Raw genomic sequence first — 144,179 nt, 5'->3', positions numbered from 1 at the left:
CCCCCAACTGTACCGTTTTCCAATGGATGAGGGCAAGCCGGAAGACCTGATCTATCATTGAGACCTTCTCTCTGAAGCCTACTTGGAACGGACTCAGTATGTCGTGTTCCATCGTCCATTCCAACAGGCGGTCCAACAATAGCCTGGCGAATAGCTTTTGCGAGACGTCTATCAGGCTAATTGGCCGGGAGCAGAGGTAGACCCCTTTTAAAAATAGGGACTATCTCTGCCCCAAGCCAAGTGGAAGGGATCTCCATGCCATTCAGGATTGCATTGTACAGCACCCTAAGATATGGGGCCCAGATTTTGACTTCTTGCTTGTATAGGTCACCTGGGAGCCTATCGAGGCCTGGCGCCTTTTCAGGCGCCAGCCCCGAGATGGCCTTGATGACTTCCTCCACAGTGAATCCGTCAATGGGAGCTACACTTTCGGTAACTTGATCCATTGTGAGCTCAAGTGGAGTTGCCGAATTATCCGGGTTATGTGATCTGTACAAGTTTTTAAAATGATCCTCCCAAACGGCGGGTGCTATATTTGCTTCAACTGCAACTAGAGGTTCGGCTGATCCGTGCTTAACAATTTGCCAGATTTTCGGCTGTCTCGGGTTGCGAGGGCGGCAGTCATTTCTGACCAATTTTCCTCATCCCACTCTATTTTAGCAATACGCAAAATGGCCTTATAAGCTAGGCGTTTTTCCCTGATCTTTGTTGGACTATCCCTTGTTTTAAGTGATTCTAATAGGGCAGCCTTTGCTCTCCTGCAAGAAGCATTGAACCACGAGGCTCTTTTCTTCCTGGATTTCTTTGTCCTGGCCACCGGGTTCAGTACTTCTGCTAGGTTAGAGCATAACTCAGAATGGATAGCCCCAAGCCCAGAGAACTCAGCTTGAGTAATTTTGGTGGTATCGGATACCTCAGCTTCTTCTAAAGCTAAGTGCGCTGTAAGTGCCTCAACCTTTTCTAGCGCGAGGACCACTGCTGCATACAACCTTTGGGTGTTAGTTGGGTTCTCCAAGAGTTTCGACCACTTAATTCTACGTCTATTGCTGTTTAAGACCAGGGGAGCTGGGGGTGGTGGGTTTTCTTCTTCCGTACCAGCGGAGAGTCCGTGGAACGCAAATCTCAGTGAGAGAGCATTGTGGTCGCTATCGTTCCTAGCGACTATCCTAAAGTCCTCCACTTTATCCCAATCCTTGGCCGAAACCATAATGTAATCTATTCGTGACTCGTATCCTGGTCTATTGAAGGTATATTTTGGTGGAATATCTCCTTCAGTTCGACCATTACAAGCCCTAAGCGAGTGGCAAAGCGTCAAAGAGGTTATTTGGGTGGCGATAGGTGACCAAGCTTTTACGGATGGGGCCACCAGAGTGGGGATCTCCCAAAGATCGTCCTCTTCGCTTGTGATACCCACTAGATGGTCCGGAAGGGGCTCGTATTGGGTGTTAAAGTCTCCCCCTACTATAAGTATGGAGCATAGGCTGGCGGAATCGAGAAAAAATACTAAATCCTCAATTGTCCTCGAGGTGCCTGCTATCCCTACTGGTCTTGAATATACGTTGATCAGTGCTATACTTTCGCCATGGGCCCATTCCAAAACAACGCACTGAAAGTCCGCTGAGTTGGTTTCATGTAGCGATGCCCTGCAACCAAGGTGAGACGCCACCCAAATCAGGAGACTCCCAGATGGGCGCCCTTCCCTCCCCAGTTTGCCAAAATTTCAAAGGAAGCATATCCTGTGCGGAGCTGTTTTTCCCTGGCCCATGTTTCTTGGAACAAGCATATGTCATAGCCTTCTACTAATTCCTCCCACTCAGGGGAGTGTATTTTGTTGGCCAGCCCTGCAATGTTCCAAGAAAGTATGGAAAGTGAGCGTGAGGTCACCATCTTATCAGTATCGTAGATTGCTAAAGTGGGCCTGCTTACCCTAGGCTGACCTTGGTAGTAAGAGGTCGTGCCTTCCTTTGCCGTGGCGGTTGGTTCAGTCATCACCTCGGCAGTGGGATTACCCTTAGTGCTTTTATCTAATTTAGCTTTGTCTATATTAGTATTTCCAGCATCAGATCGCTCAATAATTGGAGTTGTTAAAATATTTGTAATACCTCCAGGATGTTCAGGGATAAAACCACCTTTGTGCCTATTCTCATCTGAAGTTTCATTGCAATCTCCAGTTTGGGGATGTGGGGAAGAGGAAGCAGGTCGGCCCTGGTGATAGATAGAGCAACTGGCTATATCTGCTACTGGCAGTGTGTTAGTAGACCTGCAAAGGAGTCAGTCGACCTCCTCGAGGCACCCAAATCTATTATGGACAGGGACTCCTGTCCACCCTCCATGTGCATTTGGCCAATTATTGTTGTAGAGCCCACCCTGCACACCCTTTCTCTCCGGGATCCAACTCCAGTTCCCTCCTAAGTTATAGTCTGGGCGTGGGGGATAAAAATAGGTTAAAGATCTGCATGCAATGGGCGAGTTTGGGCTATTGCTATTCCGGGAGTGAATATAGTTTGCAGTGTTGGGATCCCCAAATGAAACAATTACGCAATCGCCGTTAATAGACTTATGCGTGGTCCCTATCCAGGGTACCCGACGCACCATGAGGATATTACTTCTGAAGTGGTTGGGTAATGGCCTATTAACGTTGAGCCAGTGCATCACTTTGTTTTTTAAGGACCCATAGTCTTCCTGCTGGTAGTATAACAGTTCTGGCACCCCTGTTAACACTGCTACATAGGGCTGTAGTGTAGTTCCTATTATCCCAATAGGCTCTGCGCATTGGAATAACACCTTCAATAGTATAGGCCTAGACCAGACGTTAACTAGGTCTACTACTGTCGATATTAGACTTAAAGTTTTGGGTTTGCCAGCTAGCTCAGAGTTCACTAGAAACTTTCTCGAATAGGCAAGGAGGAGTTGAACCTCCCTGGATAGACAAGAAGGGATTTAGTTTCTGACAACCATAGAACATGACAACTTTGCTCTCCCCTAATCAAGAGTGTATCTCGAGAGTCGTGTGAACAAAAGGCAATTTATTTTACTCAGTCAGTACGTGCATTCTTAGTCTCATCAGATTGTAGAGAAAAGGAAGAGACGGGCGTGTTCAATAAAAGATGTTATTTATTGATCAGTCTCTTTTCTCATACAAGAGAAATGGATCGATATTATTGCAATACTTATGGTTAAGTAAAGTGCATACATTAAAAGCAGAAGTATAAAATAATACTGTAAAAACATTGATATGGTTTCTAAGCCATATGAAGGTTTTAAAATGAATAAAATATATTACATACACGTATACATTTGACTAATCGTACTCAACTGGTGTTTCTAACTACGCCTACCCCGTGTACCTGACCTAAGCCTAATACGTGGGCGGGAATAGAAAGTTACAGTTTAAGTTAAGTTTGTTTTTCCAAGTGACTGACTAAAGAATTCTCTGCAAGGGGTTATTCAGTTCTGTACCTGGAATCTAGGATGAATGAGGGATGGTATCTCTCGTCTCTGGTCTCGATATTCCAGGCTGCCTGCGAGGGCTACCCGGAAGCGCCGGAGCTGGATTTCTCGGCAGGAGAAATAGGCAGCTTCTCGTTCTCAGCGCGTCAAGAAGGCGGGGCTGCGCCAGCGGGGTCTGCTCTGCTCTGGGCTTCGGCAAGTCTGGCTGCTCCGATCTCGTCACCACCGCGTGTGTTTGCATAGGGCAATATCGGTAATATTTATACCTTTAAGGTGCCGAGATTGACGTAAGGATGGACATAGATACGTCAATAAAGATGTCATACGCCCAGGTCGTTAGCACATTCTTTTGCTGAAGTTCTCGGTGAAATCAAAACAATGGCCGCAGGGTTTTTCCCAGGTTGTCATAGGTTTGATTTGTTTTGAGAACTCCGTATGCCTTATCAGGGGCTGGAGGAATATCGCTTGTCTAATTAGATGGCAAGCGTTATGACCTAATCAGAGAACACGTTCCTGTGCCGTAGTGTGGCTTTATCAGATAACGGTTCCTGCATCATGGGGGTTTTCTGCCTCATGGGATGGCTGCTAGTTAACTTGTTAGTTTGTTAACCAGAATAGGGTCAGGAATAGGGGGATCGATACAGAACCTATAGGAATACATCACACCCACTCCATGCTAACTATGGACATATTTACTAATCTATGCATAGTAAAACATACTGTAGAGTATCGTGTATACCTTACCACCCCAAAATACATAAATGCATTTTGAATTTATCAAATATACGGAAAAAACAGTCATATGTAATATATGCACTCAAGCTGCAGAATATGCTAAAGTAATCACGCATATCTATACATTATTGCTAATTGGTATATGAGAAATTACACATGAAATGGCTCTTAATACAGAAAAAAGGTTCGAGACCATTCCATCACAGAATAAAATAACTATGAACATACCAGCGGGCAGCTAATGCCTATAAGCTATCTAAAATTAGAAATTTTAGTTCTCTAAGAATAGTTCTTACTTTAAGCAGAAGATAGTGTCCCGAAAAATATGCAAAAATATTTTGGGGCTGCTGAAAAAATTGCTGTCAGTGAACTGGAGGGAAAATTGTTCATGGTATTTTGCTTTTCTAGTTGAAGGCCAAATTCAGGGAACGCCGTGTACGAGCTTGCTCAAAAGTCTCTATTTCTGCTCTGGTGAGAACATCATATCATTTAGACTCTCGAAAAAGTTGTCAACAGCTTCCTGGGAGAGTTCCACTAACTCGGAAATAGGTGTAACCATGCATTCGTGCGCATGATTGTCTCCATTGACATTCTGATTAATGTCACTGACAGAAGGTCGTACCTGATCGATGCTGCTTTCCTCTTGAACTTCACTACCCCTTAATCGTAGTGGTGAAGCTTCCACGAATGCCGTCATCAGGATTGGTAGCCTTTGAGGGCAGCACAAAGCATGAGTCTTTATTGGACTCAACAATGTTTCTGCATCCATTGGCGCATCCGATTGTAGCGTCAGACAGGTGTCTAACACGCATTCTTCTCCGCATAGCAGGCACCTTAATACAGGTAAAACACATCGATGCCACATTGGTCGAAATGATAGAAACCAAGTCATGTTCAGGTCTCTAAGTCGGGATAGTCCCAGGATGTTTGATATCCGGTCCCGGTATCCAATGGCTAGGATTGTTTCTTCCCTTGTCGCAGGTGTTTTGTCTGTGACATGGTTTGCCATAACGAAATATAAGGACTAAGAATAGGATTCCTGCAATTAGTCCCAAAATGAGGGGAAGTCCGCCAAAAATCGAATGGACGAAATCTGGAAAAATACCCAGTATGGTTTTGAATGGTGTTAATGCCATCGAAAATACTGTCTTAAATACTTTTGAGACTCCACTGGTATCAGAAATATTTAAGATTTCATTCAGGATTTCTGCGAAATGTATGGGGGAATTAGTTGATAACAATGAATGTATCTCTGCAGTCGTCCTTGCGACTAGGAGATCATACGTTTCTTTTGATGACGTGAGCCTTGTCGGCGTCTGAAGAAGCACTGTTTTCATTCTGCTTAAAGTATCTATTCGAATAGAAGTAATTTTCAAGTTGGGCCATGCCCTTGCCTCCCTGTCTGGAAAGGAGCTGGGGAACAATAAGTGTCCACAGCACTTGACCTTCGCAGTCGTAGTTACGAGATAAGGAGTCCCGGGCATAAGACTACAGCATCTGCGGTCCACAATTAGAATGTAACTCCCATTATAGAGTCTTTGAAAGAATGGTTCTATCTCTGTTGCAGGTGTGCCTAGCTGGTGACATGAAAGGTTATTTGAGTTCCCTTCACAGGCTCCATGCAAACTAATTCCGTTACACAGAAGTGTACCGCTTAGTGACATCGCACAATTATTGCCACTAAGAAACACTTTCTGACCTTTATTACTGACACATGCATGCGAATAGGGCAAGTTCCATGTTGTTTCAATGTACCCTTTTCCCAATTTTTCGTACATGCCAGCCTGTATATATTTTTGGCAGTATTGAAACCTGAAGGTTGATATTGGAATATTAATTATCCCATGTATTATCCATTCACTGACAGGTCGTTCTGACATTGTCACTGGTAATCTCTCAAGTTTCTCAATGCTCAGGACTGTATAATCAGCACCCTTTTGTGCCATACTGATTTGTTTATCAGTAAGGTTAAAGATATTAAAAAGTGACGTTGTGTTGATTAAACGCCAAGGCACATAGCCTGAACGCAGATTTTGTAACGTCCAGCCAAGCTGTACAATAGAACGCAATTGAGACTGACCGTGTTGTAACAACAGTAAGTCTTGCGATAATATGTTGATTGCTGAAGACACAATGCTGTCCAGAGAAAAAATTCTGGAGGACAGAGTCATTAACCCATTGTCCACTACAGAAAGTGATTTTTCCAAATTAATATGGTCAATTTCCCGTATACTTTCTGCTGTCTCAATTTGAATAACCTTCCAGGCCTCGTTGTATGCTGCATATACAGAGGCTGCTATGAAACGTTTTTGACGCTGTTTGCGCGGTCCCATAATGAAATCACGCAAGTCAGCACCATCAGTAAGTAAAGTTAGGTGTTGCTTAATTTCTGCCAGTGTGGAAGTTTGTAGCCATTGAAGGCATAATTTGCCCACACTGTAGGTGGTTATTATTCCTGGGTGTTGTCTTTGGGAACCTGTGTTTTGTTCAGGAATCTGTCTTGACAGTTATTAGTATCTGTGGGCCAGATCAACCACTGTTTCAAATCTGGATGTGTTCTGTTTTGGTTTAATACATAATTTACGTCTATCTCTTCATCTGTAGAACTATTGCTGTTCATTGTTGGTTTTGGAATAGACGGTTTATTTAAGTCTTTGATTTTGGCTAAGCCAAGACAGGTAGTTTGTTGAATAGTGTCATTTACAAATAAATATAATTTGTTCTGGGATCATGCAGGCTCTAAACAAAGATTCTATACCCTGTACTTGCCATTCTTTTGTACCCCAAACACTTTTTACTTCAACGTTTTTGTCCCAATAATCAAAACCAAAAGTATTCATTTGTTCAAAGAATGAGTCTGAATATATCAATTTCGTGTTTGTTATCATGGTCTTTGTCCCTGTCTTATTTGACAATTTGAAATAAAATGTTTCAGCATTACTTATGTTAAAACCTGAAAAGTATGAATATTTGTCGTAAACGGTTCTTGAGCTTCCTTTTGGAGGGGTTGCACAATGTTCCCATTGATTATAATTTAAAACATTTCTAGGTTGTGCAGATCTATGTAAAAAATGGTTACCATAGTGGTTGTAGCAATACATACTATCATAATTTGTAGAACCCTGCAAATAATCATGTTTGGTAAATTTAGCAGACATCACTAAGTCAGACATCATATTATTTATACTTTCAAAGTCCCAATCATCAGCAAATGAGCTTGGTTTTACAAAGTCACTCAACGAGATCTTAATTTGGTGTGGATATTTCAGGATTTCAACCGGACCATAGATTTCGTAGTCAGTGTTGTCCCATGCTACCCCACCCGGTATAGGATTGGCTGTGAAGTTGACTGAAGAAAGGTCTCTTTTCTCGACGTGTGAAGATGTGTGTGGTTTGAGGATCAAGTTGATTTTCTGACTTGCTGTGTCCATTTTAGCATATTTTCCCTCAATGAAGCGTCCCAAAGTTAGTATCATGATGAGCCAAAGTATGAGGATAAATGCACCAAAACCCACCCAAAATTCGATCCATGGAGAAATCAGATATGTTTCTTTCAGTTGTTTCAAAAGTACTTTAACTTTATCTTTAAAGGTTTTTGTTGATGGCTTTGTTTTTGATTCAGTGAAGCCTTCAGAGGAAACCTCGAAGTTTCTGAAGTAGCCGGATGCAGTTCTGTCAATTGTTCCAATTGCTTCAGGATTACTGTTTCTTGCATAGTCGTTTGTTACTTCATTATAGGTTGGTGTGTCTTTGCTAAATGTTTTTATTTGGGTGTTCAGAGGTCTAAGTTCCATTGCAGTGTTGCATAGTCCTTGTTGTAGTTCTGTAGGCGTTTCGAATGTGATCAGCCTCTTAGATTGAACCTCTGTGTTTGTAGCAAATCTTGGTGTTCTACTACTTATTGGGTGTCCACTTGGCCTACTATTTGTTATCGGCCACATGATTGTGGTTTTACCAGGTCGATGGATACAACTCGGTTCTCCTTTTTACCAGCAAGCGGCGGTAGTACAACTGATCTTGTCCCGTTGACAGACAAGACAGGAACTGCTTTTCTGTAAGAAGGCCCAAATTCCTTCTTTACCGCGATCTTTTCTCTGACTAGATCCCCGACTTTTGGAATCCAGACAGGTCTTGCTGGGACAGGTGGTGGTTCTTCAGTGGTTGTTGGCTGCTGTTTCAACTTTATGTTGCTCAGGTCTTTTCTTGTTTCATTTAAGTCCTGCAAAATAGCCAAACGATCTTTGATATCAAAGCTTTTTTCCTTCACCACTGAAGTTTGACTATCGAGGTCTAAGACTAACATCCTAGTTCCAAATAATAATTCGTACGGACTGAATCCCTTCAGAGAATTTCTTGGCAAGTTATTTAGACTACGTTGGACACTTATTAGTTGTTTGACCCACCCAGCTCCCGAACCTAATATCCTTTCCGTTATAGATTGCTTTATGCCTTGGTTTTTTCTTTACACCATCCCGTATCCCTCAGGAAGGAAGTGAGAAGATTCCCGCTGTGCTATGCTCATTTGGCCATGTTTCCCATCAGGCTGGAGGGCTAGAGTGAAAACAATGGTCAAACGTAGCATGCTCTTAGCGTATATGCCATTTAGACTCGCAAATCTTTGTATAACAGTCCAGACGTCAGCCGAGTGCTGGTGATCTACATTATAAGTGGAAACTAGCCTGTATATGTTAATCGCAAGCCTTGCTTTTTACTGTTGATTTTTTCTGGAGTGAAACGACACGGTATTACACCGTTTCTCTCACCACTGCGATTTCTGTTGCAGTTTGGGCAGTTTTTTACAAACATGGTGTGATGCAGGCTCATGCCTGGCCACCAGTACCTTGATTGTAATTCTTCCAGAGAATCTTTTAGTTTGAGGTGTCTGAGACCCTCACTCATATGCGCGTCTGCAATTAACAAGTTTCTCCTGTCCATGTTTGGAATCACTCTATCCCCCACTCCAGGGATTCGAGCAAAAGGGACGGAGTTTGCATCGATTATGTATGTATAATTGAGTGGATAGTTGATCGGTAGCGCTGAGCAGTCGCCTTTTGATGACGTTTTCACCGCCAGTACTGTTTCACCGTCAATATACTTCACTGTAGGCTTTTTTCTAGCTACGGAAGCCGATTTAGTTGCTACCGCTGTGGCTGTCTCAGCCAATGAATTCCCTGCAACGTGAACGCCATCACGCTGATAACTCAGTGAGTGTGTCACGTGAGTCTTTGGTAGTTCTTTTTGTAAAAGAGCTATTTGTTCCCAAAGCAGTTTCTGCTTTATTGTTGCATCTGTGTCATCTTTGTAACCGTTTTGAATCCATGTCTGCAAATCGTTGTTATATGATTTGACGCAGTAATATGAATCGGACACTATAAGTGTCGGGAATTCACGATCCGCATTATCTAGCGCCATTTTCAATGCTATTATTTCAGTCTGTTGTTCTGAATTAGTTTCTACTGAGTGTGTTTTTGTTAATAGAGGTCTTAGTTTACCTCCGCGCCACACTTCTTTTGTAATCTCACATGTGAGGTTGTATGCTTGTTCTCCCCAAACGGAGGGTTGAGCATGTCCGTCTGTATAGATTACACAACCGTATTGTCGTAAGGGCAGAATGTCGATTGGCAGAGGGAATGTTCTTTCATAGTCTAGATTTTTTAGTTCCTCTAGTTCTGGATCAAAGTAGTAGTATACTTTGTCCGTTGTAATTGAATTCACCCATTGTATCCATTCCGGATTCAATGTTGTTGTTGGTAAATTACACGGTGTTGTTAATGCCTCAAAGGCTGATTCTGCTGTTCTGACTGTTATATGTCTACCGTCTGCTTGATCTTTTTCTCTAGCTATTGCGGTTTGAACTGCATGAACAATGTTTTCTTTAATGCTGAATTTCTTTTCAGCTTCTGTGTACAAGTGTGATTTGAATGCAATTGGTACCTTTTCTCCCTCATTAGAGGTCAAGTATGTGAATCCGCATCTTCCTGGGATGACTCGAATCACAAGATTGCGTGTGTTATCACGTGTTTCTAATTTTGTTTTAATTAACATGTCTGTTTGTAAGGATCTCAGAATTTCTGTGTGTATTTGAGTCCAATTGGTTCTTTTAAAATCTGGTTTTATTAGATCATAAAGGGGTTGGACCCTTTCTGCGTAATTTGCAATGTATGTTCTTCCGAAATTTAGGAAGCCTAGAATTGACTGTAGGTTTTTTAGTGTTCTAGGTGCTTGGAGTACGGCACATTTCTCTAGGAAATTGTCTGCCAGGCTTTGCCTTCACTTGATAATTCATATCCTAAGAACAGGACTGTCAGATGGGCAATTCTGGATTTTTTAAAGTTGAATTCGTAACCCTCTGCTGTGAACCCAAGTATTATGGTGTTCACTCTCTTCAAGTGAGTATCCAAGTCATCATCTGTTAGGTATATGTCGTCGACATACGATAATGCTTCGTCGTCGTATGTTTGTAGTAATTCTGTTACTCTCGCTGAGAATACCCCTGGGCTGTTCTTGTACCCCTGGGCTAACCGACAGAATTGTTTTTGAGTGCCATTTATTGAGAACGCAGACAAATATCTGCTCTCTGGTGCTATGTTTTGACAAAAGAATCCATTAGAGATGTCTAATGTTGTTTTGTATTTTTTGCGCACTATGTTATTCATTAGTGCAGCACTATGCGAGTTTTGCACTGCAAAAGTTTTGCAACATGAGTTAAGGTGTCAGTAATCCAAAACTAGACGATATGAATTGTCTGGTTTGGAGACCGGAAACAAAGGGTTGTTCATTTGTGAGGTGCAAGTTTCAATCACCCCCTGGTATTCTAGCTGATCTAGAATTTCTTTTACCTGTTTTTTAGCTTCTTGCTTAATTGGGTACTGTCTCTGTGCAGTAGGTTGTGATTTTAACTGGATTTTGTGAGGAGAGAGTCCTCATCCCATCCCACGTGATTTTTATATAAAGCAGGAGCTAGAGCTACTGCCCACTTTCTAGCAAGTGTATATTTTTTATGAATTGGGATATGATTTGAGAAGGCAGGCATAATTATTTCTTCGCCATGAGGGCACTCCCTGACAAACTCTGGTGGCCAGTCCTTTTCAGCTAGAAGGATGTCATAGCCCTTGGAGAGATTATCCCAAAATATTCCCCTATTTTTCTAGTCTTATCCCCCTCTATACGTAATGTTATTTCATATATTTTGTGAGGTTTGCTAACTCTGGTGTCTGCAGTTTCCACTTGAAGATATTCATTCGTGTCCACTGTCTCCAGATGATTCATAAGGACTTTGCGAGTTATGCTCACTTCTGCTGCGCTGTCTAGCATTGTCTGAGCCCATTCTCCGTTTTTCAGTTGTGTCCTCAGTATTCTCGGCATTGTTAACTACCTTGATACTGGCTACCTTCTTTTTTGGAAATTGTAGTTTCTTTTTTAGATGAGCAGGTTCCTTGTCTTTGGACTTGGCGTGCTCTTCTCTTTGTTCTGATCGTCCTCTTCTTTCCGATTTCTGCGAGGAAGTCTGAAAAGATTGAGAGGGACGTGTATCAATGTCTTGATATCTATCAGGCTTCTTTATATTATCCCTATTTCTAAGGTTATATCTTTTCCCAGAGGGGTCACTCTGGGGTGACCTGTGTCTTTGGTTCGGAGATTTGTCTCTCCGCCGAGGAGACCTTCCTCTGGACTGTGGAAGTGGGTTTGTATGTTCAATGGGGTAAAATAGAAAACACCAGCTGATGCATTGTGGAGAATATATACTGTCATTGTTTGAAAAAAAGCAGCTGTGAATAAAGAGTTTTAAAAAAATTAAAAAAAAGACAACCTAGAACATGCGACTTAGGTTACTCTCAGGAATGGTGGGAATCAATAACACTTTTTCGTTATATTCTCATACCAGTCTATAACATGGGTAAAAAAGAGACACAATAAAGTTTAAAATATTTATTTTAACGACGTGCTCTAAGATGCAGTATTTTTGCGAGCATAAGCAGGCATATGATTAAAAATAATACGATCAGCATTGTTACAATTCCATAAACCACAAAAGGAGAAATCATAATATAATGATGGTGGAAACAGATACTATAGTGCCTTGTATGCCACCCTCCCTACATAGGAACTATGTTTTATAAAATATAGAAGGTCTCTTAGGCTTGAATAGGGGACCGCATACCTCCAAGATCAGCAGAAGTTAATCACATCAGGATCTGCAATAGCTCTCTGTCTCTCTGGGAACGGGTTTTCTTCAGAGTCTGTAAAATCATGTATGCAGTGCAATATTAAAGGCGCCAGGATTTCAGCCAGCTGCAGCTGCGTGCATGTTGTGTCTAGCGCATGAGCCGATCATCCCAAACAACACTTAACATTGCTATGATAACCTTGGAGGCTTCAGCACTCACTGTGCAGACTAAGGTCGAGATGTAAGTCTAGGAACATTGAAAACAAGCCATTCTCATGTGAAGCAATTCAAGCAGCCTAATTTACAACCACAGTTACATATAGTGTAGTGTGCAAAAGCAGCAAAAAGGTAAAATGGCATTTAAACTTCTAATAAGCCTATGCTAACATAGCAAAGTGCGTAAGTCAGACCCTCCAGGATATCGCGATTTCGCGGTTTGCCGCGAAATCTGCACTTTGTAAAAATGCCGCGATTTTTACAAAAGTGCCCGCGAAATCGGCACTTTTGTAGAAATCGCGCGGCATTTTTACAAAAGCCGCTATATCCTGGGGGGTCTGATTTCCATTGGATCTGTGTGCAGTTTGCAATTTCCACTTACGAGATTTGAACTTCCGGAGCAGAGGCCTTTTGCAGGCCTCCTGTCCGAGGCGGCGGCCTCTGCAGTCCGCATCTCGGTGGCAGGTTGACTGGGAGATGAGGCGAGGCGTAGGAAGTGCTAAGCCCTGCTCAACGTGGGCTGAACCCCGGCTTCCGCTGCTGAGCACTCGAGGTCTCGTGACCTAGAGAACACCCCTGAGTATGTTTAGTACACCGCCATAACATTGCATTTTTGCAAAAGGTAATTAATCTCAAGGCTGGCCTGTGCCTTCAGCTGTCAAGCATTAGCAAACATGAACTGTAGTTGCTGATACACACATAAACCGAGCACGTCTGAAGTGCGAGAAATGTATTCGCAGAAGCGAGGTTCACTGCCTAACCTGGACCCTTCCGTCAGGCAGGTGGCTGGTGAGAGCTGTGGCTTTGCTTTCTCGTTTTCTTTTAAGCCTGCTGTTTTCCCGTTAATTGATGTTACTAGTGACGCAGCTCATCCAGGGTAGTAGGGGGCGAGAGAAACTGGGCGAATGAAAGTGAAAGGTGGAGAAAAGTAGAGAGGAGTGAGCAGGAGAGAAAGAGGGAGGGTGAATGCGCGAGAAAGAGGGCGAGAGAGGAAGGGGAAGAAAGACAGTGTCTGGAAGAACGAAAGTATGAGAGTTAGAGAGAGAAGAGAGGGCGAGGAAGGGAGAGAGGGCGACAAGAGAGAACTAGAGAAGCAGGGTGCTAGAGAGATCTGAAGATGGAAAGAGAGAGGGACGGGGGAGAAGAGACTGGGCTGATGAGAGAGATATCGATAAGGAGAGAAAGATGTGTGTGTGTGTGAGAGAGAGAGGATGAGTGAATGAGGCACAGAAAGGAGGGGGCATGAGAAACAGAAAGCTGAATGGGACAGTGGAAAGAGTGAAACAGGAAGGAAGATATAGGAGCTAAAAGCGGCAAAACACAACTAAGAGTGGGAGATTGGGAGGCAGAAAGAGTGTAAGGAAGGGCGGGTGACGGATGGGGTCACTGGAGGCCGCTTTATCAAGGTCCAGGGCTGCAGCCTCTGTCTCCAGCTCCATGGATTTACCTCCACAGACAAGAGAGAGAGAGAGTGAGAGAGAGAGAGTTAGAGAGAGAGAGTGAGAGAGAGAGAGAAAGAGAGAAAGAAAGAGGGAGGTAGACAGAGAGAGAGAGAGAAAGAGAGAGACAGAGTGAGAGAAAAAGAGAGGGAGGTAGAGAGAGACAGAGAGAGAAAGAGAAAGAGAGAGACAGAGAGAGAGAAAAAGAGAGGGAGGTAGCGGGAGACAGAGAGAGAAAGAACGAGAGAGAGAATGAGAGAGAAAGACAAAGAAAAAAGAGAGAGAGAGAAAGAGAGACAAAGACAAGAGAGCAACAGAGACGGGAAACAGCGTTTACATTGCTGTCATTACATCGCATTACTATTACAATACGGTCGTTACAACGACTGCGTTGTTAGTATGAGATGCATTTACATTGCAAGTCATCACAACGACTTTCTGTAGGGGGCGCTGAGGTATTGGAAATGAATTCCAACACCTTCCCTACTGTTGCGCAAACTGGAATAGGGATAGTAAGTAAAGAGTGTAATAAGAATACCGTGCTCTGCAGCCCCGAGGTTCAGCCGGCAGTTGTACAAAATCGGATGAATTTAATTCTCCTTATTTAATGCGACCCAATATAATTGCATCCTAGACGCTAGCAATTACAGGCCGGAATTTTCTGCAGGAGGCGCATTGAAAGATATGTTAACTGCAATTGATTCAAATGGTACAACTACCGACCCATATAGGTGGCCACTTACTAGATCCCGTTTTGACGAATCTTGCGACTAACATCTCAGTGTTGCATCCCAGACCTATGGCCTGGACTGATCACCACTTGATTGAAATTCGTATCATCACCACTATTCCTCTCCCGAGAAATAACACCCCAGCCAGTTTCAGACGCCCCTGGAGAAATTTGAATTTAGAGCATTTCCCCCAGCTCTTGATGAAATACCATCCCCTACCCCCTACTGAAGTCTCGCGCGGCTATGATAGTTTCTGCGAATGGCTAAATCACTCGCTAGATATGCTCATTCCGGCCAAGTGGAGTAAGACTAGATCTAGTCCTTCTAGCCCTTGGTATGATGAATCTCTTAAAATACTTAAAGTCTCCTGTAAAAAGGCAGAACGCGCGTGGCGCAAAACATATAATACTGACCTCAAGGCGGCCTACAGGGCCTGCACTAGAGTGTATCATCGGGCCATATGCGCAGCTAGGGCTGCTTTTTACTCTCAGGAGATTAAGAACAGTACAAACCCGACTAAGGTCATCTTCAGGGTGTGCAAGGACCTTACAAGCAAGAGGACTGACAGTGCTACTATTGAACCCTCTATGGCACACTGCGAGGATTTAGCCTCGTTTTTTGTAGAAAAAGTGGAGGCCATTTATAGATCATTTTCTCAGCTCCCCATCAGGGAGAATTTGTCTACATCACTGGTTCTCAAACCATTGTTGATTATTCCCAGTCCGACTCTGGATGAGTTTTTAGCTTTGACGACAAAAGTCAAATCCGGCTCTCCGGATGACCCCATGAGACCCGCTCAATTTAGAGAGTCTGCTGAATGCTGTTATCCTGCCTTGCAAGGTCTTATCAATCTGTCCTTTAGCACGGGCAGTGTTCCCAGGGCTTGGAAACAGGCGATGGTCATTCCTATCCTTAAAAAACCGGCCCTTGACCGCACTAAGCCAGAACACTGTCGCCCCATCTCCCTTCTTCCTTGGCCAGCCAAACTAGCAGAAGCGCATGCTAATCGAATTCTAACATCTCACCTGCAAGAAGCGAATATACTGGATAAATCCCAGAACGGATTCCGTGCGGGTCATAGCACCGAAACTGCTCTTTTGGCTGTGGTGGAGCACATCAGGTCTTATCAATCTGTCCTTTAGCACGGGCAGTGTTCCCAGGGCTTGGAAACAGGCGATGGTCATTCCTATCCTTAAAAAACCCGCCCTTGACCCCACTAAGCCAGAACACTATCGCCCCATCTCCCTTCTTCCTTGGCCAGCCAAACTAGCAGAAGCGCATGCTAATCGAATTCTAACATCTCACCTGCAAGAAGCGAATATACTGGATAAATCCCAGAACGGATTCCGTGCGGGTCATAGCACCGAAACTGCTCTTTTGGCTGTGGTGGAGCACATCAGGAAGCTGTTGGATCAGGGTCAGACGGCGGCACTGATCCTTTTGGATCTCAGTGCCGCCTTCGATACGGTGTCCCATCAGATTCTTTTACACCGTCTGATGGAGGCAGGAGTTGGAGAGGTGGCACTTGAGTGGTTTCGTTCCTTTCTTAAGGATCGAGGCTTTAAAGTGTCTACACCTCCTTTTGCCTCAGCTTCTCGCCCTATACTTCAGGGTGTTCCCCAAGGTTCGGCTCTTAGCCCTACCTTATTTAATTTATATGTTCAGCCTTTGGCGGAGGTAGCCCATAGTTTCGGTCTCTCCTTAGTGTCATACGCCGATGACACGCAGCTGGCGGTGGCACTTAATGGTGACTCCAACATGGACGCCCCCACCTTCCAGTCAGCGTTAAAAGCTGTTGCTGGCTGGATGGCGAATAATCGACTTCAACTTAATGCCTCTAAAACCGAGGTCATTATTTTTGGTAGGGAAAGTGGGCTGTGGGGAGATCAATGGTGGCCGTCTGATCTAGGCCCTGTTCCCACCCCTGTAAGTGAAGTCAGAAACCTCGGGGTGTGGTTTGATGATAAGCTCTCTTTCACCTCCCACACTAAGCGTGTGGCTGGCGCATGCCTAGGTACTCTGCAATGTCTGCGACCTATTTTTAAGTTTTTTGATGCGGAGACCAGACAGATTATAGTCCAAGCTCTGGTTCTTACCAGATTGGACTACACCAACTCTCTGTTTTTGGGTCTAAATCAGGCCGAACTATCCCGTCTTCAGAGGGTCCAAAATACGGCGGCTAGGATGCTTGTCGGCCTCCCGAAGTTTGTCTCAGCTCGTCGAACCATCCAGGATCTTCATTGGCTTCCGATGGAGCAAAGAATTAAGTTTAAGGCCCTCTGCCTAACTTTTAAAATTCTTAATTTAGCCTCCCCTCCTATTCTTTCACAGACTATTCTGCACTATGTCCCTGCTAGAACCCTCCGCTCTGCTGGATTGAATCTCGCCATTGTACCGCGATTTAAGAGAGCTAGAATGGGTGGACGCTCGTTCTCAGTGCTGGCGGCTGCCCTCTGGAACTCTCTGCCGGCTCCTCTCCGTTCAATCCCTGACTTGCTTCCTTTTAGGAAGGCATTGAAGACTTTCCTCTTTTCTACAGTGTAGATTCTGTCGCTTCTGCCTGCTGTTGTGTTGTGCTATCCAATTTTCCAAAGCGCCGGGACGCCTCTTGGCTGCGGCATCCGAGCGCTATACAAAAAGTAAATAACATAACATAACTGTACTGTTAAGGGCTTATCATTATTTACCCTTTTGGCATTCTGCTAATCTCCGATCTATGCCCTGCATGACAGCTACTCACTCTCCACGCTATTGAGCCCTTTGTTGTAGGAAAAATGGCCAAATAAAATGCCGCAAAATTACCGCTAAATTTCCATATTTGTGCCGCTAAATTTCCATTTTTGTGCCGCTAAATTTGCTAATCCATGCCGCTATATCCTGGGGGGTCTGGTAAGTAAGGCCCTGCCTTCACTACAATTCCCCTCGTTGCAGATTAGCCTGTGGCGTCATTGCGCCTGGAGAGCCCCCCCTCTCCTGGACTCTGAACCTCAGAATTTACCCCAATCAGGGGAGAGTAGCTTCTGGTGCCGCTGCGCCTGGAGGAGCCCCTGCTCTGGGACTCTGAAAGGAAACTTACCCCACGATGTAAGTTGGAGTCCCTCTCCTGGACTCGAATGCCCAAATGCCCAAAAAGAGTACTGGCATCCCCGTGCCCTTGGGAGCCCCACTCAGGGACTCAGAAATACAAAAATGATGTTGCCAACAAAGTACTGGCCGGTTGGGGGTCCCCTCCTGGGACCCGAGGCTCAGGAAAAATGCCTCCCGGTGCAGCGACCCGCCACTGCGGCGTCGCTGTGTAGCCCCCGGGACACTGTGGCCCGGTCCGTGGTGGAGCCCCACGAGGGCTTCAACCAATGGTGGCTGCACATTGCAGCTGCCCACTGCCGGGAGGGTAGCTGGAAGAAACAAGGCCAGCACAGCCCTGACCAAGTTGGAGCCCCCTCTGGGACTCGAAGATCAAAACCTGTGCCTTTGTTGCAGTGGCCCGCAACTGCGGCGCCGCTGTGAAGATCAGCCAACCCCGGGAACCCCCCTTCTCAGTTAGAGCCCTCACTCACCGGGGCTCTGTGCAGGCAGCTCCAGTAAGCTGATGTCACGGGGCTGTAATAAGTGCCTGGGAACCCTGCTGCCTCACCGGCCGCCACTTCCCCCATGCCGCACCTCACTTGGCTTCACCTGGGCCCACTCCTGGGACCCGGGACTTTGATGCGGAGCCCGCGTGGCTCCGGACGGCTTCCCCAGACAAGGGGAGGCAGAGATGGCTTCTGCTAGGCTTGGACCTGGCAGGACCCGCCCACCGTGATGCACGGGCGCCTGTCTTCCGTCTTCTTCTCCTCTGCGCTCTTCTCTTTGTGGCTCGGCCACGGCGGTGATTTAGGCCGTACCTCCCGGATCCAAGGGCCAGCGGCTGTGATTTTAGGCGGCAATGAGGGGTAGGCTCTCTCTTAATTTGTAATACAAAGCGGGGTGGGCACCCATGCATACGAAATACCACTGCGGGTGGGCACCCGCTTTATTTTAAGAAATGCATAAACGCTGGGTGGGTACCTGCGAAGGAACACAAATGCGGGGTGTGCTCCCGCTATTTTTAAAAGCATAAACGCGGGGTGGGCACCTGCGAAGGACCACAAATGCAGGGTGGGCTCCTGCTAATTTTAAAAGCATAAACACGGGGTGGGCACCCGCGAAGGGCCACAAATGCGGGGTGGGCACCCGCTCTTCTGCAGCCAACCCAGGGGGGATTCCACACACCACACAGCGCTAAAGCCGTCAAGGTCCCACAGAATAAGGCGGAAGCGCTCACAGTTCCAGGGTCCCACACGAGAAGGTAGCACCCATGCTCCTCACCTCCTTGGAGTGCAGGCAACCAAATGATAGCGCTCACGAGGTGCTAGGGCAGGAGAGCAGACAGGCAGTGCTGAGCAAGATCAGCAGGCAGTGGGCACTCTTCAAGACAGGACAGCAGTTCCTAGGAACAGTCAACCCCCGTAATGTGGCACTCCTCCTGGCATGGCAGTCTTCACTCCAGCAAAGGGCTCTCACTGGCCCTGTGGACAGCAGAGGGGTACAGATGGGCACAGGGGCCAGCACAGAGGCCCTTGCGGCAGTACCTCTTGGCAGAGTGTCCCCTCTCAATCCAAGTCCACGCACAGACTCCCACTGAGTCCCACATGGAGTCTCAGCTCCTCTATATATGCACCCCTCACCCCAACTACCAGAAAGGGCCAGAACCTTCTAGAAGGCTCTCGGGGGAAACCGGTCCCAACTGGTTTTGGAAGAGGTGTAGAGCACCCTGTCTGCCAGGCTTCCCTCCAAAAGCTGGGGGTGTGTGAGACGGACACACCCCAGGGGGAGGAGCCAGCCTTGGTCACCTGGAGCACTAGACCAGCAACCCACCTCAGGCAGGCACAAGCACACAGAAATGGCGACTGTTTTAAAAGGAACATTTACCCAATAGTACAAATGAATCTGCGCTCACCATTGCGCAGCATTTATTATTTTCAGTTCAGGTACACCACACTTGGCATATACCGTTTCTACCATGAGGGTTCCTAATGTAAGCCTCTGTAAGGCAGACAACACACATAATTTGCACTGCTAACCAGCGCTAAAGTGTCCAGAATCCTGAACCCACCAATGCCATTACAGCAAAAAGGCTAGGGGGAAAGGCAAAAAAGTTCCAGGATGACCCTGCAAGCAGGGCTAAGTCCAACACTACCTTCTCCCAGTCAAAAGCCAGGGTAGATCAATCAATGCCTTGATGTGTTTTCCTGCTTGGGGCGAGAGAACATGGACGCGGGCCCGCAACTGCAGGGGCACCCGCAGGTTCTCTGCTAATCTGGACACAGGTGGTTCCCTCTGTCACAACTTCCTGGACCAACTAAGCCACCCCACTGGTACTCTCTATTCGGTTGCGGCTAGGACCGGCCCCTAGGCCATCCAGATGTCTCTGGCCCTGGCTGCCTCACCGAGTGGGGGGCCGTAGCCACAGGCACATAGTACCCCTTGGCCAATCTACTTCTCCTCCGTGCAGTCCCAAACTGCCACTGGTCCTCCCCACTGGGGTCCGCACCCTCAGTCTGACCAGAAGTCAGGGGCAAGGCTCTCCTCCCCCTACCTCTCCTTCTGGGGTACCGCGCTCTCCTCCTATGCGAGGCACCCTCAGAACACAACTCCCTCCCCAGTCCAGGGCCTAGACCCTGCAACTGATCCATCAACCTAGGGACTAAACCCTTAGGTTGAGCCAGTGCCAGAGGCGAGTCCTCCTTCCCTCTGCACCCCCTTACAGAGTTCCGCACCCTCCCGCCTGGAGAAGTAGCCCTGGAAGACAACCCAGTGGGGACACTGATTACAGACATCCCTCCCACCAGGTCAGGCAGTACCTGTCCCTGGCCTCCCAATCCAGGATCTAAGCCCTGTGGCTGAGCCGGTGCCAGAGGCGAGTCCTTCCTCCCTCTCCACCCCCTTCCAGAGTTCCGCACCCTAACACCTGGAGAAGTACCCCTGGAAGTCAACCTGGTAGGGACACTGCTTACTGCCCCTAAATTTCAACCGGCCCCCCTCTTCCTGGGAATCATTATCATATACTGAGATCTGGGAGTGGGAATTCCTGCACTGGATGTACTCTCGCTGCCACCACTTGATCCCACCCTCACTGGTGAATCCAGACCACAGAAACCACTCTCAGGGGGCAACCTACCCTCCTGAGCTAATCTCTCCCTGGTGAAGGCCCTCTCTGCCTCAGCCATCCTTTCCTGTGCTATGATCTATTCGGTCTCTAACCTTTTCTCCTCAACTCTCAGCTGCGCTATCTCCTTGGCGTGCTCTAACCGGAGCTTCTCCAAAGCCAGCTGATGTTCCCTTTCTTCCCTCCTATCTGCCTACTCTTCTGGGGATAGGGAAAGGGATGGGGCATTACCCCTGACACTGGACTCCATATCTATTGGGTCCTCACTACTTACTGGTGTCCCCGCCCTGTCATTCCTCCCTGCATACGGCCAGGGCACTCTCTGCCTCTTAGTGCTCCGGGTCCCATTCATCCTCTTGCCATTTAATCAGGAATCCCTGAAGGTCTGGCTTGGTGTCTGGTCCACTTACTACTATGTCTCTCTCCTTACCGAACCCCCTCAACTCCAACACACTGTACTTAAACAGATTGTCAAAATTAAAGGCTGATTCCATTTTGGCAAGACAGAATGCAAGTTAAGGGACCTAAGTGCAAGAGTTGCCACAGGAGTGCGCAATTCAAAATGACACTTTCAGTGCAAAACAAAATCAGAAAAAATAATCCCCAAAACCTGTGAGTATCCGAAATGCAGAATTTGAAGTGCACCCAGTTGTTGCTGTGGTACTGTGCAAACACAAGTCCTATCCCACCGCTGAACACCAATGTTAGAAACGGGGTAGCATGGTGCGGAGCGGGTAGGCTAAACTCCGCAGGATTGTGTAAAGCATCTGCGCAGTCCACACTCACAGCAGGGACACTCTAGGCACACTACAAAAGAGACACACACGAGGTTATGTGAAAATAACTTGTGTATTAGGAAAAAGCACATTAGAATGCAATCACAGTTGTAAACACTGTGCCAACCGGCACCAGATGGCAATTTACAGGGGGAATTATTTACAAGGAAGGCCAATTGGGCCGCTGCCAGAACCATCACCAGGTACAGAAAGCTAGTGAATGTAAAACCACCAGCAATAAATGTATCACAGCCAGTAGTTCTGGCAAGACGATGCACTGAGCAACCTTACGATAAGCATAAATCTCTTTAGGCATTCAACAAAGTAGGCCTAAACATGAAGCATAAACCTCATCAGCCTGAAAACATTAACAGCATGAAGGCATCATCTCAGGCATAAGAGCATATTAGGTCAGGCACAAACCTAAAACCGCATGGCATAACAGCAGGCTTGGTCATCAGCTTTTTAATGGCATAAACATTAGGCATAACAATAAAGCATCATCACAGTCGAGTTAAAAGCATGAGCAACCCATTAGGCCAAAAAAGACATTATGCATAACCATATTCAGATGGGGCATAAACCATGAGCATAAATCACATGTGCATGAGGCATCCTCCTAGGGCATCATAGCAGGACATTAGGCCAGAAAACGTGATGCATCTCATTAGGAATAAAAACACATTATGCATCGTAACAGCAGGGCAAACATGGTAGCACCTAGAACATCATAACCTGACGCTAAGCATCCTCATTGGGCATACATTGCCTCCTGTATTAGGCAGAATTACATTAGCATAGGGCATAAACATAGTAGCCTGCGGCATCTCGTTAGTATGAAACCATTAATGTTAATGTTATAGGGTATTTATACAAGCGCACGGCTACTCCGAGGAGTGTCCCGGTGCTGAAAAGATTAAACAAAAGATCCAGAAGAGAGAGACCAACGTTTACTCCTGCTCATACTAACTTGAATTATTGATGGAACAGCCAGGTTTTCAGCTGCCGTCGGAAGCTCAGACAACGGGAGCCTATTCCACATTCTGTTCACTACCACCTGGAAGGAGCGTCCGCCCTTCCTGGCCAAGCAGAAGCACCCGCAGCAGATGTTGGGTTGATGACCTCAGGGCCCTGGCTGGATTATAGGGCAAGATTCTTTTCCTGATATACTGAGCCCTACTGTTATGCAGAGCCCTAAAGGCCAACACAAGTGACTTAAAGGCGACTCTGTTCCTTATTGATAGCCAGTGGAGTGTTTTCAGATGATTTCTTCATGTGTGTTCTAGGCCCCACCATGGAGCCTGCTCTGGCGGCTGAGTTCTGAACAACCTGAAGACGGCTCAGTAAGTACTCAGGGATGCCCAAATAGAGTACATTGGCATAGTCCAGCCTAGGCATTATCAAGACATGGACCACTGTCTTTCTATGGGCCAATGGTAGTAATGGTAATAAGTTTCTCATCATTTTTAGCATCCTAAAACACATTCCAGCCACTGACTGCACCTGTGTCTTCATGGAGAGATGTGAGTCCATCATCACAACCGTAGTGACAGGACTGTCAGGAGCCGGTTGATCCGATGGCCACCATTTCCACCATTCATCGCCTGGGGTATGACCGAAGAAAATAATTTCAGTTTTAGCGGAATTACAGGATAATTGGTTCCCAAGGAACCATTCAAAGACAGCACTCAGACACAAATATATTTGGTTTTCATCAAAAGGCTCACCTTTTTCATAGGTAAACAAATGTTGTGAGTCGTCGGCATAGGTCAGAACCTTAGCCCCTAAACTCTCAGCCAACGGCGCCAGAGGTGACATATATATATTGAAGAGAGTGGGGCACAACACTGAGCCCGCAGGCACACCCACATTCAGTGCAGGGATATCCGCTGTAAAGGGAGGAGCCCAAACCGCCTGCCGATGGCCCTCCAAAAAGGAAGAAAACCACCTTAAAACAGTGCCCCCGATTCCACATTCCTCCAGCCTCTGAAGAAGTCGCCCATGGGGCACGGTATCAAAAGCTGCCGAGAGGTCTAGCAGTATCAAGACTTCTTTACCCCCTCGGTCCAGCGTACCTTTGATATTTTCTGAGACCTCGAGTAAAGCGGTTTCAGTGCTATAATTAGCCCTGAAACCCGACTGGCTGGAGTGGAGAACATTGGTGGCCTCAATAAACTTTGTAATAAACTTATTTACATGCTTCTCCAAGGTTTTAGCGAAAAAAGGGAGCAATGTAATAGGCCTTTAATTACTGGCCACCAAAGGATCCGCTGAAGACGTCTTCAGAAGAGGTATAATTTTTCCCACTTTCCATCTGGAAAGCTCAGGCATAGAATCAAAGCATTATAGTATGACATCGGGCATGCTCACATGAGCATAAATCCCCTTATGCAACAGGTCCTACTAGCATAGACGCGTTATGCATAAACCATGGTGCATGAATCATCAACGTAAAGACAATATGCCTTACAAGAATGTCATGCCCCTTGTTGCAGATTAGCCTGTGGCACCACTAAGCCTGGAGAGCCCCCTCTCTGGGACTCTGAACCTCAGAATTGGCCCCAATCGTAGCTTCTGGCGCCATTGCGCCTGGGGGATGCCCTGCTCTGGGACTCTGAATGGAAACTTACTCCACGATGTAAGTTGGAGTCCCTCTCCTGGACTCGAATGCCCAAAAGCCCAAAAAGAGTACTGGCATCCCCGTGCCCTTGGGAGCCCCACTCGGGGACTCGGAAATACAAAAATGATGTGGCCCACAAAGTACTGGCCAGTTGGGGACCCGAGGCTCAGGAAAAATGTCTCCCATTGCAACGACCCGCCTCTGCGGCGTCGCTGTGTAGCCCCCGGGGCACTGTAGCTCGGTCCGTGGTGGAGCCCAACGGGGGCTTCAACCAATGGTGGCTGCAGGTTGCAGATGCCCACTGCCGGGCGGGGCAGCTGGAAGAAACAAGGCCAGCACAGCCCTGACCAAGTTGTAGCCCCCTCTGGGACTCGAAGATCAAAACGTACGTCTCCGTTGCAGCGGCGCGCTGTGAAGATCAGCCAACCATGGGCACCCCCCTTCTCAGCTTGAGACCTTACTCACCGGGGCTCTGTGCAGGCCGCTCCAGGAAGCTGATGTTGCGGGGTTGTCTTCAGTGCCTGGGAGCCCAGCTACCTCACTTGCCACCACTGCACCTCACTTGGCTTCACCGGGGCCCCCTCCTGGGACCCGGAACTTTGATGCGGAACCAGCAAGGCTCCGGACAGCTTCCCCCAGGCAGGGGAAGGCGGAGATGGCTTCCGCAAGGCTCCGACCCGTGAGGCGCGTGCGCCTGTCTTCCGTCTTCTTCTCCTCCGCGCTCCTCTGTTTGCGGCTCGGCCGCAGCGGTGATTTAGGCCATACCTCCCAGCACCCAGGTCAAGCTGCAGTGATTTCAGGCGGCAATGAGGGGTAGGCTCCCTCTTAATTTGTAATACAAAGGGGGGTGGTCACCCGTGCAAACGAAATACCACTGCGGGGTGGGCACCCACTTTATTTTAAGCAATGCATAAACGTGGGGTGGGCACCCGCGAAGGACCACAAATGCGGGGTGTGCTCCTGCTATTTTTAAAAGCATAAACACAGGGTGGGCACCCGTGAAGGACCACAAATGCGGGGTGGGCTCCCGCTATTTTTAAAAAGCATAAACGCGGGGTGGGCACCCACGAAGGACCACAAGTGCGGGGTGGGCACCCGCTCTTCTGCAGGCAGCCCAGGGGGGATTCCAGACACCACACAGAGCTACAGGTACAGACGATCCTCACCTCCTGGGCAGTCAGTATATAGCGCCACAAGGAAGGATGCAGAGTCCAGTTGCAGCGCTCTGACAGCACAGCGCTGCAGGTGTCAGCCCCTCTTCTCTTGGGCAGTTGCTAGATGTAGCGCTTCCGAGGCACTAGGTTCCAGGAATGCCGTCAGGGTCCCACAGAATAAGGCAGTGGTGCTCACAGTTCCAGAGTCCCACATGAGAAGGTAGCGCCCACGCTCCTCACCTCCTTGGAGTGCAGGCAACCAAATGGTAGCACTCACGAGGTGCTAGGGAAGGAGAGCAGACAGGCAATGGTGAGCAAGATCAGCAGGCAGTGGGCACTCATCAAGACAGCACCTCCTAGGAACAGTCAACGCCCGTAATGTGGCACTCCTCCTGGCATGGCAGTCTTCACTCCAGCAACGGGCTCTCACTGGCCCTGTAGACAGCAGAGGGGAACAGATGGGCACGGAGGCCAGCACACAGGCACTTTCGGCAGCACCTCCTGGCAGAGTGTCCCCTCGCACAGACTCCCACAAGGAGTCTTAGCTCCTCTATATATGCACCCCTCACCCCACCTACCAGAAAGGGCTAGAACCTTCTAGAAGGCTCTCTGGGCAAACTGGTCCCAACAGGTTTTGGGAGAGGTGTAGAGCATCCTGTCTGCCAGGCTTCCCTCCAAAAGCTGGGGGTGTGTGAGACGGACACACCTCAGGGGGCGGAGCCAGCCTTGGTCACTTGGAGCACTACACCGGCAACCCACCTCAGGCAGGCACAAGCACACAGAAATGGCGACTGTTTTAAAAGGTACAAATGAATCTGTGCCCACCATTGCGCAGCATTTATTATTTTTAGTTCAGGCACACCACACATGGCATATACAGTTTCTACCATGGGGGTTCCTAATGTGAGCCGGAGTAAGGCAAACAACACACGCACTTTGCACTGCTATCCAGTGCTAAAGTGTCCAGAATCTTGAACCCACCAATGTCATTACAGCAAAAAGGCTAGGGGGAAATGCTAAAAAGTTCCGTGATGACCCTGCAAGCAGGGACAAGTCCAACAGGGTGCCTTAGTGCTCATGGAAGAGCGAACTACATGATCTTTAAAATTTGTATTGCGCTGATGGGCAAGTATAGGAAGCAGCAGTATATCACTTTGATCCGCATTGATATTCAAAATATGCCAATTGGCACATATGATCTGGCGGACTCTCTCATTGAGAATTGAAAGTCTAGTGATACAAACCAATTTGGGCTCTCCTTTGGGAAGATGGTTTCCGGATAGATAATCTCTGTCATACAACCGGGTACGTTTGTATCCATCTCATATCAATCTTCTAGGGTACCCTCTAGATATAAACTTGGATTTCATCATGATTGATCGTGCATCATAATCTTTTAAGTAGGTGCAATTTTGCTGTAAACAGACAAACTGCCCCAACAGGATGCTTTCCTTCTGGGTCTTAGGATGATAACTATTAAAATGTAGTAGTGTATTCCTGCCTGTTGGTTTGACATAAAGATCAACTTCAAATATTTGATTATGATATTTGATTTCAATGTCTAGAAATTCAATCTTCTGATTATTGCTGTTCGCCGTAAACTTTAAATTATTGTCACAGTGATTGATCCATTCCAGAAATTCATGAAGGGAGTCTAACTCTCCATACCAAATGAAAACAAATATCATCAATATAACTAACCCAATGCTTGATGGATTCATTAAATTGGGATATTTTGTTATATATAAAGGTTTTCTCAAAATGAGCCATATAAATGTTTGCTACTGTGGGAGCACAAGAGGCTCCCATAATAACTCCCTTCATTTGCCTGTAAAAGCTCCCAATAAATTCAAAGTTTTTTTCCTCTAATACCACCTGCAGGATCTCTATGATAAACACAGCACAGCAGTCAATTTGATATTGTTCAATAAACCACTGTACAACCTTTAGAGCATCTCTCTGAGGTATATTACTGTATAAGGACTCAATGTCCAACGTGACAAGGGTTTCCCTCATGGCATTAAAAGGGAGAATCAGTTAGAATCATTTCCTTAGTGTCTTTAATGTGGGAAGCTGTTGTAGATATCTGTGGACTTAAAACAAGGTCCACATATTTTGAGATAGTTTCAGTGACAGAACCTATCGTGGTAACAATGGAGCGATATGGGGGATCCATACTGTTCTTATGTATTTTTGATACTCCAAATATGCTTGCCATACGCGGGTGATTGATGTTAAGAAAATCACATTCATTTTAGCAAACGATACCTTGGTCCAATGCTTTCATGGTGAGATTGTAAATCTTTCTCTTCACTCTAGTAGTAGGGTCTAGTTTCACGGGTAGGTGATGCTCCAAGTTATTTAACAAGTAGTTTTGAAAAAGCAAGGGTACCCCAATCATTAAACCCGGGGTTAGAGTAATTTTAAGAGAAAACAATGGTTTTTGGTGGCCTAAAAAGGTCCTTCTGTTATGAAATATAGTTTATGTTATTTGAATCAATCCTGGGAGAGAGGCTTTGTTTGTAGGATAGCATATAAAAGGATACTTTATTTTATTTCAGGTGCTCACATTGGTGACTAAGTGCATAGGGTGACTGAGTGACAAATTACAATAAAGACTATATACAAATGTCACACAAACAAGGATATATTCCCAAAAAATATATACAATGGGGCAAGGGAATTTCCTTGGTAGGGTCGACGGCGTTTCGATCTATATGATTTTAGATCATCATCAGGACATGGTGAGCTTATTTAGAAGGGTGGTAGAACGCATTCCATCCATTTAGACACAATAATTTGATTGCTGAGTCAGTGGATTATTATCAAGTGTCTTCAGAAAATGATATCAATTATTTTCTTAAGTCTAAGTTTTGAATGACTGCCACAATCCATAGTACTATGGTGTTGTGTCATGTATCATGCCAGGCAGACGATGAAGGTTTTTTGTTTCCTTTTTGTCTAGAACAGTTAGTTATACATCGTCCCGGCGGGAGTCGATCACCGCGTTCGCGGTTCCGAAGTGTCTGCCTCGCTGCTCCGGTGTTTAGTTGTTTAACAAAGCATACATTTAACTTACATAGTTGTCAGTGTCTAAAACTACTATGTCTTCTCCTTTATCGCAATTTTTAATGGTTACATCAGAAGTGCCCCTGAGATCAAATATGGCATTCAGCTGCTTTTTGTCCAAATTAGGGCGGAGGACATGGTATTTTATTAATCATAGTTTTGAGGCGAGTCAATAATACGCTTTCAAAAATGTTCACTTCCGGTCGAACTTGATCAAGGGTGGGGATGAATATAGATACAGAACATAATCCTGTGCGATTCTCCAAATGATTAGCATTGCACGGTGTTTCAGAAAAGTATTTTTTCTAACATATTTTACGAAAATATGCCATGATATCTTGCAATAGTTCAAAAATATTTGTACTAGTGTATGGTAATTCCTTTAGATAAAAGAGTAATCTTGGATGATTCTAAAGGCTTGTGCGACAACTTAATAGTGTGTATTTCTTTTATGGTTTCCAATACTGGGCATTCTGGGTCACTAAGTATTGTGGGTTGTTCTGTTGGTAACTGCTCCGATTCAAGTTGTCCCGATATCTTGGTTGATATCTGGGTCTCCAAAGACTTCGCCGTGCTCCTCGCCTGCCTAAAAAAGACTGTCCTGTTGTTGGATTAGATGAATACAATGCTCTGTCCCCTTCTGAATTGGAATGATGAGAACCTCCTTCATTTTCTGAATCAGACGTATCTAAAAAGGTTGTTATTTTACGTGTGGGTTGTTGATATTCTACAGGATATGAATCTTGGTATTCTCCTTGGCTGTAAAAATGTTCATTGACCCTGACTGTTACATTACACCGTCAAGAGTAATAACAACCTTTCCGCTTCAACTCTGTAAATATGTAACATGTATTTATGTATCCCTAATCGCGTTAACTTTTCTAAATAAGTCATTAGTAATGAATATGTAATTTGTAAATACATAACTCTCACCATGAGTAACAGTGGTAGCTATACATATTGTCACCTACTACCTTGTTATTTTAAATTCCTCACGTAACATTCTTTCACTCTATTCTGAAGCACTCCAACTCATCTGGGCTATATAAAAACGTATCAATAAATAAACAAGTTAATTATTAATTCGATATCCATTAAAAATTACCATTACCTGCCTCCCAAGCCATTCGTATAGCTTTGGGGGCCTGAAATAGTGCGAATTGTCACACTTGTAGGAGTGTGATGGTTAGTATCTGACAAGATGGCCAACTGTTAAGGAGCTTCCGCTGGGAGCTCCCCAGGCTAGGGGTCGTCGTTCTTCGTAAATCCCTGAAAAAGCTGCCCCTTCGAACCACCACCCACTGGAACCGAAGAAGGCAATTGTAATAAATAGATTGAAGGATACAGCAGGTATATAGAGAAGTCCTTTATTTAAGTACATAGGAAGAGACAAGAGCGGCCTCTTCACCACGGAGGCTACAAGCAACTGCCGTGGAATAGAACCCTTACTTGAAAGCAAACAGAGAACAGAAACATAAGAGCATTCTGTTGTGGTACAGATAATGTAATGAGATTCCATAAAGACTAGAACTAAAACCTGAGAGACTTCTGTACTACAGCAATTTTGCACAGCTGACAACAGAGTCCAGAACAATATCCGGGGCGACACAGGAAGGATCGAGGCGAGGACTGTCCAGCAATGCGAAAAGCTCAGGAGATTTTCCTTGTTGGCAAAGTGCGGCCTCAGATGAGGAGTCCCCGAAATCGCTTCCAGTGGTGAAGAAAGGGGTCATCCCAAGGCGGGTCCACTGCCCCGTCCCTATTGATCATACCAGGCACCAAGGCACTCTCCGAAACCTCATCTAAGACTGCACCACCAGCCACCATGGACCCTGGGGGTCGGGTGCTGGTCGCCCTGCTTCGAACGATTTCCAGACATGATCCACTCATGCAGCCACACCCTGGTTGCAGGATGGCAAACGATCCCCTACAAAGGCTTGACTGGCCGCACCTGGGGACTGGGAGATTGTGCGTCCAGGTTTCATGACTTGAAAAAAGGGAAAAATCAAGAGACTGAGCAGGAAGCAGGTCTTGATCGTACCTAAGGAGGAAGCTTTTGTTCCGGATCCTGCTGAAGAAAAACTTCCCCTGCATCCATTTGAGCTCAGGGGACACTGCACTTCACATAGATTCTGCCTCCTGAAATGGATCCCACACTCTGTGGCACACTACGCTGAGATTTGTGAGATGATGTGGTCTTACAGCTAGAGATACCGACTTGGAGCTTGGGAACCACGTTTCAGCCTTGGAGTTGGCTCAGCATCCTATTATTCTGGGCAAAACACTTAATCTCCCATGCCTACCAAAAATGAATGTGTCCTTGTGTAACATAGGTGGTGCTCATGTAAAGTGCTCCAATATCTTTGGGTTGAGTTTGCGCTATATAAATCTGCACAAAAAATACTAATAAAGCCCTTGGATGTTTTTCTGGAACGTACAATCTGACCAACCTGTCGATATACTTTGTGCTCACTTACCACCAATATTGGCAAATTATATCTACGCTGTTAGTTTAAATTACACATCTTTCATACACACCAGTGCAAAGTTTGTTTTTTATGTTTAGACTTGTAACGGAGTTAGCAGTTCAGTAGTTGGGGTGGGCGGAGCTAGGTGGGCAGAGGGGAAGAGGTGGGGACAGGACAGGAAGGAGTTAGTCAGAGTAGGGACGGGGAACGGAGTAGACGTGTAATAAAGAGCTAAGCATACCTGAACCAGTTTCCGTGCATGATTGTCGTGAGATGCGACAACTGGCGACGAGGATGGGATCCAGCAGCAAACCCACCAGAACGAGCCCCGTCCCGCAGCGTCGAGCGTTCTGAGCTCCGCTGCGACAGTGATCCTGCGGCGCCAAAAGAGAAGCCCCCAAGAGTGACCCGACGACCCTCGAAGGCGGAGAAACGCCGAGGAAAGAAGAAAGAGCGCCGAGTGAGAGCGCCAGAGAAAGGGAGCCGGGCGCGCTGGACGCGCGAGATCCATGGGCGCGAAGACCCGACAGAACTGTGAGTGAAAGTCGGGAGCCCACTCCGACGTTGCCCCCTCACTCTCCCAAGGCACCGCACCGGCGAGAGAAGCGCCACACAAGTGAGCGGCGGAGCGCCCCAGCCAGCCCTGACACCGTCGTCATCTGTGAGTCCTGCAGCCCTGGGTGTGTGTGTGTCTGGAGCGAGGGAGAGAACCTCGTGTACTGCAGAGGGGGCGGCCATCTTAAGGTCAGGCAACGTGGAAGACAGACCTCACGTGAATGGGTGGCGGCCATCTTTGAGTCAGGCAAGAACCAAAGACAAGTACCTATAGTGAAATTTTCCGGCTGTGAAAGAGAACCCGGCGGATCCAAAGAAGCCTACACTGGCAGCAAGAAACGAACAAGCATTGATAGCTACAAGAGAATAACCCTTGAAAACGCACGCCAGTCACTGAAGCAAGAATTGGACACAGGCACTAAAAACTTGCCGCCAGGATGTCTAACCCTCCCGCGCAAAAGGAAGTCAAGGGAGGCACACACCTGCGAGCCCCTGAGCCACTGTCAGTCACAACAGGTAGCAGCATGGGCCTAAAATGGCAAGAATGGCTAGAGGACTTTGAGGACTACATTGAAGGGTCCAAAATAGAACCAGACAAAGACAAGATAATAGCCCTTCGCAATCTAGGAGGGCGTGAGATAAGCAAGATCGTACGAGAGATCCCAGCTGTGGACGGTGACACCTATGCTAAAGTGAGAGACGTCCTGAATAACCGTTTTCTACATAAAAGAAACGTCGACTACGAGCGACACAAATTCCACCAGCAGCGCCAAGGAAAAGAGGAACCACTGAGCTCCTTCATACATCGACTACGACGGCAGTCCCAATATTGTGAGTTCACAAACTTCTCGCCTGATGCAGCCATTAAATCTCAAATAATCACTGGGTGTCACTCGGAATCGCTGAGACGGCGGTTGCTAAGAAAACCACAGGAACTAGCAGACATCGAAGAGAACTCCCGGCTATACGACCAAGCGGAAGAAAATGCGGCAGAAATCGAAACCGGACCCAGCACCAGTCACGAACGCGCCAACCGTGTTACTGAACGATGGCATGGACGACAGGGTCGGCGTGACAGCGGAAGACGTCACCCGCGAGATAGGTCACGGCGCTCCAGATTCTCGCCCAGGCGTCGCCTGGACTACAAGAGGAAAGACTCTGAGAGGAGGGATCGACGACCCGAACGCACGAGGCGATGCTTCAGGTGTGGATACGACTACCCTCACATCGACTCCTGCCCTGCCATGGGCCAACGATGCAGAAAATGTGGGCGGTCCAACCACTTTGAGGCCATGTGTGGGGACTACCACAAAGAAAGACGCAGCGATAATGACAGACGCGATGGGCCGCAGCGACCCTCAAGATCGGAGGCCAGTCGTCATCACATCAGAGCGGTTCAGGACGAGCCCCCTAGATCTCCCGCGTCTTCACACTCCAGCCACGACTCTCGACGCTCCAGATGGGACCGTCGTTCTCCGTCAAGGGAATCAAGATCGTCCTCATCCAGGCGGTCATCATACACCGTTGAATACGTCAACTTTGCTGACAACGATCAGCTTAAACGTTATCCACGTCTCGACATCAAAGTGGGCAACCACGCTGCCAAGTTTGTGATGGACAGTGGAGCGTCGCTCAACTACATATCAGTTGCAGAACATGACCGCATGGACCCTAAACCACGTTTACGTTTCGCGCCTGTCCGTGTCTACACCTGGATGGCAAAGAAACCTCTCCAATGTTTAGGCAAGTTTGACACCACCCTCACGCATGGCGACATCTCCATTCCGGCAGTCATCCACGTCATTAAAGGACCTGAGGCCGACTGTCTGCTGAGCCTCCCCACCGCTGAACGTCTTCAGTTGGTACACATCCTCTTCAACGTACATGACAGCTCGGACTGCGCTGGGAAATTCCCGTCGCTCTTCCAAGGTTTGGGAAAATTAAAGGGCCGGCAAATCCATCTGCATGTAAACAAGCTAATTAGACCGGTGGCCCAGCACCCGCGACGGGTGCCGTTTCACTTACAATCTGCGGTTGAAGATGAGCTGCAGGAACTTTTGGACGCTGACATCATTGAGCGCACTGAGGGCCCCACTCCCTGGGTGTCCCCGGTGGTTGTCGTCCCCAAGAAAGGGACCCACAACAAGGTCCGTCTTTGCGTGGACATGCGCCTACCGAACACAGCCATTGAGAGGGAGAGACACCCCGGCCCGCTCCTGAGCGACATGATCACAGCGCTCAACGGGGCCACAGTGTTTTCTAAACTAGACCTGAACAAGGGCTACCATCAGCTCGAACTAGATGACAGTTCTCGTTCCATCACGACATTTGCCACACATCTTGGTCTATTCCGTTACAAACGGCTCAGTTTTGGCGTCTCATCAGCCGCCGAGATTTTTCAGGAGGCCATAAGACTTGTCATCCATCACATTCCTAACGCCCTTAATTACAGCGATGATATCTTGGTCTATGGATCGGACACTCGAGAGCATGACATCGCCCTTGATCATGTCTGCCATGCCCTGATGGAAGCCGGGTTGACCCTCAACAAGGGCAAATGTGAATTTCATCAGTCATCCCTGAAATTCTTTGGGCACATCTTCTCGGCGAGCGGCATGAAACCGGACCCAGACAAGATCGCCACGCTCAATAACACCAAGAGTCCGGCTGACATCAACGACCTACGTTCCTTCCTCGGTATGGCGAGTTACTGCGCCCGCTACATCCGTGATTACGCCACAGTCAGCCATCCACTGAGGCTCCTCACGAAAGCTGGCATGCCATTTGTATGGACCCCGGAGTGTGAACGTGCCTTCAAGGACATCAAACGCGCTGTGGAATCGGCTGATTGCCTCTCCTATTTCAACCCCAGGAGAAAAACGGAAATCACTGTGGGCGCAAGCCCCGTGGGCTTAGGAGCCATTCTGGCACAGTACGATAATGAGTTGGATCAGAGGAGGATCATTGCCTACGCCAGTCGGAGCCTAACCGACCCCGAGAAACGGTACTCTCAACCAGAGAAGGAGAGTCTGGCCGTTGTATGGGCGTGTGAACACTTCCACATCTTTATATTCGGGAAACACTTCACGCTCATAACCGATCACCAAGCACTTGTCACGATCTACGGAAATCCCAAATGCAAAATGCCCCCCAGGATCGAAAGATGGGGCTTACGGCTACAAGAGTACACGTTTACGATTGTCCACAAACCGGGGAAGGCAGAGAATCCAGCTGACTATATGTCCCGCCACCCGAGAGACTCCTCAGAAACTGCGCCCTCCATCGCGGAGGAGTATATTCACTTTGTGACTAGTCATGCTCGTCCACCGGCAATCCCCATGCACACCATTCAGGAAGCGACCAATCAAGACAACCTCCTGCAAAAAGTACTGAAGTGGACACAAACCAACAGGTGGAGATACCACCCGCAGGAGGAAGAAGAGGACCCCGCTGTCAAGAAAGAACTCCAAGCTTTCCGACATGTCTCTGACGAACTCTCTGTAACCAGTGATGGCCTCCTCCTCAGAGATCACCGACTAGTCATCCCAATGGCACTGAGGCAAGGAGTCATCGACTTGGCTCACGCAGGCCATCGAGGGGTCGTATCCACCAAAAGAGTATTGAGAGAGCGTGTCTGGTTCCCAGCCCTCGACCAGATGGTTGAAGACACATTGAAAGACTGTAACCTCTGTCAACTGACCGGCCACAGTAATCCACCCACACCCCTACAGATGACCCCATTACCTGATGGGGTGTGGCAAGAAGTTGTGGTAAATAAATAAATAATACCCTATTTTTGACTAGGCATATATCATAACAGATAGCTCAATAAATAAGAGTCAAGATTCGAGGTAGTAGGAGTTTGCAGGTTTAATACAGCATAAGGACAGGAACAGGACAACCTGCACGGGAATAGGATGACAGGGCCCGGCAGGGCGACAGGGGCCCAGCAGCTGCTGGGGCTAGATCTGGGATGAGCGCGCTAACTTTTAATAACAATACATGAGCATTTATACATAACGCAAACACATAGCATTACATTGCAGTAGGCGTAGCAGTGGGTGGAGCAGAAGACGTGACGCGTAGCAGTCGCGAAAGATAACAGTAAAAGTAGGTGTAACTGGGCGTATACATAGACATGTGGTGCAGACGTAACAGAATATGTCATGAATGGGGCGGAAACATTGGAGGGGGCTACCTAAGGAGCCGGGACCTCTAACCTGGTGGTGCGCGCAAACTGGCAATGACGTATTACTAGGAGAAGCTGGGGGCTATGAACTCTGTGCTAGGAGCAGAGACTAAAGTCTGGAGGGTCGGAGCGACATGTACCTAAACCCTATCTAGTATCTGATGTTTAGAGAACATGTTGATATAAACTAGAAGTCAGGAGGGGAAAAGCTAACTTGACTTTTAAGACTGGACCATGCATTATTCTACATGTAGTGCGTGATGAAGAATATTAAATGACCAGTAAATGCAGTATTTCTCTTAACATGGAGACGAGAAGGCTAGACAATGACGGAAACTATCGATGCAGTTCAGTAGCTTAGGAATGCAGAGAAGGAGGACTGAACTGATAACTGGAACTATAACATACTTTTGGCAGACTCAGAGGCAGAGCCAAGCTGCACCGGGCACTGCGAGGCAGGAAGTAAGTGAAAGGTCGAGGATACAGGTGGGGGCTGTATCGCTCCTCAGCGAGGCTTCAGGAGACAGGAGCTGAATCTGATGTCCAGGCCCTGTTGAGGCCTAGAAACGGGGACTTTTCAATGAAATAACGTGCACACTGGGAAACGTGGCAACGTAGCTTTACATAGGCCTGGTATTCGTAGTATTCACGAGGACTGGAAACTGGCATACTAGAGGTGGACACAACTGTAATTGCGTCTTGAATCGGACATGGGGAGTACATATGCATATTGGTCATGCACACATAACATATGATGGATGAGGCGTAGGGACACAGAACATGACAAAATTTACTTTTCCACATTCCCTCCTTGTCACTACGTTTCCATCAGGAAACATCAATATTCATGATACCATCTATCATTTCATACAGTATCATTTGCTCGTCTCGAATTATCTTGGAACGGGATTTAGAACGGGGCTTGGGACTAGGAATACAAGAGGTAGCACAAATGCCGCAAATCGCAGGGCCACATTGTAAACAGAGGCAGCAGCTGAATATGATCGCTACTGCAATACTTAGAAAGGACAGGATTTTCCATCCCCATGCGGAAATTATATTCCAGAACCAACCGGACCATGTCCAGGTGCCTGGATCTTGGTGTAGCAGATGGGCAATTTTATGAAGTCTGGTTATAGCTGAATAAACAGACGGCGCGTTATTTGGAATGAAAATGCAGCAACTAGATCCGATGACTCTACAGGCCCCGCCCCTATCGGCCAGTATGACGTCAAGGACGAGACGATTCTGTAAAACGACAAATCTCATAAAGGATTGCTCTTCGGTTAAGTTACTTAGAGCGGAGGCAGTCTCATCTACTACAGCTTCAAGGGTTCTTGTTAACCTACGGATTAGCTTACTATTTACAATTGTGCCTAAATAAGGGAAAACACCTTTATCAATATCAATGAATTGTTCTGCAGCGGTTTCAGTATAATCGACAATCGGGAGATTTCTCTTGTGTCTAGTGTGTACTAGGAAGGAATTCCTATGGTAGTCAGGTGGGGCTAGAAAAACAGGTGGCAGTAGGAAGGCAATGTAACAGGTTCCCTCCCAATCGAGGGGCAGACGAACATATGCGGTTTGACCACAAACAAAATATGAATGACGTGAAGCTTCAAAAATAGATTTCCTACTGTCACTATACTGGATAATAGTAGTACAATCACTATGTCCTACATGTACAGAACCATAATTACGGACACATAATTCGCCTTTGACTGGTAGTACTGAAATAGCAGGTGAGTCTGGAGTAGTATCAGACTGAACATTCAGGACCATAAAATTCGACGAATAATTACCTAAATTATACACTTCATTTTCTAGATCTAACCCTGTTCTGTGGGGGAAACCTTGCTTGTCTGGGAAACATGTACTGTTAAGAAAAGACATATCTGTTACGGATGACGTTAACGTGGACCATGCTCCACACGAACCATTATGTGAGAATGGATAAGGAAAAAGTGGCAGAACTCCCTTTGGTGTCTGGAAAGGGGGGAGTCGACCACACACCCAACAATTAGTGGTATTGCTGGTCTGGTGTGAGTAATGTAACATGCGGATAAATGAGTTATTACGCATAGCGAGGCGGTAGGAATATTCGTGAGGAGGCAGATCACTAAACGTGTGCTCTGCTGTAGCATTAGCAGACTTATTTACATGAGGAACTGGAAAATACAGGAAAAATGCATAACCGGTGCAGGAAATCATAATGCTGATGAATAATATGAAACTTAGAAAAACGATACATTGGTTTGAGTTGTTACTAACTCTCTCGCTATGGGGGTCTATTTTATACATGTCAGAAACAGTCTAACCGTTTCACCTAGGGGAGGACTTATACAATCAAACTGACTGACTTATTTTACTAGACCGGAGTTTTTGCTTATACTCCTGCTGCGGAGTTTTCTCTACCAAGGGAGGGGTTGTAGCAATGTCTTTTGCGGGACAGTCCTTTAAAACAATATTTTGGCAATCCTTCGAATCCTGGGAAATGTTCTTGGAAATGTTTTTAGGTTTTAGTCCGTGAAATGTTTTAACATGAGACAGGTGGACCCACCCCTTCCTGCCTTCCAGCTTGACGGCAGTACGGGTGGTCAAGAGGACGAGCTTCGGCTCCTTCCAACGGGGCTCCAGCGGACTTGATCTGTCAAAGTTTCGGACCATCACCATGGAACCTGGAACGATTTCATGCGGTGCCACCTCGGTATTGTCTGGAAATGCGGCGGCAACCTGTGAACGACATGAGTTGAGGGCAGACATCAAGGAAGCTAGGTAATCTGTCAGCATATTACATGAAACATCAGTAATACTTCGGGGTCTAGGAGTACCCCACATGTTAGGGGGGCGGCCGAATACGACCTCATACGGGGACAGACCTGATCTGGAATGTGCGACCATGCGCATATAAAACAAAGCGACTGGCAGAGCTACTAGCCAGTCCACACCTTTTTCTTTACAAACTTTGGCAATGCGGATTTTCAGAGTCTGATTATGTCTCTCGACTAGACCGGCAGCTTCAGGATGGCGTACACAATGAAACTTCCACTGGTACCCTAACAACAGGGAAACGTGCTTCATCAATTCAGATGAGAATGGCTGGCCGTTATCAGAATATACGACTCTAGGGAGTCCATATCGAGGGAAGAATTCACGAACCAACTGCTTGGCAGTGGTCGCGGCTGTGTAATCTGGGACTGGATATGCTTCTGTCCATCTGGACAAAGCGCATACAACTACAAGGACATACTTGAAACCTCGACATCGCTCCATCTGAATATAATCCATCTGGAGGACTTCAAAGGGGTGGTCAGGAGGCTGGAAACCACCTTGTTCCACCGGGACACTTTTACCTGGATTAAACTGACAACATATCATACAGGTACGGACTTTCTGCTTGGCTGCAGCTCGTAAATGCTTGTTGAACCAAATGTTCTGGATACTGTCTAACATTGCTTTTTCTCCTAAATGTGCTGGACTATGTGCGGTATTAATAATGACTTGAACCATAGAGTCGGGGAGAAACCATGTGGCTCTACCCTTTGTTAACCATCCTTGATCTGTCTGGACCCCTCCTTGTTCGGACCATTTCTTGATTTCATCGGGAGTAGCATGTGACTGGATATCTATGACATCTTGTGTAGGGTCCTTAACTGTCATACATGTAATCGGATCTGGAGTATGTGTCATGTTAACTGGAATGTCTGGAGTCTGGGCTGTAAGCTTGGCTGTGCGGTCTGCTAGATCATTACCTTGAGAAATAATGTCAGTGACTTTCGTATGTGCTTTGCATTTCATGATAGCAATGGATGTCGGTAAATGTATGGCATCTAACAGAGCTTGAATAAGGAGACCATGCTGAATCTTGGTTCCATGAGAAGTCATGAACCCTCTCTCCTGCCATAGCACTCCGAAGTCGTGTACAACTCCAAATGCGTAACGTGAATCTGTGTAAACATTAACTTTCAGGTTCTTGGCGTGTATACAGGCTTGTGTCAGAGCAACTAGCTCTGCTGCTTGAGCGGACAGGGTATCAATATGGTGTGTTTCAATAACTTCGGTGTCAGTAGTCACTGCATACGCGGCGACTAGTTCTCCTGTACTAGTTCTCATACATGAACCATCCACATAAAGTGTCAGGTCAGGATCTGGTAACGGAATGTCTGTCAGGTCTTGTCTTGGCTTTGTCGTAATGTTAACTACTTCCACGCAATCATGTGTGGCTGGATTTGAACTAACTGATGGTAACAGTGTAGCAGGATTCAGGATGTTGCAGCGTCTGATTTCTATGTGTGGCTGGAACAGTGTCAATTCATAACCTGTTAAACGTGCAATTGTCAGGTGCTGAGTTTGTGTTCGGTTTAAAAGAACTTCCACGGAGTGTGGGACTTGTACTGTCAGGGAATGTCCTAAAACTATGGAATCACTTTGTCTGATAGCGAGTGCTGTGGCTGCAACTGACTTGAGGCACGCAGGCAATGCCTGGGCGACTGGATCTAGTGTGCTCGAAAAATAAGCACAGGGCTTGTATTGTCCTGCTTGATCTTGTGTAAGAACAGATAATGCTGTACCTTCACGTTCAGTAACGAAAAGTGTAAAAGGCTTACTGTAGTTCGGTGTAACTAGAACTGGAGCTTGGCATAGGGCTTTCTTTAACTCGTTGAAACTAAGTGTATGTTCAGATGTCCAAGGGAGGACAGTCGATGCGGCTGCCTCCTGTGTCGTTAACTGTATCAGTGGCTTAGCTAGAAATGCATACTGAGGAATCCATTGTCTACAATAAGAAGTAAGGCCGATAAAAGCACGTACCTCCTTCTGGGTTCTGGGCTGGGGAAGACTCGCTATCAACTGGATACGGTCTGGTGTCAACTGCCTACCCCTCTTGGACAGTAAGTGTCCTAAGTAGACCACTTGCTGGACACAGAATTGAAGCTTCGAAGGGGACACCTTGTGCCCCATCTCGGCTAGGAAATACAGAACCGTAAGGGATGCTCGCTCGCAAGCACGTTCAGAACGGGCTGTGATCAGGAGATCATCGACATACTGGAGCAGGGCAGTGTCAGTTGGCATGTGGATGTTGTCTAGTTGTCTCTTAAGTGCTTGACTGTAAATACTAGGGCTTTCTGTGAAACCTTGAGGAGCGCGTGTGAACATATAGCTCCTTCCATTTAAACAAAATCCGAAAAGAAACTGACTGTCTGGATGGATGGGAACACTAAAAAATGCATTCTTGAGGTCTATAACAGTGAAGAACATGGCTTCGGAATCAATGGCTGTCAATAGGGAAGAGATATCTGGGACAACTGGATACTGAGGGATAATACATTTATTAAGTTCTCGTAAATCAATCACTAATCGATATACTGGGGGTGCATTTGGATCAGTACGTTTCATGACTGGAATGATCGGAGAATTACATACATTGGAGTCAGTTTCTACAACTACTCCTTGAGCCATGAGCTCGTCTATAATTTTGGATAAGGCTGCTACAGCCTCAGGTGGCAATCTGTACTGTCTGATTCGTGGTAACACTACACCTGGTTTGAGAGTCACACGATAGGGTGTGATTTGCATATAACCTACATCAGTTGGACCTTGCGCCCATAAATGCTGCGGAACATTAGACAGTCTTGAATCAAAATCTCGTAATACATAGTGACCCTTAAAGTCACGTAGGAACAGTCGTATTCCCTCTGGGGAACAGCATATGACTGCACCCAACTCTTTCAGTGTCTTAATGCCTAATAGATTTTCTGGACATGACTTAGTAAGTAACAGATCGGTAGTACGGGACAATGGACCTACTTCTAGGGTAACTGGCTTTGATATCTCGTTAACGATAGGTTTTCCTGAAAATCCAAGGGAAACATTTCTTGAGCCTGAGAGCGGAGCCCCTGGAACTTCGGCATGACTAATTGTGGTCCTACTTGCCCCTGTATCAATCAAAAACTTTCTGTCTTTCCCTAATACTTGACTGTGAACATAGGGACCTTCTTGATCTACAGGTATCTCAATGAGAGGCAAGCCTACCTCCCTCTCTAGGCTGTTTCATGAATATGGCTGGTACTCTGGATACTCAGACTGTGCATACTGATACATCTGCTGTGTAACATGCTGTGTTGCAGCAATAGGCTGCGGTGCTGTAACTGTCTGTGGTGTATTCTGTGACTGAGGAGTCTGTGAAACTTGTTCTTGTCTAGGCGGACGTGGTCTTTCTTTAGTCTTACCAGTAGCTATGTTGTGTTTCAGAACTGCACACTCATTTATAAAATGACCTGGCTGTTTACAATAATTGCAGTTCCCTTTAACGGGAGCTGCAGGATGACTGGCTTGATTCGGACCCCTCTTCTGACTGTCTTGAGGAACAGATTGTGCAACTAGTACTTTCATTTTCGTGTCTTTCATACGTTTTCTTTCGTGTTCTTGCTCTTCCCTGATTCTATTCTGGTGGATCTGGAGCATCTGGGACGGAGTATTTGCTTGCCAGGTGCTTTCGACTTTCAGAACTCGGTTTTTAATTGATGGACTTGAATTCTCGACTAATTTAGTAACAAAAAGGTGAGGGTATGACTCACTACTTGTCTCGAGACCACTGTTGATACTAAAGCACTTTTCAAACCTAGAATAAAAATCACTAATATCTTCATCTTGTTTCTGTTTACAGGCTGAGATTGCATCCCAGTCTTCTTTTCTCGTTGTTAATAATCTGGGTAAAACTTGAATTAATAATTCTGGTAATTCTTTACATTTCTCTCCAAGACCGGTACCTGGTACTCGTGCCTTGTCTTCAGCTTCTAGAACTGCCCAATCGATCTTTTTCTCTCCCACCTCCCATTCTTTTTCCTTTAGCTTTTCATACACCCCTGCGGGCAACAGGACCTTTAACATTTTAATGATATCTGGGTAAGTGTATTCTCCCATACGGAGCATGTCTTTTAATTCTCTATGGAACCCCGCTGGATCTTTGTCATGACAGGGAATTAATTTCTTCATCTCGAGGAGTTCCATCTTTGTTATTGGGGTGTAAACAAACACTCGTTGCATTTCGCCACCCGTTCCTTTAACTGGGTGGACTTCTCGTAACGGATTCTGTCTGTCTATGTAGAATGATTTACTTTCTGGGGGTGAGACATGAACAAAATGCGGGTTCAAGAATGTTCTATATTTGTGGCGCTGTTCTAGAATGACACTAATTAAATCGGTACCTAGACCTCTCCATTTATACTGGAGTAACTCGTTCAGGATATCATGTAACGGACCTGGATCAGAGTGCTGACCCTCATACAGAGTAATGAGGTACTGAATCATATACATACCCACCAGTCGCTGCTCGGCTGGGGGCATTTTCAGGAACATTTGTGCCACTATTTCGTCTGGAAAAGTGGTAGAATCAGTAATCCATCTGACTGCTGATCGGACTAGTTCCTGTTCATGCATAGTACTTAACTCACTATAACCGATTCGTGATTTCAGAATGTGATCGGTAGCTTGAAATACTTGTTCTAGAGAACCTTGTTCTGGTGCTGGATGATGAAAATTAGACTTGTGTTCTAGACGTAAATGGCGATCTGGAAATCTAGATTTTCCTACATACGCTATTCTGGCAGTATTCTCGTCGTCTTCCTCTTCAGGATCAGAGGTACTTTCTTTCTCGCTTACTTGTGCTGCTTTACGCTGTTCGTGTATCTTTATTATCTCTCTACGGATTTTCTTGTACATACTTTCCATGGCACTAATGGTATTGTGCTTTCCTTCGGCTATATTATCACTCCACTTTGTCAGGAGTTTCATTTTGGCTGGATCTTTAGACGGGTAATCTTGTTCTCTTATTAGACAATTAATTAAAAACTTTAATATCATGCGCTGAATCTCGGCTTTCCTTTGAGACATGGCATCACTAATACTTTCTGGATCATCCCCTGTACGGATGAAACGATATATTCTGTCTAGATCTTCTTTCATATTCGGCAAGGTGACTAGATACTCGGTCACTCTCCTTACGCGTACGGAATATAAAACCATATTAAACTCGCCTGGAACTGGGTCATAGACACATTCGCCAAGGGTTTGCCTGATTTCTGCAACAGATTTATTACTTTTAGGAGTACGCTGTGATGCTTGAGCATGTAATTCGAGTGCTGATAAACGCTTGTATGGCGGCGGGGTTTGAGGAAGACCTCCTCCTGCGGCCCCTAAACTAGAATCATCAACTGATGCTTTCCGTCCTGGCAGGGTCGGTAATTGTAACGTGGGCTGGACTTGTATGGCGGGCTGACCCGGGGGAGCTGTTAAGGGTACCCCGGTGTCTGGAGGAGCAGGAATTACCTGGTTTACAAGGACTGGCGGAGCGCGGACAGGATTTGCATATTCGGGGACTGTGTCGTCCAGATAGGACGAAATAAAAATATCAGCTGCGGTCGGTTTGTGACGTAGCTTGGTCGGAACTAATGGTGGCGGGAAATTACTGGATGCCTCTGGGGTCGCTTTTGGCAAGCCCTCAGCAAGAAGAGGATACATACCCTTAATGAGGGCATGCCTCTGTCTGTCTGACTGTTCGGCTTTGACTCGTTCACCTATCTCGATTAATTCTTTTTCTTGGGCTCGTTCTTGGGATTCTCTACTTACTTCTGACTTTCTGATTTCTTTTTCGGTTCTTTTATGAGCTTCTTTGCGCCATAACTCGATGGCATCTTTCTGTGACTGTCTGGCTTTCTTTTTCCATAATGCTTCTTCTACTCGCATGATGCACTCGGCATCCCATGTACCCGATACGGGCCATCTATACTTTTCTTCTAACTGTTTGGTATACTCTACCCATAGATCTAGATACAATATGGCGCTTATGCCATGCTTCTGATACATAAAATGACCTGGACTGTCCCTAGGCGGGACAGGAACTGCTTCTTCTAATAAACCCTTTCTAGTTTTTAACTGACGTAATCTCGAAAAGAGAGACATTGTAAACTTGAATCGGAACACAATACAATAAACGAGGAACAATAACAATTGGGAGAACAATTCAGGCATACCACGACATTGGACTATACATTGAACAACATCATAACATTACAGTTTGGACAGAATATTACCTGGAATACTGAGAACAGAAATACAAGAATTTCTCGAGAACGGAACAGACTAGAGTTACTGGATGCACTGCTGTAACAGTACGGAACATACCGGTCCCATAAAGGGACGCATCAAGACCCGTATCCACCTAGGTGAACACTTCGTTTGTGAGTCTGGGTACCACCAACCCACGGACCAGGAGTCAATTTAGACTGACCCTGTCTAGATACTACCCCAGTAATGGTACTCACCGGGCAGCAAGAACGGAAGCTTCGGACTGGACTGGACTGCTACGACGACGGACGACGAACTTCGGACTTCAGTTACGGGTGGGCCTCCGGATACCTCGGACCTTGGACTCTTGGCTTGGGCTCTGGTCGGGACTCGCCGCGTTCCTCCACCGTCTCGTCTGGATGCTGGACCGCCTCCTCCGTCTCCTCCGTGGGCCTGAGGGATACTTGAAGCAGAAATATCTGCCGGTGCACGGTATGGTTCCGTCACGACTGCAGAGGGTCAGGGGGTCGGCGTGGCTTCACCGACGCGTGGGGAAAGGGCAAGTCCCTATTCGGGCGCCATTATGTGGTAAATAAATAAATAATACCCTATTTTTGACTAGGCATATATCATAACAGATAGCTCAATAAATAAGAGTCAAGATTCGAGGTAGTAGGAGTTTGCAGGTTTAATACAGCATAAGGACAGGAACAGGACAACCTGCACGGGAATAGGATGACAGGGCCCGGCAGGGCGACAGGGGCCCAGCAGCTGCTGGGGCTAGATCTGGGATGAGCGCGCTAACTTTTAATAACAATACATGAGCATTTATACATAACGCAAACACATAGCATTACATTGCAGTAGGCGTAGCAGTGGGTGGAGCAGAAGACGTGACGCGTAGCAGTCGCGAAAGATAACAGTAAAAGTAGGTGTAACTGGGCGTATACATAGACATGTGGTGCAGACGTAACAGAATATGTCATGAATGGGGCGGAAACATTGGAGGGGGCTACCTAAGGAGCCGGGACCTCTAACCTGGTGGTGCGCGCAAACTGGCAATGACGTGTTACTAGGAGAAGCTGGGGGCTATGAACTCTGTGCTAGGAGCAGAGACTAAAGTCTGGAGGGTCGGAGCGACATGTACCTAAACCCTATCTAGTATCTGATGTTTAGAGAACATGTTGATATAAACTAGAAGTCAGGAGGGGAAAAGCTAACTTGACTTTTAAGACTGGACCATGCATTATTCTACATGTAGTGCGTGATGAAGAATATTAAATGACCAGTAAATGCAGTATTTCTCTTAACATGGAGACGAGAAGGCTAGACAATGACGGAAACTATCGATGCAGTTCAGTAGCTTAGGAATGCAGAGAAGGAGGACTGAACTGATAACTGGAACTATAACATACTTTTGGCAGACTCAGAGGCAGAGCCAAGCTGCACCGGGCACTGCGAGGCAGGAAGTAAGTGAAAGGTCGAGGATACAGGTGGGGGCTGTATCGCTCCTCAGCGAGGCTTCAGGAGACAGGAGCTGAATCTGATGTCCAGGCCCTGTTGAGGCCTAGAAACGGGGACTTTTCAATGAAATAACGTGCACACTGGGAAACGTGGCAACGTAGCTTTACATAGGCCTGGTATTCGTAGTATTCACGAGGACTGGAAACTGGCATACTAGAGGTGGACACAACTGTAATTGCGTCTTGAATCGGACATGGGGAGTACATATGCATATTGGTCATGCACACATAACATATGATGGATGAGGCGTAGGGACACAGAACATGACAAAATTTACTTTTCCACAAAGTTGCCATGGACTTTTATGGCCCCCTGCAATCAGGGAAATACGTAGTCGTCATTATGGATGAGTACTCCCGATTCCCAGTGGCCCAGTTTATATCATCCACCAGTGCCACCTGCACCATCAAGGTACTTGATGAAGCCTTCGCGACATGGGGCGTCCCCAAGGTCATCAAGACGGACAATGGGCCCCCATTCAACAGTCATGAATTCAGCGACTTCGCGAAACACATGGATTTTCTACACCGCAAAGTCACCCCACTCTGGCCCCAAGCCAATGGCACCGTGGAGAGATTCATGGCCACTATTAAGAGAACATTCCAGCAAGCCACGGCCGAGAAGAAAGACCTGAGGTCAGCACTGAACTAGGTCCTTAGTGCATACAGGACCACTCCCCACTCCACCACGGGTCAATGCCCTGCAACTCTCATGCTCGGGAGGACAATGAGGAATCGGATCCCCACATGGGACGGAGCACTGAAGAGGCCTCTCTCGGATCAGCAACACAGAGACATGGCCACAACGGATCAGCGCCGCAAAGACAAAATGAAAGAGTATGCGGACCACAAACGAAGAGCCCGGTCCCCCTCCCTGAGGGAGGGTGACAGAGTCCTTGTCAGACAGGAACAGCGCCAAAAGACTGATTGTCGCTTCAAAGATGAGCCTCTAACAATTACCCAGCAGAAAGGCACCATGGTGACCGCGGAATCAGAGAACCGGCGAGTCACCCGTAACGCTTCTCACTTCAAGAAGTGCTCTCCTGAGGACCATGAGAGTATAACTATGATCCCCACGCCTGAAGGCCGACACAATCCTGAATCTGTCGCGCCCGACACTGGACATTCATCAGTGAAAGAACCATCAACTGAAGGCGCCGTGTCCACACCAGCGAGACCCCGCCGTCACGTGCAGCCTCCCAAGAGACTGATCACAGAGATGGATTAATTTCTATTTCACTTGTTACTTTATTAAGAAAGGGGGAGATGTAACGGAGTTAGCAGTTCAGTAGCTGGGGTGGGCGGAGCTAGGTGGGCAGAGGGGAAGAGGTGGGGACAGGACAGGAAGGAGTTAGTCAGAGTAGGGACGGGGAACGGAGTAGATGTGTAATAAAGAGCTAAGCATACCTGAACCAGTGTCCGTGCATGATTGTCGTGAGATGCGACAAGACTCATATCTGTTTCGTATCTTATATGTAATTCATGTAGTCTGGAGTCCTTATGTAATGTAAGCATTACATAAGGACAACCTATTGTGAAGCGCTCTGACACCTTCGGGTAAAGTCCGCGCTATATAAAAACGCATAAATAAATAAATAACTGGTTCTAAGCAAAGCGTTCTGACACCTTTGGGTAAAGCTTGCGCTATATAAAAACGTATAAATTAAATAAATACTGTTAATATCATTGGCCGCATGACGGGGCAATGTGTGGTGCAAGCTGCAGTGGCCTCCTGACCAGAGCCCTGGCACTTACTTTTTTTTAACAAAAAAGCACTGCACACACTGCGTGTACATTTAGCACTCTAGTGCTACACAGCAGAACATGTGTTGCTCTATAAATGGGTCAACTATGGTCAACAGAGAGCCAATGTTAATAAAGTAACACGGCTGCCCGGAAAGTATTTCCTTGCGTAACGTAACTGGTGCTCATGTAATGCCTACAATACCTACGGGTCGAGTTCGCGATATTTAAAAACTGCCCCAAAAAACATGAGAACGTCTTGATCATGCCCTCAAACAAGATGGCGCGCGCAGTGAGTCAGCGTTGTCATGATACGGCGATTGCTCCGTCATGCCCTAAAAAATGGCGGTTTGTTTTACATAAAGGAAAAAGACATGAAGCCACTTACAATGCCACTAGTTAAGATGACGACGCCGTAGGCCTATCGGTGCCTTCACGTCATCGCCATTACTGCCCTCAGTAAGGATGGCGATTACCTCGTATTAAGTCATTGGCTGAAGTCGCACATGCGCACAGCGCTGTCAGTCAATGTGCCCGCAGAGAAGATGGCGCTTGCTAGTATTGTGCGAAGTGCCGGGAGTTGGGGGCTTCATGAGCCGTTGGGACCCCTGGAGAGAGCCTCCGATAAGGGGTTGAATTTCGCAGTCAAGCCTGGAGGCGATGTCGAGGCCCCACTAGGATTGGAGATGGAGCACGGGACAACCACCCTTGCTTTCAAGGTAACTATGAGGCGACGCCATACGCGTTTCACATTATCTAGATGAGGTAGGGGTGCAGGGACGTAATTCCTGGATTGCCTTTTATTTTCGAGAGAGTAATACTGCTGCGAAGTGCAGTTGAGGCTCAAGTTAGCAATCGGGAAAGTTGCAGCACATACCGGAAGCGCCGGATGAACGATGTTCATAGACCGGTCCGAGTCGTGTTTCCAAGGTAGTAGAGTAGGTACACGAGAATGGATTGTTTTCTTAGGCGTTAGCAAAGGCCCTTTCGTTTTACTAAAAAAACACATATTCTATATTACGTTGAACATCTTTCAGCCAGCCTTCTTCATCCATCCGTATGTTTTTGTGTAATTCGCATTTTTATTCTGCCCACTCTAGCATGGACATACATGCCAACATTTTCCGACTGCTGGGAAGTGGGAGATTTTGACTAAAAATAGGGTTAATGTTTTTTCCACATTCGCTTACATTGCAGCATAGTGTGTTTTAGGCGGTAGACACCAACGCCTCATCAGGGGTAGTAGGTAGGGTGACCTGATCTTGAGAACCAAAAACCGGGACATTTGGGGAAAATAGAAGAAAGTCTACACTTTTTCATCCACGGAATGGCTCAGAATGACATCTGTCATCAACATAGGATCACAGAAGATGGATTAAGAAAGTAAATAAAATGTAATTTCTACAACCAAAATCATACCTATTAATTAAAATGCTTACTTATAACAGTTGCACACTAGGAAAGCTTTAGGACACCCAAAAAAGAACCTCATGTTTTCAGTCAACCCTTTCTAAAAACCGGGACATGAGCCAAAATTGCCGAAATCTGCGGGGACAGCTGGTGGAAAACCGGGACTCTCCGGGCAAAACCGTGACGTCTGGTTACCCTGCTATGAAAACACAATGTAAAGTCATTTTTTGCTTCAAAAATCGGGAGTCTCCCACCCGAATCGGGTCTATTGGTATGTATTCTTGGGACAGTTGGTTAGCAGAGTTTAGCCCCGACTAACTTCACTTTGGGTGATGGCATTCTTGTCTCTTACAAAAATATAACAAATTATAACCATTCTGGATAGTTCAGAGTTTCTATAAGCAAGGCATGTTTTGTTTCTTTAATACGTTTGGTGCCATCTGATGAATCAGCCTGAGATTTTCCAATTAAAGAACTTCATCCAATTTGGCTGCTTCATTGAAAGTTTTGTACCGATTCGTGAAGTAGTGGCCAAGGAAAAGGGGGGTTCACGAAAGTGTTGTTTTCCCATTGAGGAGTGTGTTCTTGGCTACAGAAAGAATGGCTAACCGGAATTGCACCAAATTTGGCAAAACATTAGAACTTTACTCAAAAAGCAGGCTTTTTGTTGTTGGGAATCTGTTATGCCATTTTCACTAAATCAACATTTCAAGAGGAGCTCTAATTGCTCATGAAGGGGTTAACACTGGTAAAAATAAAGTCTGACATATCTTGACTGTTGGTGTCTAGCTATGCTTTGATTGGTCTATTGGAAGATGGTCCCTGATTGGGTGGCCCCAGCATCACTAAATTATATAATGCGGTGCAGACCGATGGACAAATAACTCCAGATCAGCCGCTGGAATTGGTTGGTTTGGAGTTTTGCTGTGCTCAGATGAATATGCTTACATTCAACTGTAATTTGTGCATCATACACTTCAAGTATCTACACCAAATGTACTACACACCTGTCAGATTGTATAAATATGGTTGGATGTGGGATGCAAACTGTTTATGCTGTGGCAAACCAGGTGAAGACTTTCTGCATCTGGCATGGGGGTGTGGCTCTGTCAGGAACTTCTGGACTTAAATCACAGAGGTTGTGGTGGCAGTGGTGCTGGAACCAGTGGACTTTAGCCCCAAAGTGTGTTTACTGGGATTTGTAAAGGGCTTTGTATGTTTGTGGCAGTAGCCCTGTTGCTGGTAAAGCATATTATGGAACTCGCTCCCCTTTATCTTGAGACAGGGTACCGACTTCCAGGCCTTTAAGAAATCCCTCAAAACCCATCTTTTTCCATCCTTGTAATTATAAGTATATCTTACTTGCGCAAGATTCGGCAATATAGCTTTGGCACAAGCGCGGAGATACCGTCAGGGGGTCGATTCCGGCGCTATACAAGTAAATAAATAAAGAGATCCCTCTGCACAGGGGGCAAAAGAGCAGTGCCTACTAAGCAACAGTAGCTCTCTGATTTGGCATATTGCAGTGACTAACTAGAACTAAATGCAGATGAACTACTGCAGCCCTCAAGGTCTAAAGACATCTGGGGTCCTCGTTACATATCTGCTATCTGTCTCGGAAAAGGCATAGATGGTGGTGGTCCGCAGGTGGTAGGCTTTAATGGGTGTGTGGATTTAATGTATACACTGGTTGATAAATTATTTCACAGATATTTTAAACCGAGCAAATGTTTGTGGCACTGATAGTAGTAATGTTGATGTACTCTTTGCTTGTTTTGAAAAAGCAAATTAAACAAGCATTTGCAATGCAATAGGTCTCGCATTTACTAGAGTTTGAGCTATTGGCATTGTAGATTACAATGCCTCTTATTAATGTGTATTTAAAAAAAAAAAAAGGCATTGTCGTTTACAATGCCAATAGCATAAACTCTCGCAAAAGCGAGACCTATTGGTTATGCCAATGCTTGTTTCTGTTTCTTTCAGTTAGTACCAATCCCCTAGTGGGGCTGCATTTGTTGTGCACGATCGATCACTTGGTAGCTTGCGCTGTGTAGATATCTACACATTCACACAGCTGTTCGTCCTTTGAATCTAGATGAGTTCTGTGTAGTCCCTGAATGATCTCCGAGAAGTTCCTTCATGAGCTCTGTGCAGACCTGCATGAGCTTCGAACTGTCCATGTCTGACCCCATGTACTGTCTCCAATAGCTCGTTCGGTCCCTGCATGAACAAAGTGTCGTTCCTGCATAAGCCCCAGGTGGTCCCTGCATAAGGTCCGTGTGGTGCGTGCACGAGCTCTTTACATCTATGCGTGACTGTTGTGGTGTCCCTGCATGAGACCCATGTGGTCCTTGCATGAGACCCATGTGGTCCCTGCATGCGCTCCGCACTATCCCTGCATAAGCGTTGTGCCCGCACTGTCCCTGCCTTAGCTCTGTGTAGTTCCTGCCGGTGCTGGTGAGTGCAGGACCTGAGTGGATTGAGCGCACATGTGCTGCACATACAGAAGTGCAGCTCCTCTGCACTTCCGATTGGACGAGGTATCCTACACTTAACTTATATATACATATACTTACAAATACTACATGTAACGTATAAGCACACATTTCAATTGCTGACCCCAAATATCTTAAATAATGGTTTAAAGTACGGAGGAGTGCCTTTTAACATTTTATCCCAGCCTCCATATTTTTTACCTCATACAGTCGCAGAGGGCAGAAATCACAAGCCCCTGGCCGAGTAATTGTGACAGTGAAACAAGGAATGAACAGCGTGAAACTCCAAGAAGGCAGGGGTGAGGAATCGGATATCCCGTAAGAACAGATGTACACAGGACACCGAAGGGAAAATAGTGAAATATAAGAAAGATTTCCATAATAATTAATGTGCGCTATTTAAGCTCCAGCATGGCTCAGTTACACGTAAAGCCACCTGGAACACATCCGTGCCACTGCAGCAGGTGCAGTGACACCGAGGCCTAGTTAGTGGCTTCAGAGGCCCATGCACCCTGGCTATTGCTGTAATAAATTGAAGGGGTGGGCATTTTCCTTGCTTGCACAAGGCCCCCGGGACCCTTACTACGCCATTGCTCGTGAAATGGCGAGTGTGCTCAAGATCACACGGAATGTGTAGTACCGTAGACTCTTAATTGTGATCACAAATATTGCATGTAGCCTCAACGCCCCTTCCCGGACGTGTGCACTGGTGACTACTTTTGTGTTATGTACATATGTGCCCGACTGTCAAAACCTATTTCATCCAGGCCTGTGAATGAAGCATCTGAAAAAGTGCGGAGTTAAAGTGCACACGGGTTGAAAGACGGCTGAGAGCGCTGTCTTCAAGGTGCCGATTTGTCCTTTAAATGGTCCCCATGCCGCCTCTTTGGACTGATGCATCGGTGATGCTGGGAAAGAATGCACAACTACAGCTTCCCGTTGTGACTTTTTTTCTGCAGATGGTGACACCGCTCCGTGTGGGGAGCCCCGCCTGACCGAAGGAGAGGAGGCGGACGGAGCGTGGGAGAGGGAGGAGGGTACACACGCACGGAATGACTTTGAAAGGGAGACCTACGTGGAGAGAGGAAGTTAGGAAGCAAAAGACAGACAGGTTCCAAGGAAAGAAACAGCCCGGATGAGTACAGGGAGGCATGAACAAAACACACAGAAAACAGACACAGAGCAGCGAAATAGGATCAGCAGAGGAATAGACAGTCTGAAAAACCAGCGCGGTGCTCGTGAAACGGGCCCTGCGCTGGTAAAGTATGTACACAAGCACTGCGTCTGCGCCTCATCTCCCGAGAAACGGAGTCGGAAACACGCGGGAGTACATCAGTGACGCACTCTATAATGTACTTCATACCGCAAGGCAGTATCTAAACTGATAGGAGGGGGGTCACGCCCCCAACCAGATGGCTGCAGGCAATTAAGTGCGAGCAGAGGGAAACTGTAGTTAGGCGCCGCTGCCTCGGGACTACACGGAAGTGACCATAGGGCCAACCGCCGGCAGAAATCAAGAAAACAACTGCAATGCCCAACTTCAATCACGAGGGGCGAGAGAAATTAGTTTCACCCAACATATACATTACTTTAGTCTCGCTGATACAGCTCATGCGCTGCACAGGCTCGACCTAAAAAACGGCTAACATTTTAAAAATGATTTTTAATTTCAGGAACTTTAATGTTTAACATGCCCTCCAAGTTACTTGAACTTGTGGCCAACTGTTTCTTTACGTATGCTTGAAATTATATTACAGTGAGGGGGAATTGGCAGCCAAGATTTGACTGTCTGCCACATTCCACCAATTGTGATTTAATCAATTGTTGAAATCCTTCTGTTCTCCATGATGCTGCCGACATTATGTTTTCCCAAGATAATGTTGATTGTGAGCAGCCACCCAAGGTTTTATCCATTGGTGCATTCTGTTTACTTTGGTATTTCCTTCCATTTTGCTTTTCCTTTCCCATATCACTTCCTTCGCCTCTCCTTCCATTCTCATTCCCTGTCATTCTGCTCCCTCCTTTACTCATTATTTATCTGCCCCCCCTCCTCTACTAAATTTGAGTTGTTTTAAGAAGAGCACCAAAGAACAGTAGTACAATAATTAGAGTAAGTCCTAGTAACACAGGCATTGGCATAGCCAATAGGTCTCACCTTTGGAACCTTATAAGTGTTTAGCCGTAACTATTGGCACATGTGGAGGACGGTTGCACTTGAGGCAAAAACGCACGTAAAGGATCAGGCACAGAAAGCTGGGTACTTGTGGAGCAGTGTTACACGTAAGCTCACTTAAGACAACCTTCATAGATCTCATTGATTGACGTTCCTGTGCAGACAGAAAGGATGTTATGCAGCTGCAGCAAGGAGTTCCAGAACCAGTGTGTCCCTGAAGAGTTTTCCGAGAAAGGTCTATGCAAGGTGAACTTTTTGAAAAGTGGGGTGCAGGGCTTTTTTTTTTAGGATTGTGTTTTGAGAAGTATCAGTCAGTAACTGGGAGTGTTTACATGTATCCAGATTTCTCCTTAAACCACAATGTAAATTTGTGGATACGTTGAGGCGCTGGCCTGCAAAGGGGTGGCACTGTATAAAACGTATACATAACATGTAAGCCCTTTGTGTTGAATAAGCATATTGGCGCACATTTTTATTAATCAGTTGTGCCAGCACTGTGAACACGCATCTATGAGCTATGTAGCGCTACCCACTCTCATGGAAATGGGCACTTATGAGCTTCAACATGAAGCCCGTCTGGTGCCCACATTTGGGACTCGAGATGCAGGCCGAGTTAGGCTAAAAAGCATCAAAGCGCTTCGACTCTGTGAACATGCCTGCACAGAGACTCTGAACCAATCCTGGGGGGAGGCCAGTTGGAAAAAACGATGACAACGAATTGCTCAAAGGCCAAAGGGTGGTTAAAAGTAGTGACGGGGAGGGAGCGGTTTGTGGACGGAGCAGGTATAAACGGGAGGGAGGAGGTGGGTAAAACTTTCAAATGTGCATACAAACTATCTTGCCCTTTTCCGACGTAAGTAAGTATTTAAATATAAAGGAGAAGCACAGTGTCTTTTTTTAGCAACCAGAAAAGCATAAGGGTAACCACGCTGCTGTTCAAATTCCACAAAAGCACGAGTAACAAAAAAAACGCGAAGCTTGCACAAATACGAGGAGGAAAGAAAGACAAGTCACCTTATAAACACAATGACGATGTAAAAGGGCGTTCGAAGCAGTAGGAGAACCTCATTAAAGCCAAAGGGTGGTAAAAAGCAGTGACGGGGGAGGGAGTGATTTGTGGGTGGAGCGATTTGTGGGTGGAGCAGGCATAGACTGGAGGGAGGAGGGGGGTAAAACGTTTAAACGTGCACACAAGCTATCTTGTCCTTTTCCGGCGTAATAAGTATTTAAATAAGCTCTGGACTTCTTCTGGCCATACCATGGCTACTCATCGCGACTCGATTACAAAGCAAACATTTGCAGAAATGCTGTAATTAATGCAGGCGAGTGGCCTCAAATGCGACAGATATGTCGGAGGTTGTACCGCTGGGATTCAAGCTGCAACTCCCTGGTGAGGCCCCACAAAACACAAACACGAGGTTGGGGTCTCTTGTGTGACAGTACCCATATTGATTGGCACGTAGTTCTTCCTTATGGTTAGAGGTAAAAACAATAGAATGGAATGCTTCCCAAAATAATTACAAGTGGTTGCAATTAATTCAAGCCTGCCATATATCACTTTTGTTGCGGGATATGTGACATGTCCTGGTCCAACAGTGTGGTAGCAAGCCTCAGCCAGGCCTACTAGTGCAAGGGATTCGCCCTTCTCTGCTTAGAGTCTGTAGACCAATAATAAGAAGTTGTCACATAAACTGGAATAGAAAAGACAGAGTTTATTAAACCTCATGAGGTGGAACTACATTCACACAACATCCTTCGGTATAGTATGAGGTAGCACACTGACTAGAAGGAGCTTGGTCCTTTTATACCCACACAGGGGCTGAAATGAAGGTGGCAAAAGGCACAGAATGTTGGTTTCAAATACATATAAGGTCATACAGAGAGTGTGCTTGCAACAAGTGGGAAGGGCTGACCATTAGCAAATTCTGGTGGACACATCTTGACAGTAACAAATTGGAGACAGCTGCATGTTCAACTGAGCATGTGCAAAGGAGAAGATGATAAATATATCTTGTATCTAGGCAGATTTCAAGAGCAGTTAACAGGAAGGTAGGACCGAGCACATGGCAAACAAAGTGGCCGACAGAAATACAAAATGGATTCCGTAAACTGACAAGATAGTCTCTAAATACAAGGTGTCTTCTGCTAATGCTTAACCTAATCATTGCTAAATTACGACAGACAACCCTTTCAGCATTTGCTGAAGACATTCGTCTGTCTAGGGTAATCTGGATCTACATCCTGTACATTGATCATCATCTCAGTAACTTCACTATTTAGCATTTGTTGTTCTTTTGTAATATTTCTTTTGGCAGGTGTACAAGCAGTGATGCACATGGAGCAAATCATGGGACCACATTGTATACAAGTACAGCATGTAAATAGTATCACCAGTAGTATACATGGAATAGTCAGTAGCTTCCAGCCCCAAGAAACAAAGATCGTCCATATCCAGTTTGAATATGTCCATGTACGTGTCTCTGGGTGAGTGTCTGCAGCAATCTTATGCAGCTTAGAGATTGCGTCATAAACTGAAGGTGAGTGGTCCGGTATGAAGACGCAGCAACTGCTACCGATGATGCGGCATGCACCATCTCGATCAGCCAAAATCACGTCGAGCACCATCCTATTTTGGAGTGCTACAGTTCTTGCAATTTGCAGTTCTTCCGTAATGTTCCCAAGTGCCATAGCTGTCTGATTGGTGACAGCTTCCACTACACGAGTCAATAGTCTGATCGTTCTGCTATTCAATGCAGCACCCACAAAGAAAAACAAACCCAAATTGAAATCGACATATTGTTGCAGAGCGGTGTCTGTCTGGTCAATCTCGTCAGTACTTGTTGTCCGTTTATATCTATTTTTAGAAATATCATTGTCCAGCTTCAGGTCAAGATTATATGATGCAGGTGTTAAAAACACAGGTGGTAACAAAAATGATATGTAGCATACCCCTGATTGATAATATCCTTTATTACCACACACAAAGTAGGTGTTGTGCGACGATATAAAACTACTATTATTAACACCCTCAATGTTCAGCGTAGTTATACATTCACTTCGTCCTACTGGAATTCTCCCAACACTGCCAATACATGTCTGCTTTTGCTCTGGTTACAGAAATCGCAAAGGGTCAAATGTTCTTCATATTCCTCACACTTGTGAAGACATATGGTGTCGAAATATTGTCCGGTTGGTATTCATCCCATTCCGTCCCTTTAGCTTGAGCATAACCATTTTCATCTTGGTAACATTCTTTATTTAATTGAAAAATGATTCCACCTACTGAAGGCTTTCCATAAGCAAACAAAAGGGCATACCAAGCTTGACATGAACCATTATGGGAAAACGGTAGAGGAATAAAAGGTGTTCCTCCTTTCTTCTGGTGTGCAGGTTTCATCCCACATACCCAACAATTGGTAGTATTTGTAGCATTATTGGTATGATGCAACATCTGAATGATTGTGTTATTCAGATAGGACTGTCGATGTTTCTGCTCATAAGGAAGTGTAGGAGTGATGCTCCAGTGGAGCTGGAGTAGTTGCAACAAAAAGCTGTCGAGCAGGAACTGCTTTCTCAATGAACCAAGTGGTTATTGCCAAAACCACCAGGGCAACAACAAATCCTACTGCACAAATCATTTTCCTATTCATTTCAATGACCACGATGCTCGATCTTTCTAAGAACCTGTTGAAAACAATCGTTGGAGCTCTTATCCCTTGGGTAGCCGTGTATTTCTTCACCACGGGCCAAGACGGGTGTCATAACACTATTGCAGGGCTGTTACCCCCTCCACCCCCCCTTGCCTCGTTGGCTCTCGGTTTCACAAACCCAGGGCGTTAGCTCAACCAGTCTCGTTCAAAACTGCAGATTCTTTCCTCTGTCTCAAATTGTTTCGCGAGGTTCCAGGAATCGTGTGGTCCGGGAAGACGTCCGTAGACTCGTCGGATGAGATAGCTTGACCCTTCTCCGTCTCTAGAATCTCTAGATGGTCGGTCAGCACAGCAGGTTCCACCAAGGCGGGCGATACACGCTTGCAGTGCGTGGTGTGGAGCCAATTCTTTTTTTTGTCACTCGAACTGCTGTCCTTGTAGCCTATAGCACCTGCTCCGGACCTCTCTACCTCGGCTCCAAGCTGTTCGACCTGTCGAATGCCTTTATCATCACGTGATCACCGGGACGGAGGTCATGGGTTTCACCTGTAGATCTGTCAGGAAGAGCTTCTCTAACCTGTTGATGATTAGAGATCCAGCTGTCAGTTAATTGTGCCAAATAATCATTCAACAGAACACAAGGTACATCATGTATGGGGCGTGGCTTAGGAACTCCCCAAATGTTCATCGGTCTTCCAAATACTACCTCATATGGTGGAAGACCTGATCGCGAGTGTGGTACTGATCTTATGGATAACCGTGCCAAAGGCAATGCATCCGGCAACTTTAGGGACGTGGAAACCAGTATTTTCGCCAGCTTCAATTTTAAGGTAGCATTATACCTTTCCACCAATCCTGCTGATTGTGGGTGGAAGACTGTATGGAATTTCTGTTTGATCCCTAATCCTTTCATAACCTAATCAACAACTTGCCCAATAAAATGAGGTCCGTTGTCACTCCACAAAATTTTACAAACACCATTCCTTCAGAAGCACCTTTGCTGTGGTAGGAGCAGTATTATCCTTTGTAGGGTACGCCTCTATTCATTTACTGAAGGCACATACCACCACTAGGACATATTTTAGATTATTGCAGCGTTCAAGTTGGATGAAATCCATCTGCAAAACTTAAAAAGGTGCGGTTGGTGTAACAAACCCTCCTGTAGGAGTTTGTGTCCCTTTTCCAGGATTGTACTGCCAACAGATCAAACATGACTGTACCACTCTTTTAGCTGTGCTGGCAATTTCAGAATGCTCCCAGACTTGTGGAAGCAATTTAGTTATTGCTAGAGCTCCAACATGTGCCATTCGAACCATAGGTTGTAAATAGGCTGCAGGCAATTTCCATGTATTAATTACTTTGTAACGCCAACAACCCTCATCGTCTAACATTCCTTCTTTGGACCACTGCTCAAGTTCTTCCACAGAGGCAGATCTCTGTATATCCAATACTTCCTCTCTAGCATCATGCCAATGCTCAGCTTGTGATTTTACTACGTACATAGATGTAGTGCTTCGCTCTATTGCAGTTTCACGAGCTACACGATCGGCAAAGACATTTCCTTGTCCTATTTTGTCAGTGATCTTTTTGTGTGCGCTACACTTCATAATGGCAACTTTCTTCGGATATATAAGTGCAGTCAAGAGATTATGTACTAATTCTCTGTGCATTATCTGCATCCCGTGGGATGTAAGAAAGCCTCTTTCCTTCCAGAGTAGGCGCCACAATCATGAACAACTCCAAAAGCATAGCGGCTATCCGTGTAAATGTTCGCACATAAGTCAGTACTAAGCTCATATGCCTGTGTCAAGGCTATTAGTTCAGCTGCTTGAGCCGACTTCTGTGGTGTGCAAGCTGTTTCCACTACTGTTTCAAGTGTGGGGATTGCATATGCATTTGAGGTTGTGCCATCCGGTAACTTTAAACAGGACCCATCAACCCACTGCTCCCCATCAACATCTGGAAGGGGCGTATCTTGCAAATCAATGCAACCCTTTGTCTGTTCCTCAGTAAGGAATATACAATCATGAAGCTCCTTTGATTGAGACTGAGTCGCAGGATATGGCAACAAAGTGGCTGGGTTTAGTGTAGCACATCTCTTCAATGTAATATGAGGTGCTAACAGTGTCAATTTGTATCCTGTCAAGCGAGCACTAGTTAAATGCTGAGTTTTAGTCTGATTCAAAAGGGCATCTACTGAATGGGGTACTAGCACCAACAGTTTGTCTGACAACTATCCCTTCACTCTGACGTGACACAGCTGTTGCTGCAACTGAACGAAAACATCCAGGCAACGCACGAGCACCAGGATCAAGAACTGCAGAAAAATATACACAGGGACGCTGCTTGTCACCGTGTGTCTGTACTAAAACTGACAATGCAAAACAAGCTAGTAAAAAAGGAGACAGACTGCGAAGCTTTTGTTAGCCTGCTCACCTCCTTCAGAACAGATTGCTCAAAGATATGAACCTCCGGGCCAACCATTTCCAACGTAGGAGTAAATTGTGACGGGGGTTTGCAATTTGACCGATTAATTTCTGTCACCCCTGCCGGTCGATCCTGAAAGAATTTCTTTAGACGAACCTTCCGGAAGAAGGAAAAAATATCTTGATACAGTTTGTAAATATTAGGATGGGTACTCGGGACAAACGAAAGGCCTCTACTAAGTAATGCACGTTCCTCATTGTCAGATTGGTAAATCATTACTCTTATCTAGTGAGGTCCTACCAACCACATTCAACGCCAGTATTGGTTGTCTGGTTTTGACATATGGCTGTTGATGTTGAGGGCCCCCCTGTTGCAAATCCCTCCTGTCCGATTCCCAACGTTTGTTCCTCCCGCAAAACTGTCCTCCCTAAAAAAGGAGATGGCTGCCCTTGATATGTCTGATGTCCACTCGGTCTGCCCTGAAATGGCCGTCTCTCATACTGTTGGTCCTCATTGTCATGTCCTATTTCATTGTCAGAGTCAGTAGAAAATGTGTCCGAAAAATTAAGGCCTCTTCTTCTAGATCTATTTGAATTACCTGACTGTACTTGATTCTGGTTGGATTCTTGATAGAAGGTAGCTTGTAGGTAAGGATATGCCTTTTCCTGAGTATACCATCTGATATCCTTCTTTAATTTATCAGTTTTCTTATTAGTAAGGTATATTTCAAAATCCTTCATATCAGTATTAATCCTTTCCAGTCTAGTCTTTGCCTCTTCAAGCGCCGTTGAGGAATTTAATTTTCCCTCTAAAGATAAGATTTCTTTATTTAGGGCCTCCATGTCCCTTGCTGTTTCGATGATAAGCATCATCCAGTCCCTGGAGCAGCGGTTAGCAATGAGCGACCACCGCTCCAGGAACTTTTTGACTTCAACAAACAAGGCCGGAACATTCCTGACTCGTAGACCTGACGGAATAACTCCCGATCTAAGATATTGGAGCATGTAATGTGCATGAGACTCCATGCGCTTCAATCTCTTCCTCATGTTGAGGAGATTGGTCCATTCTACGTTCTCACTCTGTTGTATTGGAATCGTGTTGTCACTGGTAAGGGCTCTACCCACTAGGGCTGTGAAATCTTCATCACTGAAGCCGAAGGTTTTATTTCCCTCCATTAGTCAAAAATAAGTGAAAAATCAGACAAACCTAAACAAATAATAATAGTGAAAAACAATAAATAGTTTCGAAACCACCACCACCAACTGTATGCACAATTACTACAATATATCACACATGTATGGTCCAACTGATTGTGTCAAATGCGCGTGTTAATACTACCAACAACACTACCCACAGTTAAAAAAAACGCGAAACTCAATTGAGTGGAAATGGGGGACCCCCTCAAACAGATACTTTCAGGTCAGGGAGTGGAGGGTAAGAGGCAATACAAAACAAGCTAGTAAACTCCCTCTTGACCTATAAATACTTTTCACATAGAAATTATCTCACCAACCCAGGGCATATACACATATATCACACTAGTATTAGAATTTTTAGTTATTTTATTTAGTTTTTTCATATCCAACTTTATCTCATTTTTTGTATATACATTGATCATAAAACATCTCCCAGAAACATGCTTTCAATACATTGGAGCCATAACTGTTTTTCATTAGTTGTCCAGAATTTATATAAAAGTACAAAACAAAGTAGACCAGACCAGGTAGAGAACCATGCATGCATACAAACACATACATACTCACTAAACATCCATTACATTACAATCAATGTATATACAAAAAATGAGATAAAAAAAGTTGGATATGAAAAAATGAAATAAAATAACTAAAAATTCTAATACTAGTGTGATATATGTGTATATGCCCTGGGTTGGTGAGAGAATTTCTATGTGAAAAGTATTTATAGGTCAAGAGGGAGTTTACTAGCTTGTTTTGTATTGCCTCTTCCCCTCCACTCCCTGACCTGAAAGTATCTGTTTGAGGGGGTCCCCCATTTCCACTCAACTAAAACTGACCATGCACATCCATCTTTCTCGTGTACATAGAGTGTAAAGGCCTTCGTATAATATGGTGTGCCTAACACTGGTGCAGAGCAAAGAGCTTCTTTCAACTGGCGAAAGGCATTTTGACATTCATCTTGTCCTTCATAATGCTGAGCCATAGTTAAAAGAGAAACAAGAGAGGAGGTAGTCCATGAACTTTCACTCGCCTTTAGGCGACTAGCTATTTCTGGCAAAAGGTTTGTGACATATTTATCGACAAACGGATGCCTACCCGTGTCATCTGTCAATGACTGACCACTAAAATCGTGGAATGCTTCTTCAAAGCGTGTGAAGAAGTCTGAAACTGATTCATCTATCTTTTGCTTACAAGACGCTAACATAGTCCAATCTATCTTTTTATGGGGAATAATTGTCTTTAATTTAACCAAGATAGCTGCTGGAAGATCTAAAATTAGCTGACACGGTTTTTGTGCAGGTTCTCTATCTTTATCTAATTGTTCTATATCTGACCACAATGCCCCAAATACCACACGACCGTCAACTTTACGCACAGTTCTCCACATATCAGGCGGTAATATTAATCCAAAAAACAAATGTCAGACAAAGTCATAGTACAAGAAGTAATGGCACCCTCAATTTCTTCAATGTCTGATTCTTTCGCGGATCAGGCAATGCATTTTTAAGAGCCATGACATCTGCTCTATTCCAGGGAGTGTAAACCCAATTATAAATAAAATACCCTTTCGCGTCCGTAGAAGTCTTATCACTTGTGCCGGTTCCTTTAGGAGGAACATATAAAGGTGCGGCTTCCCGCATAGGTTTCACATTTACAACATTCATATCTGTTTCGAGCGTTGGAGCTCGTGCCATGTTGATTCGAGATGTTTGTGCAGCTGCGTCTGCTGCCTTTTTCTCCTCCCGCAAACGGATTGCTTCATCACGTAGTTTAACCAAGCGTCTGATCGGGTCAGCCACCTGGGAGAAGACAAAATAACTTTCACATAATTGCTTACAATCAGCTGCTATATCACCTGCCTCTACTTCCACCGAATATTTCCTAAATCGCTCAAGAACCTCTCCAGCAAATATCTCGTTGAAATATTTTGTTCCCTTTCCGACCAATTCTGAATAGTATCTAAGATTTCAGAAGCAGTATTAGTACTACGATCGGCTTTACGCGCCGCAGATCTAATCTGAGAGGAACGTTTGGTATTTAACATTGAGCGAGTGTCTCTGGCTTTATCCTGCTCCGTAGGAGAGTCTTCAGCTGACTCATCAGGAGCAGAGGGAAGAGTATACGGAGATGGACAACGATCAAATGAGAGAATCATCTTGGGGTTTATTAATAATAGGATAAAGAGGCCTACGAATAGCGTATTGGCAATTTACCTGTAACTGACGCTCCCTATCTTCCCTTTCTTTAATTTCCTTAATCTCTTTATTTTTCATTTCTAATGCTTTCGCATGCACACTTTTACGCTGTACTTTTTCAATCAAGGCCTGTTCACGCTTCATTCGCTAACGCACTTCTTTCGCACACAGTCAAACATGTCTTGCCTAGCCTTTCGCTTGAACATCCATGCTCCACATACTGAATCTTTTGCAAATCAAATGACCCATGCATAGGCCAACGCAACTCTGGATCCTTGCGGGTGAATTTATTCCACAATGTACTGTACATTATGGACGAAATACCATATTTAATTTACATGTCCCTATTAGGCGTCCCCTCTGGTGGGGCCGGTTATGCTTCATCGATTCTCAAATTGGTACCACTACAAAAGCAACACATCTTACGAAGTGTGATGGAAACGGGCATGCCAAAAATAGTGCAAAATATGCAGCATTATAATCAAAAGTAGCGCTTAAAGTACTCTTCGTACGTTGCACCGTTCAAATATTCTTAGAAGTAGAGAAAAGTCTCCTCATTAACTGCTTATATGTATTGCAACACATATATATATATGATTATATTCATAGGACGAGTTGAATATTTGGCCAATTCCATATACAAATGCCACAGTAAGTGTTTCTAAACTATCTTACCAATCCAAGGCGGCAAATTTACCGCAAGTGCCGAAAAACGGCTCTTACCAATCAAATGGTGTCCAATGGGTTAAATGCTTTTGATGAATTACATCATTTTCTGTAGTATGTGTTCCTTTTCTTAACCATGGTTAGTGATGTATCTTCCCCTATGCTGTATTTTTTTTAGGTCTCCTGGCGTTTAACAGCGCGTCAGCGCTGTGTCCGCCAGGAGATCTTTTGTCGCTGACTCTGCTTCCCAGGAGACAGCACCTGGCGCGCGCATTTTCTCTCCGAGGAGGCGATTAGAGCTGGCCACGCGCACGCGAACGAGCGCTGTGGCCAGCTGCTGTCTCCTGGGAAGCTCCTACACGCATGCGCATTCACACAGACACAGACACACACACGAGCACCCATGCACGCACATACATACATACATACATACATACAGAGACACACACTCTCCCATGCATACACACACACACGAGTGCGCCGAGGCCCCCCCGCCGTCGCACACATACATACACACACGAGCATACACACACACACACACGTGCACCGATACCCCCTCCTACCTCCTACAACTAAGTTGTCCGGTCCTGTTCTCTTCCGTGCAGTCCTTGGATTCCGCCGGTTTCTCCTCTCGTTGCCCGCTGCCCGTCTCTGCCGGTCTGTGATCCCACTTCTGGCCGTTTAGCGCGCATGCGTGTGATTGCACGCATGCGCTTTCCAGATCCAGCGGCGAACACTACTCCTGCTTGAGCAGCGTTAACCCCATCGCTGCCAGCCAAGGCTGAAAACAGAGCAGAAGCAGCCAGGCAGTTGCTGCACAGCTCACTAAAGGCAGAGGGCACAGGCAGCTCAGAACGATGAAGCATCAATTGTATTTATTAATAGCAGCCACAGCAGGTCAGCTGCACTCCTATATACCGGCGCGCGCCGCGGGTTCAGGGAGGTACACTGGCAGGGAGAGCTATATCAATATAATACTATACTGCTGACTTTCAAAGGGGCTGCTTCCATTAGGACCGGAGTATCACGGGGTCAACTGGTGGCAATGGAATATTTATATACCTTATATAGCTGCCACCGAGCACTCAGGATGGGTTGCAGTGACTGCTAGGAGTCAGTGAGCTTACAGAGAGCCCCCTTTTCGGTCACAGGCTGCTCTGAAGACAGGCAGTAGCAGTAAAACACACCACTGTGTGTGTCACTACACTGTTTGAACACCGTTATCTTACTGGGACATGTGGTATGGTAACAGTTATGTATTACACTGGTGGCCAAAGGAGCTAATGTGCCTACTCCAAGGATCTGTGTTTGCTCTCCTATACTCACATGTTCACTTGTTTGATTTCACATGAGTTTACATGGCTTTTCATCCTTCTAAGGTCGATAAAATGAGTACCATTGAACAAAGGATCTTTGACCATTCAATAGCACAACTAAACTTTCAGTGAGCTTACAGAGAGCCCCCTTTTCAGTCACAGGCTGCTCTGAAGACAGGCAGTAGCAGTAAAACACACCACTGTGTGTGTCACTACACTGTCCGAACACCGTTATCTTACTGGGACATGTGGTATGGTAACAGTTATGTATTACACTGGTGGCCAAAGGAGCTAATGTGCCTACTCCAAGGATCTGTGTTTGCTCTCCTATACTCACATGTTCACTTGTTTGATTCCACATGAGTTTACATGGCTTTTCATCCTTCTAAGGTCGATAAAATGAGTACCATTGAACAGAGGATCTTTGACCATTCAATAGCACAACTAAACTTTTCAGTGAGCTTACAGAGAGCGCAGAGTAGTGAATGCAGAGTAGTGAAGGGAGAGTAGTGAGTAGTGAGTGCAGAGTAGTGAGTAGTGAGTGCAGAGTAGTGAGTGCAGAGTAGTGAGCAGTGAGTGCAGAGTAGTGAGCAGTGAGTGCAGAGTAGTGAGCAGTGAGTGCAGAGTAGTGAGTAGTGAGTGCAGAGTAGTGAGTGCAGAGTAGTGAGTAGTGAGTGCAGAGTAGTGAGCAGTGAGTGCAGAGTAGTGAGTGCAGAGTAGTGAGTAGTGAGTGCAGAGTAGTGAGCAGTGAGTGCAGAGTAGTGAGTAGTGAGTGCAGAGTAGTGAGTAGTGAGTGCAGAGTAGTGAGTAGTGAGTGCAGAGTAGTGAGTAGTGAGTGCAGAGTAGTGAGTGCAGAGTAGTGAGTGCAGAGTAGTGAGTGCAGAGTAGTGAGTGCAGAGTAGTGAGCTGCCTCAAGTGAAGTACTCTGGTACCCAAGGATGACTAGCAAACAATATTATTCACAACGTTGCTTACTATTCAGCAACATTTGACAGTTTGCAAATCATCTTTATACAACAATTCAGAGTTTGATAACAAGTTAATGTAACACATTGTAATATACAATGCCAATAGCTCAAACTTTAAAGCTGGGAGACCTATTGCATTGTAAATGCTTGTCTATGTCTGATTATGACATGTTTATATATGTGTGATGAGCACTTGCTGTTGTTCTGTGCCATATATACTTTGTCTGCAGGTTCTCAGATGAGTTCTCTATCGCCTAAAAATATTCCATGTATCTAACATCTGAATATGAGTTTTTTTTTAAAGCATTTGCACTTTAGCATTCAAGCACTTTGAGACATGGGTTTATACAAAAAAAAATTCTGTTTAGGCATATGTACTTGGTTTTTTTTAACCACATTTTGCACTTGCAATTGATGCATTTTTTCCATGTTATATTCTCATTCATGAAATTACGGGAGAGTATACATAGAATACATTTGTTGTGGTTCCATTCCATAAATCATTGGATGTTGATGTCACGGCAAACTAGTTTACTGTAATGGATTTAATTTACATTGGTTTGTTTGTATTTTTGACATCTGGCCTCCCCCCCCCCCCCCCCCCCCTCTTTTTTTTGTATTCTAGCACTATGCTTTTATTGTGTCTCTATGTTCATACATTTCAAGTATTTGAGCATTTATTGTTTAATTACTGCTTGTTTGCTTTGTTGTGACCCTTGCGTCCTGTTTCTTTAGGCGCTTGGGCTTTTAATCACCATTTATTGCACCGCCTACTCCTGACGCGTCATGTGATCAAGCTCCGTCCGCGGAGCGAAACGCGTCAGGGAGGGCACTTGCTCTGACACTTTTTGCAAAATAAATATACACTGCTGGCACTTTGATTAGTGTGATGGCTTGTCTGGTGATTTAACATCTAAACATCTAAATATCTGGAGAGGAGGTCTGCGCCTGCTTAAACCGCTGCCAGAGGCGGTTGGGATCTTTCGTTTCATATATATCTATATATATATATCTGTATGTGTGTATATGTGTGTGTATATATATATATATATATATATATATATATATATATATGATTATATTCATATTCATAGGACGAGTTGAATATTTGGCCAATTCCATATACAAATGCCACAGTAAGTGTTTCTAAACTACCTTACCAATCCAAGGCATCAAATTTACCGCAAGTGCCGAAAAACGGCTCTTACCAATCAAATGGTGTTCAGGTTCCTACTGCCAAGTTCTCAAATCGACCAACTGGTCACTGCACGGCAAATCAACAGAAGAGATCTCAGTCGAGGACCAGCGCCACCTGGATGGTCGGATCAGAAAGAAAGGGAAAACTCAGTGGGTGCCAAGACTCTGGTCTCCTCCGGCAGTGATCACGTCGAAAGCGAGATTCCAATCCTTCGTCTCGACCAGTCCTTCAGGCATCCGAGTCGCCGATGAGTCCCATGTTGGAAGCGCGAATTTGTGGTAGCAACCCTCAGGCAGGCCTACTAGTTCAAGGGATTCTCTGCTTAGAGTCCTTAGACCAATAATAAGAAGTTGGCACTGGAATAGAGAAGACAGTTTATTAAACCTCATGAGGTGGAACTACATTCACACAACACCCTTCGGTATAGTATGAGGTAGCACACTGACTAGAAGGAGCTTGGTCCTTTAATACCCACACAGGGGCTGAAATGAAGGCGGTACAAGGCACAGAGTGTTGGTTTCAAATACATATTAGGTCATACAGAGTGTGCTAGCAACAAGTGGGAAGGGTTGACAGTTAGCTAATTCTGGTGGACACATCTTGACAGTTACAGATTGGAGACAGCTGCATGCTCAACTGAGCATGTGCAAAGCAGAAGAGGATAAATATATCTTGTCTCTAGGCAGATTTCAAGAGCAGTTAACAGGAAGGTAGGAAAGAGCACATGGCAAACAAAGTGGCCGACAGTCTCTAAATACAAGATGTCTTCTGCTAATGCTTAACCTAATCATTGCTAAATTACGACAACAGGGCTTTCAGTGCATCTTGGAGTGGATACATTTCCCGATTCTCCCCATTGGCCAGCAGGCCCTGGGCAGCCATATTGGCTGATGCATTTATGTCCTGGGACCCCTCTTTGCCGTGACCTCTGCCGGCAAACCTGATCGGACATCCGACATTGTTGTTGTTTGGGGTGAGAGAAAAATGCAGACACGAAACGTGTACTTTGTGCCTCCAAGGCGGCGGCACATAAGCTCACTGCTCCCTCACTCTTCCTGACATGCCTGTCTCTTCCTCCTGCATGTTTGCCACCAATTTCATGAAGTGTTAAGCAATCTCCTTCCCAACGCACGGGAAGTTACAAAAAGTATTTAAATTGGAAATTGAAAATCGGACTAATACCACTTATCGCTGGAGATGGATTTAGGCGTGCGGCAAAGGAAGCGCTGAATGGTGTGGGATGGCGGAATTGAAAGGATGGCGCAGGGGAATGATAACTGGAAGTCACAGGTTAATTCACAGAGGGAGGGAAGTAAACGCCACTGAAGAACACTTCTTCGGAAACGAGGTGGAAGCAGATAATGACATCAGCAGCCCTCCACAAACAAGCGCGGCCACGAAAGTTAAACAGTACTCATGCATACGGAGCATTTGCCTTGCGGGAGCGAGCAGCGGCAGGCGCGATAATTGCTGATGCTCGCTCCCGCAAGGCATACACGAGTACTCATTGCAAACAGTGCCAAACATGCACGAGTTTTCAAGAAAGTACAGAGCGATGCCAAGAGTTCCCTCCTAAGAAACGTTTGCGCGCTGCGTAGGCGAGACCTACAAAAAATAAAGGTGACGACCGCAAGCATAAAATGCAATACATGCGGAATTGTCAACAGTTTGTATACATATGAGAGATAAATACCACACTTGACAAAGGTGAAATGAATGAGTATGGAGTAAAGGGGGGCAGGGGAAAAGTGAACAATATGCAACTGCATTATGTAAAACAAGCATTTACAATGCAATGGTTTCGCCTTTGGAAAAGTTTGAGCTATTGGCATTGTGAATGACAAACTTTTTATTTATGTGTTGGTTTTGAAAACAGCTAAATAAATGGCATTGTCATTTACAATGGCAATAGCTTAATCTCTCGCAAATGCGATTTGCATTGCAACTATTTCAGTTATCATTTTGCACTACGATGAAAACTGGCTTGTGCATTTACTCCTGAAGAAGAGTATCAAGAGGAGTGTCAGCAGGCGTCCCTGTAGGAGGTAGTGTATTCAAGACTGTGCAATACAATACATGCTCCCTTCCCAACTCACTTGGTCTCGAACGCCCAGTCATACACTGCACCACCATACATTGCGACACAAATCTGGACATACATTAAAACGAAAAACCGCCTGTTTGTCTATAGTTGATTGTACTCGGTGGCCTTGAGAGAGGAGGCAGAACTGTGGTGAAACTGCTGGGTTTGTGTGTACGAGGGAGGAGAGGATTCGTATTTGTGACAGAACTTCTGGGTGTGGGCGAAGGAGCTGGGAAGACCTGGCACAAGAGTGGAGGAACGGCAGGGCGCACAGGGGCAGTACGCGATGCCGGTCGAGACGCCTTGGTAAGAAGCACGGTTGCATCACTCTGCACGTGGGTGGCCGGCATGCAGGGCTGTACCCCTATGTCGGAAGCAGAGTTGTATCATCCAGCGCTCACAACGCACCAGTGTAAGAACCGTTTCCCTTAGAAAGCACATTTGTTGTGTGTCACATAACCAGGACGAAGGGAGATTGCTTTATCCTCCCTCCTGCCAAGTTTAAAATAAGGTTCCCCTGTTTCCCCCCACCCCGCCCTCTGCCATGCCTCGCCTTCTCTTGTGATTCCACATATTTAAAGCTGTTCGTGGGGCATCCAAGAAACACTTTTTACCTCATTTGTTGTTTTATTGCTTCATTGCCTGACCACGATCAGGGTTTCCCAAGGCTGGATTCCCCTCAATACCACGTGACTTCACCATATTGAGAGGATACAGTGGCGTCTCAGCGGTCTCAAAGCAGTGAGGGTGGGCTCCTTACTAAGACGGGTGGTCGCACTGAGGCATCTGAGCACTTGGGGGCTACATTTTACCTTAGCATTCTAGGAGCCAGTGCTTTAACCGGGATGAGAAAACTGAAGGGTCACAAAGGGGCGTGGCCGATGTAATTAAAGGCATGACATAAAACTTCTTGCTTAAAATTTGTTCTTAGCATAGTGTGCCGCCCGACTGGTATGCGAAACAGGGAGTCGGTAGCTCAAACCTCGGATTTCCCAAGTCACGTAACTTAAGGACCCTGGATGCATTGTTTTAACACCGAGCCTCAGTTCGATTATTTGCCAAATGTAGAAGCGCTTAGAAATGAGGTAAACACTGTTGTTAGGCGCTAGGAATAACGAGCATTTACACGACTGCCCTGCAAAACCTGTAACCCGCTCGCGTCAAAGGGAGGTAGTAAAACAGGACAAAGGAGACGATGGGGAAATAATGAGAGAAGGAAAACGGGTGGGGGGAGGGGGGTATTCAGCCATATGGAAGAGAAGTGCCTGGAGGGGAGCGGGGGTGACTCACAAAGATGAGAGGAAGAGTAAATTGTGAGAGGCGGCAATGGAAGGACATCCTCAAAACCAGTGCTTGGAGGTCATCGAAATCAATAGCGATGTTAGGCCGTTCTAATGGCATACAGCGCTACATCAATATATGCTATTAAAAAATAAATGTATGGCAAATCAGAGATAAAATAGATAGAAGGGAGAGGGTCAGACAAAGCTGGGGGTCGAAGGACCGTGGAAAGTCGCGAAAAGAAGGACATGGTTGACAAAGAAACAAATACAGCAGCAAAAAAAAGCAAGGCAAGGCAGAACAATGACGGCGATTGCACCCACAAAACAACAGATATGGTTGGGGTACATGCATGTCAACATTTGCGAACACCCGCATAGAAGAATTTGAAGCTGACATGGGGAATGTCCGATTTACCCCTGTAGGCTTGCACTGCAGGCAGTTGGACAAAGAATGTAGACAAAATGTCATGGAAAGAAGGGTGTGAATTTGATGGGGGGGAGAGAGAGAATAACAAGCACCTACGGGCACACGGACAGCGGGAGGGGGGGGGCGGGAAGACGAACAGCGGGAGGGGGGGCAGAACGGGCACACGGACAGCGGGAGGGGGGCGGGCAGGCACACGGACAGCGGGAGGGGGGAGGGAACGGCAAGAAAGGCACTCACCTTGACTTCCTCCGGTGGCGGAATGACCAAATGAAACCTCGACGTCGGAAAAAATAAACCTCGCCGCATGACGAGCAAAAAGGGGCCGAATGAGAAAAAGATCACAGGAACGCCCACGAGTCGCCTCGCAGGATGACGGACGCCTCTGTTTGCCAATGGCTAGCGTCCATTTATGGAGCTAGCCAACGGGAAACAGAGGCGTGCCGAACATCCATACTGTTGACAAAAGTTTTCGCCCTGGGCGGAGCACTGCGTGCTCTCGCCAGGTCGAAACCTAATTAGAAAAAGTGATAAATGACAAACTGTAGACCTAAAAAGAAGAAAAATAAACATACCTATAAGTTTATAAATGTATGTACATCTTCTAATAGAATACCAAAGGCAATATGTTAAAATTCATGGTGGCTTTCTTACTTCATCAGATACAGTGTTAATTTTATTAGATGTGGTTGAATGGGATAGTTGCATAGTTAATGGAAGCCATGAGGGGTCCCACTTTATAGCTAGAGATACAGGAGGAACAGAGTTAGTATCTAATCCATGATGAAAACAAATAGCATACTACCAGGACCCGAAACTGACATTTTGGCCTTGTTTTCAGATTAATGTTAAGTGAAAAGCAACAGCTAACAATAAATGCAGCCTCTTATAATTTGATGGGGGTGTGGCTACTGGGGTGACGAGGTACCTAAAATTATATTAATTGAGGAAAATTAAATAGTAAACTGCTGAATAGGAGGGTAGTCCAATAACGTGTTTTAAATAGGCAGTTCAGCATAAACAAGACCAACAAGTAGAGGGTGTAGTTGGAGATAAAGATGCTAGTGTCACTGGGGTAAATAATGGACTATGGTGGACAAAGTAGAGGGTCTGATTAGTATATGCAGTACGGCTAGTTTTGTGTAGCTTAAGCCATAACTTATCCCATACGGTAATAGATAAACATTGCATTAAATCCCATTCCAGTTCAGTCTTTGATTTGGCTCTGTCCGAAAGACCATTGTAGGGATTTGAATATAGCAGAAGCAGATGGGCAATTATCTAATAACGGGAAAAGTACAACGGAAATAGAGTGGTGGGGCAGAAGGTAATTGGCAGTGTGCGAAGATATTGGTAAAGGGAGATGCAAAAAAGTTCACATTGTGTTCTGACAGCTGATAGCAATGGCAATTTTGTTTGGAGATCAGAAGAGGACCAAGGGTGACCATCAGCTAGACATTGCGATATCCAGCGCAAACCTTTGGCTCACCAAGTCTTCCAATAAATCGTACCATTCTTAATTCGTAGCGACTTAATATGCCAAATGGGTTGTTTATAGGTAGCAACCGAATGGTATGACCATGGTAGAAGAGGCATCAGATCTGGGTTTACAGGAGTGAGAATATTTGGAGAACGTATTTGAGAAATATTTGTTATTAAAGCAAGAAGTTCTTTAAAACTAAAGGGGAAATAAGAGATTTCTCTAATTGCAGCCACAAAGGAGGATGTAAGGGGAGTTCAGAGGAGAGCCATCGGGCAGCTTGTTTCAAGGACAAAGCATAATGGTAGTTTTTTTAAAATCTGGAAGCTTAAGACCCCCGATAAATTTATACTTTATTAAAGTGGACAGACCAAGCTATATGTGGTGCCCTGCCTTTCCAAAGGAGTTTTGTTAAGAGAGAATCTATTTTCTTAAAGTAGTACCCAGGAATGTGAACAAAATCATAGCAATGACTTTTAATATCTAGGGAGTGAGCATCTTTAATCGTCTTTGAAAACCACAATCCTAGGTACTTTATTTTGGAGTGTTGCCATGCAAAACCTTTCTGTTAAAAAAGTTGCTTATTACATAAAACATTTAAAAGTAATGCAATCTGCAAGAATACCATTAACAAAAATTGTAGCTTTAGGGCCTTAAAGCAAAGAAATTAATGCAACCAATTTGGGCGGAAAACCAATCTATTTTAATGCTAGAAACCTAAAATTCCAGCCAATCCTAACAAAAGCTTTTCTGTGTCCAAAGCAATAGCACCAATAGGATGGTCTAATGTGGAAGCCTTGCTTAGGACTTTAAAGAAGACTGTAATTGTCAGAGGCTAACCAGCCTTAAACAAAGCTGGATTGTTCAGGGCCTATGAGAACGGTCAGAACAGGGTCAATGTGTAGTGCCAAATTCTTTGAAAAAATGTTGGAATCCGTATTGACTGAAGAGATGCGCCGATAATTCTTACACAGGGAAAGATCTTTATTGTCTGCTGGTTGGCAGATCATGACAACTTGGAAGGAGCCTTGAGAGGCACCCTTAGCAACAAAAGAAATAAATAAAAGTAAAAAGTTGGGAAGGAGAAGTTTCCCAAAATAACTACAAAACTCAATAGTAAAGCCATCGGGCCCAGGGGCTTTTTCTTTGTGTAGCACAGAACTGCATGAGTAATTTCTGAAAGAGATCTGCCCCTAATGAACCAAAATCAATATGGTGTGAGGGGGGAGATGTAATTGTTTGAAAGTAGTTGCACAGGTCCGATTGCAGCGGTTGTGTTTCTAGACAATATAAATTTGTATAAAGAGACCAACTAATGTAAGCTATCCTTGTCCTTAAAGAGAGTAGTCCCCGTATTGCTTTGCAAGGATTCTATTGTGGTTCTGTCTCTTCTTATTTTGAAATAGTTGGCAGCAATTTCTCAGTTTTATTTTGACCCCCATAATAAGGAGCACTGCTTTTCAATAAAAAGGAGGAAGCGCCATTCATGAGTAACCTGTTAGCGGGGTGTTTGGCGTCTGTAAGATTTTATAGAGAGGACTAATTTGTGGAGTGATCATAGGCATTTTCATTTTTTTTTTATTTTGTCAAGTAATTGATTAGATTGAGCATCCGTAGATTTCTTACTTTTGCAAGACAACATTTATTATGAAACCACCTTAAAGGAATTTCAAATAATTGCAAAAGAAGAGTCCGTTGTAGTCTTTATGGCAAAAAATTCAGAAGCAAGTGCTTCAAATTGGACTTTGAATTTGGAATCCAAAAGTAGAGAGTTATTAAAGTGCCATCTACCTGCATGCGGTGAGAAGTGTATACGGTCAAGATCCATGTCTACTGGTGCATGATTCGTTATTAAATTTGATCCTATGTCAGACTGAAGGGCTTGTTGGTCTAAAGATTTACTGAGAAAAACATCATCCGTACAGGATTGTGATTGGTGCGGAACTGAGTTAAGTGTATTCCCGGAAATCCGGGTGACATAACCGCTAAATAGCAACAAATGATTTACACTGTATTTTGGATTTGAATTGAGTGCATTCTAGTGTGGCAAACTTGACTGTCGAATGCCTATCCAGTATGGGATCATGCATTTGTTTGCAGTCGCCACTAAATATAATACACATCACAAAAAGACAGCTTATCAGAAATTTTGATCCAAAAAGTATTGCCAACAGAGATTGGACCGAATATATTAAAAATAGTTAAAGGTATATTATCAACAAGGAGTTTAACAATGATCCATTGACCTTCAGAATCAGATTCTTGGTTAACAACTGTAACATGCAACTTTTGTGGCAAAGAATCCGTACTCTGTTTTTTTCTCTAAAGCTGTAGAAGCGAACACATTACCTACCCACCATCTTTTTAACTTGGTAGTCTCAAGTTCAGAAAGATGCGATTCTTGAAGCAACACAATATCTGCTTTTAGTTTAGCTAAATTACATAGCATCCTTTGTCTTTTAATAGGGTTGCCTAACCCTTTCATATTCCATGTGGTAAGCCGGAATGTAATACTAAAACAGAAACTTGAACTATCAATATATCCACAGTAGCAAAATTAAGAACAAAGTGAATCAAATATTGGAAGAAATAAGACCACCCCGGGACCAGTCCCAGGATGCTTGTTTCTGTTTCAGGGATGACCTGGCTTGGCAGTTCAGGCTGGACTGTTTCCATGATGAGCAGGGTCAAGACTAATTTGCCTATGGCTGGGTCTAAACTGAGGTGTAGCATGGTGATCAAAAAAATGATTGCTTTAACCCAGATCTCTTAACTGGTGGTGAAAGCTTGATTTGTTCCGCATTCCGTCCGTCCATTTGTGTGTCTCTTGCTTCCTTATCTGCATTAGTTCAGATCTGTTGTTGTTAAGAAAACATTGTCAAATACAAAGTATAGTTCAAGCTTGTTTCCTAATCAGACTAGTAAAGAGTATGGAATCTAATGATTTATATGTAAGACACCAGAAGGCATCAGTTAGTTACGGCCAGGAAGAGTAATTTATTATATAAAAACTTGTAGTACAGAAGAGGAATTTGAAATGAGTTTGAGAAGAGAATCACATTTTAAATAACAATTAAGAACTGTTTGCTGTGGCGTCTGTATTCCACAGATATCTGCCTCAAATCCTTGCTGTTAAGATACCCCCTCTGCTCCCTATGGTTAATACACAGACTACAGTGGATTATAGTATTAGTTATATTGACTCTTAGCGCTATAAAACTTTACTGTAGCATCCTCTGTTAGAAGAGCTGCAGCCTTAGTGCATCATTGCTTTGTAAGCTCATGGCACTGTTTTGTTTCTCTTCAGTTCCTCCATGGCGTGATTGTGGCTGTGGACTCCCGTGCAACAGCTGGCGCCTACATTGCCTCGCAGACTGTGAAGAAAGTCATTGAGATCAATCCCTATCTGCTGGGCACTATGGCAGGTGGAGCCGCTGACTGCAGCTTCTGGGAGCGCCTACTGGCGCGGCAATGTCGGATCTATGAACTTCGCAACAAGGAACGTATCTCTGTTGCAGCCGCCTCAAAGCTTCTTGCCAATATGGTGTACCAGTACAAAGGCATGGGGTTGTCCATGGGAACCATGATCTGTGGCTGGGACAAAAGAGGGCCAGGTAAGAAGTATTACCCAGCTACTGCAATCCGTTTCTTTATAGGAGGCTTGGAATGTACAGAGAGAACCGCATGGCCCACCCTATCTGTTTGCAGAACAAGTTACTTGCTGTTGCATATTTGAATGTTTGGTCACAAACAAATAATTACCCCAATCAATTGTCACAGGTGTGTATGACCTAAACCAGGTTTGAATTTTTGGTGACCAGCAAACCAGAAGAATTGAATGTTTACCTCCTATCCATGTCCCCTGGCGAGGAACCCAGAATCTCAGATATACACATGTCCACTGCCTTGAGTCGCTGTAAGAGCACTGTCCATGGTCCAGGTCCATGACATTGAATATAACCCACAATGATTGTGCTGTGAAAATATACCTTTCTGGGAGGCAAAGAGCAGACCTGGAGTTTTGGGTGAGGAGAGGGACTTTTCCTGGTTGCATATTCCCAAGCGAGAAGGGACAAGGATCTTCCAGACATGAAATGGAGCACCTTTGGCTAGGACTGAGATTACTGTTCAGGGGAGTTAAGGGAAGCATGAAGGTCAAAGTATGTGCAGGATGTACTGAAGGGTAGTTGACTGCATAAGCATGGTAAAGAATCCTATGTGATTTTGGCTGAGAGATTGTCTGAGCACATTTGTTGTGGAAAATGGTCGTATTTTATTCAGTGAGTGTTTAGCACTAACCATTTAACATTTATGTTGTCCTTTTGTTTCAGCTGAGATTTAATGTCTGGTAATGTTAGTTCCATGAGTGAGTGGTTTCTTCAGTTCAGTGAGATTTGTTGCTGGACTTGGTTCCTGTGAGTGTTTGAGTATCAAATCTGGTTCATTTAATATTTAATGGTGAGCTAGTGAGGTTTATTGCTCATGTAGTAGTTTAGTAAGCGTTAAAGTTCCTCCTACGTTTTTTTTTTTCTTTGTGTGTAGGGCATATTCTAGATCTGTGGCTGTAATAAAGACTCCTAAGTAAAGTTTTCTTCCATTGCCAGTTAGCATATTGGCCTGTACCCTTTCCTCATTCTGTGATTTTCCTATGTTTTTTTAATCCTATACTGTCTAATCTTTGCAGCCCCGTGAGGAATTTCGTAGGTCATTGCTATCCGATAGTTTGCGAAAATTGCTCTACAGCATATGCAGTGCACCACCACAGGCTAACTTTTCTCTTATTCCCTCCACTTCGTCATTGTCTTTGTTTATTGACCTTAAAAGATCGAGTCTAATACAGACCTCGGCAGTCCTGCTGTGCTGAAGTAAATGGAGGACTGCCAAGTGTAGCCAAAAATCTGGAAGAAAGATGGATTTGTGCACCTGGTTTGTACTCTTAGTGAATTCTCACATCTTCTAAATATCCAATGCGCCTAAGATGGCACCTTTCGATCGCCTTGTCTTGTCCTAGGCCACCTAGTCCAATCGGGTGCTGTTCAGAGCACCCGCTGTTCCCTTTAACATTTTTATATTCTCTGTAACGCTGTTGCGTCCTCTGCCTTCCTTCTGTTATACTAAGGCTTGTCTCTCCATAGTGGAACTTGCATAGCAAAGTTCTGAAATGTAGATGCTCTGCACAAAGAGCCATTTCGAAGAGGTCATTGGTGGTGCTGAAAGGAACTCCTTTGACTTTACATTATGTATCGTAATCTTGCATTATTTTCACCAATGGCATATTTTTACAACATTTCAAGGTGTGCGTGTTTAGGATCTTATATTTAATCTGTTCTATGTGCCGCTTTGACGTCTGTTGTCATGCATCTGTATTGCATCTCTACTATTGACAGTACCTGTTATATTTGTACAGTTCCTAGGATTTCAAATACAAGAGAATCAGAGCGAAAAAGAAAAATGTAACTTCCCCCAAACTGCCCGGCCCCCTCCCTCTCCTCTAGCTCACTTGTACATCTTGTAACTCGGGCTGGGAATGTATATTTCATACCTTGGATTACCATGTATAAGGTATTGTATTTTCAAACCACATTTTGAGTGAATTGTGTAAGGAGCGGCATAGTTCTGTGTGGACTCAATTTTTTACTGCTGGGGGATGGGGCGACATGTTTTGTGTATTGGAGGGCACAAAGGGATCGGTGGCCTTTAGTGATTCTAACATCTACTCCCATTCCAAGGAAATGGGTGTTTTACGTACACCTCAGAGCTCCTCTCTTCTAATGACACACTCTCCGCTCCACCGGACCATCTCTTGTGCCAGGTGATTAGTGTAGAGGGAAAAGCTGCTTTCCATCTCATTGTGATGTCACCTGTTGCTATGAGGATAGCCATGTCTGCAAAATGATACTGTACTTTGTGTTTTCGGGTGGCGGCGTAGTCCTAATGGACAGCTCTCTACTGTGTCCCAACCAGAGGTGCCCGTCGTGTCTTTTACCATTTGCCCAATTATGTATCAAAATCCCCTCAAGCGTGGGCATGCCCATAGCATGTGTAGTATATCAGTGTCTGGTGCCTGGCACATGGGGAAGCAGATTTGGACATCAGGATATATACGATTAAGGCGGTGTGGGGTAAGGTATGCCCTGTGTAGAATCATGTACTGTATGAGTTTGAATTTAGTGATACAGGGCACTTTTTGGGGGAATTCCAGGAGAGAGGACCATTCCTTTTCAGTCTGGTTTCTACCGCGATTCCTCACCATTTTTCACGTAGGGGCATGAGGAAAGCACCTGTGTGAACCCTGGCGCCCTTGTACAGCCATCTGGTTAGATGACGTCCTTCTCCCATCAGGTGTACGGCGTATATGAGTCTATGGGTAGGTGGTTGGCCCATCCGGGACCAAAACTTTTTAATGTATCGGGTGATTGTAGTGTGAATGGGGAACTTCCTGATTATGAGTTGAGTTCTCATGTTCTGCTAGAATACAGTCTATAAATAACACTCCTATGGCTGATTCCACTTCGTGTCCATTGGGAAATACTGCGTCTAGTGATTAGTCCCATTGCATGGGGATCCCAAGTAAAGGAGTATTAGGTGCGTATGGGGGATTCTGCCTGGTGTATTGCAATGCCCTCTTCCAATAAAGTGAAGGGTGATGCCGGGGGGCACCCTGGCACCTGGTAGTAATAGTGTATGGAGCGTGCCCCGGCACAGTGTTTGCTGTGTATAATCGATTTCATGTAAGTTGCGTCCAGCAAGTCAATATGACTGCCATTGCAGCTGGCTAGCCAGGCAGTATGTGCAAAAGTCAGGGGCCCCCATTCCCCCCTCATCTGGCCTCAGCTGCATCTTAACAAGGTTACCCCTTTCCCCTTTGTGCCCTTTCCCCCAGATGAGGTCCAAGAGTAGGGAATCTAATATCCGAAGAATTATTGCAGGGATCAGGACCAGCAGAATCGCAAAGAAATATAATAATCGTGGGAGAACCACCATCTTAGCTACTCTACCCATCACCGAAAGGGGTAATGATGTCCAAAAAGAGATCTGACCTGATTGTTTTCATCAAATTACCTTCTATAAGGTCTTGTGGGATCCTGTAAATCTGTATCCCCAGATATTTGAAAGTTTGTGGGGCGATTGACAGGGTGAGTCGTCCAAATTTGATGGACTTAAGAACCTCCCCATGATACATATAGAATGCATTTGATTTATTTTCATTAATGTCCAGCCCTGATGTACGTTCGAATTGTTGGAATATATTTGGAATAGGCTCTAGGTCTCCTGTCAAGTCGTGTGTGTGTATATATATATATATATATATATATATATATATATATATATATATATATATATATATATATATATATATATATATATATATATATATATATAATATGGTCATCAGCACAAGCTGATACTACATGTACTGCCTCACCCAGTCGGATCCCTTTGTTTTCTGCTTCCTTCCGGAGTTTAATGGCAAGGGGTTCTAAAGCTAAATCAAGTAACCGTGGTGACAGGGGACAGCCCTGTCGCGTGCATCTTGCCACTGGATACGGACTGGATATGTGGGAACCAGTACGGACTCGGCTGTAAATTAATAACTTGATCCATTCCATATATCTCGGATCCAGATGGATATTTAGGATGGGGTTGTAGTGTCTCTCTCTCCCTCCCTCGCCCCCCCCCCCCTCTTCCTTCCAAGAACCCATGGAATCTACCCAGTCTGCCAACACTGTGTTGAAGTTAGTGAGAAATTTTCCTTGCTTGTAATTTGAGGTGTATATGCTGCTGCTAACTATATGTATGCCATCTAGTGTACCATGTATTGACACATATCTCCCCATAGTGTTTGGGCCCTGCTCAATGATAACAAATGGGACTCCATGTCTAATCCGTAAAAGTGCCCCTCTCGCGAATGCAGGAAAAATATATAAATATTTGGCCCCTCCATTTTTTGCAGAGTTTGATTGCTTCAGAGTCAGTGAGATGGGTTTCTTGGATTAGGGTAATCTGTGCTTTTCGTCTATTTAATTGTGCATGGACCCTAGGCGTTTGTGCACTGATCCCATTCCTCTAACATTCCAGGTTATTGCCTTGTATGTACCCAATGTAGCCATGTATAAGTTTGTTTAGTTGTACGGTAGCCCAGAGTCATGTAACAGGCGATATGTATGGTATAGAGTAGGGTGAGCCAGGCACCCCACAAAAGTTCAATAACTAGAACTCCCAATACTAGGACTAGAGCATGAACTATGCTGGTCCAAACATTATACAAAACAGTCCATTTGGTTACAATATGCATCTGCTGCGGGGGGGCGGGGGGTTGGTCCCTGTGTGATACATAGTACCTTATGTTATATTTAATTTGTACAGCACACGGCTACTCGAAAGTGTCCTGGAGCTTGCTTCAGAGAGAGAAAAATGCAAACAAATCAGAAACTAAAAAATTTATGTTTTTAGTTTTTTCTTAAGCAACAATGGATCCTGGGTGCCCCGAAGAGCCAAGGGTAGCATGTTCCAAGCTAGACCAGCTTTCCGCAAAAAGGAATTCCCACCAAGCCTTTGGCGATTGAACCTAGGGGTCTATATCAGCAGCTGAGCATAAAGGTGCAGCTGTCTCCCTGGTATGTAGAAGGCAAACCTCTTCTTCAAATAAATAGGGCCTAGGCCATAAAGGCCCTGATGCGCAATAGACAGCATTTTGAATTTCAGACGAGATTCAGCTGGGAGACAATACAGAGAGCGCAGGTGGGTACGAACACTCTGCATTGATGACTGATCCAAAAGAAGTTTGACCGCTGACTTTTGGACAACTTGCAGTTTCATGGCAAGAAAACCCGGGCTACCAACCAGGAGGGCGTTGGCATAGTCCAGGCGGGATACAATCAGGGCACGGACCACAGTTTCTTTGGCACTACCTGGCAGAAGGGGAAGAAACTTCCTCAGGTTTTTCAAAGTGCCAAAGCAGGTACCGGCCAACTTCTTCACTTGCGTCGAAGTTCTGATTTTCATCGAACCAGACGCCAAGGTTTTTTGCGGCGCCTTTGCCTGCAGTTGGTCATGGAAGACCAGGAGGCCATAACCTTTCTCTGAAATACGTCGCAAAAGGGCCATACAGAAGCACTTCAGATTTTCCTTTGTTACATTTAAGTTGCGCATTCGCCAGCCAGTGAAAGACAAAAAACAAACAATGTTGCGCAGCCACAACCGAGTCGTCATCCTCCTTGCTCCAGGAAAACAAAAGCTGAGTATCATCAGCATATGCCATCAGGTTAGCCCCTAATGACTCCGCAAGATAGACCAGCGAAGTCACATAGATGTTAAAAAGCAGGGGGCTAAGTGATGACACACCAGTAGTCACCTGCATAGGCACGGAGACAAAAGGAGGAAGCCAGACCTGCTGCGACCGGCCTTCCAAAAAAGACCTGATCCACTGCAGAGCAGAGACAGAAATGCCTATTTCTGATAGACGGTCTAGGAGCAGGGAGTGGGGCACAGTGTTGAATGCTGCAGAGAGATCTAGCATAACCAAATCCGCTCTCCCGCCGGCATCCAAACACTCCCGGATCGCCTCTGTCACCTCTAGCAGTGCTGACTCCGTGTGATACGAGGCACGGAAACCAGATTGTGCCGGATGAAGCAAGCCCGACACCTCTACGTAGGTGGTAAGTTGAGACTTAACCACCTTTTCGCAAACCTTAGCCAAACTTGGCAGATGCGAGATAGGGTGCTAATTCTCAGGTAGCAGAGGGTCAAGTGACCGCTTCTTGAGGAGGGGAAGATCAGCGCCTGCTTCCACGGCATTGGAACGCGCGCCTTGCAAAGCCATTAAATTTACTTCTGAATTATAGTATCCTCCACATCAGACAGAGGCCTGGCTGGACACGGGTCGTTAGGTGTTCCCTACTTTAGTGCCTTAAGGATTCTGAGAGAACTGGGCAGATCGACAGATCTAAATGCGGAAAAAGTGGAGGCAGGTTCTGCCAACGGCCACGCCAACAAAGCATCTATAAGCTTCCTGGAAGAAGTCGCAAACGTCTCTTGGATGCTAATTATTTTGTCCTTGAAAAATTTCGCCGAAGTGTTACATCAGGTCTCCGAGACAGGTGCCCCCACCACCTGAGCGCAAGGGGCTAAGAAGCTCTGCACAATAGCAAAGATTTATTTCGAGTTTTTATTGGCCCGATCAATGCGTGCAGAGTAATATTGGCCTTTGGCCACTCCAATAGCCGCATAGTAAAGTTTTTTTGTTTGGCTCTAAGAGCGTGTTTATCTGCAGAGCAGTAGCCACTGGAGCGCCATACTCTCTCCAATATTTTGCACACATGTTTCAGAGAACTAAGCTCAGGGGGGGAACCAAGGTTTGGAGGGGGACTCTCTCCTCAGCCTTGGCTGACACGGTGCCGACAGAGTAGCAACCGAGCTTGAGATCCAGTCAACGAACTGAGACACATTTTCCTCCAGGGGCCCCAGGAGGGAGGGCTAGGAGGCTGCCAAAGAGCTACTAAGCTGCCCAGGGTCCATTTTCCAATTGGATGGGGGACGGTGGCAGTTGACTAGTCGTGAAGAGCGCTTACTATCCCATGAAAACAAATATGGGAAAATGGTCTGACCAGCCGCAGTCTCGCCACCGATATAGGGAAATTTGAACAGATGGTATCCAAAATGTGCCCTCCTTGATGGGTAGGGTACCTGACCCATTGTGAGAGAATGGCCAAGTGAATGGAGTCCAGAAAAGCTGCAGAGTCGGTCGGCTGTGTGATCAAGATGGAGATTGACATCCCCAAGAAGGACATAGTTCGAAAAGTGCAGTGCACGCTCTCCCTGCGCGTCCCCAAAGGTATCCAAAAAGACACTGGCTGATCCAGGTGTCCGATAGATAAGCCCCCCCCCCCCCCCGAGTAAAATGGGCAGAAAGTTGGAGGTTAAAGTCCAGGACCTCACAGGCTCCCCAGAGGGTGGGCGTTTCACTATAAAGGGTCCAATATTCCCTATACAAAAGAGCCAAACCACCTCCTCTGCAAACTGGGTTATCCACCCGATGGACTTTAAAGACAACAGGTGTAGCCAAGGCCACAATGGGGTTTGAGAAAGCATCAAGCCAATTCTCAGTAATAAACAATAGACCTAAACAATTGTCAGTAATCAAGTCCGCAACATCTACGTAGTGCTTCTTCAGTGATCTAGCATTGATGAGGCAAGCACTAATTCTCCTAAGCCTGAGTGAGTCGATAGACCAATCATTCTGAGGGGGCTCCGGTGTAAATATGAACCCACAGTCCACACAGACATAGTCCCTTGTAAGCCCTACCAATTTGCCACTATGTGATGGGCAAGTGAGATTTTAATAGCTTGCTCGATATATGAATGATATTGCTGCTCCCTGACTCAAATCGGGCAGAATGGATCGACCTGAGCACTGACGGGCTTGTGTTAGGTGCGCCCGCCTCGCATCCGAGCAGACGCCATTTTAAATAGGGTGTGGCTGAAGCCGGCGTGCAGCGTGCAGCGTACATCAACTGGAACGCTGACGGCGATCAGCGTGAGTCACGTCCATGATTTTTTTTTTTTTTTTTTTTTTTTTGGTAAATATGTTTTTATTGCAGGAAACAATTAGAATCACATTATTGGCACCTGACAGGTGACCTATATCAATGTCGGCGGTATTGGTACAACATCTATACACGGCCATTTAGCCCACAACCCGGGGGTCGGGCGGCATGTGTCACTAGCTTTCAGTGAATGTCTCCACGTTCCGATAGTGTAAAACAGGTGAAAAGAATAAGTCACTTCTGCTTTTCTAAACAACCCAAACAAAATACCCTCCCTTCTCCAAACAGTCCTACCCCACCCCCCCCCCCCCCCAGAGGAGTGAATTTCCAGTCTTGATGTTACAGATCTCTGAAGTTTAATGAAAGCGATTGGCGCTCCCCTTTCCTCTTTCCCCCTCCCCCCACCCCTCTCGTCATCGGTAATAGTGTACGGTCAAGTAGTATGTGATAAGAGACTTAGTCCTTCCTGTTGGGTATATCTCACCAATAGCATGTTATTGGGATCTAGGCTGTTCCTCATCGGCACTATCAGAGTCAGTATGTGTGTTATGGTCACGCAGGGCTTGCACCAATGTCTCCCAAGCTTGCGCTGTCTCCAGAGCTCGCTCATCTCGTCGTCGCCTCGCCTGTTGGTACCTCAACGTGCTCTCACTCCCTGCCCACTTGAGAAGTTCATTGCGCCACTTAGTGCCTGTTGGACCAACCTGCGCCTTCCAGTGTCTGGTGATTTCCCATTTGGCCAGGAGCAACCCTAAATCAATAAATTTGCTAGAGATCTTAGTTTTGGGGGTATGTGGAAACCAATGTAGAATCCCTACAGCTGCATCCATCTGCAACGATCTCCCAGTCACTTCGGATAACGTGTCTCCCACAAACAACCAGTAGGAGGTCAACACAGGGCAGGACCACAGCATGTGTAAAAGGTCCGCTCCGGATGTCCTGCATCTAGGGCAGGCTGCCTCCTCCAGGGCGAAATATTTCTGTAGTTTCTGTGGCGTCAAATAGGCTCTATGCAATATATAGAAGTGGACCAGTTGGAATCTGGCACTACGTGTGCCCTTCCAGGCCCGACGCAGCAGCTGGGCCCACGTGGCCTCCGGGATTTCCTTCCCTATGTCAATCTCCCAGCGGGTCTTAAGCACCCGACGCAGCAGCTGGGCCCACGTGGCCTCCGGGATTTCCTTCCCTATGTCAATCTCCCAGCGGGTCTTAAGCACCGCTAGGGGGGGTCAGTCTCTCATCGATCATCCTGGAATACAAGCATGACACTGCTTTAACCGTCCCCGCGGACATCATGACGTACTGGCACGCCGCCGACAGCTGCGGTTCTTCATGACCAGTTTTCCAGTGTGCCTGAAGTGCCCTTGTGACCGCCGCGTGGAGCAGAAAATCGCCTTTAGGGACGTCGTAGCGGTCCAGAAGCGCCTGGAGGGGCAGCAACACCCCATCTTCATAGTGGTCACCTAGGGTCTGTATAACCATCTCCTCCCAAACTCCCAGTCACCACCATGGGGCAATGCAGTGAGCATTCCCAACGGGATCTCCGGGGCATAAGGCCGCGGCCTTCCTAGTTTGCGATGTACTCGATTCCAGCACGAGCGTATGGTGCGTTCCTCCTGGGTGAGGTCCCTCAGATCGAGCCTCTGTTGCAGCGCAATATATGATAAGACATGTCTGGGTATGCCACTGCCCTGTGTCTTCTCTGGGCCCTGAAACTCTCGCGCCACCTCATGGGTATAGGTCTGTAGCTGGGCAGCCAAATAGTACGTTTCAAAGTCTGGCGCCGCCAGTCCCCCTCCGCCTTTGGTCTCAGTAAGGTCTTGAGCGCCACTCTGCGGCGGCCCGAGCCCCACAGGAACGTCCCTATCATAGTCCAGGCCCTGAAAGCTAGATCTAGGGATCCAGATCGGAAGTGTCCGGAAGTAGTACAGCAGGCGGGGTAGTGCCACCATCTTCAGTAGTGCTATACGTCCCGCCACTGAAAGGGGTAGGGTGGACCAAAAGGTCATGCTACCCTTAAGCGCCCGGATGCTTCTGGAGATGTTGCCCTCGAGTGTGTCAGCAGGGCGATGGTAAACATGCACCCCCAAGTACTTAAAGCAAACAGGCTCCCATCTGATCTCCCTGTGAATGTCCGGCTGGGGACTATCGCTGTGGACCGGAAACAGGCAGGTCTTAGCCCAGTTTACCCGAAGCCCCGACACCTCACCAAAAGCTGTGAGCACTGAATCCGCTCCGGTTAGGGCCGTCCTAGCGTCTTCAAGGAAAAGCAGTAGGTCGTCAGCATATAGGGAAATGTACTGGTGACCCGACGCAGCCGGCAACCCTCTGTAATGGGCCCCCGTGCGGATCGATATAGCCAGCGGTTCTACTGCAAGGGCGAATAGCAATGGGGATAGCGAGCAGCCTTGTCTCGTGCCTCGTTCTACGGGGTATCGTTGAGAAATCAGCAGGCCCGATTTCACCCTAGCCACCGCCGAGGCATATAATACCATGGTCCATCTCAGGAATCCCTCACCCAGGCCAAACCGCTCAAGGACCTTGTGAAGATAGATCCACTCCAGACTGTCAAAGGCTTTCTCTAGGTCTATCGAGAGGATCATGGGATCTGGAGCATCTGTGTGATCACCCTCCAATAGTCGAAACAAGCGCCAGATGTTCATCGTAGTATTACGCCCGGGGATGAAGCCCGCCTGGTCAGTATGTACCAGAGAGCCCATATGCTCCAGCAGTCGTGCGGCCAATATGCTGCTCAAGATCTTATAGTCGACTGTGAGCATTGAGAGCGGTCTATAAGACGTTGGCTCTGCGCCCTCGCCCTCGCGATCGCGTTTAAGCAGAGGCATCACCAGGGCCTCTTGCATCGAGCCCGGTAGGCGTCCCAGGGTCCTCGCTTCCTTGTAAACCTGCAAGAGCTTGGGGGCCAGGAGTTCCATGTATGTGGAATAAAACACCACCGGGAGGCCATCAAGGCCCGGCGTTTTATTTCGCGCCATCGTTTTTATGGCGCTTCTGATCTCACCCAGCTCCACATCACGCCCCAAGTCCTTCGCCTGTTCTGGTTCCAGAGTGGGGATCGGCAGATCGCGCAGGAAAGCGTCCGTCGGAGTAGTGTCCGGCGGTAATTGACTGCGATATAGCAGCTTATAGTAACTCCAGAAGCATTTAAGGATCTCGGGCTAAGTATAGACCTCCCTGTTCTTCGCTGTACGCATGGCCACAGTGGGCGAGGTACGTCTCGCTGGGTTGGCAAGCCAAGCCAGCAGCGTTCCCGATTTATCGCCCTCAGCTAACGATCTAGTCAGGTAAGCTTTGTGGTCATAGCTTCGCAGTCGCTCAACCTCTACGGCCACCGCCTCCTTTGCTGCCAAGGTCTGTTGTTGGAGCTCCGGGCGGCCAGGGCGGGCAAGTTCCAGGTCGCGGAGCACCCGATCAGCTCTAGCCAGATCTTCTAGGATTACTCGACGCACACCAACTCTCTGCGTTATACAATAGCCTCTAACCACAACCTTAAAGGCGTCCCATTCCGTAGCTCTCATCAGTCGTGCCCTCGTTCATCTCAAAGTATCTCGTGATCTTGTCTTCCAAGTCAATGCGGAACACCTGGTCCTCCAGTAGCTCGGGTCGCAATTTCCAGGTCGGCACACAGGGGGTGCTCTGGAGCCACCGAAGATCAATCAATAGCGGATTGTGGTCGGAGATAGTCCGTCAGGTATTCAGACCGCACAGCTGAAGAAGCCACTTCTCTCGACCCCAACAGGCCATCTAACCGCACATGCAGCTCGTGCATGCCGGAGAAATGGGAGTAGTCCCGGGTATGCGGGTATTGGGCCCGCCAGATATCAGTCAGTCCCCACTTAGTCTGCCAGTCTAACCTGCCCTTGGCCACCCGATGGGTCGGGGAGTCCAGAAGGGGAGGATGAGATCTATCCAGGTTAACGTCGATCACCGAATTGAAGTCGCCCCCTAATAAGATGGGTCCTGATAGGTAACGGGCCAGGGAGCCCGATAACTCAGTCAGAAAGGCGAGCTGGTCCGCGTTAGGCTCGTAAATACAGCAAATGTTCACTTCTGTTCCCCCCAGCTTCCCTGCTCATGCTACGTACCTCCCCTCCGGATCCACAGTGTAACTATCTACCTGTAAGGGTACCCCCGCTTTTATCCATATTAGCGCGCCTCTTGCATAAGCTGAGTACGTGGTGTTGTACACCTGCCCTCGCCATCTACGCTGTAGCGCCAGCCCCTCAGATTTAGTGAGGTGTGTTTCCTGTAGTAGTGCAATCTGTATGCCTCTGCGCACTAGGTAAGCGTGGACTTTATATCGTCTGGACATGGTGTGCAGACCCCGCACATTCCAGGTGATGTATTTCAGAGTTGAGAGATCAGCCATTGTCCCATGTCGTGTCTTCCCGTCTCTTCGAACATACTACAAGCATGGGCAAGCACCCAGTTAAATCCGTACCGATGACTAGTTCCCCCCCCAACATCAATATATTAACTGTCAAACATGAATCCCTCTCCAACCCCCCCCCCCCAGAACAGGTTCCAAATAGTACCATCTAGTTCCCATCCAAACTGTACCCTCAAAAAACCTCCCTCTTACTAACCTGACGGTAGCCACCGCAGGTGTGCCTTAAGGGCATAAAGGGGGGCCGAGCGTCGATGCGGGGTCCCCCACTGCAAGCTGCATTGCGATCGAGCCCTATGCCATCAGGGCCTATGTAGGAAATCCCCGCAACCCTCCTCGCAGTCAGTTATCCAACAGTTCCCCTTATGAGTCCCATCTCCCCCATGCAATCGGCCACCCCCATCCCCCAAATCAGAACTGGCTCACCCAAAAGCTTCATTGTTCATCAAGTAAGTCTTCCGCCGTCTATGAGTCACGTCCATGATGGCCGCCATCCCGCAATAGCCTCCCAAAAATGCAACTAGGAGAGCGTAGAGTATAACCCACTCTGATTTAAAGTTTTAGAAAAATGTCACACACATAAACCAATTCTACAATTATTTAAAAAGTTCTAGAGTGCAACGATTTTTACAGGAAAAGCAGTTCGAGGCATATGGGCTGCAGATGGTACATTTATGAATAGATCGCCATCTGGTGTTGGGCTCGGATGATTGCACTTTGTTTTTCTTCTGGAGAAGTCTTTGTCGTCATAGGTGACTCCTCCTCTCGGTGTTAGTGCGCATGGGCATCGGCTCCATCCTTAGATTGTTTTTTTCCGCCATCGGGTTCGGATGAGGATCGAAGCGCTCCGGACCGACTTCAACAAAGAAGGTTATAACCGGCGCGTATTCCTTTCCAAATAGACGGTATCGTTATCGAACGCGACTTCACTCCATACCGACGCGATTCGAAGGACGACGACTACGAGAAACTCGACGTAGTCCAGCCCGGGGTCCATGGAAAGGACTCCATTCAAAAAATGTCCAACGTGTGGTGCTAAGTTCCCACACAAGGACCTACACGAAGTGTGCAACCTATGCTTGTCCCCTGAACACGAATCCAGGGACTGTGAGGCCTGTGCAGCGTTCTCGTCAAAGTCGACGATTAGAAACCGTCGAGCCCGAAGACACGAGGTATCGAGAATGCAGTCACAAGCAATCCCGGAGCTGTTCGAGGACCAGCAACCAGAAGAGGAGGAAGAAGAGGCCGACGAGGCGGGGTCAGAAGCGGACGAGTACGACGTCGAGGAAATCGACGTCCAACAAACCGTGAGTGACGACGCCCCTTTACCGAAAAACAGACCCCGCACGGTGTCGACCCCGCCCTCGAGCCCGGTCAGACAACCGAAAAAAGTTTCCAACGCCCCGCCTTCGAGCCCGGCAACGAAACAGAAACCGAAACACTCGGTCCCCCATCATAGTGGTTCCGGTTCCGATAAACCAACCACATCGACACCGAAGCACCAGGTCAAGGAAAGCTCGAAGTCGAAGCAGTCCATGTCGACACCGAAGCACGCTTCGGCGCCGAAAACACCCTCGACACCGGGGACATCTTCGATACCGAAGAAGTCGGATCCGAACAAAACTTCGGCACCGAAAACACAAATGGACATTTCAAAGAAAAGACACCTTTCGGAACCGAAAACTGCGGTACCGACACAGGAACACGGAACGGATCCTAAACAAAAGACTTTGTTTATTGACCCAAAGACTGGCAAGGTAGTCACAGAGCTACCTAAAAAGAGGAGACATGAACATTTGGACGACAAGGCTCATCCAAAGAAGAGAACAATGGGGACGAATACAACTCCTCCCCCTTCTCCCAAACCTCACACACCATCTTCGCCTATTCCTCACAATAGGCCAGATATTCCTCCCACACGTCCATCTACACCTACAACAGATGGAGAAAGTGACACAGGGGAGGGGGGACACCCTGGGGATGATGAGGACACAATCCCAGAGGAGGCAGACCCATGGGAGGAGTATAATGTGGGATCAGGTAATGATACCGACCTTGAGTCATATCCCTCAAAACCTTCACCTCCTGATGACAATACTGGGTTTGCACAACTCATTACTAGAGCAGCAACATTTCATAAGGTAGACCTACATACAGAACCTCTAGTACAGGACTTCTTATTAGAGACACTACCTACTGCACAAAGAACATCAGGAACACTACCAATGCTAAAAGGCCTTCTCAGTCATACATCAGAGATATTCAAAGACCCAGTGAGGGCTAGGGTATTGAACCCAAGAATTGATAAAAAATATAGGGCAGCTCCAAAAGACCCAATATACATTAAGGGACAAATTCCTCTAGACTCACTAGTGGTCACAAACGCTCGCAAGAGAGCAAACTCTTTATCTACGGGAGAAGCGCCACCTCCTGACAAAGAGTCTAAACTAATAGATGCCTCTGGCAAGAGAGTAGCATCTCAAGCGGCAAACAGTTGGCGCATAGCTAATACGCAAGCATTACTTGCAAGGTATGACAGAGCGCATTATGATGAGTTAGAAACACTCATCAAACATCTCCCTAAAGAACATCAAAAGAGAGCTGATCAACTTATACAAGAAGGGAAGTTAATTACTAACACTTCAATAAAGTGCGCCCTAGACGCGGCAGAAACTGCGGCAAGGTCGACAAATACAAGCATCATGCTAAGGAGACATGCATGGCTCAGAGTGTCAGGATTCAAACAAGAGGTACAAACCTCGTTACTTAATCAACCTTTTGATGGGAAAACACTTTTTGGCACAGGGACAGATGAGGCCCTAGAAAAAATGAAAAAGGATACAGAAACGGCTAAATCAATGGGAGCATTGCAGCAGCCGACACAAAGAGGTTCCTTTCGTAGATCCACCTATAGAGGAGGATCCAAAAGTACAGGTACAAACCAACAGCAAACCTCTTTTACACCTACATCACCCAGAGGTAATTCTAGAGGTGGATACAGGGGTAACAACAACAAGGGTAGAGGTCGCGGAAACAACAACAACCGCAACTCTCCAACCCCAAAACAGTGACTTCATAGAGCTTCCCCCAGACCATATAACACCGGTAGGGGGACGCCTATCACAGTTCCTACCTGTCTGGGAAAACATCACATCAGACAAGTGGGTAAGACAAATTATCCAACATGGTTATTGCCTAGAACTCACAGCTACCCCACCAAACATCCCCCCCAAACAGCGTCCAATGAAACAAGATCACCTGACACTGTTAAAACAGGAAGTAATATCACTGCTAGAAAAGCATGCCATAGAGAAGGTTCCACAGCACCAACAGGGAACAGGAGTATACTCCCTATACTTCCTAATCCCCAAAAAGGACGGGTCTCTAAGGCCAATACTGGACCTAAGACCTCTCAACGCATACATAAATTCGGAACATTTCCACATGGTCACGCTCCAACAAGTACTTCCTTTACTGAAGAAAGGGGACTTTCTTTCTACACTGGATCTAAAAGACGCTTACTTTCATATCCCTATTCACAAAGCCCACAGGAAATACCTCAGGTTTGTGGTAGAAGGACAACATTATCAGTTCAAAGTCCTCCCATTTGGTGTCACGACGGCACCAAGGGTGTTCACAAAATGCCTGGCAGTGGTAGCAGCTCACCTAAGAAGACAACAAATTCATGTCTTCCCATACTTGGACGACTGGCTAATAAAAGCCAGGTCGCAAGAGGAGTGTCTGCAACACACACAAAAGACAATTCAGCTACTACACCAGCTAGGGTTCACGGTGAACTACACAAAGTCACACCTACAACCAAACAAGGTTCAACAATATCTGGGGGCTACCATAGACACAGAAAAAGCCAAAGTGTACCCCAACCCAATAAGAGTTCAAGCAATGCTGACAATCATTCAGAGATTTCAGACACAACACTCACTAACAGCAAGAGTGTTCATGCAGCTACTAGGCATGATGTCATCCTGCATACTGCTAATACCATATGCAAAACTACAAATGCGTCCGCTACAAGAATGCTTAGCGACACAGTGGAATCAGGCTCAAGGACAGATTACGGATCTGGTGTTGGTAGACGACCGCACACACCGCTCTCTGAAGTGGTGGAACAGAACAAACATTACCAAGGGGCGGTCGTTCCTAGAGCCAATTCCACAGGTGACAATAACAGCAGACGCATCGCTCACCGGATGGGGAGCACATATGGACAAATACACAGTACAAGGAAGATGGAGTGTGCAGGAAAAAACACTGCACATCAACTATCTAGAACTACTGGCAGTGTTTCTAGCATTGAAAGCCTTTCAGATACATGTTATCCACAAAGCAGTCCTGATCAGAACAGACAACATGACAGCAATGTATTATATTCAAAAACAGGGGGGGACGCACTCTCTCCAATTATCCAGACTAGCACAGGAGATTTGGAGATGGGCCATTCCTCAAAACATCTATCTGTTAGCCGAACACCTACCAGGAGTTCAAAACCAGATAGCAGACATCTTAAGCAGACAGTCGGAACAAATACACGAATGGGAACTGCACCAACAAATACTGCAGCCATTCTTCCAAAGATGGGGACAACCAGAGATAGACCTATTTGCCACTCATCAGAACGCAAAATGCCAAAGCTTCGCGTCCAGGTACCCACATCACCTGTCGCAGGGCAATGCGTTATGGATAAATTGGTCCAACAAATTTGCATACGCTTTTCCCCCTCTCCCACTAATCCCATTAGTGGTCAGGAAACTGCAACAACATTCAATGACCATGATACTAGTAGCACCCACGTGGGCAAGACAGCCGTGGTTCACCACGCTCCTGCAACTCTCACAAGTGCCACATCAAAAGCTACGAATTCTACCCATGCACCTTACACAGAACCATGGAGAGATAATGCACCCAGATCCAACTCAATTGAACTTAGCGATCTGGCTCCTGAAATCCTAGAATTTGGGTACTTAGATCTCCCCCCAAATTGCATGGAAATAATTAAACAAGCGAGACGTCCAACCACCAGAGCATGCTATGCAGCTAAGTGGAAGAGGTTTGCTATACACTGCACTAATAACAATATCAACCCTCTAGACGTATCAACAAGGGAGATTATTTGCTACTTGTTACACTTACAGCAATGTAATCTAGCGTACACATCTATCAGAGTACATCTAGCAGCTATAGCAGCATACCTACAAAACAGGCAGCGCATATCACTGTTCAGAGTACCAGCGATAAAAGCATTCATGGAAGGTCTTAAAAGAGTCATTCCACCAAGATTACCACCTTCCCCAGTCTGGAACCTCAACGTAGTACTCACCAGACTAATGGGGCCACCCTTCGAACCTATGCATAGGTGCGAAATACAATTCCTTACATGGAAGGTGGCATTCCTTATAGCCATTACCTCACTCAGAAGAGTAAGCGAGTTACAGGCATTAACAATACAAGAACCATTCCTACAGATACACCAGAATAAAGTGGTTCTTAGAACAAACCCAAAGTTCTTGCCTAAAGTAATTTCAGCATTCCACATCAATCAGCCAGTGGAATTACCAGTCTTCTTTCCAAAGCCACAGACGGTGGCAGAAAGGGCTCTACACACACTAGATGTTAAAAGAGCCATTTCATACTACATAGAAAGAACACAAGACTTCAGGAAAACTAAACAACTATTTGTAGCATTTTCCCCAACACATAAGGGCAATCCTATCTCTAAAGCAGGCATCGCAAGATGGATTGTAAGATGTATACAAATATGTTACATTAAAGCAAAGAGAACATTAACTGTTCCTCCTAGAGCTCATTCCACAAGAAAACTAGGAGCATCTATGGCATTCTTAGGGAACATTCCCCTAGATGACATATGTAGAGCAGCAACTTGGTCTACACCACATACATTCACAAAGCACTACTGTGTTGATGTACAGGCTGCACAACAAGCCAGAGTGGGCCAAGCTGTATTAAAAACTCTATTTCAGACAGTTGCGACAGACACTGGTGACCACCGCTAGGGAGGTAACTGCTGTACAATCTATTCATAAATGTACCATCTGCAGCCCATATGCCTCGAACGGAATATGCTACTTACCAGTATGCATCTGTTCTTGGCATAGAGGGCTGCAGAGTGGTACATGCCCTCCCTGCCTCCCCGGAAACCTGTGTCTGTCCCAACATTATCTTATTTAGATACATTTACATGGGCATATCTTTATGTACTACACTACACTACTCCATCTAACCCTACTATGGCAAAACAATCTAAGGATGGAGCCGATGCCCATGCGCACTAACACCGAGAGGAGGAGTCACCTATGACGACAAAGACTTCTCCAGAAGAAAAACAAAGTGCAATCATCCGAGCCCAACACCAGATGGCGATCTATTCATAAATGTACCACTCTGCAGCCCTCTATGCCAAGAACAGATGCATACTGGTAAGTAGCATATTCCTTCCTCCCCCCCAATTCCCTCTGCCATAGCGAGCAAAAGAAGCTTTTTAGATTAAGGTAGTAAGCAAAATTAACCTTTCCCCAAGCGCCGCACGACCGGACCAGCCCAGTTTAATAGGGTTTGCCTGAGCCGGCGTGCAGCATACATCAACTGGAACGCTGACCGCGATCAGCGCGAGTCACGTCCAAGATGACCGCAATAGCGTCCCAAAATTGCAACCAGGAGAGCATGGAGTATAACACTCCTATTTAAAGTTTTTAGAAAAATGTCACACACATAAAAACAATTCTAAAATTATTTAAAAGATCCTAGGGTGCAACTTTTTTTTACAGGAAAAGCATTCCCCCCAATTCCCTCTGCCGTAGCGAGCAAAAGAAGCTTTTTCGATTAAAATAGTATGCAAAATTAACATTGCCCCAAGCTTATCCAAGGCAGAGCTACATGTATGCTAGGACCCTTGCTGTAAATAAAGGTTATGGGGAGCTGGGGAGATAAAAATAGGCAGTTACATTAATAATGTCTTACTTTCCTTCAGTGAGGCCATACAGCAATGTTCTTAAAGCATTTCTCGACCTCCATGTGTCATTAGCCGAATAGTTCCTGCACTGTTTGTGGAGTAATCGAGGGGAACAGTGATTTGTTGCTTTTGAAGTTAGAGTGCATAATGTTATCATCCGACTGTTCTGGTGATGACTGGGTGGGGGGTTAGCATCTCGCATGGCAGCAGCCGCTGCCAATGCCGATTCCTGCCCCTGCAGGGCCTGCTCTGGTGAGGGGTTTTTAGCAGTGACTCTGTGAGCCGATCGGTTCAGGCGGGTACTCTGTCCTGTTGTCCGTTTTGGGTCTTGGTGTATCCTCTGGTCAAAACTTTCCAGTGTTTGAGAGGGGAAGAGTGATTTCCAGCCAGTCATTTGCTGCTTCCGGGCTATCAAAGAAATTAGATTTTTGGTCATAGATAATTTTCATGCTGGCTTGAAATAGTAAAGCATACTTAAGATTTAAGGCTTGGAGTTTCTTTTTTAAGCCCTGATAGGAAGCTCTTTGTCTTTGAACCAGTACAGTGTAATCTGGATACAAGGCGATCTGATTTTCATATTGTAGGGGTGTTTTCTCCCTGGCCTTTTGGAGCATGATATCTCAGTCCTTATAATTTAAAATAGGGGCTATCATTGGTCTCTGCGTCAAGCCCGCCGTCGGTCTACACGTGCGGATCCGGTGTGCTCTCTCGACACAAAAGAAATTCAATAGGGTCTCGCAGGCATTGCTCCATGAAACAGGTTGCATTATGGCCTTCTGCACATTCCAGCAGACCTATTATACGGACGTTGTTACGTTGTGCCCTGCCTTCTGCGTCTTCCACCCTATCAAGGAGACTTGCGAACTGTCGTTGCATTGGAGATGTCCTGCGTGTTCTTTATGCTGTGGCAGTAACTCCATCAAGGTCTGTTTGTTGTTTTTTTTTTTACTGTGGCCGATAGTTTCTCATGGTCAGCCTTGCTAAGGTGAGTCCAGTGGTACGAGTTCCTATTTGTTATTCTATAGATTTCCGCAAGTTTCGTATTTCCTGCAGGATTCGATCTAATTTGTCCGGGGTGGGAGCCCTAGAAGTCGGCGGTATGCAACTTAGCGAGGGTGCACGGGAGGCTGGATCCGATTCCTCCTGTGCTGGCGAGTTCGCAGCTGGCATTTCCAGCGTTTTGCCTTTTGTGCTCCCCATGGTCCAGTGTTTGGGGAGTGTCAACTGATCTATTATTGCTAACAAGGTGGTGCGGCTTAGCTGTTATGTTTGCTGCTCTTGCAAATTTCAAGGAGAGAGGCCCGGACTACCACCAGCGGTGCGAAGGAACAATTCCTGTGTTGGTTTCAGCTGGTTTTCTGGGTCCCCTGCACTTTTCGCATGTGATGCAGTTGTGCGTGCAGCGTATTAAGTGTGTGCTGGGGGGCTCAAGTCCACAAGCCGCTCATGCGGTTCCGTGGATAAGGCACAGCAGAAAGGGCCATGGGTCACAGGAACCAAGCTCCAGTAGTGTAGCGCTTGATCCTGCGGTTATTTAGGCCTTTCCCCGCAAGGTCTTGGCCCATCAGTGCCCACCCCCTCCCCCCCCCCCCCCTCCCCCCCAGGGGCCACGGGTTATAGGAGCCAGGCCCCGTAGTGTCTGATCCCACAGCTAGTTAGGCCTGTCTGGTACGGTCATGGAGCACTAGGGGGCACCCAACTTACCGGCTTCTGGGCAAGGCAATGTTCAAGATGGTCCGTGTGGGCCCAGCTTCCCTCCAGCATTGCTATAGGAGTGCAGGCTCGGAGTCAGAAAAGGCCCAGGGGGTTCCCTCCGTTGCACGTGTAACTCACCAAGTCTTCCATGCGTTTCTGTGCGCAGCTTCCCACAGTCTCATTGAGTATACCGGCGGGCCTCCGGCTGCCCACAGTTCTTCGCACTGCTCCATTCGAGAATCTCCGTGCTCCCATACGTCTTCGGTGATCTCTGTCACTCTACCCGGTCGACATTGGCTTTACTCTGCCTGTGCAGCCGAACAGATAGAGGGGGCGCTGGACTTCACGGCCGCTGACAGTGCCCACTGCACAGCCCCGCCAAGAGCATCAACGCCTCCCTCGGGGGCTCATTGCAGCACAGATCGATGGACATCAGAGCAGATCCACACAGGAGTCGAGGACCGTGCCAGGTCCGCCACTCGCGGCAGCTTCAGGGTTAGTACACCGTATGGTGCCGGGACCGCCCCGTTAACTGCAACTCATCAGGTGTCGCACCTCTCGAATTGCATTACCGTTACGGCTGTATAAGAGTAGGGGGAAAGATTAAGGGGAAAGATTAAGACTGGATGGCCCCCAGTTCCAGCGATCTTGATTCTTGGGTCCCGCCTAAGCTGTGTGAACTCTTCAAGGGGAACGGATAGGTTGGTGAGATAGAGTTCGTAATTAGTGGAACACCCACGGGAACCAAGTCCAGCAACAAATCTCACTAAACTGAAGACAACCACTCACTCATGGAACTACCACTACCAGACATTAAATATCAGCTGAAACAAAAGACAGCATAAACTTCACATGGTTAGTGCTAAACACTCACTGAATAAAATACGACTGTTTTCCACAACAAATGTGTTCAGACCATCTCAGCCAAAATCACATAGGATTTACCAGACTTAGGCAGTCAACTACTCTCCGATACATCCTGCACATACTTTCACCTTCTTGTTTCCCTTAACTCCTCTGAACAGTAAAACATGACTGGAGCAAAAAAAAAGTAGAAAGCAGAATGGTTATCATATTTGCTAGGTTGAGACATTACAAAGAGAAGACTTTAGACCCTGAGTACTCCCACTAGTTTGGTCAGACCACCGAGCGATACTCTTTGACTATACGTTATCCCTGTCCTGTTAGACTTCAATTAAACCAGCATTCAAGGTTTCTAGTAGGCCATGGCATAAAATAGACCCAGAGGATTTAATGTCTTATCTATGCTCAGCCCACCAGACATTGACATGACACAAACTCCTCTGCCAAGATACGTTATCCCTGTCCTGTTAGACTTCAATTAAACCAGCATTCAAGGTTTCTAGTAGGCCATGGCATAAAATAGACCCAGAGGATTTAATGTCTTAACTATGCTGAGCCCACCAGACAATGACATGACACAAACTCCTCTGCCAAGAATTATACAGTATGGCTCAAATCTACATTTGCAAAGTAGCTCCCACTATCTCTGTTAACAAGCACAGAGGGGCACTTTCGGCTCCATGGTTTTCTGAAGCATTGAGACTCGAAAAGCAAGCCTGCAGGAGGCAAGAGAGGGGTTGGCGTATGCCTCCCCCCCCCCCCCCCCCCCCCCCAAAAAAAAAAATCTGAAAAACAAAGATATTAAGTGGCTCTTGCACATTGTAAAAAAAATGGTTATCAATGGAAAAACGCTTTTACTATATACATTTAATTAAAAAAGCTGGTAATTCCAATAAAGAATTATTCCAGGTTATGACAAAATTGACCGCAGTTACAAAAAAGTAATTCCATCACTCAGTCAAGATTTCTGCGACACGCTTGCTTGGACTTTTAGAAATAAGGTCAACCTAATCTTTGACCAATTCGACAAATCCAATATTGACATGGATACTAAGGACCAGGAAGTAATCCATTACTGTTCCTTAACAACATTTACTACTATATCTCCTAACCAAGTAGGATCTCTTCTTTTAGATGCCAGATCTGGGTCTCCTGACGAACCATGTCCCCCTAAGATCCTAAAGGTCGCAATCAGATAATCGCCTCCTCTTTCATTAGTACTCAATCAAATGTTTGAGCAAGGGACATTTCCTGTGATTTGAAAACGAGCTAACATTCTCCCTCTTATTAGAAAAACCCTCTCTTGACTCCAGTGATCGGGCAAAATATCGTCCCATTTCAAGACTCCTTTGCCAGCTAAAATGGTCGAAAAAATAATCCGTGCTGAGCTATCGAATTATTATATTTTTGACAATCAATTTTTGGACCCCAGTCAGTTTGTGTTTAGAGTAAATCACAGTACGGAGACTTCACTGATAAAAACCACTGAAGAGATAAGAATGGCATTGGATGGCAGAGGGTCAGCATCTCTCATCCTGCTTGTCCTATCCCATTGTATCTTAGGTCCATACCCACCCTTATCGCTTTCAGAAGGGAACGGAAGACTTGGCTGTTTAGGAATCAGTAATGCTCTAGCTTAGTAGCTCATGATCTACACGCCCCAAGACACCCATCTGTAGACGTGCACTATAGAAGTATATTTAACATAACCTATTAAGGATGCTGGGTATTTGGTATCTAATGTAGTGGTCCGAGGGAATTGTCAGACCAATAGTGAACGGGATTGAAGCAAGTAGTGCAGTATGTTAAGAAAATGTATCCGAGAAAGTTGTTTGTCATTAAAGTTTTGAAGGTGGAGTCCACCTAGTCTGTTGAAGTAGGGGGATGTTTTTGTCTAGGTATGATAAACTAACTTGCACAGTACAATTGAGGGACAGGTTGATAAGTTCTATGTATGACGTCGAGGCATGACTATGAAAAAAGCTGCTGAGTGAATGGTAAAGGGATGTGTGATTTATCAGTCTGGCATAGTGTTCAGTCCTAGTATGCAGGGGATGGTGATGGGTGTGCCAGACATTGTGTGGGGAAAGTCCGAACTTAGATTTTTGGGACCACTTCAGTTTTACTGACTGCAGCTAAGTTCGCTTTATTCTTGGCGTATCGTACATTGTGGTTAGATTTGTGATTTGTATGGAAATCGAAAACTAAGTGTGATTTAATTTTTGAGCAGTTTTCACGCAGCAGGGGTGTCCAAGTGAATATTTCTCTGACAACTAGGTGCAATTTATATACAGTGATCTACAAATGTTTTTTGTTAAGTTTGGGCACACTACGCAAGAGGAGCAATTGGTAACTCCCTCAAATCAATGGCACTGCGGAAAGGGCGAATAGACACAAATGTGTGGAGTCGGCTGTTCAGTCAGGTAAACTGTGTTGCTTGCCATAAGATCTATTTTGTGGTCTTATAAGTCAGCATTCTACCACTTTAGGAGCTTCATTAAGGTTATTTGTTGACTTGCTAAATTTGGTTAGGTAATGGTTGGCTGTCTGGAGATGTATGAGTTGTAAGCTCCTGATTGTTCGTCAGGGTTTCCATTCTGGTTTGACCATTTGGTTGTATACGTTCTGCCTCCTCTTGTTAAATTTCAGGTTGGTGCTTCTGCTTGGCTACCAGTTTTTTCTCTTAATGTAATATTTCTTTTCTCTACAGGTCTTTACTACGTGGACAGTGAGGGAAACCGGATCTCTGGTTCTGTCTTCTCCGTGGGCTCTGGCTCCATGTATGCCTATGGTGTGATGGACCGCGGCTATAAGTATGACATGTCAGCTGAGGATGCCTGTGAGCTGGCCCGTGGCTCCATCTACCAGGCTACCTATCGTGATGCCTACTCTGGCGGCATAGTCAGCCTTTACCACGTGCGTGAGGACGGCTGGGTACGTGTGTCTCAGGATGACGTGGCAGACCTCCACCAGAAGTACAAGGACAGCGAGTGAAGAACCCAAAAAGGGCTTTTCAATGTTCAATAGCAGCAGCAATACAGTGGGAATCTGGATGCCACGGACCAACTGGACTGGAAGATCACATGATCAATATGTGGGTGTTGGCTGCTGACGTCGGTAGTGTGTGGGAGGTTTGGTGTTATTCTGCTGGCCTTCTTTCCAAATATTGAAAATTCATTTGTTGCTCATTATTTTGCCACAATGTTAATTTGTATTAAACTGTTGGCTCTTGTGGCCCAAAGTCTGTTTGTAAGAGTGGAATTTTCTTTCTTCTAAAACACAATTTTTAATGTTATGTATTTTAGAATAAAAGGACATGAAGACATTTAAAAATAGGCAAATACAATTGAATGGCTTGTGTGATTTCTGCAGCACGATGTTACAGTAAATCAAAATTGAAAGTGATATCAGACGTGTTGCATCATCGCTAGGAAAACTGGCATAATTCAATAAGTCAGTAAAAGGGACAAATAATAGTAAGTATCTAGTTCCAAAATAACACTTCATCAACTGTCTCATTGATCGCTCATTGTACCTGGTAGAGTGCCCAGATATTTCGAGACCAAGATTTTAAGCGGTATTAATTGGCAAATGTTATCAGAAGCAACATTATATAAGTACGGTCGTGCAACCAATTGCCAAGGGCAGGGAGTGATCCCTAAACGATCACATTGCTGTGCTCATCTTGGCCAGTGAAAGTGCTAATGCAGTTACATTCCTGACTGATGGAGGTACGTCTTTAACATTACCCAGCAAAGCATTTAGTGGGTCAGGTACAATATTCATCAAAAACTGCACCCCAATAAGCTTATATTCCAGGACATTTTCAAGAAATATCTATAAAGTCTACTACTTCTTCATGACTTCTAGGACACCCTGGGTCTTCTCTGACCTAGGGCCGGCCGGGGTATAATAAACCTACATATACTTAAATTGTATGAGTCTGTTTGCCGTTTAAGAAAATATTATTTTTTCTTTGCTTTTATTTATTTGACTTTTCTAATAATCTACCACTTTAACTGTACATTTGTTAGCTACATATTTTTAATAGCTGACCAGCAAAATAACCACTGATCATCAGAGTAATCCTGCGGAATATCTAGTTGCCATTCCCGCAGGGTTTCATGACTGTTGGAAGTCCTGTACTTCTGGCCAATGCCTATAATTGTGAAACAGTTTATTTGGAACTGGCATTTTGTATCAGATATGTCCGCAATAGGATAAGAGCCTGGTTCGCCAAGGGAGCTGCCAATAGTATCCTTAAGGGCACTGCATATCCAGTAATAAAGGAATATAGCGCTTTGAGAGTTTTACTCTCGAATCTGGTCCAATGTGAAAAAAAAATATTTGACAATATAAGTTTGCAATATTTTAGATTTGTAATCTTTCTAACTTCACAAAGTTTTTCTCTCAAGACATATGGGAAGCCAGAAACTCTAACTCACTCGTATTGCAAGAGTGTACAACGATCCCCCTTGTTCACGTTTAAGCAGCCTTCTCCATGAATGCACAGTGGTGCCGTTCAGAACTTTAGAGCCACAGTTTCTGGTGGGAGAGCTACAAAGCGCAATCACAAGAGGTAGTGTATTTTTCCAGCTAGAGATTCGGCAAGTAACAAGGACTGTGTACCCAAAAATAGCAAATTGACTGTGCTATGTTATAATATAGCTCAAAATCCGTGAAAGCCAAGCCACTTGTCTCTTAAGGAAATATTAATTTTGGCCCAGTAACGAGTGGCTGTCTACCCATCTATGCAAGTTTCATCAGGTGATGTAATGTGCAGAAAAAAGTACAAGGTAAGACAATGGAAATATTCAAGACAAAAAGATATCTGGGCAACTATCATTTTCATTATAGCAACCTTGCCTTCAAGAGAAGTAGTAGCTTAATCAGTTTGTCAATGAATGGTGTCCCAGAGGGTTTAAAAAACCACTTTGCAATTGTTTGTGATAACCTCGGCAAATCACTAAGCACCCCAGTTAATGGACATGTTCTGTACTCCATTTTAAAGGTGCACTCTAAAGTACACTATAGAGTTGATTTAGTGAGTGGCAATTTAGTGGATGTATTCCAGTTGATCCTCAGGCCAGAGAACTCGCCACCTCATATATAATCTCATTAAAAATGTGAGCAAGGTTAGTATGGGGGCTTTGGACATAGCGCAGAATATCATACACAGATATTATACGTTTGTACCCTATGAATCTGATCCCTCTGTTTGCATGACATGCCAGTGTTTTTGTTTCTATGTCATAGAGCAGTGGGGGAAAGCCGGAAGCCTTGGTGGGATCCTCTGCTTATGGGTATGGTAGCAGTTCTAGTTCCAATCAAGCTGGTACAGTCCAGTAGGTCAGTATATAAAAGGTAAGTCTACTTGAGAAATTTATCATAGACTTCCGTTTTAGCTACCACCGTAAACACATTCCCATTCAACGAAGATGAATGCCTTCGCTGAGTCTATAAACTGCTGTTTCATTGACATTAGGATTAATCTGCACCAAAGAGTTCTAAGATTGTATGCCATCGACCTACCTGGAACAAACCCTACTTCCTCAGATAGAATCAGACCCATAGGAACAAAGGCGATAAGCCAAAGTCTTTGCGGGTACTTTTGTGTCTATGTTGAGTAAGGAAAGTGGTCTGCTTATAAGTCACCGGGCTTCCCATGCAACAAAATACTTATAAACAACTTCTCGTGCATTGAAGGTGGAAGACACCCATTCTGTACTACAGGTTCGAATAATGTCTTAATACGGGGAGTAAGGTCCTCCAGGAATTCTTTACAAAAATTTGTGGTAAGGCAATTTGTTGCAGGAGCTCTGCTATTTGGCGTACTCTTAATTATGTTTTTGAATTTCAGCTGAAGTAAGGGATGAAGCAATGCTTCTCTGTGCTGGTTTTCAAGCCTTGCCATTGTCAGATCATCTACATGTGCACTAACCTTAAGTGTGGCTGTCCGCCAATGGCTGATACCTGCACTGCCTTCCTAGTGCATGTCGGCCATTAGCCGACACACGGGAGATATATGAAGGCCCATCTGGTGCTCTGCATCAGATGGATTCCTTTATTTTTAGCTTGGGAAGAGCTTTACAAGCAGCCTGAGAATTATTTTTTTGTTTTGTTTACTGTACTGACAATCAGCGCACGCTGACGTTAGGGAGAAGAGTCGCCTGACGGCTAGAGCAGGCAACCTCGAAGATGAGGGTAATTGTCCAGAGGAAGAAAGGCCATTAGACACCACGGTCCAATATAAAAATATAACCAGAATGGATCAAACCGAGGTCAATGGGATTCGCCTCACAAGGGTTCCTGTTTTCTTTGGTTTGATCTGTTCCTGTTGTGTGCACTAGTCCCAGCCACACAAGTGACATAGTGTTTTCATCGGCACACATGGGGTAACAATTGGTGGTAGAAATTTTGTGGATTCCTGCAGACTCCGGAAGTTTCTGTCACAGGAATTTGAGGGAAATGTGTGATTTCAGGCAAAGTTTCAGGTGTGCAGGACATTGTGGATAAGAGAACCTCATGGGATCCACAAAAGGCACACTACTCTGGAATTCCCTGGTGGCCTAGTTTTCAAAATTGTTTGTAGGTTTGCATGGGTGGGGCCAATAGCATGGCCCAAATACTGCAGCTACCAATTTGCTTATCTCTCAACGTAGCCCTTTGGGGCTTTTTGTGTCATCTCATGGCCTGCCCACACTAGTGGGGTACTGTTCTTATCAGGAGACACATGGTTACTCAGGGTGGTAGGAAATATGTGGTTCCCTGCAGATTCCAGGACTTTCCGTCACAAATGTGAGGAAAATGTGTGGTTATTTTTTACCCAAGTGTGACATTTGCAAGGGTTTCTGGGTAAAACTACCTAGTGAGAGTCTCACACCCCTGTACTTCCCATGTTGCCTAGTTTTCAAAAATGTGCAGGCTTGCTATATTTAACTAGGTGCCAGCCGAGTTAGAGCCCAAAATCCCAAGCAATCTACTTTGCAAAATAAAAGGTCGGTTTCAAATGGAAAAAATGTGATGTATCCATGTTGCGTTTTGGGACGTTCCTGTTGCAGGCTCTAGGCCTAGCCACACCATGACGTACCATTTTTATCAGAAGACATGCAGGAGCATAGAATAGTAGAACATTTCTTGTTTCTAATTGGATTTTGCTGCATTTATGCCTTCCAAATGTAAGCCAGTGTCTAAGCAGAACATTTTGATAAATATCCTCTAAAGCATATGCTATTACTGGTACCCACAAATTTTAAGATGTACAAATAACCACTGCTCCTAAACTCCACATTTTGTGCCAATTTAAGACCTACATACTTGATACCCCTTTTTCGCTCCAAATTTTTCACCATTTGAATTGGTCTATACTCCGTACACAATTGAAAACCTTTGTATGGTGCAGATCAGTTGTGGTCTCTGGCTACCTTGGGTTCTTGGAGAACCTACAAATCCTATATTTCCCAGCAACCAAATGTGACTAGCAGACGTATTGGTATACTGCGTTTGTAAATCGGCCATCGTGACAAAAAGTTACAGATAAAAACATCACATATCCGTTTTTTTCCCTTCTCATTTTCGATATTTCAATAGTTAGTTTCTTTGGGCAAACCTTGAGGGATCTACACATGATTCCTTGCTAAATTCAGAATTTTGTCTACGTTTCATAAATCTATCGCTTTCCTGAATCACCCATGGGTTTCACCCAGATTTCCTCCACAAACTGGAAGCAGGTTGAGAGCACCAAAAATAGAAAAAAAGGGTTACCTTTTTGAAAAATGGCAAAACTGTGGCTAATAAAAAAAAAAAATTATTTTTTTTTTTTTTTGTTCAGCACTGTGTTCCTGAAAGCTGGTAATATGGCGACTTTACACAGCAAACCTTGTGCCATTTTTGAAGAAGGAAAAAAACAGACCCTTACCAGAGCACTTTTCCCCCCAAAAAAGGTTTGCTATTTTTTGCCTATTTTCTCAGTTGGCTCAAGGAGAATCCACAAACCCTGGGTACTTTTGGAATCTCCAGGATGTTAGTTAAAAAGAGAGAAAATATGGCTTAAATACCTTATGTGCAACAAGAAGTATGAAGTCGTAAGGGTGAACTTCGTCAACTAACCAAAAGTGGGTTCAGCAGCACTAGGTGTATTTGGGGGGGGCATTTTTTAATCTAAGTGCCAGGATACCCGCAGGGTTACAGTTTGCGCTGTACAAGTAGTTTTTACGGATCCTAGTAATAACTCCATCAGACCATCTAGGTTGCAGTTGGGCTGCCTGGGTCTTACCAAGTCTCTCTCCTTCACCATATACCCTGACCACCACCTATTTACTACTTTTCTGTCTTACCTATCAGGATGCTCATGCAGTTGTGAATTGCCCCAAAGTATTCTGTTTGCAATCACACAATCTTTACAAATCAACTATCTCCCTTTCAGGATGCAAGTGCTACGACGTAGTGACTTCAAAACTCCAGCATTTTTTTTGCTATATGTATTCCGCTGTACTTCTAATAAACTAAGTCTGTATTGTGTTGGTCCATCAATTCTGAGCTAATCTTCCATATCGTAGCTCATTGTCCAGTTCTCCACGGACCGTGCACTTGAGCACCAGAGATGTTGCCATTTAATATGGACTTCATTCAAATTCTGTGCACTTTAAAGTGTATACTAATCTAAGTGCAAACAAGTGTTCTGTTTTTTTTAATGTTATTACATAGACATGAAGTATTTGTAGGGAGCAGGTGGATACAAGGCGCTATGGGTGGTACAAGTGTGTATACTAAAACTAAAGATGAGAAGAAAAGTGGAAAACACATTAGTAGATTTGCAGTGCTTTAAATCCATCTCAGTATTGTATATGTGGCAGGCATATGGGTGCTAAGAGCATACATAGTCTAGCATTGGAGCAGTCTTGGCACCAAGTAACTAGTAACCTAGTCCAGATTGTATGCATGAGACTATTTGGAGCCTTATTGGCTAACAAATGGTTGTAATATACACATGGGTACTGATATTTTTTTTGAGGTGAAGTGCTGGGAGGTGTGCCTGGTGTTGAGTGCGTATGCATGGGATATGGCCAAACGGGAATGCCCATAGACTTTTAACTAAGGTCCTCCTGGTCCTTCTGTGCAGTGTCATTGTTAGACCTGTCTGACTGTGGGGGTTCCCTACCAATTATTATTTATTTTGGCCTCCTACATTTTTATTTTCTTTTGATGTCCACTGGAATTTTTGGAGTTGTCCTAGGGGCTAGGTGCTACCTTGCCCCTCTATATTACTGAGGCCTAGCTGCCCTTAGAGTATGGTGACAACAGGGACACGAAATGGTGGCTTGTAACTGCCATAATCTTTTTACCTCAGGCCTTGAGGCCATAGGAATCTATGGAGAGGTTCTAGAACCTTCTGGCTGGTTCTGGTATCCAGAGCCTAGCCTATAAAAGGCCAGTACCCGGGCGGCCATTTTAGAGTGACCAGGGGTAGTACAGAGAGCACCGTGTGTGGAGGGAGGCGATAGAACAGGGAGGTAGGCACACTGTTAGAGGGAGGTAGGCACACTGTTAGAGGCTAGACTGTCCTCCGGGCCGGCTGTCTACACTGAGGAAGTCACCCCCCCTGGCTATTGACTGAGCCCCATCACCTGCTGTTTGGTCCAAAAACCTTTAACCTTGGTGGTGCCCTGGGAACAGCGGCTGTGACCCCACTGCGAGGAGCAGTTAATAGTGGCTCTGGGAAATTCCTCTGGGAAACCTCCGTTTAGGAAGAGACTGTCACAGTACCCTTCGTTCATCCTCAACGATCGCTTGTGAGTTAAAACTGTGGTGAGCGATTCCTGACCCGGGAGGAGTGAAGGGTTGTAGGTAGCAGGGTCGATGTAAGAAGGCTGAAACCCCGGCTTGAGCCCTGCCACTTGCTGTCGCCTGGAATTAAGAGGTTTATTCACTGTAAAGTTCCCCTGTTTTGGCCACACTTAGATTACTCAGTGGTGCACGTAGGAGAAGAACGAGAGGAGAACGTTAGTGACGACCCTGCCACTACTTCAGAACTTTGAAATTGTGGAAAGCGAAAGTAACCCTACCGTGAGGTGACTGGGGCGCTGGGGTAGCGTTGCCGAGCGGTGTTTCTGCTGCGGATTGGCGGTGTCCTCTGCCCCCCCCCCCCCCTGTTTGCTCTAGGGGTAGAGAGGAAAGGGGGCCCGGTTTAAGTCAGCCAAGTGTGGGTTCTCTGAGGCGACGCTGCGTGAGCGAACACCCCGTCTCAAGAGCGCCGGAAGAAGGGGGCGGGAAGCTGAGCAGGCCGGACTGCGGGCAACTCCCACCTCCACTGACAGGCGAGAGAGGGGCGGAGTACGAGATCGGAAGCAGCGTGTGTGAAGCGCTGCACATCCCCGGCCTGAATCGCGGCTGGGATCCTGCTGTATGTGAGCTGAAGTCCGACTGAAGAGTCGGAAGGGCGGGCAGAGCGAGCGGACTGGGAATCAACGCAGCAACCTCCGGGTAAGATCGTGGAGGTGCTTTGAGGGCGCTCATTGCTGCCACTGGAGAATATTAAACCTGGCTTTCTGACACTGAACGGAGGGGCGGGGGAGCCATTTGAACAAACAATACTTGTCACACAGTGCTTAGGAAGAGAAGAGCGAAGCGATTAGGAAGTGCCCAGTGAAAGTGACTTGTTGAGAACATTGAGGCTGCATTAACTGACTGAACCAACTGTCCCTCTGCCATAGCGCCTTGAAAGGAAGGAGGGGAGGTCAATTCTTGAGAAGTCTAAATGTACCTGGGAAATTGATTTATGCCTGAGTGACCAACCCATAAACTGTTTAAAGGCCTTATTGGTGTTAGAATATACCAGGTTGTATATTGCCTGCTTCCCTTTCAGAGGAGAGAGGGAGATTGATTATTTGAGTACAACTTTACTGCTAGAGTACAGAAATCTGAGAAATGCCAACGAATTAAGATTCTATAAGAACGGGAAATGTTTACATCTGCGAATGAACCTTTACTATGAAAAAAGTGTAAATGTGACCCTGATTGCAACTAAGAGAAAACCGAAACTAACTAAGAAGATATAAAGGTTTTCTGCTTTTCTAATTACGGTGTGGTGTTTCCTTATTGGTGGATGGGCAGTGGGTTCCTGTGAAGGTTGTGGTGCAAGTGTTACACTATTGCCTTGGAGAAGGTTCTTCCACTCTGTGCCAGGCTACCCAATGTGGACTGGTAACCCCAGGTCTGACAGTCATTGTCACTGCATACGTGAAGTAATGAGCAGTGCATTGTGGGAGACCTGGTTTTGGGACGTTGAAGGTTTTGTAGCAAACTTAGTCGCTGCTGATTTTTAGGATACATTTATCTTTGCCTTAACTATTAAAAAATCGGTGATGTGACCCACCTGGCTTGTTTTCTTTCTGATCCCTCCCCGATAAGCTGTTTGGTCTGCTGGGGTTCCCCTGCCCACCTCCCCAGAACATGGCGAATGCCATCAAACGTCCTAGAGGACCCGGTTGGGAGAAAGACCATATCTCATACCTTGGCCGACTATATGATAATCAACTGGGAGGGGCAGACTTCCATCAGAGCCACGGAATGGGAGGCACTGAAAGCCGTGGTACGGGGGCATGCATGGGGCTGACATGAATAGTCTGCAGACAATTACGAGTCCTTGGGGCAGAGGAATTTGCATTAGCGGAAGCACAGGCAGTAGACCAACCCGATCCTACTGCTGATGCTCGGGAGTGGGACTAGAGTACTCATAAGCGGCAAGTTAGTTAAGTGTACACAATCCGTCAGTCGGCATCGTTTGCACAGGGAGGGGGACCGGTCGGGACGGCTTCTGGCTTGGATCCTCCGTAAAGAGCAGACCCCTGCGCCGATTTCTGTACTGCGTACGTTCACGGGAGAGGCAGTGGACTCTAGGGTCGCAATCCTGCAGGTGTTTTATTGACGCCTACAGACAGTTTATACAGCAGACCTGGCGGTATCTGAGAATGGATACGTATCATACTTGCAGAGATAGACCTCGCCGTTCCTCCCCAGACAGGCAGCTGAAGAGCTGGATGTGCAGCTGTTCCTGGAGGAAATATAGGGAGCACTATTAATGCTCCCCGGAGCCTTGCCCCGGAGATGGGTTCCCGTCTGAATTCTTATTACGCGTTCTCTGCCATTGTGACACTTGCACTACTGTGGGTTTATATGGAGGCCTTTAATCGAGGAATCTTACTTCCTACCATGAAGCAGGCAGAGATCTGTATGATATTGAAACCGGGAGGGGACAGTTTGGATCCTGCCTTTTATCACCCACTTACCATGATCAATACAGGTGCTAAAATGCTATGTGAACTCCTGGCATCTTACCAGGAGGATTTTGGCCCCAGTTCTGCTGCTGTGTCAAAATACTGTACACAGAACCACAAGTGGGACAGGCCTGCTCGGAGAAGTGGGTCTTGGAGTGGGCACATGTCCGGGATGCCCACTGTCGCTCCTCTTCGCTGTGGGCATCAAACTACTGGTGCTGCGAATGTGTGTAGAGATGGGGCAGTGGGGTATCCGGGTAGGGGACACGGCCCACATGATCGCCTTATACACAGACGATGCCCTCTTTTAGGTAGATTTTCCCTGCTTGGTACTGCCTAGGCTTCTGCAGCATCTTGACAAGTTCGGCGAGGTCTCCGGTTTGCAACTTACCCATCATAAATCCTTGATCTGTCCCCTGGCTCGCATGGCCACATTGCCCCTAGAGAGCCTTCCTGACATGAGGATAAGATTGGAACGGGCACATTTCCGGTGCCTAGGCATCCAGGTAGCACATGACAATGCTCAGTTGATACATCTGAATGTGGATAGGGTCATAGACTCGCAGACTTTTGGAACTCATTGCCACAGTCATTCATTGCCAGTGTCTAAAATGGTGATGCTGCCTTTGTGTTACAAAATTCACTCTGCCCGGTTCCTAACTGGGTCTACAAGCAACTGAACTCCCTGCTTGCCTCTACTATGGATGAGGCGGGGCAGTAGAGTAGCACTAAGCACACTGACATGCCGATATTAAGAGTGAGAACGTGACGTGCCACGATTAGGCTTATATTATTTTGCTGAACAGCTTCAGCATGCGTCCCATTGGTTAAAGGACAGAGGCAACTGGGAAAAATTACTCCTTGCTGGACGAGTACATTCAATCAATCAATCAAGACATTTGTAAAGCGCACTAGTTACCTGTGAGGTTCTCAAGGCGCTGGGGGGTAGGGTGATGCTGCTACTGCTCGAATAGCCAGGTCTTGAGGAGACTTCTGCAGGTTGACAGGTCCTGGGTCGGCCGTATGAGGATGGGGAAGTCCCAGGTTTTGGCGGCGAGGTGGGAAAACGATCTGCCGCTGGAGGTTGCTCTTCAGATGCGGGGGGCTGTGGCGAGGCCGAGATTGGCGGAGTCGAGCTGGTGGTTGGGGGTGTAGAATCTGAGTCTCTGAGGTATGCTGGTCCGGTGTCATGTAGTGCCTTGTGTGCGTGGGTGAGGAGCTTGAAGGTGATCCTCTTGTTGATGGGGAGCCAGTGCAGGTCTCAGGTGGGGTGTGATGTGGCTGCAGCGAGGGATGTTGAGGATCAGGCGAGCAGAGGCGTTTTGAATGCGCTGGAGTCGTTTCAGGAGTATGGCCGAGGCTCCAGCGTAGAAGGTGTTTCCTGCTGCTGACGAGGGCCTGTGTGACCGTTCTTGTTTTGGTGGGGATCCACCTGTAGATCTTGTGGAGGGTGTTGAAGCAGGAGGAGTTGACCTGCTTTGTCATAGAGAGAGTAGAGTTGAGGATGAACCCTAGGTTGCGTGCGTGGTCGGGTGTTGGAGCTGTTCTGTAGTAGGGGATCTCTGTGTATAGTCATAATCTAGTGAATAGTCCCGCCCATGTGCGTGGACCCCGGAGCAATCAAAAATAATCTCTTACAGTGTCAAAAAATGCAGAAATGCATAGACACTTAAGAGAATTTAAAGACAGATAATGCAGCCAAAAAGGCTACACTGTCCAGTACTTCAACTAGAAATTCCACCATAAAATCCACAAAACAGCAAAGCCTGTACAGATTTCCCTTGTTTAACAGCAAAAATCCCTCAGGAATGATAGAGAGAAGAACCTGGACAGACAAGCCCCATAGGCTGCCGTTATGTGGCTTAAATAGGATACTGTGCCTTTAAGGAACCTTCCAGAACCTTCTCCCAGTATCCCAGAATGCATAGCAGGTCCAACTTAGCCTCAGTTCTTTTTTCCGGCTCCTGCAAGCAGGACCCTGGAGCATTGAGCTCTCCCTTTTCAAGGGTTTTGTTGGTGTTTTACACTAAATTCGATTTGTGGTGCTTTTAAAGTACTTTGGTGACTTTCTTCTTGAGTTTCTGCACTCTTTTTTGTCCATAATGCCTGCATTATTCGACAAATGCCCGGAGTGCTCAAGGAAGAAGGCCAAGTCAGACCCCCATGAGGTCTGTATTCTCTGCCTTCCCTCTTCCCACATCCCTGAGGACTGTGTGATCTGCAGAGGCTTCTCTGGAAGGACCCTGAAGGAGAGGAAGAAGATCAGACTTCAGGGACTTGAAGAAAGGAGGTTGAAGGCACGAGGTGGGTCAGGAGGGGCTCCTTCTGCCCATGCTGAGGCCTCTGGGGGGCTCCCCAGGGGCAGGAAGTCCAGCCCTCGCCCAAGATCTCCGTCTGGGTCAGTTGCTCTGACCACGACGTCGAGAGGGCGGTCAACGGCCAGTTCCAGGTCTCCCCAGGGCTCTGGGTCGAGAAAACGTCGCCCGTCGACGTCGAGGAACGTGTTCCGGCCGTCGTCGAAGCCGGTGTCGATCTCCTCGTCGTCGGCGTCGAGTGGTCGACATCGGAGGGCCCGGCGTCGGCGCTCGCCGTCGAGGCGACACCGCCGTTGAGGACATCGTCGTCGAGGGGATCCTCGTCGTCGAGGCCGCCGTCGAGACGGAAGAAGTCTCCGGCGCCGAAGAGGTCGATGTCGAAGCATTCGAAAAGACCGATGTCGAGACGTTCAAGGAGATCGACGTCGAGACGTTCAAGGAGATCGACGTCGAGACGGTCCGAGAGGTCGACGTCGAGACGATCCGAGAGGTCGACGTCGAGACGATCCGAGAGGTCGACGTCGAGACGATCCGAGAGGTCGACGTCGAGACGATCCAAGAGGTCGACGTCGAGGCACCATCGCCCGTCGTCGAGGTTCCGTGGTTCGTCCATCTGGTCGGGGTCAACGTCGAGACGCAGACGCGGTCCGACGTCGAGAAGTGAGAAACGGTCGACGCCGAAGGGCCGCTCGACGTCGAAGGACCATCGGTCGTCGTCTGGGCACCGATCTTCGGCGTCTGGAGGTCCTAAGGACAGGCCCAGGACTGTGGGGGGCTCCCCACGGTCCGGACGGGATGGTGGCTCGCCGGGAACGGCGCATTCGGGGTGGATACTCCGATGAAGCCCTCTGCACCTCCTTCGCGGCCTACTTTGCCGAAGGGTCCGCCTCCGAAGGCCCCGACCCCACCTCCGATGCCGGCTCCGCAGACCCCGCGTCCGGTTACTCCTCCACCCCCGGTCCCGCCGAGGGCGGTGTCGATGCCCAAGTTTCCGACGCCACCGAAGAAGACTCCTAAGAAGCCTAGGACTCCTGAACCTGGGAGGCCGAAGGAACGTCCGAGGCCCAAGAGGTCGAGGTCTCGCTCGGGGAGACGGGACAGATCGAGGAGTGGACGTGGATCTTCGTCGAGATCCAGGCATCACCATAAGAGACGTCGGTCCAGGTCACGTTCTGCCTCTGGGATCCGTTCCTACTCGCCCACGTTGTCTGATTCGCCGGAGACTAGGGTGTCTCCTATAGACGATATTGGCACGTTTCAGGAGGTTCTCCTGCGTGGAGCGGCGAAGTTGGGAATCAAGGTTGAAGCGCCTGCAACTTCTACTTCTGTGATTTTTGAGACATTACACAAAAGGCACTTGTTTTGCCCCCTGTTACCTCTGGTGCCAGGGCTCCTTGAGCCAGCTGAACAGCTATTCCTGACGCCGGCAGTGGTGAAGTCTGCGCCTTCCAGGATCCTAAAAAAGTACAGGGCTCCGGACTCGGACCCAGCCTTCTTGAGGAAGGACCCGGTACCGGATTCGGTGATCGTGACGGCTGCCCGAAAGCTTCATGCCACCTCCCCTGCGTCCACGGTGCCTCCGGACAAGGAGAGCCGCTGGATCGACTCTGCTGGTCGTAAAGCGTGTGGTACGTCCGCCTCTTCAATGAAGGCCGCCAGTGACTCGGCGTTGCTGGGGCGTTACGACCGGGCACTGTGGGACTCGATGGAGCAGTTTGCGGACCTTGTCCCTCGAGACCGCAAGGAGGACTTCATGGAGATCGTCCAGGAGGGGATGCTGGTCTCTAACCAGGCCATCGGCGCCGCAGCGGACATCTCCTTGCTGTCAGCGCACGGATACTGCCACGGGATTCACCAGAGACGCCATGCTTGGCTCAGGTTGACGTCACTGAAACCGGAAGCACAGCAACGCGTGGCGAATCTCCCGTTTTCCGGAGATACCCTCTTCGGAAAACACGCTGATGACGAGATGGCCAGGATGAAGGCCGAGGCGGAGACCCTGACGGCGGTGGGCTTGGAGAAGCCCAAGGAGAAGAAACCCTACCGACAGTTCCAACGTCGGTTTGGGTCGCAGGGTCGTGGAAGGGGACAGTCTGCTGGACAACATCAACAGCAGCAACAGCAGCAGCAGTACAGGCGGCCCTTCCAGAAACGCCAAGGGGGTAGAGGTAGACAACAGTCCTCTACCGCGACCAAGGGCCCGGCCGGGTCTCGACCCTGAGCGGTTACTTCCCCCTCGTCCGTTACCCGCTCCGGTGGGGGGAAGCGTTCAATTTTTTCTGGCAGAGTGGAGAAAAATTACTCGGGACAAGTGGGTGCTGAATATTGTTTGCAATGGATACAGTCTGCGTTTCACCAGCCCTCCTCCATCGATTCCTCCCGTCAGCTCGCAGTATCAACTGCGCGAGCTTCAGGCGGAGGCGGACATTCTGCTAAGGAAAAGGGCGATCGAAGACGTACCTCTGTCTCAAAGAGGAAGAGGTCTTTACTCTCGGTTCTTTCTTGTCCGCAAGAAGGACAAAAACGAGTTCAGGCCCATTCTGGATTTGCGACAGGCAAACAAGAGGATTCGCAGAGAAAAGTTTCGCATGCTGTCGTTGCATCAGATCTACCCTCAGCTGCAACGAGGAGATTGGATGTGTGCCATAGATCTACAGGACGCATACTTCCACGTGCCCATTGCATGCAAACACAGGAAGTTTCTGTGCTTTCAAGTCGGCACCAATCACTATCAGTACACGGTGCTACCCTTCGGGCTGAAGTCTGCACCCAGGACATTCTCGAAATGTATGGCAGTGGTAGCAGCACACCTGCGGAAGAACAAGGTGTTTGTCTACCCGTACCTGGACGATTGGTTGATCAAGGCCTCCTCCTTCTCGGAAGCTCAAGCACACTTCCAGAAGACGTGCGTTCTCTTGAACAAGCTGGGGTTGCACATCAACATGTCCAAGTCGGTCCCGATTCCGGTCCAGTGCATCCAGTACTTGGGAGCCTCCAATACGCTGTCAGCAAGCGTGTCTCCTTCGGAGGAGAGACGTTTATCACTCGTTCGGAAGGCTCAGGCTCTCATGAACACTTCGTCTACGACAGTGAGGACGGTGTCTTCTCTACTGGGATCGATGGCCTCTTGCATCTTCCTTACTCCTCACGCACGGCTACAGATGAGACCTCTGCAGGAGTGCTTGGAGGATCAGTGGGACCAGAGGAGAGGTTCTTGGGACGACAAGATACGACTGTCTCTACATGCTCTTCAGTCTCTGAAGTGGTGGTGCTCGAAGGAGAATCTCCTCAGAGGGGTTCCCTTCCACAAGGACATTCCCACACAGACCATCGTGACGGATGCGTCTCTCCAAGGCTGGGGAGCGCACTCCGAAGACCTACAAATTCAAGGGACGTGGTCCCCGACGGAGTCCACGTACCACATCAATTTCCTGGAACTGAGAGCTGTTCACTTGGCACTGAAGGCCTTTCATCCATCCTTTCAGACCAACTCTCTGCTTGTTCAGACGGACAACACGACAACGATGTATTACCTCAACAAGCAGGGGGGTTCGAGATCGCGCACTCTGTCGCAGGAAGCGCAGGCGATCTGGCACTGGCTTCTGGCTCGAGGACTGTCGATAACGGCCACCCATCTGCCAGGTGTGCAGAATGTTCAGGCAGACTAACTGAGCAGACTCATTCAGGAAAACCACGAATGGGTCATAAACGACGAAGTACTGGGAGAAGTCTTCGCAAGGTGGGGAACTCCAGACGTAGATCTGTTCGCCACCGCCGAAAACAGCAAATGCCGAGGCTTCGCCTCCAGGTACTACCAGCCGGGGACGCTGGGGAACGCGTTATGGATCAACTGGTCGAACAGCTTTTTGTACGCTTTTCCACCAATTCCCCTGATTCCGGCGGTTCTCATCAAGCTGTCCCAATCCAGGGCGAGAATGATTCTGATTGCCCCGGAATGGCCCAGACAGTGGTGGTTCACGGACCTGCTTCACCGATCTCTCCTTCCTCACATGAAGCTGCCGTGCAGGCCGGACCTTCTCACGAAGTTCGGGGGGCGGATGGTGCACCCCAACCTCTCGTCTTTGAGTTTGGCGGCATGGCTCCTGAAATAGTGCAATATGGCCATCTGAATCTCCCAGAGGATTGTATGGACATACTGAAGGAGGCTAAGCGACCTTCCACTAGGACTTCTTATGCTTACAAGTGGAAGAGGTTTTGCATCTGGTGTAGGTCTAAGAACTATGACCCTACGACATGCAAGGAAGATGTCATCCTTCCATATCTGCTACATCTGGCGCAGTCTGGCCTTAATGTCCATTCCATTAAGGTTCATCTGGCTGCTTTGACTGCCTACAGGAAAGGCCCTTCACAGACTTCCTTTTTCCAGATCCCTGTGATCAAAGATTTTTTGGAAGGCTTGAAGAAAGTGTTCCCTCCTGTCAGGCTTCCTTCGCCTTCATGGGACCTGAATGTGGTGCTGTCCAGATTGATGAAGGAGCCTTTTGAACCCATTCATAAGGCTTCATTGCAGCACCTGTCCTGGAAGGCGGCGTTCCTCGTGGCCATTACATCGGCCCGCAGGGTGAGTGAGATTCAGGCATTGTGTTGCCAAGAACCTTATACTGCGTTTCATAATGCTAAGGTTGTTATGCGTACTCACCCTAAGTTTCTTCCCAAGGTTGTTTCTGATTTTCATATCAACCAGACTATCACTTTGCCTACGTTCTTTCAGAATCCTTCATCTCCAGCGGAAAGGTCTTTACATTCCCTGGATGTGCGGAGGGTGCTGAAGTTTTATCTTGATAAGACTAAAGATATTCGTAGGTCAGACCAATTGTTCATCAATTATGGCTCAGTCAGGACAGGTCTTGCTACCTCTAAACAGTCCATCTCGAGGTGGATTGTGTCCTGCATACAGTTGTGTTACTGCAAAGCTAATAAGACCTTAGGGGGCAAGCCTAAGGCTCATTCCACCAGGGGCAAAGCTGCTACGACAGCTATGCTCCGTAATGTTCCCATTGCAGAGATCTGCAAGGCGGCCACTTGGAAGTCGGTCCATACCTTTGCTAAGCATTACTGCCTGGACACTGATGCCAGGGCAGACGCTCAGGTTGGGCAGGCTTCGCTGCGGAATCTGTTCGCACAGTAGTGGCGTTATTTTATTCTCCACCGCCGCTTGGTGTGGGGATGGGCTTGCCATTCTATTCACTAGATTATGACTATACACAGAGATCCCCTACTACAGAAGGAGTAGTTTCTGTCCTGTAACTCCAGTTCTGTAGTAGGGGTATCTCTGTTATAGTCATAAGCGCCCTCCCGCCTCCCCGGTGGAGAGTTATTCATGTTCATAATGCTACAGGTCTGGCGTTTTTTACGCCTTCAAAAAGAACTGAGGCTAAGTTGGACCTGCTATGCATTCTGGGATACTGGGAGAAGGTTCTGGAAGGTTCCTTAAAGGCACAGTATCCTATTTAAGCCACATAATGGCAGCCTATGGGGCTTGTCTGTCCAGGTTCTTCTCTCTATCATTCCTGAGGGATTTTTGCTGTTAAGCAAGGGAAATCTGTACAGGCTTTGCTGTTTTGTGGATTTTATGGTGGAATTTCTAGTTGAAGTACTGGACAGTGTAGCCTGTGAATATAGGCTGCATTATCTGTCTTTAAATTCTCTCTTAAGTGTCTATGCATTTCTGCATTTTTTGACACTGTAAGAGATTATTTTTGATTGCTCCGGGGTCCACGCACATGGGCGGGACTATTCACTAGATTATGACTATAACAGAGATACCCCTACTACAGAACTGGAGTTACAGGACAGAAACTACTACTTCCTTGTGTGGTCGGCCACCAGGAGTCGTCCCTGGCCGAGGATAAGGACTTCCATCTTGTCAGAGTTTAGCTTCAGTCGGCTGTTCATCCACTCAGTGACGGCTTTCATTCATGGAGGTTGGCTTTGGCGGTGAGGGGTTCTTTGGTGAGGGAAAGGATCAGTTGGGTGTCGTCGGCGTAGGAGATGATGTTGAGGTCATGCCGTCGGGCGATGTGGGCGAGCAGTGCCCTGTAGATGTTGAACAATGTTGGGCTGAGGGATGAGCCCTGGGGTACGCCGCAGATGATCTCGGTTGTCTTCGGAGTGGAAAGAGGGGAGGCGGACGCTCTGTGTTCTGCCGGAGAGGTGGTCCAGTCCAGAGCCTTGTCTTGGATCCCAGCGTAGTGTGCGTAGGGTGCAGTGGCAGACTGTGTTGAAGGTGGCTGACAGTTCCAGGAGGATGAGGGCTGCGATTTCTCCGTTGTCCAGCAGGGCCCTGATGTCATAGGTGGCGGCGATGAGGGCTGTTTCGGTGCTGTTATTGCTGCGGAATCCGGACTGGGATGGGTCCAGGATGCTGTTCTCCCCAAGGTAGGGGGTCAGTTGTCTGACGGTCTTCTCGATGACCTTGAACGGCAACAGGGAGATGGGCCGGAAGTTCTTGAGGTCCTTGGGGTCAGCCTTGGGTTTCTTGAGTAAGGCGTTGATCTCTGCGTGCTTCCATCTCTCCGGGAGGGTCGCTGTTTCGAAGGAGATGTTGATGGCTTTCCGGAGATAGGGTGCGATTGTGGCGCTGGCTTTGTTGTAGATGTGGTGTGGGCATAGATCTGACGGAGATCCGGAGTGGATGGTGTTCATGACTTTGATGGTGTTGTCGTCGTTAATGAAGCTCCAGGCGAGCAGAGGGGTCGATGCAGATGGTGGCCGTGGGGATGGAGGTCTTGGTGGTTGTCAGGGCGGTCGTGACGTTGAAGCTGTTGTGGATGTCAGCGATGTTGCGATGGAAGAAGGTGGCGAGGGAGTCGCACAGGTCTTGCGAAGGTGGGATGTTGTTGGTGTTGGAGCTGGGGTTGGAGAGTTCCTTCACGATGTTTAAGAGCTCTTTGCTGTTGTGTGTGTTGTTGTCTAAGCAGTCTTTGAAGGAGGCCCTTTTGGCGGACCTGATGAGGTGGTGGTGCCTGCAGGTGGCGTACTTGTGGGCTGCGTAGCTGTCTGGTGTCTGTTCACAGTGCCATTTCTTCTCAAGCTTCTGGTAAGTTTGCTTGGAGGCCTGGCGGTCATCAGTGAACCAGCTGGCTTTCTTGCTGGTGTGTCTGTTGGAGGGTTTCTTGAACAGGGCGATGGTGTTGGTGCAGTCGTCGATCCATTGTCTGGGGTTGTTGGCTGCGGTGTCTGGGTCGGTGGGTGGGTTGCGGGCTAGGGTGGTGGTTAGCTGGTCTTCGGTGACTTTGCTCCAGCAGTTGCGGGGTATCTGTTGGGTGCGGTGGTGCGTGGTAGGTTTCGGGAAGGTGAAGTGAATGCAGTGATGGTCAGTCCAGTAGAGTTCGGTGGTGTTGAAGGAGATGTGGGAGCTTGTGGAGAAGATGGGGTCAAGCGCGTGACCGGCGGAGTGGGTGGGTACTGTGACGAGTTGTCTGAGTCCGAGGTTGTGGATCAGGGTGATGGAGTTGTGTAAGAAAGTGACTCCATATATAGTGAACCAAAGTAAGGTACAGTGTTTATAGTCCCCAGAGTTTTGGCAGAGGCTAAAGTTAGATATAACCTTACTCTCTAAAGTGGTAGCTTGGTCGAGCAGTAAGGCAGTATCAGAGGACAGTGTAAAGCATTTGTTGTACACACCCATTCAGCAAATGGTCTCACACACTCAAGAACTGAACTCTAGGCCAGTTGTTTTGTCTCAAAATACATAGTTTTATTTTAGAACCATTAAGGTATCAAAATATACTTTCTCAGAATGAGTCACTTTAGTTAAATACTTTTCAAATAGGCATTAGACTTTTTGAATGCAATAGTTAGTTTGTTGTAATAGGCAACACAATTTCAAACACAATGCAAAATTGAGCTCAATGGGAATTTTCAGTTAAATGCAATAAATGACTTTGTAGATTACTTTTCTAACCACAAGACTGGATCCTAGATTCAGTCCTGGTACAGGTCCTGTAAACAGTTAAGTAAAAGCATTTTGGTTACAGTCGTGATTTTTTAAGGAATAATATTGTATTTTAAAAGTTGACACTGAAACTTTTTCAGTTGAAATTACCAATCTTATCCTATGGAAGGAAATTCAATTTGCAGGTAAAGTATGTGCATGTTATTTTTGTAATCCATTACTGGACTCCTAGGTTCAGCACTGGGACTTCTATCTAAGACAGGCAAGTATTATGTTTTGGTAGTTGGTACGATGTTTAAGAATATTTGTAGTTTGCAAAAATCGACACTTAGAAGAAATTTCACAGAAAAAGAGTCAATGGTTTCCTATAGAAGAAAATTCAGGTTACTGGTAAGTACGGTAAAAATTATTTTGCAGGGGTTGGTGCTGGGCTAAAAGATGCAGCACTGAGGTCTCTCCTGATACCGGGTGAGAAAATCGGAATTTGTTGTTCGGCTTTTTAGGTGAATTTTTTAAAGTTCCATAACTCGACACTTAAAATAATTTCTAAGTGAAACCAGTCAATGTTAGCCTACGGATGAAAAGTGAGTTATCGGCTTTTAGGTAAGTACTCGACTGGCAGAGTTAAGGTTCTGGGCATAGACTCGGGGGTGGGGGGGTCTCCCAGGGTCAGGTAGGTACAGTTGGTACACCCTCAGCGGCACAGGGGCTGCCGAGTGCAGAGGTAGTTAGGCCCAATGTTATCCAATGAGAGGCAGGGGGGCCTTCGGTTGGTGGCTGCTGGCTAGTAGGCCACGCGGATGTGGGAGCTCTGCTCCTGGTTACTTGCTCATGGCAAATAGGGAACTACAATAGGGCAAAGGTTGCACTGCCAGGGGCACTCGGGTGGCTGGGTGCAGGGTGTTTTTTAGCCGTTGGGCGCTCAAAGTTAATCAATGGAGATCTTGGAAAGTGGAAAAAGGCTGCAGGCTCGGGAACGGAGATTCTTCTGGGGCGACCAACACTTCGAGAGGTAAGTTGGGGTCTTGGATAGGTAGGCACCCCGGAGTTGGGCATGGGGCGCCGGGTGCAGGGGTGTCTTTTGATGTCGGGAAATCTTACCCTCAGCTGGTCGAGGTTGGAGGGGTCCCTGGTTGTGAGGCTGCAGGTGTCATCTGGTTAGTCGAGGAGGTTCTTTGGGCACTGGACCTCGGGACCCAGTCGCCGGGGGGACGTCCTCGTGGTCTTGGGTTGAGGAAAATGAAATTTTGCCTGACCAGGATGCCCCCTACGTATTCCCTATGTTACATGTATGTGCATGTCACCCATGCATATTTCTCTTAGTGGCCTGAATCACAAGGCCTCTGCAATCACGTCCTGCATTAAGGTGCCTGTCATCAAGTTTCCCAAACGTTAAGCTAACATGAAGGCCCATGTATTTGCATTGTGCACGTTTAATATCGAGATGAACCCTTTTTGTGGTTCAGCCTGAGCCACTTTCTGAATTAAGGGTTTTTCATGGCTCAGACACTCTGAAAGCTACAGTTACGTATCCCTGACCTCGCATACTTCTAGCTCAGCCGAAAAGGGCCCAGCAAGGGTTGCCAAGACAGTGTTTTGCAAAATAGTTATCTGCTTGTTGTACAGAATCACATTCCTGCCCGGTTAACAAGAATAAACAGAAGCCGTCCGTAGAGATAGAGACCTAGCCTTCCTGTCTCCGTTTAAATGTAATTACAGTACTTGCATCTGAAGAAAGCTCACAGCCCCCTTGCAATGCACAAAGAAATATATGCCCTTTCTGTCTTTTAGTGATGAGCAACCTTTGCTTCAGATAATACATCCCCGACTCAAGATATCAGATAGTACCAGATGTGCTGGTCGCCCTGACACTGAAGGTTCTCTACTAGACTTAAAGTCAGCTCCCCCCAGTTACACGTCAATTGCACGTCATGATCCAGTTGCGTACACAAGTAGGGCAAAGTTCCAGCCTGCCATGTAACTCCTCCTCTATGTAGCCACCCACCTATGACCCACCTATCACACACCTATGACTAATCAAATGTACACCCTCATGCACGCCCACATGCTCTTATCTCTTTCTTTCTTGCTCTGCCTCGAGCGTTCCTCCCTATGTACAAGGAGAAATGTATATATATGATTTTCAGAGATTAATTGTTAGAAGACCCTTCCTGAACCTCAGTGGTGAAGGAACAGATTCTCCCTTAACTCGAGTTATTGGAATAAAGCCCTTTTAACTTGGACACCACGGACTCTCTGCCTCTCATTTGATACATGCTAATTGTTAATGCCTAGAAATTATGCAAGGGTAATATTTTATTTACCACATTAATCTGGCGCCCGAATACAGGGACTATCCCTTTCCCCACGCGCCGGTGACGTAGGTACAGCTCTTGCCCCCTTCTACAGCCGTGACGGACTTCAAAGTGCGCACCAGCGGGACTTCCTGCTTACTCCCTCAGGCCCACGGAGGAGACGGACTGCGACCAGGCGTCCACACGAGGCGGTGAGGATTGCGGATCATCCCAACCAGAGCCCACCCGTGAGAGAGCAAGGTCCGAGGTTTCCGAGGCCCACCTGTTCCAAGGCGCAAGCGTAGTATCGAGTTTCCGAGGCCTTCAAGTTTCAAGTCCTGCTTCCCGGTGAGTACCACTATGGGGGGATGCATCAAGTTCAAGACGGGTTCATTTTATATGAACACGGTAAAGACGGGTCCACGGTAACACGTGGGCACGGTAAAGACGGGTCCACGGTAAAACGTGGGCACGGTAAAGACGGGTTCACGTTATTCGTGAAAACGGTAAAGACGGGTTCGTTCACACGAGCACGGTCAAGACGGGTCCATGGTAAAACGTGGGCACGGTAAAGACGTGTCTCATTTTTGAGACCGGTATGGTTGTACTGTATTCCAGTGCATATAATTTTTCAAGTACAGGTTTAGTTCTCTGTGTTGGTTTAGATCATGTTTGTTTTAATGTTATGATGTTTTAGTGTGAATGATTGTTTCAGTCTATTTTTGTGTATTGTATTTCCATTGTGTTGGTTTCAAACATGCCACTGTTTTCAAAATAGCGTCCGATAGGGACCAGAAAAGGTATACTAAAAAAATCAGTTAACATCCCGCCCAGAGACACACCTGGTCATTGTATGTATAATAAGCATGGGTTAGACGCCATTTTGTTTTTGGATTTCTGGGTAGACTATACAAAGGACTTGGAGGAGAAATATAGATGGCCTATCTCGGGAACATGGGATCCTGAATGCATTATGAGAGTAGAGGAAGCGCTATGGAAAAAGAAGTCAAGACCCTCTCAGAAAGATGCCATTGAATTGTGGCGCAAAGAGTCACATAGGAGGATAGAGAAAGAATTGAATAAAGCAGATAGAACTAGACAAGCAGGGGAAAAAGCCAAAGAAAAAGAACTACGGGAGGAGGGGGAACGGGTCATTACAGAACAGACTGACAGAGAAAGAAATTCCGTCATTACTGGTATTTATCCCGTCCCGTCCTGTCAGAAGAACTAGCTAGAGTGACCACCTCAGAAACACCCAGTAGGTCACGAACGCCACCACCTGTACCATTTAGAGTATGTAGAATAAAGCCGACGGCATCAGAGGCTTTTATTTCCTCCTATCTAGAAGAGCCCGCACCAGACTACGTAAACGCAGATTTCCCTCTGCCCCCATCGGCCAGATAAGTTTACTGTGGAGTTCCTTGTAAATAGCTCCTTGTAAATATGGTTTATGAAGAGCATGTAATTATTATGACTTGTTGAGTTTCTTGTGAATATGGCTTGTGAATAGCGCCATGTGGTTATGGTTTGTGCAGAGCATGTTATCATTACGTTAGGCAGGAGAGAGCTGGATCTCTTTCAAGTGCTTGAAGAAAAGGTTTTGAAGACGTGCGTACGTGTTATGTGAGAACGTGGAGAAATGAGTTCATGACTTTCCCATGTACTGCAGTCATTGGGGAATGATTGTGCTTCAGCTGCCAAAGGGTTAATATCTTGTATTGAGAAGGCAGTATTTGGTTTAACATGCTGTTTAACATGCATGGTTATGTGAGCTGACACTAAAAGTCAGTGAGTGGTGAGATGAATGATGGTTTGATTTAACTTTTTCATTGGTTGCTGGGTCTGCCTATGTGCTTTGTCAGCTTGCAGACTGAATGGTAACATTTTGCATGGAGAGTATAGAAGTGTTCATTTAACATTCTATCCACGTATTCGTGTGGGTTTGCCTTGGAACACTTGATTTAATGTGTTTGACTCAGAGGTCGGTAAAGTTGTAAATAAATCAGTCGGATTGAGATAAGGGTTTGCACGGAGGGTGCTTTAATGTTTTCACGGCTGAGGGTTCCTTTCAAAGGCACGGTTGAGAAGAAAATATAAAACAGACCCATCATAGAATGTGCTTTTAATTAGTGTAATGCAACCGTGTGCTTTTTTTTAAAAATAGAAATGTGTTCTACAAAATATACATTATTTTTCCCAATGCAAGCTGCCCTTTAGAATAGCGTGTGACAGTTAATCCACTCAATTAGGAAACATGGTTTAAAAAAAAAAAAAAAAGATGAATCTGCCCTTTTAATAGGTAGAATAGAAGAGCTTGCACACTTAATTATGAAAATCTTGGTTATGCAATGCAAAATTATGGTGTTTCACATGTTATTTTCAGAAAGTAAAATGTGGTGTTTCCATGCCATGTTCTGTTTCTTTTTTCCTTTGCAGCTAGTATCCATATTTTATGATATAATTATTTTAAAATGCTAGCATGTGTCTAAACTACGAAATAAAAAAAATAAGTCCTTATTAATTACTGATTTTAGGATGCTTTTTATCACGTTTTAAATTTGCTTCAGTTAAGTTAGAGAATGTTGGTTAGGTCTGTGGCCTGGGTGTACAGATATGTTTTTGAATTACACAGAATGTGTTTTTCGACCTTGAGGTGGCCTGGCTCCCAGGGAAAGATATTTTGTGAAGGGAGGGCTTTTCCCTCTTGAAGAGCAGAGCAGTGCCTGTCTTGTTGTTATTGGCCATACTCCAATTCCTTTCCGCGGAAGAAATGTTTATATAAGGTGGGGGTCAAGTTGCTCTTCCTTACAGTCAACACTGGAAGCTTCATTGACTTCAAGAAAGTGCATGCTTGCAAATGAATAGTTTTTCCCTCGTAGTGTAAACAGAATAATTGGCAGGAGTTTCCCTCTTGCAATGAGTCCTAGCATTTACAGTCAAGCATTAGAAAGACAGCTGGACAGTATTTACATGCCTTCCAACACAGCACTGATACAGTATGTAGACCACATCCTAATTACAACATGATCTGAACCAGACTGCGAGAATGCATCACTGACAGTTTTACACTTTCTGACAGACAAGGGGCACAAAGTGTCCCCTTCAAAGCTGCAATTCTGTGAAAAGCAAGTGGTGTACCTTGGACACTTGCTTTCCAAGGAGGGTGGACAGCTAACACAACCTTTCACAGCCAAAGACACAAAAGGAAGTACGTGCCTTTATTGGCCTCACTTCATACTGCAGGCAATGGAGTCCCCAGTATGCCTTTCTAGCCAAACCACTCATACAATTGACAAACTCAGGAAGCAGCGTCTTCGTCTGTCCTCCCTTGGACACAAGAACATACCTTGGCATTTGAGGAATTAGAAAGAGCATTATGTCAAGCGCCAGTTTTAGCGACTCCATGTTACAGTAAACCTTTTATGCTTTTCGTAACTGAACGAGATGGAACAGCGTTATCTGTCCTCACACAAGATCAAGCAGGAAAACACAAGCCGTGTGCTTATTTTTCCAGTACACTAGATCCAGTGGGCCCAGGCTCTGCCTGCGTGCCTGAAATCAGTTGCAGCAACAGCCCTAGCCATAAGACAAAGTGACTCAATAGTGTTGGGACACCCTCTGACAGTACAAGTACCACATGCAGTAGAGGTTCTCTTAAACAGGACACAGACACAACACTTGACTGTAGCGAGACTGACAGGATATGAACTGACATTATTTCAGCCACACATAGAGATCAGACGTTGTAATATTCTGAACCCTGCAACACTTTTGCCCTCAAGTACAGTAAATGCACCACCACATGACTGTGTGGAAGTAATGAATATTGTGACGAAACCAAGACAAGACCGGACAGATATTGCACTTCCAGACCCTGACCTGATACTCTATGTAGATGGATCATGCATGAGAACGAGTGCAGGAGAGTTAGTAGCAGCATGGTCTCTGAATCATTTCAGCTACTTTTTTTTTATTTTTCTCTGCTGAATTTAAAGCCTCTCAGCTCTAATTTGGATATTAGAGATACCTCTACCCGGTCAGCAAGTCCAGGAGCACAGCTTTACAAAAGAGGTTTCTGTTCCATTTTGGCATTTTTGCAGTTTATAGGTCTATATACTCTTTTCCTATATTCTGCCTGCCTTTTGTGCCATTGTTATATCAGCACTTACTATTTTTCCCTCACATACATGGATCCTCCTCCATCCCTCAGTCAGAAGAGTAGCTTTGCCTATATGTCTTCCCTCCGTAACGACCCTACTACTGCTGCCTCTAAACGTCAAAAGAAGGAGCCTAATTCTCCTACTAAATCTTCACTACCCATAACACTGGACAACCTCATGGAGGAGATAAAGCTTATAAAACCTTTTGTGATTGACACCAACGCTACTCTTCAGAGGCTAGAGGACAAGTGGTCCAATTTAGGCTCAAGGGTGTCAGTGATGGAACAAAAGATCAGTGACACTCAAGATGCAATTCCTTAGGCTGCAGCTATGTCCAAAGAAATAGCTATCCTCAAGCTACAAATGGAAGAATTTGAAAATCGCAATAGGCGCAATAACCTTTGAATTTACGGTATTCCAGATGCAGAGGAGGGATCAGACATGCTTGCCTTTCTAAAAGCTCACATTCCTAAGATTGCTGGTCTCAAGGCATCACTCTTAATCTGCAACGTGACCATCGCATTGGACCTAAGCTTGGAGCTTCCCCTTCTACATCGTCAATCAATCGTCCCAGAGGGATAATTGTTCTTTTTTTGGAGTACACTGAACTGTTAATAGTTCTATCGGCTGCAAAACAAAGAAAGCAGATGCTGTGATCAGGTCAAAGAGTCTATCTCTCTCAGGATGGGCTCGAGCAACCACTGCACATCGCAGGAATTCCTTTCTTTTCATCCTGCTCTTCGATCCCTGAATGCCAGATATGGATTGGTGCACCCTTTCTTTTTTAAAGTCACTCATAAGGAAAGAACCTACGACAATTTACTGTTTGCCATAAAGGAGGAGAAATGGACTTTGGGAAAACTTGATCACTGTTTCCCTCATCATGTTTCAGTTTCCTTGACTTAATCTCCTCCAATTTACTGGCTCCAGTGATATTCATCCCCTTTCATGGTTACCTTTTTTGCTTAGCTGCTGGCTGCCGTTGCTTGTCTGTATTCTATGGATGATATTCTTCATTAACTTTGTGGTTTTTCTCCACAGATATCCATGTCTCGTATGGACATCCCCCTGTGATGTTTCCCTCCTTCCTGCCCTTCCATCCTGCTCCGTGGAGAAGTGTGGCTCACTGGTTAGAGGAGGCAGACCCTGAAGCAGAGGTCAGACCCGGGACCAGGGTTCAATTCCCGACACGGCAGTGTCTTGAGCCCAAATGTCCACGGACTCGATAATTCTCGCTTCGTTGCCTATTCGAATCACGGGTTCACACTCTGCAACTCTGGGAAATAGCTTGCTTAATCTCCACTACGGCCCCCCCGCGGCGGGATGCCTGGCTTTCACCTTGGGGATGCCCAGTACGGGTTATCTCACAGGGAAAAAGCCAGGATGGGTTCCCAAAGCAAGCGCCTTGAGACCTTGCGGTGATAAGGCGCTATATAAGAACCTTTGACATTTACATTTACATTAATGTTCACAGTTAATCCCCATGTGTGGTAAGTGCTCATTGAGTCTCCCTGTAACTTATGTTTGTCTATTATAACACTATCACTTTCGATTTTTATATGTTATCTGTATTTCCCTAGCTGCCGCTTCCTATTATGTTCCCCCTTTCCTTGCCCCCTTATCTAGTGGTCTCTGTCGTTTCTCGTTGACTCGGCTGGCTCTGTCATCTGTCTTCCCTTTGCGGCTCCCCGCTTCCCCATGTTATTTTCTTTAGCCTTGATATGTATTTCTTCTGTCTTGGCTGAAGTCCCTTGGTTTCCTGTCAGCTTTTCTCTATCTATCATTTACATCCCCTTCCTTTTCTTTTCTCTCTCTCTCCTCTACTCCTGCTTCCCCTTCCCTGTTTCTCTCTCTCTGTCCTATGGCTCCTTTCTTTCTCCTTTTGTTTCTTCAGTTTATCACTCTTGTCTATTCTCTTTCGTTTTGCATTTCTTACTTTTACTCTTCTCATATCCTTTTTTCATACATGTTTTCACTGCAAAGTTACTTATTTGTTGACTTCAAATTTTTGCATGCTGAATTTTTCACTTCTATCAATTTTAGAATACTCATGATGCTGTTTAATGCCTTTTCCCTCTTGTGATGACTGATAATGTTCGCATTGTCTCCTGGAGTGTAAAGGGGATACATAACTCCATCAAGAAGCAGAGGGTACTTACCCATCTTTATAGATCACAGTGTAAAATTATGATGTTAAAAGAGACACATCTTAATGACAATATTAACTCCCTTAAAAAAACAATGGATTGGCCATGTGCATTGTTCCCCAGCTAAGGATAGGAAAAATGGAGTGGTGATAATATTTCATAAATCCCTTTCCCTCACTATAGAGAGGGAGGAGAAGGATACAGATGGTCGATGGCTTCTTCATACATGCATACATGGTTCACCTATCTCTCCCCTCAACATTTATGGTCTCACCGGTATTGATTCATAGTTTTGAAACTCCATGTCACATACACTTCATTCACTTGCTTACTTAAACCTCATAGTGGGTGGGGATTGCAATCAAGTCATGGACCCCTTCACTGACAGGAAATCTGCTTCCAGGTACATTCCAAACAAAATGCAAAAAACCTTTGTGAATACGATCCTCTCGAGAGGTCTGGTAGATACCTGGAGGATATATAACCCTGATTGCTTGGAATTAACTTTTTATTCCCCCACACATAATTCTACTTCTAGATCTTCATCATGCTGAAATTGGATCAATACTTATTTTCGATCACGTGTCTGTCTTTATTAATTTAAAACTTCCTTCAATACCTTCCAAATCGCGTAAATGGCGTTTCAATAATTATCTCCTCAAAGATCATACTTTTGTTGGGTGTTTCAAAGATTTCGTGTCAGAATTTTTTCTCTTTAATGCCAATCTGGACACACACTTTCACACCATTTGGGATGCTTTCAATGCGACAGCCAAGGTTTTTTTTATTGATTATGTGGCTGTTATGAAGAAACAATTTCTTAGGGAATCTGCTCCCACACTTTCCTATATCAAACAATTGGAACATACCTATTTTTCCTCTAATGACGAGGCTACTCTTGAGAAATTGGTCAGAGCAAAATTGAATTTAAACAAGAAATCCACTGAGGAAGCTTCTGGGACTTTACTCAAAATCAAATCCAAATTTTATGGTGGCCGCAATAAAGCTGGTAAATTGTTGGCTAACTATTTGAAGATCAAATCTCAACGGTCTAGAATAGTATATATCATTGATACTGGTATTAATCATTATAAGGATGAGGAAATATTGAAATGCTTTACAGATTTTTATATGTCCTTGTACACTCCTGAATCTTCTCCTTCAGATGTTGCCCTAGATACTTTTTTTTATTTGCTGCCTCCCCACCCCCAGGTTGTTCTATTTTAGACAAAGATGTGTCCCTCTTCGAGATTAAGTCAGCTTTAGCTAAGCTACCTAAGGACAAGGACCCTGGTCCAGACTGCTTTACCGCCAAATTTTATTCTTGTTTTTCACAAATTCTTTTGCCATATCTTCTATCTCTTTTTTAATATTTTATTTCCCACAATGAAGCTCATGGCTCCTTCCTTGAAGCCATGATCTGTTTAATCCCCCAAAAAGATAAAGATCCCTCTTCATGTGCAAACTATCGCCCTATTTCATTCATCAATTTAGATTGTAAAATTTTCGCTAAGATTTTGGCCCTCCATATTAATCAGGTACTTCCGGAATTGATCGGCTCTGAACAGATGGACTTCGTTAAAGGAAGGACGCTGGCAGACAACTCCAGAACTTTTCCTAATATCATTCATCTTGCTTTTAAGTGTTCCTCCCCTGTTGGGACAATGACCTTAGACGGGGAGAAAGCTTTAGACCGCATTCATTGGCTTTTTATGATGAACGCCCTTAAATGGCATGGTTTCGGTTTGTCTATCTTGTCTCTTATAAATCTGTTATATTCCTCCCCAACTACTTCAGTTTTTGTTAATGGATCCCAATCTGCCTATTTCACTTTACAACGAGGTACCCGTCAAAGCTGCCCTCTTTCTCCTATCTCTTGAACCTTTTCTCCACTCTTTGCGTCATTCCTCTACCTTTCGAGATTTTAAACATAAGACAATTGAAATGCGGATGACATTCTACTATATACATCCGATCCCTTTACCTCTTTGCCTGCCTTTACAGACCTTTTATCTTCCTTTGTCGCTTTGTCTGGTTAGAAGTTAAACTTTTCCAAAACTTCTGCTAAATAAATATAGTTTCAACAGCATGTTTGACGGAACTGGTTTCAAATGGAACATCAATAGTATTTCTTGCTTGAGAATCAAGTATTCTTCCTCCATTGTTCAAACAGTTCAACTTAATTTGGAAGACGTTCTATCAAAAGTGAACAGCATGGCAGGAAAATGGTACCCCTTATTTTTGTCATGGTGGAGCAGATTGAACTCAATCAAAATGATGATGCTTCCTGTGATCAACTTTTATTTGTCCATGTTACCAGTAAAATTTCCATTACAATTTCTCAAAACTCTTTATGGTATTTTAAGTAAATTTCTCTGGAACAATTGAAAGCTTGTATCTCTTTATCCTTCTTGTCTGCTCTTAAGGACCGGGGAGGTGTCCACTTTCCCAATTTTCGCCAATTTCACTCCTCCTTTTTAATTTGCCAAGAGTTACCTTTGTTGTCCTATTCAGAAGAACCCCCTAAATAGATATGGCATAGATTGGAGGAATCCCTGATTCACCCTTTTCCTCGCTGGCTAATTTTTCTCATCCGCCTCGTTCCTTTTAACTCTCCAACCATTTACAATTTATTTCTACTTCTAATCCGATCATGAACAAATCTTGTACGCCTCTATAAATGTTCCTTGATTCACCTCTTTGGCATAATAAATCCATTAAACTTTCTAACCGCACTATTTTTGGGAAGGTTTGGGCGGCTAAAGGGATTATTCAGGTTATTTATTACAAGGTTCGCATTTTCTCTCTCCTCAGGAAGTTCAGACTAAATTTTGCCTGCCTGTCTCTTCTCTTCTTAAGTACGACTATTTGCAATCGCTTTTAACTCACCAGTTTTCTCTCCTTTCTGGATCTCCTTCAGCCTCATCAGACCCCCTTTTAGAACCTCTGTCTACTTCTCCTTTTCTTCGGGTCTCTCATATTTTCAGAGATCTTCATTTCTCTACCCCCAATCGCTCTAAGAGTAAAATTGAACTTCTATGGGAATCAGATTTGCAGCGTACCTTTTCTATTCATACATGGAACTCCATTTGGGCACGGATACACCACACCTCTTGTGCTGCTAGTACCACCCAAACTCTTTATTATTTTTTATCAAATGTTGCATTTAACTCCAGAGTCTCTCTCCAAATATAGTTCTGACCTGTCCCCGGACCGCTGGTCTTGCAAAAATACCCCTGGCACATTCTTACACTGCTTTTTTCTTTGCCCCAGTATTACCTCGTTTTGGGCCAAGGTCTGTAAATCAATTTCCTCCATCTGTTCTGTCAATTTTCCTTTGATGTCTACTCCATCTTTCTAGGTAGCAATTCTGTAAATTGGTTTGGTACTCACAGGAATGGGCTTGGTTGTAGATTTGTTAATTGCTATTGCTTTTCAGGTAATCACCTCTAACTTGAAGGATGCCAGTAAGGTATCTGTTTCTGCTTGGTAGAACCTTCTCTGCTATCATCACAGGTTGGATAGAGCTTCTGCCTCCACATCTCACCAACTCCTTCGAAAGGACGCATTGTGGTCTCCACTCACCAATTATTTATCCACCTCTGCATTATGTAATAAGGACAGATCCTTTGTCTTTCAGCCGCCTTGAGTATTATGCTTTATTTCTCTTATACGGTTCTTATAAGTCAATGTTTGGTTTTTACTCTGTATTACTAGCTGTGTAGTGATCGTATTATTCTCCTACATTTGATATCTGTTAAAGACGTTGTTTTCTTTTTGACCCTCCCTTTGGTTGATTTTCTCTCTCTTCTCCCCTTCTTTCTCTCTCTCCTCCCACATTGAAACATTTTAATACACTATCTGTTAAGGCGAATAACTAGATATCATTGCTTTCATTTTTTGGTTTTAGTTTTAGATAATGTTGCTGTTTTGAGTTCCCATTCTACCTCGCTTATACACTTTGTTTGATATTTTTGCAATGTTTCTACAAATGTTAATGTAGCGTTGCACCTATGTTTGTATTTGTTTCAATAAAGCTCTTTAAACTAAAATAACAGATGGTTCTCCAACCTGTTCTTACTAAACCAAGGACAGACACTCATGTATACTAATGGATTAGACATTAATGACAGCCTTCCTACGAACAGCGAAACCTGCAGGTGGTTGGACACTGTCCAAGGCTGCATTAATGCAAAAGGTGTCAAAATGCGAGCCTTGGTGTGATTAAACGCTCACACGAGATAGACAAGTCCTGCTTTCCAAATACGGGACAGCAGACATGATATTTTGACTGTGCTACTGCAGTCTTTATAAGGTCAGAATAATAATACCAACCCACTTCCAAGGCCCAATGAGATTGTGGACAAGCTAAGTGATGTAGTGCTTTTCAGCACCTTTGATTTAACTAGTTGTTATAGACAGATTGTGGTGACACCTACCATCAATAATAAAAAGGTGCTTGGAACACCAAAGGAGCTGTACAATACAAGGCACCTCACTGTGGATTGAAAAACAGCCCCCTGCTGCTTTTCAAAAACAAGTGAGCAGAGCTTGATTGAATAGGAGATATCTGTGCTATCTTCCGATGGGAAATAGAGATGGAAGGATCACCTTCACCAAAGTTCTCTGGGACCTGCCGAAAGCCAAGTACATGATCCATGCACTCAAGAATCAGATCGACCAGATATCCCCAGTGCACCTTGGACAACGGCAGGTGGATGGAAAATACCTCTTGAGGTCAAAGTAATGTAAACTGGGAAACTCCTCCAACCATGACCCATCTGACAGCATTTATAGATCTTGTTGCTATTGGACCATAGTGCCCGCTAACTGCCATAGCATCCCAAGCACCATGTACCTCAATCTGCTGAAAGCAAGGGGCTTTTAACAGATTCATGTAGGCACTGAGGGAAGCCATGGGACTATTGCACCGGACATTCACTGGCCCTGCAAGTGCAGAATGATGCTATTCGGTCACAGCCTGGTGACATGGGGAGAGAGCACTGTAAGGTTTTTTTCTTATCAATCATTGCCTCAGTGCCTAGAGAAAAGAACCGTGCAACAGTTTGGAAAAAGGCTGATACAGTTGTCTCGGGACTGAAAAGGTTGTCTTCCTATTTGTTCAGTCTACCTTCACTGTACACAGCAGCACTTGCAGGTTTTCAAAGCATATAAATAAAAGCCATTGACATTTACAAGGCCACGAGCTCAAACTCTCGCAAATGCATTGTTCAGTGCGTTCGGTCTATCAATCAATCAGTAGATTTGTAGAGCACTTCTGATTTACCCGTGAGGGTATCCAGGCACTGAGGATGAGTCGCAGAGAGCCTTTATGACTATATACAAAGTGCCTAGACTCACCAATGACTGACAAGGCACTCAGTAATAAGCCAGGTATATCTATGCATTGGCAGGTAATGACCGGTACTCCGCCCATTTTACTGCACAGCACTGGCTTGCACCCTGCCTGCTCTCCAGCTATAGCTAGAGTTCCCTGTACTATTGCTTTATTTGTGGTTCCCTGCTATACTAAGTTGATTCTCGATTCTATTCTCGTGCTGTTTGTGTTGTGTTTTAGATGATGGCTTGTGTTTGGTTCCAATGAATGATGTCACGGTGATGTTTTATTTTCTAGTTGACATTAAGCTATTTTGGAGGAGTGTGGCCAGGTTATTTTTTTATTTTTCTTTGCATTGCAAACGTTGGGATGTTACATAAGAGTTGCTTTAGCCCTTTAAAATATCCAGTCATACGCATTACAACTCTATTTTCAAATAAAGTATCTGCAGACAGGTTGTGTTTGTTCGTATGCACAGCATGCTCCGTGAACAGTGGCTTCTGATATTGCACACTCAGGATATGGTCAGCTTCTGTTCTCCCTGAGCAAATTGCTGTCTTATACCTTGTCCTGTGTGTCCACAGTGCATATCTGTGCGAGACACTCTTAATTTTTTGTCCAGGATACGGGTGTTTGATGTCGTCCCTATGTGCACTGTGAATATTGCCATCTAATATCATCCCTATGTACACTGTGAATATTAGCATCTAATATCATCCCTCTGTACACTGTGAATATTAGCATCTAATATCATCCCTATGTGCACTATGAATAATGGTGTCTGATATCGTCCCTATGTCCACTGTGAATATCAGCGTCTAATATCATCCCCATGTGCACTGTGAATATTGGTGTATGATATTGTCCCTATGTCCACTGTGAATATTGGCATCTAATATCATCCCTTAGTGCACTGTGAATGGTGGCGTCTGATATCATCCCTTAGTGCACTGTGAATGGTGGTGTCTGATGTTGTCCCTATGTACACAGTGAATATTGGTGTCTGATATCGTCCCTATGTCCACTTTGAATATCAGTGACTAATATCATCCCCATGTGTACTGTGAATATTGGTGTCTGATATCGTCCCTATGTCCACTTTGAATATCAGCGACTAATATCATCCCCATGTGCACTGTGAATATTGGTGTCTGATCTCGTCCCTATATCCACTTTGAATATCAGCGTCTAATATCATCCCCATGTGCACTGTGAATATTGGTGTATGATATCATCCCTATGTCCACTGCGAATATTGGTGTCCGATACCGTCGCTATGTCCCATGTGTAAATTCGTGTCTGATATTGTCCCTATGTCCACTGTGAATATTGGTGTCTGATATCGCTCCTATGTCCACTGTGAATATTGGCATCTAATATCATCCCTATGTGCACTGTGAATACTGGAATCCGATATCGTCCCTATGTCCACTGTGAATATTGGTGTCTGATATACTCCCTATGTCCACTGAGAATATTGGTGCCTGATATCGCTCCTATGTCCACTGTGAATATTGGCATCTAATATCATCCCTATTAAGCATGGGCGTAAAATCCGCTCCGCTCGCGGATTTTTCGGATTTTCGGCAAATCCGCAATCCGCGAACGCTCGCGAATTTGTCGAAAATCCGTGACTCCGCTCGCGGCGGATTTTTTGCTTGGTTGCGGCGCGCGGCGTGGTGCACGGCGTTCACTTTCCGTCATTTTAGCGTTTGCCGAGTTGTTTTTCTTTGCGAGTGACGCGCCATTTTAGATCTTGCTGCGTGTTCCCGCGGGAGTTTGTCGCCCGCGAATACGTACTCGCGGCTTGCCACCTTGCACAGCACACCTCGCGAGAGTTCGCAATTGCGAACACGTAGTTGCGGCGGAAAGGAACAATCTCGCACTTGCGAAATAGAGATTTTGCAATTTCGCACAAGAAAATCACCAGCAAACAGGATAAACCTTCAGAAAATTATGATTTTTATCAGAATCACTCCTCAGGTTGACATTTGCATGGCCTTTTTTTTTGCAAGGAGTCCATTTTGGGGGGGGGGGGAGGAAGGAAGTGCCCCACAGTCTCCAACTTCCTGTTCCTGTCCAGCAGGCTCCTCCCAGTGCTTTGTCCATCTCCTGGTCACTTTCATTTGGATCTGGAGCTGGAAGGATTACTTTTTGTGGGTGCTGCTGGATATTTGGATTTGAGGCCTTTTTGACTGTCTTTGGATCACTTTTGGATTAGAAATCAACTTTCACAAGTAAGTTTGTTTGGGGCATTACAGTTGCTGCAAGTACAATTTTGGAACTTTTTCAGAAAATTAAATAAATTATATTGTGGGTAGCCACAGTATCCAGTAGGACCAGGGTTGGTTATGGGTGCATGATACAACTGTTTTGTTGAATTTAAACACCATTGAGGCCATGGATGGGCTGGGATTGTGCAGATTTTATTGTTTTTTGTCGTTTTTTTGGGCCTGCTGGTGTGGCCCTTTGCCCAGGGGTGGTGAGTGTTGCATGGGCCTAGTCTTTCTGTGGGGTGTCTTCTTGAATTTAAACATAATTGAGGCCATGGATGGGCTGGGATTGTGCTTATTTTATTGTTTTTTGTCGTTTTTGGGGGGCTGCTGGTGTGGCCTTTTGCTTGCCCAGGGGTGGTGGTGGTGCATGGACTGAGTGTGCCTGTGGTGTTGTCTCACTCTCTTTGATGTAAACATCATGGATGGCATTGGATTGTGGTGATTTCTGGCTGTTTTTCTGTTTTTTGGGGGTGTACTGTTGATGTGGTCTGGCCATGTGGGTGGTGGTGGTGGCCATCTTGAGTGCTGGCTGGTACAGGCAACATGTGCTTGGGGTGTAAGGGGGCCATTTTGAGGAGAGGCAGTGTCTGAGGCCTGCACTTATTTTGCCTACTTTTCATCCCTTATGCCCAGGGGTAGTGAGTGTTGCATGGGCCTAGTGTTTCTGAGGGGTGTCTTCTTGAATTTAAACACCATTGAGGCCATGGATGGGCTGGGATTGTGCAGATTTTATTGTTTTTTGTCGTTTTTTTGGGCCTGCTGGTGTGGCCCTTTGCCCAGGGGTGGTGAGTGTTGCATGGGCCTAGTCTTTCTGTGGGGTGTCTTCTTGAATTTAAACACCATTGAGGCCATGGATGGGCTGGGATTGTGCAGATTTTATTGGTTTTTGTCGTTTTTTTGGGCCTGCTGGTGTGGCCCTTTGCCCAGGGGTGGTGAGTGTTGCATGGGCCTAGTCTTTCTGTGGGGTGTCTTCTTGAATTTAAACATAATTGAGGCCATGGATGGGCTGGGATTGTGCTTATTTTATTGTTTTTTGTCGTTTTTGGGGGGCTGCTGGTGTGGCCTTTTGCTTGCCCAGGGGTGGTGGTGGTGCATGGACTGAGTGTGCCTGTGGTGTTGTCTCACTCTCTTTGATGTAAACATCATGGATGGCATTGGATTGTGGTGATTTCTGGCAGTTTTTCTGTTTTTTGGGGGTGTACTGTTGATGTGGACTGGCCATGTGGGTGGTGGTGGTGGCCATCTTGAGTGCTGGCTGGTACAGGCAACATGTGCTTGGGGTGTAAGGGGGCCATTTTGAGGAGAGGCAGTGTCTGAGGCCTGCACTTATTTTGCCTACTTTTCATCCCTTATGCCCAGGGGTAGTGAGTGTTGCATACTTGCATGTCCCTAGTCTTTCTGTGGGGTGTCTTCAATGTAAACATCATGGATGGCATGGGATTGTGCTCATTTTTCTGTGTTTTGTCGATTTTTTGGGGTGTATAACTGAACTGATGTTCCTCTGTCTTCCATTGCTTTTAGGTGCACAAAAAGACTCAATAGAACCACCAGTGCCAGGAAGAAGTCCTGCAGCGGTGTGTGCAGCATAACGTCACGCGACGTCACGTCTGGACACAGAACCCTCTGCAACTCGTGCAACTGCTGCCTGCTGACCTGCTCTGAAGAAGATGGCCCCAAAAAAAGTAACCCGTAGCTCCTCTAGCAAGAAAGGTGCCAGTAAGGAGCAGAAGAAGCAAGTTACCAAGGACACTGGTGTGCCGCCCGCCCCTTTTTTTGTGAGTAAAAAAAAAAGTATGCCTGCAGCAGCTGCAGCGGGATCTGCTGGGGACCAAGCTGGCAGCAGCACCCCCGCTCCATTGGGCTCAGTGCCACCACCACCACCACGCCAACTTAAGTCCAAGCCCTTGAGTGCTGCAGAGGCAGCCAGTATACTTCTTCAATCACCATCGACCAGTGATGTTGGCTCATCGCAAGAAAGCAGCAGCAATGTCCCTCAATCAACACAGGTTGTTGTAGCTCATCTGACGAGTGTTGAACAACCACAGCGGCAACAACAATCACATGTGCAAGTACAAGCCCAAGTACATGTGGAAGGAGAGGCAGCGCAAGGAGATGCGCATGCAGAGGTGCATGGAGGGTCACAACAAGTGCCCACAATAGTTGTTCCTCCCGAAGTAGGGGCACATCAGGAAATCGACAATCAAGGCGAGGTATTTGAGGAAGCCACTCCTCCTGATGATCCTTCATTGTCTTCCACAACCCTAGCAAGGAAGAGATCAAGGGTGGTGTCTACATCCTCTTCAAGCACACCTCCTTCTGATGATACGGATCAAACTTGGGAACCAGCACCACAGCCGTCTGAGAGTGAGGCACACCATGATCCAACAAAGGTACTTAAGCGTAAAAGGAAGCTCGTCCAAAGTCTCAGACTTATGGAGTGTGATGAGGCTCAACAAGAAGTGGCGGATACTGCTGCTGATGAAGACTCTGCCAACGACGACCCAGTCATCATAAAGGTCACTGCAGCCCCAGCGGGCATGCAGCAAACAGACATTTTGACCCTAGCCCGAAGAGCTGCTGCGCGTGATGATGATGATGATGATGTTGTCGATGAGGAGGCAGTGGAAACACCACAATCATTGGAGTTAAGTAGTACACCAACTCGTCCCGCTTCCATATTTCTTTCTGGCAAGAAGAGACCTGCGTCAACCTCGACCTTAATTAGTGGCGGTGAAAGTGGAAAACGTACAAAAGTTGGCCAATCCAGATCCTCCACTTCATCTGGCATTAGCTTCATGACCACCACCACCACCAGTATCGCCGCCTCCTCCAGGTCCCACAGACACTTCAAGTCCCCAGTTTGGGACTTCTTTACTGTTTGTCCCAAAAATCCAAGGTTTGCCATTTGTACCCTTTGTAAGCTTGCAGTTAGTCGTGGTAAGCCAGGTAGCAACTATGGTACCGGCGGCCAGAGTGGTCATCTTGACAGAAAGCACGCTGTCAAATGGTTTGCGCACCTAGCTGCGATCAAGAAAGGCCAAAATCAAGGAAACGTTGATGTTTCATCTGATGTTGACGAGCAGGAAGAAGACGTGTCAAACACTTCCCTTACACCCAGTACCCCTCTCAGCAGCACACCCAATGTGAGGCACACTAAGAGTGTTGGAGCGAGTGAGACACCAACGCACAAAAGTTCACCAGCGAGCAAAATTGGGTCAACGAAGTCATTATCAGCCCGTAAATGCTTGGTCCAGGGCAACATTAGAACAATGCTTACTTCAGAGGTGCCATATGAACGCAACCACCCACTGACGCGTCTGTATAACACTAAGCTGGCTAAAATGCTAGCTGTGGACCTTCTACCTTTTTCTTTTGTAGAAGCGGTAGGTTTTCTTGAATTAGTTGCAACGCTCTGCCCTAAATGGAAGGTTCCGAGCCGGTTCTATTTTGCCAGAGTTGCGGTTCCAGCACTACATGAAGATGTGCTGCAGGCGATTGGGGCAGCTTTGCAGAAGAGTGCTGTTCACACAATACATCTGACAACAGACATGTGGACCAGTGGCCCAGGCGATGATTACATGTGCATCACTGCACACTGGGTCTCTTTTTCAGGTGTTATAGCAAAGCTAAACGCAGGTGTTGACCCGGACCAAGTTTTCAAAGCTGCTCGGAAACATGCAACACTAGCCATGTTTGCCTTGGAGAAAAGTCACACAGCAGAAAACCTTTTGGAAGAGTTTGACAAAAAGGTGTTGTCAATGCTATCCCCCCTAAAACGCAAGATTGGTTATGTTTCCACGGATAATGGCGCCAATGTAGTTAAGGCCATGTTACAGGGTCACCATGTTAGAGTGCCGTGTTTGGCGCACTGTATCAACCTGGTAGTTCAAAAATTCTTGAGTGATAAAGAGAGTCCAGCGTTCGAGGTAATGGCCACCTGCCGCAAAATGTGCAACCATTTCAGCCATTCTTTTAAGGCCCGGAAGCATCTGCGGAGACTGCTACTTCAACGTGGAATGCCAGTGAAAGCACTCATCCAGGAGGTGGCAACACGTTGGAACTCAACCTTCTACATGCTTGAGCGTCTGCATGAGCAGTATACGGTACTCGATCACTATTTCTTGACAGAGGCTACATCTCAGAAGGAGGACCTGCGGATGAGTAAGGCGCAATGGGCCATAGTTAAAAGCCTGACAGACATGCTTCGTCCTTTTGAGTTCTTCACGCGTGCAGTCAGCCAGGAGGACTGTAATTTGGGAAAAGCTATCCCATTGTTGTGCATACTGGAGCACCAACTGATGGCGGTTTCTTCTGAGTTTGAAAAAGATGAAAAAAAAAAAAAACATTTCATTTTGTCTGAGAAATTATTACATCGCCTACGTGGTGATGAACGTCTTAAAAACATCAACTCAGATCAGCATTACATTTGTGCTACTATTCTGGATCCACGCTACAAAAAGGCACTGGCAGACAACGCATTCTTTCCTTTCGCTGATGCAGATGTTCAAAAGTACAAACATTGGTTAGCCTGGTCAGCCAAGAGGTTTGAAAAAGAACGGCAGGTTATTGAAGGAGAAGCCAGTACATCAGCATCAGCATCAGCAGGCCATCCGCAGTCACAAGAATCCACTTCTGCACCTGTGGCTGGGGCACAAGTGACCTCTCAGCCGTTAAAGACACCGGCAACTGGATCATCTGCACCACACACAATGACAACACTAACAGTGGCTGGGGAGGAGGATTGGCTAAGTTTGATGGGGTATGGTTCTCGAAAAAATGTCACAGGCACAGCAAAAAGTAAGCAAAGTGGAGGAACAGTTGATGACCTTGAGTCGATGGTGCAGGACTATCTGAATGACTCAACAGTGGTCTTTCTTAATGAGGAGCCATTGCAGTATTGGCATGGCAAAAAACAATTGTGGCCACAGCTCTACAACCTGGCTATAAACTATTTGTCTTGCCCACTCGCAAGTGTGTCTTCTGAACGTGTTTTCAGTGCTGCTGGTGGCATTGTAACTGCCAAACGGAGCCGCCTATCGCCCAAAAATGTGGAGCGGCTGACAATGATCAAGATGAATCAGCACCTCATACCACCAGATTACAAAGTGCGAGAAAGCACGCCACATGAAGACGATGAGGACAGCAACGTAGATGAGGGGATTTTTTCTCTGTTCGGTGCCACTGACCTCATCCAGCCTGAATTCGCAGAGTATGATGACGAAATCTTGTTCTTATTCCCTGACACCGAGCCCTGAAAATGAGACAATCAATCAAGAACTTTCTTTTTCGTCCTTATTCACTTTTATTCCTGTGTGCTTTGTGTCTCTCTTTCTTTGTTTTGCACAGTTAATTTAATTCAAACTTTAATCACCTAATCCCAAAAACAAGACCATCATCAGAACTGTCTTCACTTGTTTGCTTATTGATTTGAAGGTGCCGCAGTCTACATTCCTCAGGTTCACAAGTTCTGAAGAACATGCTCCTCTATCCTCCTCCTCCAGACTGCGATTTCCCTCCAAGCAGAGTGCTGGATTACGCACAATGAAGAAAGACTCAGCACTTGTGGGGGTGTTGTACTTCTTTGCGGGTGAGTTGACGGTTTTGGGCCCATTGCTGTGAAGCTCTAATAATGGACAAAAGTGTTTTGGACCAAATATGAGGTGGAAATTTCTTGCCGTTTTTGCTGACTTGCTTGCCTTTGAGGTGCTCTTTGGCGGGGTTCCGGGGGTTTGTGTGTAATTTTTGGTGTCTGTCGAAGCACTGCTGCGACAGTCTAATCTTGATTGCATTTGCTTTTCAGGAAATCCGTGGTGGAAAACAGGAGTTATGATGATTGATGATGATGACCTAGCTGAACAGCGCGGCATTTGGAACGAAGGCCGAGAGATATTGTAAGTATGAGATTTAGCTTTTTCGCTGTTTGGGGGTGTTGTCGGGTGTTTTTTTGCGGGTGGGTTGGCGCCGGCGGGTCTTGCCTGGGGCATTCCTGGGAAGGTCTAATACCGGATACAAGTGTTTTGGACAAAATCCATAAGGAACAGCCTTTTTTTTGCCATTTCTTCAGACATCTTGCTCAATGTAGCGTTTTGGGGGGCTTCCTGCTGTTCGTGAGTGGGTTGCGGCCGGGGTCTCTGTCGAAGCACTGCTGCGACAGTCTAATCTTGATTGCATTTGCTTTTCAGGAAATCCGTGGTGGAAAACAGGAGTTATGATGATTGATGATGATGACGACCTAGCTGCACAGCGCCGCGTTTGGACCGAAGGCCGAGAGACATTGTAAGTATGAGATTTAGTTTTTTCGCTGTTTGGTGGTGTTGTGTCGGGTGTTTTTTTGCGGGTGGGTTGGCGCCGGCGGGTCTTGCCTGGGGCATTCCTGGGAAGGTCTAATACCGGATACAAGTGTTTTGGACAAAATCCATAAGGAACAGCCTTTTTTTTGCCATTTCTTCAGACATCTTGCTCAATGTAGCGTTTTGGGGGGCTTCCTGCTGTTCGTGGGTGGGTTGCGGCCGGGGTCTCTGTCGAAGCACTGCTGCGACAGTCTAATCTTGATTGCATTTGCTTTTCAGGAAATCCGTGGTGGAAAACAGGAGTTATGATGATTGATGATGATGACGACGACCTAGCTGCACAGCGCCGCGTTTGGACCGAAGGCCGAGAGACATTGTAAGTATGAGATTTAGTTTTTTCGCTGTTTGGTGGTGTTGTGTCGGGTGTTTTTTTGCGGGTGGGTTGGCGCCGGCGGGTCTTGCCTGGGGCATTCCTGGGAAGGTCTAATACCGGATACAAGTGTTTTGGACAAAATCCATAAGGAACAGCCTTTTTTTTGCCATTTCTTCAGACATCTTGCTCAATGTAGCGTTTTGGGGGGCTTCCTGCTGTTCGTGGGTGGGTTGCGGCCGG

The 144,179-nt window shown here is 46.1% G+C and overlaps 1 protein-coding gene across 1 annotated transcript; it reads left to right on the top strand.

Moving 5' to 3' along the window:
• Positions 1–48,576: 48,576 nt before the first annotated feature.
• PSMB5 (proteasome 20S subunit beta 5) lies at positions 48,577–101,797 on the top strand. The gene is made up of 3 exons (XM_078644891.1): positions 48,577–48,804; positions 76,360–76,666; positions 101,264–101,797. The coding sequence occupies exons 1-3, from the start codon at positions 48,592–48,594 to the stop codon at positions 101,545–101,547; spliced, it is 804 nt and encodes a 267-aa protein (XP_078501017.1). The 5' UTR covers positions 48,577–48,591; the 3' UTR covers positions 101,548–101,797.
• The last annotated feature ends 42,382 nt before the right edge of the window (positions 101,798–144,179 follow it).

This window comes from Lissotriton helveticus, chromosome 5_1 (assembly GCF_964261635.1).
Source record: "Lissotriton helveticus chromosome 5_1, aLisHel1.1, whole genome shotgun sequence".
Classification (NCBI taxonomy): Eukaryota; Metazoa; Chordata; class Amphibia; order Caudata; family Salamandridae; genus Lissotriton; species Lissotriton helveticus.
The sequence above is the reverse complement of the archived record's forward strand: the minus strand, read 5'-3'. Positions and strand labels throughout refer to the sequence as shown.

Bases quoted from the DNA above. Each gene is read 5' to 3' on its own strand.
- PSMB5 (XM_078644891.1), top strand. From the start codon at position 48,592: ATGCGCACAGCGCTGTCAGTCAATGTGCCCGCAGAGAAGATGGCGCTT. The intron at 48,805-76,359 runs GTAACTATGAGG...GTTTCTCTTCAG, and splicing joins CAACCACCCTTGCTTTCAAG to TTCCTCCATGGCGTGATTGT. The intron at 76,667-101,263 runs GTAAGAAGTATT...TTTTCTCTACAG, and splicing joins CTGGGACAAAAGAGGGCCAG to GTCTTTACTACGTGGACAGT.